This window comes from Loxodonta africana, chromosome 21 (genome assembly GCF_030014295.1).
Source record: "Loxodonta africana isolate mLoxAfr1 chromosome 21, mLoxAfr1.hap2, whole genome shotgun sequence".
Classification (NCBI taxonomy): domain Eukaryota; kingdom Metazoa; phylum Chordata; class Mammalia; order Proboscidea; family Elephantidae; genus Loxodonta; species Loxodonta africana.
In genome coordinates, this window is record NC_087362.1 from 60042503 (window position 1) to 60165972 (window position 123470).

At 42.9% G+C, this 123470-nt stretch overlaps 1 protein-coding gene across 2 annotated transcripts; it reads right to left on the bottom strand.

The window, feature by feature from the left end:
- Positions 1-480: 480 nt before the first annotated feature.
- NUP93 (nucleoporin 93) lies at positions 481-115203 on the bottom strand. Of its 2 annotated transcripts, none has more exons than XM_023555580.2 (22): positions 115062-115203; positions 93348-93544; positions 81272-81389; positions 38830-38892; positions 34053-34181; positions 22750-22824; positions 20237-20326; positions 18609-18802; positions 14213-14345; positions 12815-12972; positions 11523-11688; positions 11131-11224; positions 9928-10119; positions 9109-9235; positions 8921-8993; positions 8575-8619; positions 6899-7015; positions 6013-6131; positions 3965-4082; positions 3439-3522; positions 1916-2044; positions 481-747 (listed from the first exon to the last, which is right to left on the bottom strand). In XM_023555580.2, exons 2-22 carry the CDS (start codon positions 93524-93526, stop codon positions 637-639), a joined length of 2514 nt encoding a protein of 837 aa, XP_023411348.1. In that variant the 5' UTR covers positions 93527-93544; positions 115062-115203; the 3' UTR covers positions 481-636. The 2 variants fall into 2 exon arrangements, with proteins under 2 accessions (XP_023411348.1, XP_003416346.1); XM_003416298.4 differs by having other exon boundaries at positions 18609-18748; positions 115062-115202.
- Between the last annotated feature and the right edge of the window lie 8267 nt (positions 115204-123470).

The window sequence follows — 123470 nt, forward strand, 5'->3', positions numbered from 1 at the left end:
ATCAGTGGTGGGATTTCATCAGAACACCAAACTTCATTGCTCCTGGATTGCAGCAGATGGTTTGGAGATGGTCTTGGGCCCCCTGGACTCCAGGGTCCCCCCCTCCCCCGAGGGAAGACGGAGGACACTGAGTGCTTAATATTTCACGTACAAACCCTGGCTCACCTAATGCTGATGGTGGCTTTCACATTCAAATACCGTGAAAAATGAACGATGACCCTGTTACATGGACTAGTTTATGTAAATAAAAGTAACTCCCAACGGCTTCGTTTCCTTGCTCATTTTGGGCGAACATTTAATCATTAAGGTCAATTTTAACCAAATCATAGATGCCTCCATAACCTATCATTCTCTGGCCCAAGAACAAGTGAAGGCATTTCCCCCCAAGGCACAAATAAAAATTCAAACAAAAATTTTAAAGGGGAAAAAAACAACAAAAAGCAACCAAAACAATGAAAATAAAAGGATGTTGAAAAGAAATACAAACCAAAGAAATTTATTGGTGTTGACAAAAATACATAATACAAAAACAAAACAACACAACAGAAATGAAACCAGAACCCCTCTTGCCAAAGCCGGCCCCGCGCCTGATGCACCGACAGAGTGCAGTCCCCGCAGCCACCCAGAGTGTCGCACTTAGTTCATGAGAACCTCCATCTGCACCAGCCTCGCGTTGGTGTCCCCAGACGTCCGGTAGGGTATCATTCCAGCAAAGGTGATCAGAGCTCGGGCTTGACTTCGGAGTTGCTGAGAGAAAGTGGGAGGAAGATAAGAAAACAGGTTACCTTCCAAGTCAGGGCAGTGTACTGAAAATGGTCACCAAGTGTTCAATTGTTTACCCTTGGAGCCAGGGGCAGATTCCTGGTGGGTGAATGACAGCCTTATTCTCCAATGTCATATTCTCCCACCACGGTACAGAATTAGCAAATTTCGACAACTGGAGCCCCAATTCCAGAGGCGTCAAAGCCTTTCTACTGAGCAAAGGGTGAATAGGTTTGCCAAGCAAGCCGCTTTGGCCTGACACATTTAACTAGCTCTGACACAGCCCGGTGATGCAGAACTGCCTGCTCCACTTTCCCGAGGCTCTCTCTCCTGGCTGGTTTCTTCTGGCCACCTGCGTCCACGGGGATCTGAGTTTCCAGGCCCCCATGACACATTTGCAACACCAGAGGCCAACGGCTGTCACTGTGGGCAGGCCTAATCTACTCTTTTCCTCCTCTGCTGCTTCCCTTTTCTTTCATTCCTTCCTTCCTGATGTAAGTGCTTGGTCCTCTTTTCCCAGGCAACGATATTTATGGAACTCCTCAATGGTTCCAGGAAGGAAAAAGATGGCCCTAAGAATTTAAACCCAAGTGTTTACAATAACAGAACAAAAGAAGGCCTTCACTTTGTTTTCCAAGTGATAAATTACTGAATAAGGAATAAAAAAAAAAAAAATTAGGAAAACAGCTTCAGATGATTCCTTCAAAAGAAATACTGCCCCATATTCGAGTGTGTAGATGTTTACACCAGCAAGAAGCTGCATCTGCAAGAGAGGTCTACAAATACCTTTTCTGGACCAGAAACAGGGCTTTTAAGGAAAATTCAAGGGTCACTTACTAGGCTTGCTGAAAGTGCTCACTCATGAGGTAAAGCTCACAAAATAAACCTTAAATTTTACAATGAGCAAGAAATTCCCATGGAATCAACTACAAATTAGCACTCTGTCTGACTTTCTAAAAGGTGACAGTCACAGGCCCAGCCCATTTTTTTCTTTAGCTTGAGAAGAGCAGCAGTCCCATTCACGTTCAATTATCTGTCTGATAAAGAACTGCCAGCTGCCAGGCACCAAGAGCAGTTTCAGGTCAGGTGGTCTCATGAGAGTACAATGCACAGCAGACCAGAAAGGCGGTTCTCGAGAACACTGGGATCTTACAGAGTCGCGGTCCTCGATGACTCGCTGGGGCCTGGATGCTGAGGACGGACTTGTCCCCTTGAGCCTCTTAAACTGGGTGAACAGGATGTTCATGGTGGCGAGAAGCACTTCTGAGAGGTTGTGCCTGATCTACATAGAGAAAAACACACAGAGTTAGGAAAAAGAACCAAACCCCCCAGCGTAAACAATAGGTACAGGGAGAGAAAGCCACTCTCTGGTGGGTCTGGTCACACCACACCCCCACACCTGTCAGGGGGAGAGCTGCATAGGCTCCAAAAATGAGCTGATGGCATTGATGTGTCAAGAGTGAGAGTAAACCCCTGGCAGTGCTGCTCCGAAGGCTAGTTGGCCGTTCTTACTCTCTTCCTTTGGTCCTTCCTCCTAGGCAGAAGCAGTGAGCCAAAGGCATGCTGATGTCTGGCCAACAGAGTGAGTCACAAAAACATCTGGCCTTGAACGTCAGAAGGTAAGGATGCATGCACTAGTCCTCCACAGTGCCACCACTCCCACTGCCTGAAACCCACTAGACTCTCTCCATCAGACCTGCATGGCCTGAGTTTGCACCCTCTGGCAGGGTCCTTGGGAGCATCTACTAGGGCAGGCCCTGGTGCACCGTTGCAGCCCCAGATGCGGTGAACGACGTATCCAGAGGAAGGTGAGAAATAATAAAGGAACAGTGGTTGAGGGAAGAATCACAGGGAAGGTCGCTAAGGGGCAAGACCTTTTGACCTGTATGTGCCACAGTGGATACCTGCCCCACCACATGTGTAGAAGCTGGCCTTATTTCTTCCTCTAAAATAAAAGGTATTTGTCTTATGAGTAACTTTCCAGAGCCAGGGAGCTGGCCCTGAGTGTTTGTGGCTCTAGAGGAAGAGTCTTACTGGGGCTGCACCTGAGAATGACCGTGGGAGGCCTGGTGGCAGCCCAATCAGGGAAACCAGAATCCCCAGGGGTGGGGCCTGGGCATGAGGATATATTAAAGCTCTCCTGGTGAGTCCAGTCTGCAGCCCAGCCGAGCAGCACTGGGCCAGGCAGTGGTGATGTGCTAGTGACTGCAGAGACTGTGGTCCTGGGGCTCAGGGGAGTGGTCAGTTAGTCCCTGGCCATGACACTTGCTTCTTTAGACAAAATAGCTCAGGGAGGGGAAGGACGGCAGTGAATCATGATGTGGGTTTTGTACACCCAAAGGGACTCCGTAAAGATCCAAGTACTAAAATATCCTCAAGAACATATGGATCATAAAAGAAACCACACCTCACAGGGTCAACCAGGAAACTGTTTCTCCCAAGAACATGCATGATGGCTCAAGTGACTGCATTCTCTGAGTCAAGAATTAGGACAATAAGCTGATGTATGATGTGTGCACTCACAGAAAACCAGCCCAGGGTATTTGAAATTGGACAGTCCTGGAAAAGCCAGTCCATCATAATGAGAACTCTTAAAGTTATTAGCCACTTTAAAACAAAAAGCTCTTAACAGAAGTGGGGGGAAAGAATCCTGTAAGTCCTGAAGAAAGGGCTCACCTCATCACTGAAGTTTCTGAAGGCAGCCACTCTCTCTTCCACACTTTCCTGATTCAGGGGCACCAGCTTCAAGCGATCAATTATCTGTTTAAAACAAACAAACAAAACAAAATCCACCAACCCCATATGACACAAGCCAGCGGTCATTTCATAAACATGAGCCATCATCTAGTACATTCATAAAGGGTTTCTTACAATGAAACACACTCTTCTCCCCAGGACACACAAAGGCTTTGATTCTAACTGGCAAACTTCATTTTCTGAAGTCATTTTAAAATTCAGAGATTTCACATTACTTTGAGAAACTGCTCTATTTTTAGCTTAAGGGGGAAAGGGATAGAAAAAAGGAAAAAGAAAAGCTCAACACACAGAAATTCCCTTTAAATGCCCAGGATCGTATTTGTCCTTCGTCATTTAATGGGCATATTGGTGGTATTTCCTTTGTTTTAAATGAGTTCCGTGAAGTGGTTTGAGTTTTCAAGGGCACACATTAACTTGTACTTCAAACAACCCTCCTGCAACTTACATCAAAGGCTCTGTCAATATGACCACTGTGATACTCATCAAAAAAGGTGATCAGGTCCAACAGAAGATAGAACGTGGAGTCCACAAACTTATTTGCACTTATTCCCTGAGCCCTATACCTGAAAGACAAAAAAGGGGCGGGGCATGTTATGAATTTCTCCACAATCCTAAAAGTAGGGCAGAATTTGAAAAGCAACAAAACCACTTGGACTCTCTGGGCAAGGGGAATTAAGGTGTGGAAAATACTTCTTAATACCATCAGAGTCTGACGGTAGCCTGGGCATGAATTCACTTACACACATTTTGCACAAAGCGCTGTACTCCAGCCTCAGCCACCATCTCGGCATCCAAGTTTCCAGGAATAGTGGGAGTGCTGACAGGCACAAACAGCCCAGCAGCCATCCCTGGGGATTATTTACAAATAGAGGTATCCCATTTGCCAAAGAATGTTCTTTTGTGTTGTACTGGGAAAGCATTCCAAACCCAGTTTTCTCTGGGTCACTTTATTAGGATTATCTGTAGAGGACTACAGTCTAGCAGTTAACCTGGTTAGTCTGCTAGCTCAGGTAACTCACTGGGGAGGAGGGTGGCATCTGAAACACCGGCCATTGCACCTAAGAATTTCCCATCCATCCTTGATAGCTTTGTTCCAAACTGCCTTTGAGATGGCTGATAGAAGTACATCCACTGTAAGAGTACATCGATGAGCATAACACCTAGAGTTAAACCTAACATACACGATGAAAAGCGACTGAGATACCATTTCATAACCACCTCTTTGGCAAACGTTTTAAGAATATGACAATAGCAAGTGTTGGCTGTGACATGGGGAAAGGGAATGCTCATATACTGGTAGTGTGATGCTGAATTAGTAGAGCCACTTCAGAAATCTGTTTGCTGTTACCTACTAAAACTGAGATGCATTTGTGCCCTAGGCCCTGTACTTCCACTCTGAGAGAAAGTCCTGTACACACGTATAAAGAAACAGGGAGAAGGACGTTCGCTGAAGCACTGCCAGTTCAACCCAAATGTCCAGCAGCAATGGAGCAGATGACATCACGGTATATATGACTCATATCATGAAATAACGCCCAGTAGTTAAAACAGAAATAAAATCTCTATGTATCAGCACGGTTAGACCTCAAAAATAATTTTGAGTAAAAACAACAGATGGCAAAATGTTATATGCAGTAATGACACCATTTATGTAAATTCAAAAGCCCACACCAAAACCAATACTACACACAGATTATAGGCACACACGTATCTAGTAAAAGCATAAGAACATGGGCTGGATACATAACATAGTCACGCTTGTGGCTGCCAGGATGAGGGTGAGAGTGCGGGACCAGACAGGGAAAAGAATAAGACTATGAGGAAGACTGTTATTTATTAATATAGGTCAAATTCCATCACTGGAAAGTCTATTACAAGGAAGCTTCCTCTGGAATGAAAATATATTTCAGAGCTCAATTCCTTGGCCCAATAATCAAGACAAGAGAATTCCAGTATCATTAAATGATCTGAACAACCTAGGAAGTTTTGTTCTGTATTTACACCAAGAGTGCCCAAGTGCTGGGTAGGCCATTAAGAACCCATGAAAGGATGTTGTGATGCCCAGTGGAAGGCAGAGGAAATAAAGAAGAGATAAAAAGAATGGTAGTGAACACCTAGCCCAATACTTCGATTTTACAGATGAGGAAACAGAGGCCTAGAGGATAAGGATGTACACGTTGGGTCACACAGCCAGGTCATTTCTGAAAATCCAGCTAACAGGCCTGTGTCATCAAGGATTAATGTGTCATATAAGGATTAATGAGTTGGCATAAGCACTATTTACGTTTGCTCTTATTAAGGATACCACTGTGAGATAGTCCTAAAATTAAACTCTCATCCCATGGTGTTTTCGGAAATACTCTCCACCCCAGCCCAACTCAGCTACATCAGAGTCAAACCAAGGAGAGTCACCCCCGCAGGCCTGGGTGGGCACCCGTGACCTGGCAGTGGCACTGGGCCCTCACGGTCCCAGAGAGTCAGCTCCTGCCTCACCGTTCAGCAATGGAGAGCGCTATGTTCTTCAGCCTCTCTTTGTTGGACTGCGGTGCGCTGATCTGGGGGACGACAGGGCTGAGCAGTTTGTTCATCAGCTCCAGTACCTTGTCAGCATTCTGGTCAATTTTTAAAAATAAAGATAATTATCATAAAATAATCAATAAAGAGAAAAATAAACTGAATAACCTGAACAAGAGAGGGAGCTCTCTGGTGCGATGGACGGAAATGCTCCGTATCTTGATCTAGGTGGTAGTTACCCATATACCTGTGCAAAATTCATCCGGTTGCACACTTAAGATGTGTACATTTTTCTACATGTTAATTATACCTCAATCAAAACATTTTTTTGAAATTAAAAAAGAAAAACTCTCCACGAATCATAACCCTCTTTTTGACTATTTCCACTTGCTACCAGAAAGAACGTAATTTCTTTAGGTCATACAATCATCAGCAGTCATCAGATGCTCTCATGTAGAAATATTTATTCCCGTTCTCTCAAAATGTCTCGGTGCCATATTCTTCGCTAACACGCACTCGTCACCAGCACGTCTGCGGCCGCCCAGAAGGGAAACACAACGGCATTTCACCAGGAGCTTCGCCATCTTAACGTGATGCTTATTCTGCTGCCAACTGAGACTACAGTTCAATGCCTGGAGGATATTCTTTCAATATGTCGCTCTCATTTGGCCAGAAATACCTTATGGGCAGAAATAATCCTGTAAAATGGGAATTTCACCCTGATTGGACCATTAACTGCCTAAATGCTAGAGAAAATGCCTCAGCTGGGAGAGTGGTACAACCGCCCTGTCAAAATGTTTATGCATTTAATGCCAAAAGGCCGGCAGATCTATTAAGTGCAGAAGAAGGAAAGGGGCACATTTACCTTGGCAAGGTCATAAAGCTTTGCTGCTTCTTCAAACAGGCCTTTATTTTCTGCCACGGAAGCAACTTTGTTGATAATAGGCTTTGTGTCGCTAGTAAACTTATCTATGACTCCAGGCTGACAAGACAAATTACGGAGGGGGAGTTAGAGAGAGACTGGTGCACAGAGCTGTTATTTTAAACACAGAGAAGCAACTGGGATCCGAAAAATACTTTAACTGAAAATGCTGGCCCTGGGCAATGCATATATTTCATAAGCGAGGCGCTGGCTTTCTTGAAGATATAAGGTCCTATTAAAAATATGAAAGGGACCAAGACAACTACATACGAATGGGCAGACTCCCTGGAAGTGCAGAGGAATCAGCGATAAGACATCTGTGCTTTCTAATGTTCCTAAATGACCCAGAGGGTAGGCGAAATCACCAGTGACTTTACATTTCCTGAGTTTTTTTAAGGCACTAGGGGAGATCAGGGGGCTGAGAGAAAGTATCTGAAAGATTCTGGATATGCTTTCCAAGGCAGATGGCCAAAGAAACTCAGTGCTGAAAAACACCCGGCAAGTAGTATCAAGATATTAAAAAAAATCACCGTTGCCATTCAACAGCAACCAAATGGTCAGGAGTACAAGGTAGGCCTTAGGAGCTACGGAAGAGCTGAGGCAGGTCACATGACATCTGGCCCTTCTGATTCTCGGTCAGCGCTGGACTAACTCAGGTGACCTGATCCTGCCACCTTGGAGGCAGCAAAGCCCCATGGTGGGCTCTGGGGTTTAAAGGCCTTGGTTCAAATTCCAGGTCCCCTTCTCACCAATACATGATACAGGGAGAGGGGTTAACCTCTCTTGTCTCTACTTCCCCAACTGGAAATCAGGAATCACAACAGCTCCTACCTTGTTGGGTTACTGTTTAGATAAGAAAATACATGGGAAGTGCTTAATAAAGTGCCTGGCAACTGCCGTCACTCAATAAGCATGAACCGTTGTCATCAGCACATCACTGTCCTCTGTTCTGAGCTCATCTCAAGGTCACTGAGTCCAAGCCACTCATTTTTATAAGTGGGGAAACTAAGTCCCTGAGAGGGGCAAGGATTTTCCCAAGGCCACAGGGAAAGTGCCTCAGTTGAGGTCGGGACCCTGGTTTCTGGCACCAGGGCCTCTGCCCCTTCTGCTCCGCGCCGCCCGATGGGCACCACAGGTCTCGGTGGAATCACTGAGGCTCATGGGAAAAGCTGCATTTCCAGTGCTGGTGCAGAGTTCTGAGCCCTCAGAAACTACCTTTTGAGAAGGATCAAGTGCATTTCTAACTTTTCCAACTGGGGATGGGGGGACAGTAACCAAACTCTTTTTTTCCTACCTATTTTCTGAGCTGAGAATGGCAGAAATGTAGCCTTCTCAGTTCAAACAACGGCAGGCATGAACAGATGAGTGTTCTGAACATAATAAAAAAAATTTTTTAAAGCTATCTAAACCCAGATTTACATATTTTAAGATATAAACATGTGTAAAATCAAGGTCATCATTTTGGGCCTGTAATTTTCATTCTTTGTTTTTTTAACTAAGCAGCTTTGTTCAGGTTTGCATCTTTAGTGCCTTGAATCCTAAAATCCAACTGTCTTCTTTTGACTATTAGAACTCACCAACTGCAAACCAACAATTCTCTGGGAATACATTTAACCCACCTTTCTACTGCCATCATTCTCTAGTTTCCCAAGAATCATATCGAACTGCGGAGACAAAAAAAAGTTTACTGGGCAAGGACACATATACATGTATATACGTGTATACACAATCCCAATTCCTCTGAGCCAAAACGAGGGAAGAAAATAGGGAAGGCAGAAGATTTACAAATATTTAAAACAGTGAGACTGAAATCACTATTTCCATTGTTAAAAACTAAAGAAAACGCCGACAAGGGCCTAGGCCATATTCACCCTAACCGTATTGAGGTAAACACGCAGTATCACCTCAGCATGAGAACATGCACACTGAAAACCACGGGTGGAAGAGAAAAGGAAACTGCCATACCTCTCGACTTTCTATCACAAGCTCGCTCACGCAACGCAAAAACATATTTTCTCCTTGACTATCTTTCTCGTCTCTGTAAGAGGACAGAAGCAACTTGGTTTCTGGTATGGACGGGAGGCCTCTAACGGTCATTCACGGAACGGTGGAAATCAAAACTAGCTGAAGTAAATGGTCACAAGCAGTTTTACCTGAGGAAGTAAAAGTACTGGAGGGCTTCCCGCGGGTCCGTGGACTCAAACTTCCGCGTGTAGAGCATGAGCAGACGCACAAAGTTGAGCCGCCGCATGCAGGGAGGGTCTCCAGGCTCGTGGCTGACTGCGCCGTGGGAGACAGGACCAGTTACAACCCGACTGTGCCTCTGACCCTCGCAACCCAGGAACCATGGAAGCTGAATCCAAAGACCTGGTAGCTACATCTGCAGCCCAGCCAATGTTTACCAAGGTAAGTTATGGCCAATCCCTGTCACCACCCTGTACAGAGTGGAGAAAACACCTGGTAGGAAATTACTGGTATGCTGGTCTTTGAATGAAAACATGGTGACTACTGACCATCACAACATGTGCTCTGGGGTGATCTTGCTACACTAACAAGGAGCCTATATCATCCACACTGACCTTCCCTTCCTCTCCGACGCCCCCCGCCCCATGCAAGGATGCACAGATGGCTGGTTGAAGTTTCCAATTCCATTAAAGCCAGAGTCCTAAGGAGAATCAGACTCGAGACCCCAGAGACGGCTTCTCCTGCGTCATTTTCTAGGCAACCAGACCGGCCACAAGACTCGCACTTTGTACAGCACCTTATATATTTAATGCCCCAGGGAATGTTAGCGGGGGGCACAAGCAAGAACCCTAACACTAACCATCCAAGAAGCCCAACTGCCTACAATGCTTGAAAATGTTTGGTACCATTTGTCCAAATTGTTATTGATTGTTGTTTACGCATCTACCGCTGCCCAATGGGTGGTGTGTTGTGGTTACACCACCGCCAACCCAGTCACCAATACTCACGGAGCTGCGCGCTCTGTCCAGAGGATTTTAAAAGCAGCTTCAGCTCAAATAGCACCAGTGCCACATGGACGGCATGGCAGCGTAGCCGCTCCATGCGGAAGAGAAAGGCGATTGCAGCTTCGAACTGTGCAGTCAGGAAGAGGACTTGGAAGTAGAGGAAGGGCTGCTGGTTCACCGTGAAGTGGGACTCTCCTGGGGGAAGAGGGCATAAAGCCCGGTCAGAATGAAGTGGTCTGCTGGCAGCCCCGTCCTAGGCACAACCCTGTGCCTAAAGGACTGGCTGGCTGTGGAGAAGGTACCAGCAGGAGCCTGTCTCAGTGGAGGGGCCCCTGGACACCAGGAACTGCCACAAGAAGCATGACCTGGTACAGCAGCCTTCTCTTGACCTTGCAACACCACTGGCAAGTGAGTAGCATGTTGTAAAACCCAAAATGTCTGCATTGTGTGAGAGAAACAGAGTTAAGGACCTTCAAACAGACTTTTACAAAAGGGGCTGATTATATCCTTTACCCTGAGAAGAGTCACTCAACAGGAGAGAAGTGAAGATTTCAAAGGAGCATCAGTTCACTTGTATTTATAGAAATCTGAACTCAACTGCTGACCACTAACTGGAATCTTGGATTCTTTTCTTTCAAGAATTTTTAAACAATTGGGGGAGGGAGGAAAGAAAGGCAGGGAGGGAGGAAAGAAGAAGGGAAAGGAAGAGATATCTCTCCCTTGTTTGTGCTCAGATACAGTCACTGACAAGACCTACTAGAAAGCAATAGCCAAGTCCTCTCTGTCTCTCCTTGCACAAACGTCTATCAGAGCAGTTCAATGAATTGGGGAAGATAGTTTACTGTCTATGATCATATAACCAAAAAAAACCCCCAAACCTATTGCCATCGAGTCAATTCCGACTCATAGCGACCCCATAGGGCAGAGTAGAACTGCCCCACAGGGTTTCCAAGGAGCGCCTGGTGGATTTGAACTGCCGACCTTTTGGTTAGCAGCCGTAGCACTTAACCACTACATCATCAGGGTTTCCTATGATCATATAACTCATATATATTTCTTAAGGCCATGTGGCCTCTACTCAAATTTGAAACTTTTCTTTTTGTTTTGTTTTTAGGAGCCACAGGGGTTCTGCCAGAAAGACAGAGTTCAGAAATGAAGGAAATCTAAGTAGTCACCTTAGGTGGAAAACAGAAGGGGATTTCTTACCATAGTCTTCCAATAACTGTTTCTGGAACTGTGAGAGGCTGAGCCTGTCTTGTGGGGAGCTTGTACCATCGTCATCGAAACACACTTGGTTTAACTAAATCCCCAAGAGAAACACACGCATTGGTACGAACTACTTCCTGACACAGGGCATGCAGAGTTGTAGCTGCTCAGTAGCTGTGATCAGTGCTGCGGGCTGCAGACTGCGCTAATTGCTCTGGTACTGGCTGGGCATTACATGGTAAAAAATGGGACCAGGAGATGGGAAACCCACTGGCCCTGATCACCTAATTGGCATCACCTAATTGGCATTAAGCAGGTAAAACCTGTGTGCATGACATGAGCAGAGGGTTGGGGGCTAAAGCCCTGTGTGCGGAGAGGGAAGCAGCGCCTGCCTTCAGCCACAGGTAGTCCTCAGTTTTGTCGGCCACTTCACTCTGGTTGTCGGTGACATCACATCTGCCAATGATGCAGTACACGGCCCGCTTGTAGGGGTCCGTGTTGTTCCGGAGGGCCCGGCGGTAATGCAGCCGGAGCTTGTTTTCTGTAGCTGGGGACAATCTAAAGACACAAGGGAACAGACAGACACAGACACACTTGCCCTCACTAAGTTCCTCCAGGACATCTGAAAGCACCCCAGGTCCTAATCATAGTCATGAAGTCTCCCTTCACTGAGGGTAACAGACACTGTCTCTGCCCACATCCCCTCAGTACCACCACGTCAGCCTAACTGCAGGCTTTCTCTAGTCGCAGCTCTAGTTTGTAGGGGTAGGCCAGAATTGGTGGAGAATGAACATGCCACCCTAACCCCCAGCAGCCCTACCAATGACTGGCAGGAGGAAGTCCTTCCAGTAACCATCTCAACTCCCTCTCCTCTCTACTCCCTGATCCATGTGGGATCACCTCCCAAATAAACTACTTGCCCTCAAATCCCTGCCTCAGGGTCTCATTCTGGGGAAACGTTAAGACATTAACCCTACATACACCCTCGAATAAGAGCAAGACAGGGGCCTATGGTTTGAGCCAATTTCTTGACATGACATTATTAATGCTGCCAAGAAAAGCACCCCTACTTTCTCACAGGTATAACTGGAGTAACCATCATCATTTCTTCTACATTCATGTAATGTATACATATTGAAACTGGGTTTAAATATGAACTTAAGTCTAATCACATCAAGAAAATCCAGAGAAAAGGCTAGTTCTTTAAATGTAAGAGAGCATAAAAAAAATACAGTTAGTGCATTACTTCACTGTATTTCAAGGTTACTAACTTCTAATTCTAGCCTTTGAGCAATGGCATGCATGACAACCTGTTTTCCCAGGCCAGAGAAGCAGTGTTAATGAGTAAAGCGTAACAATGCAACAAAGTCCCATTTTATAAAGTGTCCCTGATGTCAAATAAGTCACATCATGCTGCCAGCCACAGCCCCTCCCTCACTGCAAAAAAAAAAAAAAAAAAAAACAGATGCATGCAATTCTAGACATCGGTGTTAGAATGGGGCTCTCTTTGAAAGGTTTTAATTGTTGTTCTCGATAGTTCTACTTGCTTTCTAAGCTTCGGTTTTTTTTTGGTCCCTAAGCAGAAACTGATTTGGAGCCACGCACAGGAAAAGAAAACACTGTCCGTGTAGGCCACCCCGCTGACTACATGTGGCTTCTGGGCGCGTCGTTTCACATGCTGTACCTTCTGTCCTTGCTGTTCATGTACTCCTGGAACCAGGTTTTAAACTCTCCCAGCTGGTGCTGTGCTCGATTCACCACCTGTGAGGCAGCAAGCAGGTCTCCACAGCGCATGCAGTAATAAATCAATGCCCACACAGGATGGCCTTCCACTTCTCCATCCTAAAAGAGGAAAGACACTCGAAATAGGCAAATGAGGCACAGGGAGGTTCAGTACTTTGTCCAAAGTAAGCTGGTAAGTGGCAGTCTGGCTTTAGAGCTTTTCCTCGAAGGCACTATGCTACCCCACCTGATTCAAAACCAGCCCAATGGTTTCTCCTCGGAATCCCAGTGGGCTACAGAAATGGGGTGACATGTTCTTTTTTTTTAAATAATTTTTATTGTGCTTTAAGTGAAAGCCCACAAATCAAGTCAGTCTCTCATACAAAAACCCATATACACCTTGCTACACACTCCCAATTACTCTTCTTCTAATGAAACAGCCTGCTCCCCCCTCCACTCTCTCTTTTCGTGTCCTTTTCTCCAGCCTCTAACCCCCTCCACCCTCCCATCTTCCCTCCAGGCAGGAGATGCCAACATAGTCTGAAGTGTCCATCAGATCCAAGAAGCCCACTCCTCACCAGCATCCCTCTCCAACCCATTGTCCAGTCCAATCCAGGGGTGACATGTTCTTTTGTGGTCACTTATAGGAACCCCCACAAAGCAACAGCTAAAGACATTCACTGACCAACAAGAGACTATCATTATCCTACCTGAGATTATAAAATGTTAACTGCTAGTGATTAGCTAAATGGACATTGGCATTTTCATTCATTTGTCCATCCTGCATTTAAACAATTATTGAGCATCTTTGTATCAGACACTGTTACAGACATTGGATCTGAGAAGGCAGCTCTGGTCCCACTTTCCCAAGTACCATGGCATATACTAAACTCGTCTATGTCACCGTCTGTGCAGCAGGCCTGTGGTTACCCCCTCTCTGCTTTTCCCCAACTCCTCCAGAATAGTGGTCCTCAGATCTCCTATCTTAAACCCTCCATCCTTCCCCATCCATAAGGGACTCTTTCTAAAATCCAGATCTGGTCACGTCATTTCCTCACTTAAACCACTGTGAGCCTTTTAAGTCCAAAGTGCTTAGCCTGGCACTCAAGGCCTTCACAAGCTGGCCCCAAGCTTGCCAAGCTCCACCACACACCTTTTCCCTGCTCCCTCCCCTCGCACTCCCCTAAACCTGGCCTGAGCCCACACCACCACTTGCCTGGGCTCCTGAGAGCAGCCCCAGCTTCTCCTCGCCCCACTCTGGTCTCTTCTCCATTCAGCAGTCTCCACGCACAACCTTGCTTTAACCGAAAATGCCTATCTGAGGGAGACACTTAATCCACACAGAGAAAGTTGCCAGTACCTGAAGTCCAGGCAAGGGTGCTGGGAGTTTTATGTTCAAGAAGCTTCGAACCAACTGGTAAGTCCCGGGCACCCCGCCCAGCTGGGCCTGGTGCAAGTTTCCAAAGACAGTCACAAGGGTGTAATTCTTATAGCTGGAAAAATGTAAAGGGGAAAAACAAGGTGTTTGAAAGCGCACATTACAGACATCCATATCCATATCCATCACCCTAGACTGTGAACTCCACAGGGCAGGGCCTGGACTTCAAACCTGACACAGAAGAGGGAACAGGACACACTTAACGAAGCGAGCTGCCTTATTTATTCAGCCGGTAGTGGAGCGCTGGTAAAGATTTCTCATCACGGCAGATGCTAAGAATCATCCCTGGAGGAAAACAACTGCGGATTTCAAATGCACTGAGGACTGATGTGCAGAATAATGATTGCTCCAGCTCACAGTCATCTAATGCTCTAGTGCGTTCTTTTTAAACTTTTTATTTTGAAAAATCTCAAACCTAATAAAAGTTAAGAGTTCAATGAAGGCCCACGTACTCTTGACTTAGATTTACCAATCATTATTATTTGGGTGCATGTTCTCTCTCCACACACACAGATACTCATGCTTTTTTTTTTTTTTCCTCTCAGAATCATTTTAAAATGTTATAGAAACCAGGGGCTACCTCACGTGTAAGTGCGTTACCATGTATCTCCTAAGAACTAGGAAGGACATTCTCCTGCATAACCCCAATACCATTAAGACACCAAGAAACTAAACATTAATACATTATCTAAAATATAATCCATATTTAAGTTTCCCTAATAATGTTGCTTTTTTTTTTTTTAATTAAATGCAGGATCCAATCAAGAACATGCATGGCCCTTGGTTGTCGTGCCACTTTAGTACCCTTAATCTAAGACCATTCTACACCTGTTTTGTCTTTCATGACATTGACACTTTTTGAAGAATCCAGGTCAGCTGTCTGGTAGAATGTCCCACAATCCAGGCACTTTCATCACGGTATGATTCAGGCTCAATTTTTTGCCAAGAATCCTACACAGCTGATGCTGGTACCTCCCACTGAATTACATCAAGGGGCAGAGAATGTCATTTTGTCCCCTTCTTGGCAACACTAGATTTGATCACTTGGTTAAAGGTACCATACCTCAGATTTCTCCAGGGTAACAATGCATTTCCCCTTTGTAACTAACAAGTAATCTACGGGGTAATACTTAGAGATCTCATGACTATTCACCAACAATCTTTAACTCAATCGTTTTAGTTTTCAGTGATGATCCTGGCTGAACCAATTATTACATTGATGGTTGTAAAATGATGATTTTCCATCATTCCTGCTTCATTTATTAGCTGTCATGCTTTCTAAGATCCTCTAGCATTTTTAAAGTGCTTCCATACTAAGATTAATGGTCCAAGTTACAGATATCCAAATATGAGGTTGATATAATAAAGAATTTCTCAACAAGGAGCCCTGGCGGCACAGTGGTTAAGCACTTGGCAGCTAACCCAAAAGTCAGCAGTTCGAATTCACCAGCTGTTCTGCAGAATAAAGAAGTGGCAGTCTGCTTCTCTAAAGATTCACAACTTTGGAATCCTTATGGGGCAGTTCTACTCTCTCCTACGGGGTTGCTAAGTCAGAATTGACTTGATGGCAATGCTTGTTTTCTTTTCTTTTCTTTTCTTTTTGGCATCTTTCAAAATTTCTAAAATAAGCATGTATCATTTTTATAATTTAACAAATGTAATGAGTTTCCCAGAGAAAACACTGAAGTTGTCAAGGATTTCATTTTACTTGGATCCACAATCAATGCCCATGGAAGCAGTAGTCAAGAAATCAAATGACATATTGCATTTGGCGAATCTACTGCAAAAGACCTCTTTCAAGTGTTAAAAAGCAAAGATGTCGCTTTGAGGACTAAGGTGTGCCTGACCCAAGCCATTTCATTTTCAATTGCCTCATGAGCATGCAAAAGGTAGACAATGAGTAAGGAGGACTGAAAAAGAATTGATGCATTTGAATTATGGTGTTGGCAAATAATATTAAATATACCATGGACCACCAGAAGAATGAACAAATCTGTCTTGGAAGAAGTACAGCCAGAATGCTCCTTAGACTTTGTCTTATGTACCTTGGACATGTTATCAGGAGGGACCAGTTCCTGGAGAAGGACATTATGCTTGGTAAAGTAGAGAGTCATCGAAAAAGAGGAAGACCCTCAAGGAGATGGACTGACACAGTGGCTGCAACAATGCACTCAAACATAGCAATGATTGTGAGGATGGCACAGGGCTGGACAATGTTTCATGCTGTTGTACCTAGGGTCACTATGAGTCAGACTCAACGGCACTAACGACAATGAGTTTCCCATTACTAGAAGTATTTAAAGCAGAGATTGAAGAAGGTACTAGAGGAAAGGGTCCTGCAGCAGCCAAAACAAACAGATGGTCACTGTGGCCTTTTCCAATTTGAATTAAGAACAACTCAGGTGCTGGCAAGGTCCTAAGTTTGAAGAAAAAGCAGCCTAAATTCCTTGAAGGCTAAGAAATACATATCCTACTTCAAATCTTGGAATATGGCAGGAAACAGATAGACCAACCCCACATTTTCCCAACATTTCTAGCCTTATACTTGAAAATTCATTTGGGACTGGGTCTACTTTGCCAACTGCTGTATTATATCATTTGCGATATTACGTGTATACTGTCAGCAGATCAACGACGACAACAACGGCAGCAAAACAAGTTGCCATTGAGTTGATTCTGACTGACAGTGGCCCTGTAGGACAGAGCAGAACTCCCTCATAGGGTTTCCAAGGAGCAGCTGGCAGATCGGAACTGCCAACCTTTGGGTTAGCAGCTGAGCTAACCAAACTGCACCACCAGGGCTCTGTCAGTAGATCAGCAACAGCAAAAATACCAATCATTCTAAAACATTCCCTTTGCCAAAAGGTGACAATGAAGATAAGGTGAAAATAATTGTGCATAAATAACTCCCAAACAGCTCCAAGCTACATTAAGTAGTAGGATGGCTTACCCGTGATAAGAAAACCAAGCAATACAGCTTGGTACCATTGGTGAAGTCAAGCACCAATGTTGAGCTGATATATACTTACACCCATTTAAAAAAAAAAAAAATTCCTGAAAGTTTTTATACACTAAAAATTTTGACTCCTGTTTTGTTGACCTGTAGCAAATAAATACTACTATATACCTTAGGTTCTTTATAGCTGAAGAACATTACATCCAAAACTTACATTACAAAAATTTAGCAGAACCTGATAAAATCTTTTATAAACCCTTTTGTGCCTATGCTAAAAGGAATAAAAAAAAAAAATTGGAGTTCTAGATTTTTCTTAAGAAGGGAATGGAGGCTAGCTAGTTTAATATGTCTGAAGTGTTCATCTCATGTCGCTACTGTATAATTAATACAGTATTTGGTATAAAAACCGGTTCTCTGCTGTACCAAGCCTGAATTACCTCAGTTACACACAGAGAAATCTTATGACTTCCTAATGAAGCATTATTTTGTTGACAAAGGGCGACCGTACTATAAGGCTGCTGGCAGCTGCAGAGGCTCGGTGGCAAAGGGCTGCAATTTAGCAAGCGTATTCAACTTGGCTTTCTTTTCTGCAGCCAGCAGGGAAAGGCCCAGCACCCTGTCTCTGAAATAAAGAGGGTCTGTTGCACACTCATGACAACCCCTGCTGGCCAATTCAGAATTAGATGGAGTGTCCACAGGGAGCGATAAACGGCACGGGCCCTACTAATGAAGGGGACAATAGTCAGGGCACAAGGGCACAGCCACAAACACCTTGGTGTCCAACTCCGATTAGTGAGGAGGTGGCAAAGAAACCCAGGCACAAATCACTGGCATTAACAGCTGTGAAGAACGCAGACTCCCAGGGATTACCTGAGTAGTGCCAGAAGGAAAAAGAAGGTTAAAGGGGCCTTCCCATGGTTTGAAGCGGGGTGAAACAGCCCGGTGAGCTGTAAAACTTAAATGCTGGGTGAAAACAAAATGGTTGAACCATGTTGGAAAACAGGATTTGGACCTAAGGCATTATGACTGAAGAATCATGATGTCTCTGTGTCGAGGGACCAAGAGCACAGAAAGAGCGAAAAAGAGAAGCCTAACGGTACTCCCATGTACCATGATTTTATACATACAGTTTTACACCACTGCAGAAATACTCCTGCTAGAGGGGTGTTTTGGAGAATAGGAATATGCCTCTCAGCCATGCTCAACCTGGTTTAAACTGAACCAGCTACAGAGCACCTAGCCTGAGGACTCCTTCCAAAAACACCAAAACCAAACTTCTGTCCAGAAGAACTCCTTAGACAAGACAAATGGCCGACTTCCGGGGTTTTTAAAGCCAGCCCCGTTGGGCGGTTGCTGCCTTACCTCTGCTCGAGGTAGCCCAGGGCCTGCCTGACAAACTCCATGCGCACCTCCACACTGCTGCGGCTCTTCAGGGCGTCAGTCGCCGGCGCCAACAACACGTCTGTCATTTGTTTGACCATGGTCCACATGTCAGAGATGTTCTGTGAGTGAGATTGCACAGAACAATGCTGCGGGGCTGGAGAAATGGTTCGGCTCTTCGTGGCAGCAGGATGAGGGGGGTGAGGTTAATGTCTTCCGTCTAAGACCCCCTCTGCCCTACCAGGGGCGAGAGTTCCATCCGCCTACAAGCCACCCCCTCACCCCACTTTCAGTTGGTTTTTCAGATCAATTGCCATTCCAGGTCTGACACAACCACCCACATAATTATGATCACATAATAGTAACAAGAACACTGAATCTCAGTGGGTTATCCCTTGAGAGAGTGAATACATTTATAACCCAGGAGCTGAAACTCGAGTAGCTGCATTTCAGTTCTTACCAGGTCATTTGAGTTTCTTAAGGCTTTAAATAAGAGTTCAGCCTAAATAACAGAGGTTTTGTCCTCCCCAGCCTCTCCAGGGGCCACTGCTCTAACCCCATTTTGTGAATGTCACCACCCCCTATTTCCCTTCCCACTCCCTTCCCTCAAAAGACACCTCCCAGGATAGCCTCCCAGGAAAGGAGCAGGCGTTCTTTCCTTTGTTGCCACCACACAGCTGGAACTCCCTCTTGCAAGAACCCTTCTAGCTATAAATGTCTCCTTAAAGTTGTGTTCCTTGAACCCTTCACAGTATTCTACAATTAAGAATACTTGGAAGACATCACCAATTGGAGAAAAGCAGGCTTACACTTTTTCCAAAGGAATAGAGAAGATTTACATTTTTATTGTCTCTCTCAAAAGTTAAATGGTAGAATACCCAGCAAAATGTGATTCTAGGTGGTGGAATGATTGGTGAATCCTGACTTTCTTCTTCAGGCCTGTTTGTATTACCTTATATTTTACTATAGGAAGAAATAGAAGGAAGGAAGGAGGGAGGCAGGAAAGGAGAAGCACTTCTGAAAAGAAAAAAATCCACGCCTGGGTGCTTGGCCATAATATCCTTTCCTCCTTCCTCCTAGCCACCCACCAACCCACTCACCCATTCATCCACTGTGTTTCTATTTTTTTTTTCCCTTCAGGGGGAGAAAACTGGACAGGGACTAGAGTTGAGGGAAGAGAAAAAATGAAGGGTTGGAAGGGAACAGAAGCAGTGGCATAGGAAGGCAGACCCCACCTGAGCTATGTTCAAGGGCTCTCCAACATGAAAACCACCTTTACAATTCAGCTCTCATTAAACAGCCCATTAGTCTGTGTCTAAGAAAGGGAACGCATGAGCCGTGAGCCATAGCCTGACAAAACTTCAAAGCAAACACAACTTGAGGAGCACTCTTGGGACTATTAATTGATCCTGGAGCTGGGCCTTTTGAAAATTCATTTTAAAAACATTTTTAAATTAAAAAAAAAATTTTAAATGAAGCTCTGAGGAAGAGTTAACATCTTATTCCATGGAAGGTAGGATCTGTTTAGCCATTTCAGCTAAGTCAGCAAACTGCTAATCCCATCTGAGCACAGACCCCCGTTTCTATTTCAGTTAGATCCAGGGCAGTACCTTGTCATCCAGCTCCACAGCGGCAGCACAGAGGTCCACAAGGTTAGGCTGCAAGTGCCCATTTACAATTTTCTCATTATAGATATAAATCTGAAATGGTGAAAACCAAAGTAAATGGTACAATTTCTATTTTCACTTTTCTTTTTCAAACCTCTTGAGGCAGTTCTGAAGCCAGCTTCTGCCCAATGGTCAGCAGAAGCTTCACCTACCTCTCCTTCCTTGGCGTGGCCAAGGTAGCCACACTGCCTGGAGGGCAATGGCTCCTAGCCAGCTTCCCAGCAGCATCAATGCACACCAAAGCTAACTGCTACGCCAGGCCTGCCCAACACCTGAAGAACAGGTGCTGGGTGGCCCCAGTGGAGGAATGCCACAGGTAGGTCTGCAGCCTCTCTGCTCAGCAGACCCTCAGTCCCAGGAGTGAGAGCCAAAGGGGAAGATGGCACAATGGAAGAATTCCCACTGTTGCTCCCCAACAACCCAGGCAAAGTCTGGTAATCTTTCTGGCAAAAGGATTGAATGGCCCCAGGGCCTGGGCTCACGGGTTGAGAAAGGAGCATCAGGTTGCAGCCCTTCACATGTGTTAGAATAGAAGTTACTGGAATATCCATTTCTCTTTAGGTAAAATCTTCTTAAGAAAAAGGAACTATGTGATGTTTAATGTATGGGAAAAGCACCGTTACTCTGGATTTTATTTTCAAGGAATGAAAATAATAATGCTAAGAATGACTACACTGTACTTTTATGGAAGATTTCACTTTGAATTTGAAGTCCTTGCTCCAACTGAACTAGGCAGTAATGTCACACAAGTCTCTACCCTGCCAAACCTCAGTTTCCTCGACTTTAAATGGGGGAGAGTAGCACTGAACTTCCAGGGCTGATAAACAAATGAAATGAAACAGCTTTTAAACAAGAAGGTATTTTTATCTATTCAGCCAGCAGGAGGAACACAGGATACAAAGATTCACTCTCAGAAAGAAAGGATAGCCATGTATGTGGAGGCATAATATCATAGTGTCCTAAGTGATATAAAACGTTAGTGCAGTGAAGGTTTAGTCTTTACAGATGTGTAAGATAACGTAGCTTCTCTCCTAAGAAGCCTGTAACTTCCTTAGGTGTGATCTCCAGGCGGTGCAGGGGCAGCGAAGGGAATAGGCCATGTAATCAAGGTGAAATTTAAAGGGTACAGATGTGGAGGGGGAGTAAGGAAGAGAGAGATCTAAAAACTGGACCAGAAGGAGAGAAATGAAGGCCCAGTGGTGGGGTGTAAGGGAGTCAGAAGGAAGAGGACGTGTCTGTAGGGAAGCTGACGAGGCCGGCTTCAGCTATCTAGGGTTTGAAGAGGCACGGACCGGTACACTAAGGAGAGAGCCTTAAAAATTTTTTAGAAAATTGAATTAATTTTCAGCTAACTAATTGGCAGCTAAAGATAGAGGCTTCTGTGAAAAGGCACAGAGTCTAACACTTTCTCACTGTCCCTGCTCACCTCCAGAGCTGCTGTCTGCTTTTACTTCCAACTACTCCACTCTGAGCGTGGAGCCCTGGTGGTGCAGCGGTTAAGAGTGCAGCTGCTAGCCGCCCCCCCAAAAAAGGTCAGCAGTTCGAATCTATCAGCCGCTCCTTGGAAACCCCATGGGGCAGTTCTACTCTGTGCTAAAGGAGTGCTATGAGTTGGAACTGACTTGATGGCAGCGAGTGTGGCTACAGGTACCCCACTCCAGGTCAGAGGAAAGGAAGGAAGTTGGTAGTGTTGAGGGCCACAGGTGGCACCCATGTGCTCCCCCCTCAAAGGATCACAGGAGAGTTGGTAATAGCTGAACCATGTTCCTTGGCCACTGCTGCAGACAATCTTAAGGAGACAGAAGCCATTACCTCAATTCAAGAAACAGAAACATTTCTCCCTTCTTAATACTTTGCAGCAGGGGCAAATTATAAGACACACAGCTGGCCAGCACTGCTTTATTCAAAAAGTCAGCTATTCCAGCTATATGTTGCCCTCTGGGCAATTTCAGTCCAGCAGAGTAGCCCCTGTGCTAATCACAAAGAATCTGAATCCATGACCCCCACAACCAAAACAATGATGTTAAGTAACGCTGAATACATGGTGCTTACCAAGGCAGAACGCATTTGAAAAACTTCTCTTTCTTATTAGAGAAGAATTTCTAATAATACCGTTAGCCTACCAGGTAATTCTGTTAATACACAACTCCATTTACAGAGCAGGGCAGTGACTCAAGGTTTTACTGTAAAAGGGTCATTGCCAAATGCAAAATGAGGTCCCTGGATCAGTTTAGAGGGCAGATTTCTATTTTCCCAAATCAAAATCGAGGCATTCTACTACCCTATTTGACAGAATTCTCAGTGACCAATAAGGTGAAATAATAACCAGTCTTCTGAACCAGAAGCCAAGCTGCTTTCAGGGCTTGACTTTCACATGCAGTCTCTATTCCCTTTTACTCTCCAGAGGGCTCACGAAGGTTTTTCCTGGATTAGACCTTCCTCGAGGGCATGCTCACCTGCCGGGCGTAGGCCATCTCGATGCTATCCAGAGAGCTTCGACCGGGGGGTCCCAGGTCACTGATGTAACTTGGCTGCAGATAGAGACACATTAAGAACGATATTCAGTTACGGAAAGAAAAAAAATCACATGCACATATTCTTGCCTTTAACAAAGCTGTCAGGAGTCTGTTTTCTAGTCAGCCTTCCTCAAAATGATGGTTTCAGGGGTTTCAATAAAAAACAGCTCTCTTACATGAACACCTGAGAAGGGAACGAGCATGGGACTAAATTAGCTCCAAAATGACAGGAGGCTGGATTAGCCCTATGGGTATCTCCATGACTGGTTCTGGAATGCACATCTTTCCAACATTTGGTTTCAATCCTAAGCCCCCCTGCCCAATAATGTCTTCACACCAGTGAGGCCGTCCTGTTTGTGTGGGTCTTCCACTACTGTCAATCATACTGGGCAGCTGAGGGAATGGTGTTTACAAGGCCACAACCCCAGGATTGAGACAGTTCCAATGTAGAACCCACACTAAGACAGTAGCCGCTGACTGATTTTTGGCATTTGAAGATGTGAAGCCAGTCCAAGTTGGACAGTCATTCATTAAGTCAGTAAATATTTGCTAAGTGCCTGCTACGGGCACAGCCGTGTGCACATCCATCCTCACAGGGATGAAAACTAGCAAGCCCACAGGGCCTGTGCCCAAAGAGCTTACCATCTGACAGGGAGTTAGACACAAAACATGAAAAACGTTTAATATTCATCTTTTTTTTAAGAAAGACTAATCTTTTGTTATTCGTTGCAGCGAACAAATATGTATCAAAATAATGCCTACTGGCTATATTCTTAAATTCCCAATACATTAGTTTGTACTGTACCATAGTAGAAATCAAATTCTTTAAGCTTGTCTCATTAAAAACCAATGCTCTAGTCTCTAAAATCTAACACAAAGCAATTTAAAGAAGGCTTCCCGGGAAATCGACGGAAGATAGCAGCCAAACCTCCCAGCACTACCAAAGCTGGCAAAGGGAAAATAGTGAGTGTGCACTGCGAAGGGGGAGAGGAGGGAGGGCAGGAGGCAGAAAGTGGGGTTTAAACTGACAGGTTCTGGAGAAAGGATGCTAGACTATCAGGACATCTGGGTTCCAGGAGGGTCACTTCACTTCTGGCTTTGGGGTCTGGGGCAAGCACGTTCTCTTGGAGGCTCGGGCTCTCATCGGTCAAATGAAGGGGTTCTCCTAGACAACCTTGAGAGGACCTCCTCAGCTCTGAGCTTCTGGAACCATCAGTATGAAAAGAGATTTAAAGAGTTTATGGACTTTGGTAGATGCTGCTGGCTGGCTGACCCAACTACCACTCCCAATCCCTAACTCTCACCTCCATCCCCTACCACCTTTCATTATGGAGGCTGGCCCTATAGAATTAAATACACCCAGTGGTGTGTCAGCAAATATTTAACAATGAGATCTTGGGAAAGGAGGCCTGACTCGAAGCATTTGCTATGATGTAAATACTCTTACCGTGGCAGACTTCAAGCTATCCAAGGTGATAGCAACCACACTGCAAATTTTGTGAAAATGTAACAACAGGGTTTCATCGGCTGGCCCCTGCACATCACAGAATGTACCTTTTCCCAGCCTCCACTGCAGCTAACCTAAACCTAGGGGTAGCCATATGCCCCAGTTCAAGCCAATGAGATGAAAGGATAAGCTTGCTAGGATATTTTGGAGACAGTTTCTGCTTTTTTGGTAAAGGACAAAAAAGAGCCTGGCATGGGCTTTTAGCCTTCTCCCCTTCTTTTTGCCTTTGATGCAAATGTGATGTCTGGAGCTGCAGCAGCCATCTTGTGAACCTCAAGTAAGTAGAGGTGCTCAGGATGGCTGAGTACAAAGAAAGAAAGAAAGGTCTCTGGTGGTACTGCAGACCAACTGAGTTAAGGCCAACACTTTCCACTGATTCAGCTACTCAAGCCACTGAATCTCAAGTTTTCTGTCACTCACAGCTGAAAGAATTCTTAACTGAAACACCCAAAGAGTTAACGAAAACCACCAGGTTACAATAACAATAGTGTAGCTATGAGTCAGAATCGACTTGAGGGCACACAACAACATACTTATTGAATATTTACTGTGTGCCAAGCACTGTCCTAATCTCCACAACTCAACAACCCTATGAGGCAGGTACCCATTGCTGTCGAGTCAGTTCTGACTCACAGTGATTCTAGAGGACAGAGCAGAACTGTCCGATAGGATCTCCAAGGCTGTAATCTTTATGGAAGTAAACTGCCACATCTTTCTCCTGTGGAGTGGCTGGTGTATTCGAACTGCTGACTTTTCAGGTAATAGTTAAGTGCTTTAACTACTGTGCTACTGGGGTTCATGAGGCAGGTACTTTTATTATGCCCATTTTACAGATGAAGAAACCAAGGTACTTTGAAAGGGAAGGAACTTGCCCAAGGCCACTCCAATAAGAAGTGGTCGAGCAGTGGTTTGAATCCACAGTCAGGCTCCACACCACACTCTCAGCATTTCTCAAGACTGCCTCCCAGCGTAGCCCAGGGCAACTTTCCAAGGATAGCCATCATGGAACAACAGAGTAGTGGTTAGAAATCCTGGCTTCACCACTTACTAGCTATGTGACATTCAGTGTATCACTTCTGAGCTTAGTTTGCTTAGCTATAAAATGGGAACAATAACGGTATCCACCTCATAGGTTTGTGATGAAGATTAAATGGAGGGAGAATAATAGTACTTATCATAGCATTACTATATGAAGTAAAAAGCTTAGCACAGTGCCCAACACATGGCCAACATTGAATAAATGCTAGCTGTTAATATTACTTTTTTGGGGGGGGTGTACCAAATTACTTTATTTGAAGGAATGGTACAAATGAAAGAACCTAACTGTATGTTTTAGTACAATTCATAGAAAAGGTAAACCCAACATGCATGCGCTGCCTTGGTGACCACAGAAGTCACCCCTGCAGCTACAGGGAAGCCAGCTAAAGCTTAGCTCTCTCCACCACTGTCTCTCCCAGGGTGCGCTTGTGAAAGAGATATTTTGCCAGGCCAGATTCGGGGGCCCCCTTCTTGCGCAAGTTGGTTACATAGTCACCCAACTCTTTGATGGATTTCACCTGCTCAATTAGGTGATAAGTCTCAATGAAATCACACAAATCGGGGTCCTTCTTGTCAGTGGGGAGTTTCTATAGTTCCAGTAGTGAGCAATTCATGCTTTTTTCAAAGTGTAACGCATATTCCATTGCATCAGCCCACTCTCTCGCTCATCACAGTCTGGTTTCTTGATATCCTGAAGGAAGATTCGGCCACCTTGTTGGTTCTGGAGCTTCATCAGTTTCTCAGCATGTTGCCTCTCCTCGTGAGACTAGTCATTGGCAAAATTCTTCAAAACCACGTAACTGCAATAGAAGTAGTTAAGACATGGACAGGTAGACGTAGGAGATGTAGACCTCCAGGTTGATGTGGGGGTTGATGGGGGCCTCCGAGTCCTGGGGTAGCTCTGGTGTGCCTGCGAGGGGGGTGCAGTCGACATGGCAGAGGTTGACGAGAGGTGGTGGAAGGGGTCTTGGGGCGTCTGACAGCCGAGGGCTGACTGAGAGTGGCTGGTTGAGGGGAGGCTGGCGAGGGTCAGGCTCTGTTCAAGCACTGTTGAAGCAGGATACCACGGCAACTCTGTGAAGAAGGTCTGTTGCTATTACTTTTATAATAAAAAACTGAACCACCGTAACAAGCATAGGAGCAAAGCCTATGCTGAACAACAATGGATAGAAATGGACACTGTAGAAACATGACCTGAGATTTTACTTTGTGCTGGCTGGAAATTCTCATCTCATTTTTCTACAATGAAATAGGCATTCCTTGTTTGAACAGAACCCCTTACCAGCACATTTTCTACTTCTAGACTAACTCTAAGTGTTCCCAGTAACACTGAGATGAGGGTTGTGTTACAAGACGGCCACCTTTCTGGAACAGAACTAACCATATGGAAGCTGAAGATCCCAGTCTTTTAAAGAACAGAGCCCTGAGCCTGTGAATTCCAGTAACCTCGCTGGGGAGAATAAACAAGAGGATGGAAGGGGAACAGCACTAAAGCATTTTTGCTAGGCATGGTTGTTTGAGCTAAATCCGTACACAAACAGCCTTGAGAAATACTTCCCAGTACTAAAAACCTAATTTTTTAAATTATCCATTCAAAAAGTAGTTGGTTTTCAGCCTTCGAATTTCCATTTAAATGAATTTTGCCGAATGTTCTTGTTTTTGAAAGTACTTCTCCTTCATTTGCCCTTAGCCAGGCCTCTGTATCACCACACACAAAGACGACTATTCATCAGCAGGATGTGTACACGCACATTCCAGAGCAGGGACCAGGCCAGTGCTCAACTGGAATTCCAAAGCCAGGGACTGCTTGAGGGCTTGGGAAGTGGGTGCCAGCACACTGTGTGCGAATAATGTTCCAAATTCCTCAGACCTCTGGGCTTTTCTGCCCTCCAGCTGACTGAGTCACAGCAGAGAGTGACAGGAGCAGGGAAACAGGGACCAGAAGGGCAGGGAGGGTGGAAGAGTAGGGTCAGAGAGGACAAGTAGGGGTTCACCAGGAGGCTGGAGATATGTGGAGAAACAGCAGCCTCTGGCAGCAGACCTAAGATATTCTTGGAGTAGATGGTATCCCCAAAACAGCCATCTTAAGAGAACATTCCAGAACAGGTAGGACGTGGTTGGAGAGTGGCGGGGAGTGAACTGCAATGCTTTTATTAAGCACCTACTATTGTGCAAAGCACCTCCAGGGGTGAATAAAAACTCTTCCCAAGGAGTTCACATTCTAGTGAGAGAAAAAGGAATATAACTAACATTCCTAAAAGAAAACATGACGGCAGCATAGAAGGAAGAAAGTTTAATGCCCAAGTGGAATGTTTTGGTTTTACGCATGCCAAATGGAACAAAGTGATTCATTTACAGTAGCTGGCTATAAAATCTGTACCTAGAAGGTCAGCACACTAGGATAAAATGCCAACTGGGGACCAGAAGACCCAGGTTCTAAATGCAACCCAACCAACGACTACGTGACCTTGTGTAACGACATCTACTTTCTCTGGACTCTCATTCCTCATGGATAAAATGAGAAGAATATTTGGGCCATTCTTACGATGGAGCATATTATAGTCACTAAAAACCAACAGAGACCGACTTGTACTAACCTAGAAAAAGCTCCAAAATACATTCAGCTTAAAAAAAAAAAATTAAATTCCAGATACAAAATTAAAAAAAAATACATATATATATATGTACATATATAGTTAAGCCATTGATGGAATAAATTCATAAGATGTACATATACAGATGGCTGAGCACATAAATACCTGAGAGGGAACTGGAGGGATGTGTGCACTGCTGACAGACGCTACCTCTGGATGGGGGGCAGAGGACAGTGGCTGAGTTTTCACACGCGGATATACACACCTCTATACCTCTACCACCTGAATACTATGTAAGAGAAGGTGTTCATGTACGATACGTCATGACAATGAAATCAAGGGCCTGAGGAGTTTGTTTTTTAACTTTTGTAAAACAGCAGCAGAGCACTTTCTATACCTGAAATCCTGCTCTAACTCTAATATGTGAAACAGGTCCATGCAGAGCAGTCACCTTCTCAACCCCCTGGAAAGGGCCAGGGGCCAAAACTACAGTTTGAAATATCCAGTCTGGGATTTTCAAACTATCTTGCCAGTCTATATTTTACTGTATTTCACTGACTCTAACATACTACCTACTGTAAGATATAATGTTATTTTATTTACCATGAGGAAAGAAAAAAGCTGTCAATTAAACTATGACACACCATTGAATTTAAGACATATCCTGATTTCAGAGATGTTAAAATGTGGGAAAAATGTATGACTGGGTGTGGTGAAATGAGTTCCTTTCTGTGGCCTTTTTCCTTGATTCTTTGGAAACACGGCTTGAGAGATTTTTCCCCTAAGCCCTGAGGAGTTATCTGTGCCCTAGTTTTCTGCCCCAGAAGGTTTGTTTCTTTTGTTCAAACTGACTGACATTTCCTGGGTAAACTATAAACAAGGATGGTTTGATACTTTTTGCCTGGCCCTGGGCTGTAGCCTGCCCTGTGGTTAGAATGTGCCTTGTAGAGATTGGTCAATAGACTATGCAAATGAAATGATTATGGACTATGCAAATAAAGTGTCTATAGCCTACTATGCAAATGAAGTGTCTATGGCCTACTGAGAGGGGATTGGTCAGCTCATGGTCCTGGTGAGATGGCCAGGCCTTGAAATTGGCAAGGAGTTATACATATAAGAAGCTAATACCACAAAGGTTTTTGAGACAGGAAAAAGCAGAAGGAAGAGAGAAGAAACAGAGAGAGAGGAGACAAGGAATCGCCTAAAAGAGCTGTAACAGAGGTCAAGGATTGTAACAGTAAAGACAGTGACAGGCCCGGAAGGGGCCCAACAGCAAAGTCAATGGCAACAGGCCCAGAAGGGGCCTTGTGTCAGTCAGTGGTAACAGATGGCAGGGCCAAGAGGAGCCTGTTCTGAGGGGGCCGAGAAGAGGACTGTCCTCAGGGGGCCGATCCTGAGTTGTACCCTGCTCCTTAATAAACCACTTAACTGTAAGTATGGTCTTTGAGTTCTGTATGGCCATTGCAACACATTGTCGAACCCAATAAAGAAGCAGATAGAGTGCCATGCGAGGGACGGCCGGTGTCAGAACTGATAAAAAAGGTTGGAAAGTGAAGGTATGTCTGACCTCCACCTCACGGGGATCAGCCTTAGGCTGATTTTGATTCATATTATCCCCCCATGAAATTAGACAGGTTTCCATGCTACTACTACTCCTACCATTTTACAGTGAGAATTGATGAAATATGGCATTAAGTCAGTAGTTACCAAAATTAGAGACTTTGTTCAACATACACTATTCCAGACCACAGCATGGAATGTTACTACCATTTTCTGTTCAGCTTCTCTAATGAGCCTGTTGCTTGGTAGGCCAAGTCATCTTCCAGATAATTCATCAAGGGACTACCCACTGACTATGTCTAATACTAACACAAGGAGCTCTGGTGGCACAATGGTTAAGCATTCGGCTGCTAACGGAAAGGCTGATAGTTTAAACCCACCCAGAGACTCCACAGGAGAAAGATCTGACAATCTGCTCCTGTAAAGATTACAGCTAAGAAAATCTACGGAGCAGTTCTAGCCTGTCCTATAAGGTCACTATGAGTAGGAATTGACTCAATGGCACCTAACAACAACAATAACAACACAGCCACTAGACTACATTGAGGGATAGATAAATTGACCTCTACATAGGGTTTTAAAAGATGGCTAAAATATATCAAATATTCCCAACGCTGCTTAAATTCCACTCACTGTCAAGCAAGAAGCATAGAACTGGGGGACCGGGGGTGCTCTTGTTCACACTGGTCAGATGCAAGAACTGGGGCACAAGAATTATTAGGCAGGAATCTTTTTCTTGCTTCAAAGCACATCATTTTTATTCAGACCACAATTTGAGAAGTTATTAACAATCTTTAAATTGCCCAACTTCCTTTTTAAACATTATACCTCTTTCTTCAATGATATCCTAAGGAAATTAATTTCCCAAATTGACTATATGCTGTTGAAGCATCACTTCCTTTATTAAAACTTGCCAGGAACAGATATTACCAATGTCCCTGTGTTCTTCTGTTATAGGAAGGCTTGAGGGAAAACTGTTTCAGGAGCCACCATATCCTAGTCCCACCATATCCTAGTCCATTTCTGCTTAAATTAAAAAAAAAAAAGAAAGCCTTGAGCTGCTCTTTATAATAAATTATCCAAATTTAAACATTTTCCTTCAAATGTAAGATCAGCTCAAAATGATCTGAAGCCTCCTTTCTAACTACGTAATGACTCTTTGGATTCCAACAGCTTTATTCCTGGTACTAAGGTGCTCAGGAAAGAATATTTTAGATATCACGTCATACTTCTTTAATTTTTCTCCTATTTATGCCCAAAGGTATTTTTTTCATTACTAGCAACAACTTATAAACAAAGGGCAACACTTAAAAAGGGACAGATCCATCTTAAAATGATTAATGTCAACTTAATAATTTGTAGCCTACCAAATACTAACAAGCACCACAAATAACTGTTAGGATGTACCAAGTATGCGCTCTATGCCAGGCACTGGGCTAGGCGCTTTACATACGTTATCTGTATTCTTTATGACAGCTCTGCAAGAGAGGCATTTTACAATGAAGAAACCCAGCCTAGAAACCCAGGCCTGCTGAATTCGAAAGCCTGTCTTCTGGCCTTCACACTGGGTGATCTCCTATAAAAAGGGTGGAGAAAGTACCTATCCAAGTAGAGATAATATATCATCTTTCTATCATTAGGAAAACAGCCTATAAAAACACATTTCCATAGACCCATCAGAATAGCTAAATTAAAAAAACGCAGAAAATGCCAAGTGCAGTGAAGAGATGGAATCTTCACATACTGCTGGTAGGAGAGTACACTGATACAACCATTCTGGAAAGCCATTTGGCAGTGTCTACTGAAGCTGAACATACACATGCATGTCCTATATAGGGACAGGTCACCCAACAAGCAAGGTACACACAGGTTTACTTGTGATTACTTACTAATCTGTAGTGTACAATTTCACCTCAGTTGTGTACTACAAATTAGTAAGTAATCACAAGTAAGCCGGTGTGTACCTTGCTTAGTGTAAGCTGGTTCATACCATGCTTACTGGTTAATTCACCCCTATGACCCAGCAATTCTCCTCTTTGATGCACCCAACGGAGATGAAAACATACATTCACCAAAAGACATGGACAAGAATGTTCACAACAGTACTATTTATAAAAGTCAAGAACTGGTAACTACCCAAATGTCCGTCAATACTAGAATGGATAAATAGACTGCAGTTATTCACATAATAGAATACTGTTTGGCCATGAGAATTAATGACCTACAACTACAAGTAATGATATGTAAGATGTTAAGCAAAAGACGCCAGAAACAAGAGTAGATATTATATGGCTCCATTTACATAAAGTTCAAAACCAGGTGAAGTTACTCTATGATATCAGAAGTCAGGATAGTGGTTGTCCTGTTGGTGAGGTGGGTAGTAAATGGAAAGGGACACAAGATGGATGGCTGGGGTGCTGGTAATGCTCTGTTTCTTCATCTGGGCGCTGGTTACACTGGTGCGTTCTGTTTGTGATAACTCATTGAGCTGTACACTTATGATCTGTACACTTCTGTATATATGGTACACTGTAGGAAAAAAGTAAAAAAAAAAACCAAAAACAACAGACAACAAAAACTATAAGGTTCCAAGAAATGGCGACTCCCTAGATAACCCAAAGAGAACCATCTGCACCACTTGTAGAGCAAGGTTGTCCACCCTGCTGGATGTCACAATAGAAAATAGCAAGAGCATCAGTAACTCCCTTCCAAAGGGACTCCTGAGGTCAGGGAAGAAGAGTCTACTAAATAGCCCATTTTTAAGAGAAGAGCAGTTGAGAAAGGATCTCTCATTAGCAACTTTTAATTAATCCCAAATCCCAGTACAGACCACAACCTATTAACACCATTTTAAAAATGAAGCTTATAAAACCATGAGCTAGTCTAGTTATTTGCCTAGCTTCACGAGGAACTGAGAAAGAAACATTAGGTTGGGTCAAAGGTTTTATACATTCGTTCTTCTTTCCCAAAGACTCTGACGTGGGTTGGGATACAATTTGACTAAGAAATGTGGGATAGAGTCCTTAGTGAGCAATTTCCTAAGACGAATAACTTTAGCATCCATTTATTTTGGGGCTAATTAAACAGAAACACTGGTTTTTAAATCAGGAGCAGGTATGCAGTTGTGGGACACATGAAGTTACCCTGCAGGCAGGAGAAGCTGGCCAGCTACCCACTCTCGACCCAGACTTTAAAGGAGCGACAGCCAGGAAGCCTACAGTCCTGGGTCTCACCAGCTTAGTCCATGTCTCCGTAAGCTTCAGTTTTTCCTTTCTCAACACAAGAAAAGAATGTGTGCTATCCATGAAACAAAACTGCTGGGAAAAAGGCTTATCAGGATACAATGTAATATTACTTGAAAACCCACCTTGAAACTGTCTAATATTAGATTATAATTTTTATAGCATTATAATTTTTAATCTTCACCTCCAAATTATCTGAAACTTTTTTTTTTCAAACAATAGTAAGGAATGGCCGTTATCGGTCAGGTGCTTTACATTATCACTAATCTTTCCATTAAAGCCATTTCACCGGTGAAGACAGTGAAGGTCTGCAGGGTTGACTAACTGGACAAGGTCTCAAAACCAGCCAGTGCTGCAGCTAGGATCTGAACCCCAGGGCTGACTGCACCTTGACTGCAGCCTCATGAGACTCAGAGCCAGAGCCACCCAGCTGAGCTGCTCCCAAATTCTTGACCCACAGAAACTGTGATATGATAAATGCTTGTTGTTATCAGCCACTACGGTCTGGAGTAATTTGTTACATAGCAATAGATAGCGGTAACAACCAACTAGAAGGCCAGTTCAATAATCTGAGCAAGGGACGATGGTGGTTTGGACCAGGGTGCTAACAGTGGAGGTAGTGATTAGTGGGCGGATTCTTGGGCATATTTTGAGGGTAGGGCTAATTGGATTTGCCAACATTTGGGGGAGACTGCGTGTGAGATGGGCAAGAAGGGGAGGACAAAAATGAAGCCAAGGCTCTGACCTGAGCAAGTGAAAAACTGGATTGTCATTTATAAAGATGCGGAACTCTGTGAGAAGAGAAGGCTGCGGAAGGAGGGAAGAGGGAGGGGTGATTGCTATCATGACTCAATTCTGGACATGTTTATCTGAGAGACTATTAGACATCCAAGTGAAGCCAAGAAGGTAACTGGATATTTGAGTGTGGGGTTCGGGGATACAGATGTTAGTCTGAGAGTCCTTAGCACACAGAATAGTATTTACAGCCACAAGCCCAGGTGAGATCAGTGGGGAAGTGATTAAGAGAGAAAAAAGAAGAGATCAGAGATGGAGCCTGGGACACTCAAACATCTAGACGTCAGAGAGTTTGAGGAAAATCCAGCAAAAGAGACTGAGCAGAAGCAGTCAGGCTAGTTGGAAGAGATTCAGGCAAATGTAGACGTCTTAGAAGCCAACTTAAGAAGGTGTTTCAAGAGGAGAGGTAGTGATCAACTGTGCCAAGACTGCCAGTAGTCAAGTAGACAAGTGTTCTCTGACCTCACATTTTTATTAGTAGTGGTGTATCTTTGGGATTCAACCTACCTCGCTTTCTTGAGTAAAGTCAAGGGCATCTTCCCCTGATGCCAGCAGCGTGTGGAGAATTCGCTGTTTCACTTGCTCCCACTCAACCAGCATTGACTCTCGATGGTACTCCTCAGCCATGCCGAAGGTCTGTCAGAGAGGAGCAGAACAATGCCTCAGGTGACAAAACAGAGAACAAGTTACCCTGTAAAGCCCAAGAGAAATGAAAAGCCCCCCAGAGCTTCCACTTCTCCATAAGCAAAAGCAATTGACTTTAAAAATTATCCTTAAAGGGTTTTTAGTGACCTCTGTTCACAATACATGGTTTCATCGATTCTAAAACAAACATCTTTTTAAAACCTTTGAAATTAGGCTGCATAGTATAACAGATAGCATGTCAGGGTTTAAATTACAGTATTTTTTTCTATGTAGTAAATAAAATAATATAAAATCAATGATATTTAAGATGTCATAAGTATCTAAGATAACAAAAGATAAAAGATTCTTCAGTGATTTCCCTTTTTTAAGAAATACTAATATTTTCATAAGAGGAAGCAAGTCAGTGAAAGAAAAACAGTTTTCTGGCATTAGGTTTTCTACCAGTCTACGCCCAGTCACTTTGAAAAGTCTGGCAAACCTCACCTCTGTCTACTGTCTACTGGTGACAACTAATGCAGGCAGTTGCCAGAATAAAGGCACTCAGAAGAAAAGGAAAGGGGGGGAGGAAGAAAAGGAAGGCGGAAAGGAACAACGAACGTACCTCTGAGGAGAAAACTAAAGCACCTTACAGAGACATACTGAATCATGACCATGCAGAGCCTATTATTCTTTAATTGGTAGACCAGGTTTCCCATCAGCTTAAACCCACTTTTCAAAAAGCCGTTTCAATTTACAATCAGATTGGCATCTAATTAGGCAGCACCAAGGGAACGAGTATTAGTAATGCCTACTTTGTTTTTGGCAATGCAGATAATTTATACTGATAATATCCATATACATGAGCTTTGGGGAACTATTAGAAAAATCACATATACTCTTCCTATAAACGGGATGTTTGAGTTTAGATCAATATTTATTAAAACGTAAAAAAGACACACAAAAAATGATCAGGTTGCAAGTGTGATTTTGGTCCATCTATTAATGGATCCCTTTTCTAATATTTAAGGAGCGCTGGTGGTGCGGCAGTTAAAACAATCGACTGCCAACCGAAAGGTCAGTGGTTCAAATCCACCAGCAATTCTGTGGGAGAAAGATGTGGCAGTCTGCCTCCATAGAGATTTACAGCCTTGGAAACCTTCTGGGGTCACTATGAGTAGGAATCGACTCAACGGCAGTGGGTTTGGTTTTTCTAATACGTATCCTGAGACAGGAAAACATGACAACTGCAAACTTTAAAAGCAGTCTTATACCTGGTTTTCTTCTCACTGAGAGTCAAAATGAACCATTCCAGTCAATTAGCCAGGGATGAAAAGCAGCCAGAGAAAAATCCTTGCCTCTTGTTCACAGCGGTGAAATTGAACACACAAGCTATGCATATGAATACACAGAAGTACGGTGGAACAGAAAGGTGGGATATTAGGGAAAGAGAGGTAATTTGCACAGTAGGTATCCAGAAAAGAGCGCACAAGTTAACCACAACTTCTTCTAAAACACTTTCTACTTAGCGCTCAAACCAACTGCCTCCTCAGTCTTGAACCTCTCCCACCAAAGGAAAATGGTGGGACCGAAAAACCAAAATCAAACCAAACCTGTTGCCATTGAGTCAATGCTAACTCCTAGAGACCCTACAGAACAAAGCAGAATTGCCCCATAGGGTTTCCAAGGCTGTAAATCTTTATGGAAGCAGCCTGCCACATCTTTATCATGCAGACTGGCTGATGGGTTTGAGCCGACAACCTTTCAGTTAGCAGTTGAGTGCTTAACCGCTGTGCCACCAGGGCTCCTTGGCACAAGGACCAGGGTGGTAGAAATAAGGAGGTGAGAAAGGACTGGCGTACCATACAGCTTTCAGAACTTGCAACAGGAAGTAAGGCATAGACTAAGCTGTGGCACTGGCCCAAGACACTACAAAGCTGGCCACCTGATTTGTGTCACAAGAGTTTTTCATAAGGACAAGTCCTCTGGTTAATAAAGAAATGGCAGAGTCCAAAGTCAACTGAAGAGCAGACACAATACACCACCTAGAGAACTGCTGATTAGGACGGTGGGGAGACTTCCTGCATCATTTAAGGGTCAGAACAGCAATAGTGGGAATTACGGTAACAACCCCCTGTTAATTAGGTTACCCACCTGCAAGCCAAGAACTCCTGCTTTGCTATCACAAGAAGTACTCTGAAAACTGGCAGCTTTCTGGGCTCAAAGCCTCAGTCAGATATATCTGCAAAGTATGCCAGGCTACTGATTTAGGAACAGCTCCACAAGCTGAATGAACAGCACTGCGGCTCCATTCATCATCAGTGTAATAAGGAGCTTCAAATAAAAATAAATGGCCCAACATTAAAATTCTCTTCCCTTGACCATGCCACCCCTCCAGCTTATCTTAATTACATTAGAGATAATGGAACATCCAATTTGTGGTGTAATCAAGGATGATCAGCCACCCATCTGCCCTCTTCCACTCCAGCCTATTCCTTTTATATTCGTGTCTGAAAGAATGGATTAGGTACATGGAAGAATGTCAAGCAAAGGTGCTAATGAGAGAGTCAACAGAGTTACTCAACTAAGAACTAAGAGAAGAGGAGGACAGTGAGGGCCTGAGGCCAGGTGGGAGCTAGCGAGCAGCAGGGACAAGAAGGAAAGAAATCCAAGGGAGGAGAGAAAGGGGATAAACCAGATGGGTGCCAGAGGTCTAAAAATTAAAAGGAAGGCAAGTGCCTGGGAGTAGAAAGACAAACTACAGGAAATGGCAAGGCAGTGGAGAAACAATTAGAAATTAAATCTGAATCTTTCAAGTTACTGTTACATGTGGAAAATATTTCTCTTTGAACACAGTTAAGAAAGGAAGGTGGGGAGAGGCTGGGTGACTGAACAAAGAACAGGTGGGAAGCACTTAAACCCCATTTTCATAAAGGGGAGAGAGCAATATGCTTTGCCTTCACACCCGCTTATTACTGAGCTGTTGCTGGCTTTTAGAAACTCTGCATATGTTCTGATAGTGTTGTTCTGTTTTCTGCTAGGATGCACCAAATGGGAAAAGATAGGCCACATTCGAGGGCTGGTAGCTTGTTTGCCTGTTTTCTTGGCATTTCAGCAGGACACTGGCAAGTTATTCAAATGTGAAATCATGATCAAAATGCCAAGAAGCCATCACCTTTTGTTTGTAAATGGCTCTTGCTCAACACCAGGCGCCCTGTCCAGCCAGGTCAAAGGTCTTCGCCCAGGCCGGCTCCCGACACCAGAATGTCCCTCTCACAGGCACATATGCGCACATTTTGCACTGGGGTATGTCACTTAAATGTTTTGGCTGGCTGCACAGCTTCAGTATGGCACAATGTTCAGAGACTGCCAATTGCAGAAACACATTCCGCAGGGTAAACGGATTAATAAGGCTTGGTGGCATTCGACAATCCTAATTTAATTTCGCTGGTCCTTTTCGGCAGGAGAGTCCATGGTGGGGAGTAAGTAACTCAAAGCAGCTACCCAAATAACTCTTTTTTCTTTTATATTTTCAAGTCTGAATTCAGTGAATTTCTATATTTCTAGGAAAAAGTACTGTTGCCAAAAATATAATTAATGGAAATTTTGGGGCGTTCGACTCTGATAATTAAACATATCAGTCATTTAAATAATTCCAATGGAACGTTTCCTTTTAAGTTAGAGCTGGCAAGCCCCGTGCCACCCTACCTCACGTCAGCACTATGGAGACATTTTCACCTTCTCAGGATAGTTTAATAAAGCACATTGAGAGGAAGTTTTTCTACTTTATTATTTTTTAAACCACACAAATAATACATAAGACATTTTCACTTGATATAAGGGTTCTGTAAACAGCAAAACCAAGGTCCGGCTTCAACGCTACTACTACGCTTTGGAGAGACAGCCACAGCTGGCACACTGGTCTGGACCCTTCCAGCCTCCCTCCTGGAGAAAGCTGCATTTCCGAACCAGCTCCACCTGATTGCTAACCCTTCTCCTCCCTCCCCCAAATCTTCAGAGGCTTGAAAATTTCTTTGTAAGGGGATGTTCTGAAAAGGTTTTGATCTTCTGATCCTTGTCAGAGACAGACGAAGGTAACTCACGTGTTAGTAAACTATCTTTGAAAGCATCCTGAGGGAACGCCTGCTGTATAATTCTGCTGTACATATAATGGCTGCTCTGGCTGATTTAGTCATTTACCAGCTTTTTGAGTACTGAGCTACAATTTTTTTTAGAGCTCGGAGAAATTACTAACATGAAAGACACCACAGAAAGTCAAATTGTATGATAAAAGGGAAAAAATGTCTGAGGAAAATTCTAAATGATCAAAGCAAATTTTCATTGCTTTTCAGAACTGCTGATTTAGTAGAAACCAAACTACCGCTTATACTGCAACAATGACACCAGAGACTTCTCTGGCTCTTCTAAGATTAACTTAAGAGTTAATTGTCTAGTCCAGTGTCTCAGACATGTTTCAGTCACTGCATGTAGAGTGACCAGAACCTCAAAGATGGTTTTTGTTGCACTCCCCTTGGTGAACTAACTCTCTGAGTGGGACAGGCCTGGCCTTGGGACAGATTCCAGCTCCCAGAGCCTGCATTCCAATGGCAGACATTGCTGCCCTCACAACCGTATACGTGTACATTTTGGTTCATTTTCTTACCCTCTTCCGGGACTCTTCAATGGCAGACAGCAGGGCATTGTCCTTCTCATTCTTCAGGAAACCCTAAAAAAGGGGAGAAAAATGACACAACTTGGGTTAAAATTAACTTTCAAATAATCAAAATTGCACTGTAAGAAAAAAAAAAAAACAAGGATATTTGCTCCTCTGCCCATCTCCCCAAAATTTCTCAACTTGAAAACATCTAAATACATGGCTTTTACAGATGTTTCCTAGTTTCTGTCATTCTGTGGGCACTTGATTGTTAGAAGGTAAAGTCTCCCCACAAAGCAGCAGCAGGGTAAAGTCCCTGCTCCTGCAAACAGGGCAAAAATGAACAGAGTCAAACTGCCCTTCAAAATTCCAAATGGCCCATATTGTCGGTTTGGGCTCTACAGCCAGTCACAGTTCCTCTAACTGGTCTCTAGGCTGTACTTTTCTGTTGCTTTCAATTAATTCTTCAATTTCTTTCTAACATTACGGAAGCTGCCACTACCCACTTGTCTGGGTGTTTTTCATTTGTCAATGCCTAGAAAACCCTAAAAATCATTTATTTACACATTTCTTCCAAGACTTTGCCAGTGTGCACTGCCTGTTTCAAGGCCTGATGACATCCACTGCTTGCTTAATATAGGTGGGGTGAAGAGGTGACGGTCCTTAAGTCTAGTTTAATATGCACACGCTAAATGCCTGCAAAATGCAACTCCACAACGGCCAAGAGCACAGGCTTTGGAGTATGACAAGCCTAGTTTCAAATCCTAGTGCCTCTAATTACTAATGGCATGACTTCAGCCAAGTCACCTAGACTCTCTAAACCTCAGTTTACTCATGTGTAAAATGAATATTTAATGACATAATGTAGTCAAATTCTTGGCCGAAGGCTCAGTAAATGTAGCTCTATTAATAGAACCAATTAGATTTACATCTATCAGTAACATTAAAGAAAGAGATGCCAGGGTGACTTTCTTGTTGCTGTCCATTGCCCTTATTTGCTTGAACTGTGGTCTTAAGGACAAGAAGACACTGTCCTGGTGATGTCCTGACACACAACCATGGCTGCAGGCAGACAGACAGACAGGGCAGGCTTATGTGCCTGCCTCAATGCCAACAACCTGCCCTTTGGACGTGGGTGAAGTTTCTTTTCCACAGCTTGAGGCTTGGGGGCCGAGCAGAGACAAGGAAGATGACCCATCATCTAGGTAGAGACCAAAGTCTTAGTTGTAACAGGGAAGAATTCAAGTCACGCTGTCCATGAGATCCACCCATATGCTAGAATATAAGGTACGTGTGTGTCAAACACCACTACTGGTGCATTTATACACGTCCAACCGATCTGTTTTTTCGGAGCCATGCCTCTGCCTTTTTTGGGGGGAGGGGGGCGGGGGGGAATATAATACAAAAGTAGAATTAAGCTAAAGCTTTTTACAATAACATGCTAAATTAAAACATTATTTGTCAGTTCACTTGTTATTTGAAACTGTCAAGTTTAATTAATTAGCTTTTGATCACTTATATTTTAACAGCTGTAATTTTTAATATATTTCATTCAAACAGTCCTAAATAAAAGTCTCCTGGTCCTTAAAAATTGGGGGGAGGGGGGTGACAGGATAAGACTGCTATATAAATTTAAATGAAATATAACTAATCTTCCCCAGATCCCTTACATACTGGTCCAGGATTCTCCCATATCTACTATCAAACCCTGGGCCGTGCACTGGGATGGACAGAGATGAGGGCCAGCAGCCCAGGACGTAGCTTCCTCACAAAGACTACTCCAAGGTAGTCCTTGCTGTGATTCTGAAGACACAATGAGAAGATACAGCTTCAGACATCAGAGAAAAGAAATCAGCAGTTGCTAGAGAGTGCCCACTCTGTTCAAAAATGCATGTCGTTGAATGATGTGGGATGCAAGATACCTACACTGATATTAGGCCACCTGCCTAGTAATGGAGTGGCCTCAATACATCAGAGCACATAAAGCTAGGACCCTGTGTGCTCCATTCAGAAGAGGGCAGCTAGTCACCATGTGCTTGTGTCTGGCCATCAAGCAGGGAACTCAGACACAAGATGATGGCAAGGATTTCTAATGGGCCTTGTTTATACTCTTCATAGCAAATGATACATCAGGTCAACAAACCTTTATTATGAATTGCCTCTCGTTGTTGTAACTGAGGGGTCTTCCATGGCTACATATAATGTCTATACCGTAGTATCACAGTTTATAAAACAAAGCTAAGAACTATTATCATCCCTTGTTGCGATTGTTGTTCTCAAACAAAGGAGAGGCACACAGTGTACTCTGCCACACCCTTCTGTGGCTGCTGCTGTGGGAAGCTGATCCTCTAAAGGACCCATGAGTGGTGGCGTGGGAGGGATGGGAGAGATGACAATTACTGTCTCACAGACCTCTTCTGTTTTTTGGGGGGATGGGGGAGAAGGTTGGGGGGTCAGAGAGGCAGACTTCAGTCACCACGGGAGAGTCAGAAAAGATGGGGTTAAGTGGGATGTTCAGTATCTCCTCCATCTCCTCTCTGAGCTTCCTCAACCCTTCCTGGTCAATGACGAGTCCGTCCCATTCACTTAACTGCACCCAGATTCACCTACACAACACACACACACACACACGCACGCACACCATTGATGCACAAATGTAAAGCAGTAATTAGACACATTTGTTTAAAAGCAACAGAACATTCCGCAAGAAACGCAATCCTCAGTTTTCTAAGAGATGAATTTTCAACTAGTGGTCAAGAAAGAAAAAGAAAAAAATATTGCTTAGGGGTAGATTAGTCTCTTCTTTAAAATATTCATTATAAAGCACGTTCCAAAAATCTTACAAAAACAAATCAAATGAAGCATTTGTACATGAGAATCAAATTTTGGCATCACTCACATATGAACAGAGGCCATTAACCATTACGTATCTCAAAAATTGGGCTTTCTCTGTAACACAAACTGAGCCCACAAAATAGAGGTTTCAAATTTTAGCTTTTCATCATTTATTCCTTTCTAAAATGAAATGCTAAAATAGGTTACACAGCATATTTTATTTTTAAAAACAGCACACCAGTGGCCTATCTTTTGAAAAGAATCATAAAGATATTAATAATTTGAACAGTTAGAAGAACAGTGCACAATCCTTATGCCATCTAGTGGCAGTTACTTTCTTGTAAAGAGCACACACCTCAAATGAGAATGGTTGTTACTTGCTGTCTGAGTCTATCCCGACTCGTGGCAACCCCACGTGTGCAGAGTAGAACTGTGATCCACAGGGTTTTCAAGGCTGTGACCTTTCAGAAGCAGATCACCAGGCCTGTCTTCCAAGCACCACTGGGTGGGTTCAAACCCCCAACTTTTTGGCTAAGAGTCTATTGCTTAACTGTTTGTATCACTCAGGGACTTCAAAAGGAAAACAGCCTGCTAGAATTAAAGAACTAAAAAGTTAGCCAGACGCATACCTGCCACAGACCAGGTTTCTCATACATCTTCCTTGACTTCCCTTTTCCACGTCTGTGTTTCCTTGCAATCCCTCTCCTGTGAGACGCCTCTTAGGCTCCTCACACTGGAAATATACTTCTATAGCTTATCAGAACATGCGGCCTCTGGAGAGGTGAGCTGGGGCTGAAGGGTGAATTGGGAGGAGTCGTCCCTCATTGAGTAGGGTTCCCTGCTACTCTGAAGACCCTTGGGCATAGAGAAGGGCTCAATGTCTCACCTCTGCTTGATGCCAGACGTCTCACTAATATCCCTCAAGTCACCCACAAGCACTTTTTAATTGCTCATAGTCCTCTACTCTGACCCTTCTACTACTACAGCTGGCCCACTCAATAAAGAACATTCCATTAACATCTACCCCATCTGCACACTGCCTCCTCACAGCCAGGGTCCTGGAAGCAGACCCTCACCTGACTCCTTGAATATATTTTTGGTTTCAAGCTTTCTATAACATATAATAGATACCATTCAGTGAGCAATTAAGTGCCAGGCACTGTTCTAGGCACTTAAAAGACATTATTGCTAATCCTTTAACACCTGACCAAGGGTTCCCAACCAGGAAGAGGCAGAGCCAGGATTCAAACCCAGTTCTGATTCTCAAGAAACCTACTATTCTGAGATATCCAAGGGACAGTAAATTTCTCTAAATCTATAAAATAAAGAGCAGCTATTTTTCTGTCTAAAAGGACAGAGCCCAAGAAGGGAGCAAAATATCCTTAAATTTGCTTTCTTCTTTGGGTATTATTAGTTTCCCATCACAGATGATGAAATCAAGGTTCAGAGAACAAAACTAATTCTTATACCAGCACTAAGACTAGCTAACACTTAACATGGGTCTTACTGTGGACCAGGCCCAAGTGTGCTATGCATATCCGGTTGTAGTCTTTGTTTTTTACCCAATGCTAAACTGTCTCTCAATACTGCTTTACTGGATCATACTTTAAAGTATGTTTTTAATATAGGTTTAAAAGTTGAGAGAACTGAGTAAAAACGCATCTATCAACTCTAAAATCTGGCTTCAGGTTAAGATCATCTGGTTAGTAAGTGGTAGCAAAGTTCAGACTTACAACTCAGGTCTTCTGACCCCATGTCTAGCCTTTTCCACTCTACCATGTTGGTGTAGTGGTTAAGTGCTACGGCTGCTAACCAAAAGGTCGCCAGTTCGAATCTGCAAGGCGCTCCTTGGAAACTCTATGGGGCAGTTTTACTCTGTCCTATAGGGTCGCTATGAGTCGGAATCGACTCAATGGCACTGGGTTTGGTTTTTTTAGTTATGTTGTCTCTCACTGAAGCAAACCAAGGTGAAATAAACAGATTATTTATGCTTGCATATTTACTGAGGACTAAAATGACAAATGTCAAATCCTTTAGAACAGTATTTTTCAAAATGTGGGTCAGTATCCAAAATTGTATCATGGACTAAAATGGAACAGAGATATGTGGTGTAGGTAAGTACTGCTTTGTGAAACTTCTGTTTCAATTACATGTGTTTATTTGTATGTATGAACTGGGGCATGATGTGAAGTGTATTTCTTACTATGGGTCACATTCAAAAAAGTTTGTAATCACTGCTTTAGACCACCAACTCTACAGTGTTCCCAAGTATTAGTACAATTATTGGTGAGGAACAATAAATACCTGTGCAGATGCCCAAACAGTGTCTCCTGCCATGTTTTTTCATTTTCGCAGAGGAAGCGAGCTGCCTTTCAATGTGCACTGGCTAAGAACAACGAAGAATGTAACCACAACAAGGTAAGCTGATTCTCCTATCAAACCTGCGGTCACATCTCAAAGACCCAGTGGCCAAACTGGCTCTGAAATGGCTCAGGTCGAGAAAGGCGAGGCATGAAACGGCATTATTTTTAATCATGTTGCAGTCTTAGAATACAACTGGCCGCTAACTTCCACTGTAGAAAAAGGCAGTGGGCACAGACTCTCCTCTGGGGTCAAAAGGTGGTTTGTTTTTGCCAGAAGGCCAAATTCTCTTAGCTCGTTTGCTTTCTGAAAGTGAAAACTGCAAGAAATAACGGTCTCTGTGAGAAAATTTCAGTATCCACCTTAGCCAGGTTAGTAGAATGACCAAAAAAAAAAAAAAAAAAACCAACTAAACATTGATGCTTTCACAGTCCTTTGCTTCTCACCTACACCAAATAAAAGATCTGTTGGACAGTTTCATAAACGGTTTGAATGGAAGAACATGTAATTTTTCTATTAAAAAAACAAAACAAACAAACAAATAATTAGAGACTAAGTTGGTCCCACAAAGCAATAGCCGTTATTTTACATGGTCTTCAGTCTCTCCCCTTCAGCAGACCAACTGGCAATCTACCCTTATCAAGGTTTAAACTCGGGTCCACACAGCAGGCCAGACATTCTTCCAGAAGGTTATCCAACACGACATAAAAATATATGCTATAAAAATCTTCTATCTTTTTTTATTTAATATATACAATAAATACAAATTAAGAGGAAATCTGCAAACCAATATTTCAAATCAAAACAATATTAACACAGTGAGCAGTGACTTTTGGTTGAAAAAACATCACCAAGACACAAGCAACTGCTAGGAAGATCATGAAAGAGGAAGGAAAAATGAATAGATGAAAAGATAAACTTAAAAAAAAAAACAGAATAATCAATATACGGGCCGCTCCAAGATCAAGTAAGAGTTCCAATAAGGCATGGTAAGTACTCATTAGCACCCAGTTAATGACATGAAGAAGTGATTTCCATAAAGACAGGAGTATAAGCTGTACCCATTTTGCTTTAGCTCATTCTATAATCCTAGCCTTTGTCCCTGAACCTCTTGCAAGCCCTCTTCCCAATTCTGTATTAGAAAGCTGGGTCTAATGATCTCTTCTGAAACTCTCTCTTAGGTGAAATTTTCACAAAGGCCGAACTACTATTTGAGGAAGGACGAAGTAAGATACTGTTTTCAGGTGAGCACAACAGAAATCCTGCCAGTCCACGGAGAGAGCCGCTGGGCTCATCGATGGTGGACATGCTTTTCGTTAGCTCCCTTTTGTTGTGGCTATACTGAGAATGCCTCTAGGAATTTTTCAAGTGCAAAGAGATTTTCATTACTGATAAATCCCAAAAGATAAACAGGGAAATTTTAAAATTGGGAAATTTTCATGATTTGTGGGAACCTTCATATGGTTTCAGAGCTTGTTTGACTATTTTATTGGGCCAACATTTAATGCAATAAAGTAAAAATACACAAAATGTCAGCTTAAAAGGCCATGAGAGTCTGAATCTCTTTCTGCAGGAAATAGCTAGCAAATCCAGGTTTTATTCTCCAACTCAAAGGTAAGTCCCACTGCTTGTTTTCTACAAAAACTTTAATACTCAGAATCCTCTGCTCACAGAGCATATTAAAAATACTAATAAATGCATGTATGTATATATACATACACACATACATCCATACATCTTTAAAAACACCCCTGGAGAAAGCAGAGCTAAGCCAGCAGAGCTGATATCCGCCAACTGTAATATATTTTTAATGCTGTTGTATGATTTCTCACTGGGCATTTATGCAACAGCCTAGCCCCTCTAGTTCAGCAGGTGGCAGCAGACACTGCCCAAGAGTGGCTGTGGGGTTCCGCCATTTGCCGGCTCAGCAGACCCATCCAGGCCGCTCCAGGCAGCTCTGCAGCCACAGGTGGCAGACCTTGGCGCTACGACATGGCACTGCACGGGCACCAGGCCATCTGTTACTGGCAGTTTCCAGGTCCCATTTTGTACATGGTTTCTGCTATGGGGCAAGACAAAGAGTGGCGCGATTATGTGATGGATTTGGGCCCATTAAGGCCAACAAATTTATTTGTTCCTCCTCCCCCAAGATTCAAATTGGTTGTCAGGACAGTCTACAAATTCTCACAGGTTGAAGAGACAATTTGATGTGAGTGAGGAAATTCTAAACACAGGAATAATCAGCTCTGGGCAGTGCCTCCTACCACGCTCTCAAAGGGTCTTATGGGCAGCGCTGTGCTCAGTCTTGTGCCCAATCTCTTCGAGAATATGTCAATACAGTCATGATACAATTCTATTTGCACCTATGTCCTCTGGGAAAGCCACAAGGTTTTCAGGGGAGTCACTAATATAAACCCCCCAAAAAACAAACCCACTGCAAGTCGATTCCTACTCATAGCAACCCTATAGGACAGAGTAATATTGCCCCATAGAGTTTCCAAGGCTGTGATCTTATGGAAGCAGACTGCCACCATCTTTCTCCTGGTGGGTCTGAACTGCTGACTTTTGGTCAGAAGCCAAATGCTTAACCACTGCACCAACAGGGCTCCTTGTGTTACTAATATACCCACTGACTCATAGGGACCCTACAGGACAGACTAAAACTGCCCCATAGAGTTTCCAAGGAGTGCCTGGAGGATTTGAACTGCCAACCTCTTGGTTAGCAGCCGTAGCACTTAACCACTATGCCACCAGGGTTACTGTCACTAAAGTAAGTCCACCTAATTGCCTTTTGTGGACCCTTCCCCCACTAACTCCCCATCCCCCAAAAAAGGAGGAGGAAGAGGAGAAAATGAAGAGAAGAAGAAAAAAAGAACCACCATACAACAAAAACCCAACTTCCAAGATTTTTAGCACTGGGTAAAGGAAATAAGAGATAGGACTTACCATACCCCGGAAGGAAAAGCTGTGAGGAAGTCATTAGCGAGAGTGGGGACGTGCTGTTGCTGTGGTGCGGCAGTGAGGCATGCGTGGCACACGTCTCTCATCAACACAATGTAGGCACAGAACTACCAGATGCCTCTTCTGTGTTCTATACCAAACCCTCAAGCTAGGGCTGCTTAGCACATCGGGTTCCTACACTTGGAGAACAAGGCCAATGTTAAGGGCTACATCCCTGTGAGGACCATTTACATCCTCCGCGCTACTGCTGCAAAGCCAGCTCTGCCCTTTTTAGGGGGCCCAGGGTATTCTTATCTGCTGCCCCTCTCTCTGGCCATCCGGGAAAAGAAAACAATCTGTCCTGCTCAGTTCTTGAAAGGCTCTGGCGACTCTCGGTGCAATGGAGAGGGGAGCAGTATTAAGGGAATATAAACGAATAAAATAACAAATGATGGCCATTCAGGCACTATTGGGAAAAAACGTTTTTCAGCAGAAGCCCCCAAATTCAGCAAAGGCCTGCAACAATCTTTCAGGGTTGTGTAAGCAACTTTCCTCTGCTAGTCAGGAGAGGGCTCGTAGAGAGGAGGTGACGGGCTCAGTGCTGATACCTCACACTTCCTGAACAACCAGCCAGCGCCTGCATCCTAGTGAGAAGGGCCACGATGTAGCAGTGTGCCTCGCTGCAGTGGCAGGGCCCTGTCAGCCATCCTCTCTGCCACTCCCTGGGGCCGGGGCGGGGCGGGGGGGTGGGAGGGCCAAGAGAGAGAGGACAGCCAGCCAACTGCTCTCAGACCACTGAGGTGGCCCTGTGGGAGAAAACAAGGATGGCAACTCTAAGCATTTTATCTTCTCCCACCAAAAAAAAAAAAAAAAAAGGCACCCTTGCTAGGGCTGATCTTTAGAGACAGAAGAAAGGGTAGGATTGTAAGAGAAAACTTTTTCAATCTAGCTTTGCAAATGGAATATAACACTATGCGGAAGTATGTCTGGCTTCAGAAAGCAGCGACGGACGCTCTCCTCACCCAAAGGTATGAATGAATTCATCTAAAAAATATTAATCCTATAGTCACTCTAAGGCGATGGGAAGATAAGGTAAGAATGATACATTAAGTGACAATAAAAAAGGTTTTAATATGTCTTTGGGGAACTGATTTCCATCTTGGAGATAGATTAGTCCGCATGCAAGGAACTTTGGGTACTAAAACCGCACTGCAGTATAAAATGGAAATACATCAATAAAGGCCTTTATCGTGGCCAGCATCCCCTACCACTGCCCCCACACTCACCCCAGTAAAGTAACCCTGTCTTATAATAAAACAAAGACCCCCGCCTTCGTCAGGTCTAGTGTCTTTTTCCCTTTGGAATCAGGAAACAAAGACAAGATTTAGGGTTGTGAGAAGGAACAGCAAGCAGAGGGTGTGTCTCCGAGACAGACAGGTGGGAGCTGAGCTGCCTCTGCCAGGCTGGTTTCTACAGCGCTCAGGATCAGGCCCGGGGCTCTACTTAGCAAGCACAAGGAGCCCTGTGAGTCAAGCTGATGTGTGGGGACCATGGCTCATATTAGTTCCCTGCTGGTCCACGGTGTCAGTCATTTACACTGCAGTCGAAAGTCCCAGCTCCTCCCGCTCTGCAGCAACGCGTATGCTGATAGAACTGGAGCACCAATCATCACCGCTGTCATGGAAAAAGGGAGCCTGGGTTTTGCTGCAGTTCTCTTCTTATTCAGAATTCTTTTTAAAAAATTTATTTGGGGGACCAGAGAAAACAAACAAGAGACCTTCCCATTTAGAATTTCATGGTGTCTAAATTTTTTAAGTGAAATTTGTCAAGGCATTCCTTTGCTACCAGTACTTGTGATTTCACACTCTCTCCAAAACCTTAATTAAGTTTGGAAACATTCTGACTTTGTTCTGTCAGAGCTGAGGGAATACCGCAGAAGGCACCACTCACCACTGTCACCACAGGTACAGAAAACATGAAGCAGCGCTTAGCAGGAGTGGCAAATACAAGCAATGGTGGAGGCGAGAGGACAAGACCAGTTTTCACACACAAATTACTCGAAATGGATTGGGATCTATAAAACCTTTCACCTAGCCAGCCCATACTTGGAGAAGGGTTGACCCTGCATTGTGGGACCCCTCACACCTACAGCTAATGGAGTGAGGCCTGCTGGGAGGACATGTGAAAACGCCAGGCTCTACCCCAGCTCATACCAGATAGGTGACGCCCTTTCCACTCCAGGAGACAAGCACTGCGTCCTCCATGCTGAGCCAACACGTTCGATCTAAAAGCTTGACTTCTAGGATAGATCTTATTTTCAAATGTTTCTTTATAAATGACACATTTATGTATGTCATCTACAACACAGGCCCAGGAAGACTCCAAGCACAGCTCAATAAGTCATTTCTGGCCCAGCTAAAAAGGAACCTCCTTGTGAGTTAGGCTGCTAAGGCAAAGGCATACTTGGCTAAAAGCTCAATCTATTAGATTCATCAGTCACCAGAAAGTCCACAAAGAGAAGGAAACAGAGTCAGATGCAGACAGAGGCGTGGCACAGCAGATTAGGAGTCAGGTGGCCTGAGTTTAGGGCAAAACCAGCTACCTTCCAGATGTATGACCTTGAGAAAGTTATTTAACTGCAGTATATCTTCTACAAGAAGCTCCAGAAATTCCAACTCCACAAGGAGTGGGAACAGGTGAGAAATTAGCATTGCCATCACCACTACTGCCAAAATAATCCATAACTTGAAGCACAAAAGAAATACAATAAGCTTTGTTTCTGAAGACAGCCTAGATCTATAGTCTGTATATAAAAAAGCCAAAGCCCACCGAGCTAGAAGGACAACCAGAATCAAAGAGAAATAACCTATTTTCAGAGGAATGCTAATTTCACCCTGCCATCAAGGAGGATACTCTCCTCCGTTTTCTGAAAATCCATTTTATATTGGAAGGAGGAAGTTGCCATATTTAAAAAAGAAGATGACACAAAGGAAGGAATTCCAGAGGTGTTGATACAAATTACCTATCTAAAATTTTACCTACCCTACCCATTACCCATATTAACCATCAGTTTCTTAAAAGCAACATTCAGAAGCTACCCAGATATGTGTTAATTTTACTTCAGGAAAATCTCAAATTTTCTATCTTCTCACAGGATCAAACTAACTCTAAATTGGCAAGGCAATGTTACTGAAGGTGTCTTCAACCTTGATTGAGGGAAACTCACTTGTGCGGTCCACCTTTTACCACAGTGTTCTTGGTGACGCCATTTTACCCCTTCTTCACTGCCATCTTAGTGGCAGGGAATGTTTCCTAGCAGGCTGGTTGACATGCTTGCTTAACTACAGGATGGCACTGCCAGAGCAATCGAAGGTTTGACACGAATACATTTTTTTGTAGCAAAAGGAACCAGCCCTGGAACCTCTTTACTACCACTCAGGTTAAAATTTCATGGGAAAATTTAGGAGCTTCCAGACTGAAGAGATTCGGGAATCCCCTACAAGCACCAGGAAGGACAGCCTCTTCCCAGCAGCCAAACTTGAGTAAACCATGGTGGAGGCAAAAGAAATAGGAAGCAACTGGGTCTCTGCCACCCACAAGAGTATCGAAAAGGTACCTCTATGCAGCCTACTATAAAGCCAGAAAAAGAAAATAAGACCAGAATCTCCAATCAAGTTTAAGTTTAAGAATTTCAAAGGAAGGCTTGTCACACCCTTCATGTCATCCAACCAAACATTTTATGCAAGCAAAGCTGCAGTTCAAATGGAGTTCTAATATACTGCTCTAAAACTCTTATTTCAAGGTGCAAGCCTTATAAAAATCGAAGTGAAGGAATCCCTTTGCATTCTACCATATATCTAGACAATTAATATATTAAATGTTTCCGCCCAAGGATTAAAAAAGTATATTTCGATCTAGGCTCTTATGCTACAAGCTAATATTAGTGCCACAGAAGTTCATGGAATCTTTGTGAGATTCGACCCAGGGCTAAGGACAGCTAAACCTTTCTATTTCAATGAAAAGGCTTATATGAAAATCCTTCTCTTCCCTAGTTGTAAATATCTATTAGAGGTAAAAAGCATTCAGTGACTAAACTGAACAGCAGCTACTGCAACAAAACCTGGAAAACCAGTTGGCCTTATACATTTTATATCGAGTTTTGTGGAAGGTTCAACTCCTTAAACAGTTACTAAAGCATCTTGAGCAAATTCTTCATGGTATCATTTACTGTAAAATACATTTACTATAAATTCTTCAAGGTTAAAGTTAAAAATTCACTTGTTTCCTCTTAGTAACAGCATCAAGGGACAAAGGAAGAAGCCGAGTCAAAGCCAATTAATTTTAAGAATCAAGATTTATAAGCTTATCATCACAAACAAGAGTTTTTTTCACAAGTAGTTTTGAAGTCACAACTATTAATTAAGCAGAAGGTGCTAAAAATTATCTCCATGAGTGAGACTGAAAGCCTCAATCTATTGCTGTTTTAGGGCAAAATCTTGGGTTTTTAAAAAACATTTTTTCTTAAGTATTTTAATCAGCTATTATACATCACGAGCATAGAAAATTTTTCTTAAAAAAAAAAAAAAAATCCAGCAATTCTCTTCAGGAATAGAAAGCATGCTGTTTGTGAAAGATAGTGGAAAGAAACTGAACTCTTAAATATATCACATTTAGATTTCTTTTTCTCTCAAGCGTCATTTCCACTCTTGACTAGTGATAAATTTATACTTCTCATTAACTTAAATTACTAATGAATAATTAATTAAAGGCATGTGTCAAGATTATTTGTTAAAATCTGTATTTCAATTACATATATCATTCTTGGCTTCTGACATATACATAAAAAAATACACCCAAGAACCTCTGTTAAAGCCTTCAATATTTGCAGCATTCATTTTAAAGTCTCTTTTGCTTATTCAACCAAAGATAAATTTTCAATCTCTCACCGCTATATGAGTATGAGAAATACTTACTGTAGACAAAAGGATTCCATTTTCTTTCTGGGAATGTTCTCCACCCTCTCGGAGAACTCTTCTGTGCAGTATGCAATCTCATTTTCTTAGTTTTACAGTAACAAAGCTCTTGTGCCAGAGCTTAATGTAAATGAAATGGCCCTGCAGCCGCCTTCGGAACCTAGCTCACCTCCACCATGATACAGCTAATTGTTAAAAATGGTGGCTGAGACATTTTCCATACATTAAATTAAGGAGCTCTGATGAAGGCGCTGGCATCCACCCACTTCAAACAAAGGAAAATAATTTGCAACTGTACCAAGGCACGGATAATTGAGTCATCTCCCATACAGGGTCAGTGTTAAAGGTTTCCTCCATCTTTACAAAATGCAAACCACAGCTCATTGTCTCACCTCCGAAATCAATTCTTTGCAATGCTGCACTGGGTCAGAGTTTTAAAGGAATCTTAGTCATGGGTAAATCCAGACCTCCAATGGCTGAGGCGAGCCAAATTCTCCCAGTTCTCTGCCTTCCCTGAGCAGCGCTCCCCATTCCCCGCTGGGCAGCTCCTCAACCTTCCTATTGTTCGGACTGAAGAAAGTCCCACACCTCTGAAGCGAGCTCAATAAATCCCTCAGCTAGGTGAGCAGTTTCCAAGTCCATGCTTCAGAAAGAAGTCCGGACCCTACAGGTCCCACAGTATAAATACATTCCTTGGGATAAAAAGCTATATACATCATTGTCTTTTTTGTTGTTTTTAAGGGATGACAACAAGCAAGCTCCTGTTTAGCAATGAATTAAAATCATTTCATCTCTGATATCAATGTATTAAAAGTGTTACAGGCAACATTTATCATTTTATTACCTTCCAGATAATGATTACATGACCTAGAAGTTTTCATTCCACTTACACAAACCACATTCTCTAAACCAAAAATCTGAAATACACTTAAAGGACTCATGTCATATTCTTTTCAGGCTTAATTTGAGAAATAAAAAGTAACTATCTTAATTTAAATTGCCAACATTTGATAATGCTTCAGAATCCATGTCTTTAGTGCTACTATTCAATTCTTCTCATTTGAAGCCTTATACTAAAACATTTCCTGTGAGATAATTACAAATACCTGTAATAAAAGTACTTTTTTTCTCATTACCAAATATAAATGACTGAATCCCTTGGTAAGGCATCCTTTATACACACACACACACACACACACTCACACTCACCTACAATCCCAAAGAAGGATCTGTTTTCAGCAAAGAAAAGAAATTCAATTTTAATATTTCACCTCACCCAAGAATTCTGCCCTTCACACGCATCTGTTATAAAAAATCGTAAAGAAAGTCCACACTACTTATTACTTAAAGAAAGTCTGTAAAAATCCTAAATAACTGTTTAAATCTTTAGGCAAATACCTCTTTGCCCCACCCAATAAATTTTTTTAAAGAAAAATATTAGCATGGCAAGGCATAAATCTGAACAATTCTCAGGAGAATCAAGTACTTTTTCCATCAAATGAGTTAACTGCTTCCCAATTTATCTCCAAATTTTAAGCAAACAATGACCTTGTCTCTCGAAGCTATTGCAACAACATACTGTCACTCTATTTACCAGGGCGCATTTACCTTAATTTCTTGACCAAACGTGGGCACTCCTACCTGCAGCTCTCAAATTTAAGAAGTTACACCAGGCGATGCTGCCGGTCACACAAGCTCTTCCATACCTTCTATGGGGGATGAGCTGGGTCAGAACCAGTGCTCAAGTTTTTTCCCACCCCAAACTGTCTGGACTGAGAGACAGACAGACAGATACAGAAGAAGGAAAAGAAAAAACAAAAACAAAACAAAAAAACCTTGCAAGAGCTGATATGACTGAAGCACTAAAGAGTCCAATTAGACAATGAGATTGCAGGGTCCCCTTAAAAAGGGTACACTGCAGCCCCCAGGGCAGAGCATCCTCATTCCAGCAGCCGCACACAGATTCAGAGAAGTCAGCCATCAGTTTGAAAGCACAAACTGACGGGAGTAACAGTTTATAGGTTACAGAAGGGTATTTTATTGTTAACGGACTGTACCAAGTTAAGATTTAAGAGGGGGGAGAAACAACATGTAGGCAAGGAATGCTATGATACTTTTTTTCTTTTTCCCAACCCAAGCCACTGCAATTACTCTGATGTGAATTTTTGATGACTTCCGACATCTTGCATGGTTAATAACCACTTCAGCTGTCATGTTGGCTTAATGTGGAAAATGCATTTGTTGCATTGTGATGCAGTGCTGTGGCCACAGATTGTGACACCAGTTGTGAAGCTGGTCCCTTAACTGAGCAGCAGGAATTTGCACATGCCATGATGCTAAAATAAATGGGAGTTAAAAGATTTCATAAAGCAGCAGCAGCAGACAGATCCTGCCATTTTAGTCTTACAGAATGTGTAGCTCCCACAAGCACTCAGCTCACGGTGCCCTTGTCAATTTCACTGTCCTTCAACCCAGAACAGTAAAATCACTGTCTTAAATGTTTGGCCTCTTAGCAGTGAAAAGATTTTGATACTGTTTAAATAACTATTCAGATTAATTACAGCTTTGAACAGAACAGAGGTTATCTGTATTTCAGGACTATAAAGCCAATGAAACTGTCAGTGACATAGGAAAATGCAGACCCTTTATTAACATATGCTTAGCTCAACTGTCACTTCTTTGTACAACATTTAGGGAAAAATATATGATGTGTAAGTAATGAATATTCTCATTCTGCCACAATGATTTTTAGAAGTGCTCCTCGGAAAGGGATTTTTCTCTCAATGTTTTAATGTATAACCTGAAAATGAAAGACGACATTAAAATACTAACATGGGTTTTTCATTGTCACTGAAGGAAATCCAATGCAGCCAACAATTGTGCCATTACAGGAAAGCTTATAAAAAAGCAAAGATGAAACTGCACTAAGAGCCAGACGCCAGATGATTAAAGTCAGGCCAGTCAGGTGGTGGGGCCAGCATTACGGTACAGATTGAAGAAGAAATATCAAGAAAAAGACCAGCCCGTCTTCAAAAACAGAAACCACAAACCCCGAGACTACAATCTCTTGGTCGCAAAACCAATACCTATACTGAAGAACACGAATGATATATGATATTTGCCAATTTCACAATGCATTTCTATAAAAATATTAACTTCACTATTCAGCATCTAGAAACAGGCTACTTAAAGATTCTTATTTCTCTATCATCATCATTTTTGTATTTCAAGAAGCAGAACCAAGTTACAGCCTTCATTGCTTTAAAAGAAAAACAACTTATAGGATTAACTTATTTTTAGATCAGAACATTTTTTTAATGCCCAGAACTGAGATATAGTTTAGAAGCTTCTGCATTATATTTAAAAAAAAAAAAAGGAAACAAACAAAAATAATAAACACAGGAACACAATGATATCCGAACAGTGACTAACAATGAACGAACTTAGGCTACTAATATAAAAATCAATTCATGGTTTCCTTTGTTTTATTCATTGTGATAGCACCAAATGCATAATTTGGAGGTGCATGTGTTGACAAGCTCTGTAAAGCTGAAGAGCTTTCTAGTCTTGTTTCTTACCCGAACTTAAAATTAACCAACAGTGCTACTCGGTGCCGCCGTAGCAGATGTTACAGTACCTGCAGCTAACATTCAACATTCAAGCATTTTTTTGTCCAGACCCAATCCTAGGTACCATGGACAGCTCAGAAACTGCACAAGGAGGGAGAGAGGGAAGGTGTGGGTGTTAGAGTGGCTTTGAAATTAGCCAGGCTCGGCTTATGCTCCAATTACTGAACAAAAGACAATCCTGGGGGACCTTTCTCTGAACCAGTGCAAGGAGCAAACTCTTCTGTTTCTGATCAAATAAATACCGTATTGGAGCACAGTGGATATGCAGCAATAGGAGTCTCTGCCTGGGGATGGAAGGGGCAAGAAAAAAGGAACCCAAAGACCCAAGTGTGGTTAAAGTTAAACCATTTCATTGATGGTTAAAGCACATTCCTGAGGGAGACATCTGACGTTCACTGCAGGCAAGTGAGAAACCTCCCTTTTAATTACTAAAAAAAAAAACAAAAAAACCTCATTTGAGTCACTATTAAGACATTTTCTCTCTCCGATACTGCCAGCAAATAAAATCAGAGAGTATCCTCTTTATGCTAGGAACAAATCCTAAACCAGCTTGGCTTCCACTGTTCGCCAACCTATGAGTATCACAAGGAAATCAGATAAGAGGATGGCTTGGAGTTGCAGAATATTCTGGAGGCAAAGGACCACAGAGCAGGCTGTCATGAGAAGTGACCTGCCCACGGATCCCAGCACTTTACAAAGGAGGTGTTTCTCTTGTTTTATCACTAACTGAACATAAAGTGATCTGTTCCTAAACGTCTATTTGGTAGTCCATTGTTTAATTTTGTGTCTAGGTTTATAAAGCCCTCAAAAAGTGGGCCCTGGTGGCGCAACGGTTAAGTGCTCGGCTGCAAACCAAAAGGTCAGCGGTTTGAACCCACCCAGCGACTATGCACAGCAATACACTCCCATAAAGATTATAGCCTAGAAAACCCATATGAGGTCACTATGAGTCAAAAATCAACTTGACAGCACCTAACAAGCACCAAAAACTAAAAGCAAAGAGAAAAGAGTAGAAAATGCATGGGTTCAGCATTTATTAATATGAGGGGGAAAAGCAGGCTCATTTACACAAATGCAGAGATGACATCTGATTCTTTCTACCAAAGGGGATCAACCCCACCTTTTCAAAGAGGTCTGTACACTGTACTGTTCTGAACTATTAAAAAAAAAAAAGCGCATTGCCAATGAGCCAATACACCAGATACATATTCCATATTAAAAACCTGGACACCCAAAAATGCAAAAACAGGATGAATCTTACTACCACAATAACCACCATAATTAAAACCCACTGTTGTCAAGTCAATTCCGACTCATAGCAATCCCACATAACACAGTAGAACTGCCCCATAGGGTTTCCAAGGAGCAGCTGGTGGATTCAAACTCCTGACCTTTTGGTTACAAGCTGAGCTCTTTAACCACTTTGCCACCAGGGCTCCACAATAATTAAGGTCTGTGTATCTGAAAGATCTCCAAATGTCAGGAGGGCTTGAAATTTCAGTGTTTCATGCAAAATTCCAACAATGTCTTTAGATGGTACCTTAGAATTCACTGTAACGAGAATCTTTAATAGAAAAGTTTCAACTTCATGTTACTTCTAGTTCCATCTCTCCATAGATTCTTCCAACTAGTCTGTTAAAGAACTTCTCACAGAAGTGAGCAAGAAAGAGGTATTTTTCCTTAAAAAGGAGGAACACTTCCTCCGAGTTAAGACACCCAGATTCAAAGAATCTCTAATCTTTTTCCTCGTGTAGTTAAGGTTTGAAAGACTTCTAAGTAGGGAAAAAAAGACGGAGGGTGGGAGGGGTTGAGGGAGTTCCAATTTACCTGTCTGGGGCTATTTTCTGAGCAGAGTTTCTTAGGCTGTCTCTAAATGCTTCAGAGGCATTTCCAGGTGATATCTTGCCAGAACATCAAAAACTGAAATGAAATTTCAACTCCCAGTCTAGTTAATCTTCTCTAGTTCTCAACCTGGACCAACAGTACCAATCCTTCTCTTTGCTCTAAACCCCATGTTATTTCTGAATATCTTCCTTAAGTCATTCAGACACCAAGTGCAGCAGGTGTTTTATTTCAAATGTCTTTTCCTCTTGGGGTCTTAGCCAACAACAGGAGCCTAGACTTCATCACCTTGTGGCTGGATTATTACAACTGCCTCTAAACAATACCACACAAGTGTGTTTCCACTGGTCAAACCAGCCTCCATAAGCACTGCCACACCTTCCTTCTTTTCTTCTCAGACATTTATCTGCCCCAGAACTTTCAGCAGCACCCTCCGTCTGAACCTGGCAATCAGTCCTTCCACAGTTGGCCCTCCCCTCCTGACAGATGTTACGTCTCTTAGCACGTAACTTCTTGTTCTTACTTTCCTGACTTTGGTCAGCATATTACTCTCACTCTCACATCCCTCTTTTGCTTACTGCGAGCTAAACTCATTTCATCTTTCAGATCCGTTCAGGTCCCATCGATTCCGGGGGTGGGGGGGGGGTCTGCCTCAACTATCCTAGAACTGACTAATTATGCCCTTCCTCTCCTCTGAACTCTCCTGGGATTCAGAAGCACACATCATTCCCATCCCTTCACACTCTCTTGGGCCGTTTGATCCTGTTGCAGGAATGTTAGTCTTTGTTCTCCAGGTAGAAGACTGCCGAGCTTCCAGAGGGTAGTATCCAGAATCTGTATTGATTCTAATTATCTTCAGTGTTTACCACAGTGCTGTCCTTAATGGCTACTCAACGAAAGTACTCCGTTGATCTTTCTTAGTACTCTCTAAGCCCCGCCTAGGTAGATGTCAGCAACTACTCAGAGGAAAGCTAAATACTAAATATTCCTTTTGCTTGTTGTTTGTTCTTTCAAATCTCCTCAGCTCCCTGGGACAATTCCAGCCTTGGGTCGTAAGACAGATGCCGAGGTGGTTCTTGGCCAACGTGCAGAGGCACCAAACTCTTCTTTGTGACTAAGCATCATTCCCAAATAGCCTTCAATTCCCAAAGTCGGCTTCCTTCTCAATTACATCCAGAGCCAAGGAGGTTCAGGGAAAATGAGAAGGTCCTGGCTCAAAGTCAGTGATGTGGTACTGACAGCTGATCTGTCCTTACAAATCAGCTGAGAATGAAAAAGCAATCCGCTAATTTATCATAGACATCTCCTCTTAGCTTTAAGTGAGGAAAGCTAGGTTTAAGCAGTCAGAGAAAAGGAGACAATTTTCTGCAAGTCTTTATTTAGTAGTAAAACAAATTAAGCTTCATTTTCTGTTGTTCATATGCAAACTTGTTTGTCCAGGGGGTCAAGAAACAACAGAAAAACAGAAAGCTCTCCCCACATTCACAAGATGGCATCATGCAGAAGTGGTGGAATTAATTCCTGCTTACCCAGATCGAGGTTCTGCCTTTGATTTGACTATAAACCAAAATGGATGGGGCAGGGTTTAGAGAAGGGCTTCAAACTGGTTCATTCCAGTCCCAACCCCTGCTAAGAATTTGCATTTCCACCCCAGATATATTGAATCAGAATCTACCTTTTAACAAGATCCCTAGGTGATTCTTATGTATGATAAATTTTGAAAACCACTGCTTTACCAGTGGTTCTCAGAATTGGTCCCTAACCAGCAGCATTAGTATCGCCAGGAACTTGTTAGTTCCAACTGGAACAAACCATTGGAAGCCCTGGTTTAGAGGCTGGTTGGAGACTTAACACATGGGGGTCAAAGGAATTTTAGAAGTTTCCCACTTTAAACATGCTTTCAATAAATGTTAGCTCCCTTCAGTCAATTTTCACTCATGGCAACTCCATGTTTTCAAGGCTGTGACCTACAGAAGCAGATCACCAGACCTTACTTCTGAGATGCCTCTGGGTGGGTTCAAACTGCCAAACTTTTGGCTAGCAGTCAAGCACTTAACCATTGGTGCCACCCAGGGACTCCTTTTCAATAAATAATTCCCAGTAAAAGCAGTTACTAATGGGAGTAGGCTAAAAGGGGTGGGGGTTGGGGGTAGCATCTCTCCTCAAATATTCCTCCCAGGCAATTAACTGCAGTTTTAAGAAGCTCAGTCAGAATGCGGGGCACCCCTCATTTTCAGTCTGTCTCTCTCTTTCACACACACATATTACCATCATCATCATCATCATCATCTCTGTCTCAGCTGCTAGCAGGCCTCAGTATTTGGATAGAGGGAACGAATGAAGCTTTTGGCAAGAACTTGCAGAATAAAGTATATGAAGAAGCTCTACCTCAATAAAAAAAAAAAAATGAAATAATAAAGTATATGAAGACTCAGATTCATAGCCGTAAAATTGCAGGGACATAGATTAAGAAAATAAGGCATAGACAACTCCGAATCTGATCAAGGGCACCAGCAGCAGAGTCCTTCAGCCCAACCGGGTTTCTTGCTTCCTCACGGAGCTCTTTGCACAGCACTCATGGGACACTGTGCCAATACAAATTGCTCAGAAGTGTGCTTAAATCTTCTGTTGAACCCCAGACTCCATGGAATTTTAAGTTACTGCATGGGGTATGACAGTAGCTGCAAAAGAATAGCTTCGAGCTTGCTAATTCTTGTTACCAATGTACTTTACACAACAGATGTATTTCTTGCCAGGTTGATTGTAAATAGACTTCGTTTAAACAAATTCTATTTTAAATTCAGTAGAGAAGCTGTTGCTTGAAGGAATACTAAACATTACCCCAAGATTTATTTTATAAATCTAGAGTTTCAGAGTCTGGATTTGCTTATTAAAGCAGGGCCTACCATTTTATTATTACTTTGAAGAAAAGATACTAAAACCTTAACTTTCATGTAATTTTTTGCTGCACATACTTACTACACAGTTGTCTGCTATTAGCTGGAAAACACTGGTGAGGTCAAATACTGATTTTAAAAAGTAAAATACTCTCAATAGAAAGAACGGAATTACTAAAATTATCCAAACCTCAACCATTTAAACAAGGGGAAAACAACTCTTTATTTCATTATCTGCTCATAATTTCATATCTATTGACATATACAGAATAAAGGTTCCTGAATTTTTTCTATGAAGGAAAATTACAGGCAGGATTCTCTTTTCTCATTACTCTCTATTATAAAATTGAACATGGCATTCCTCAAGGCAATACATAAAATTTGGCACCAATATGTTATAAAATTAAATTCATGTATGCAAACCATGGGGGGTGGTGGAAAGAAAAGAATCAGAGTAATCAATATGTTGTTATTAGAAATAACAACAAAGTTAATTTGAAACAGAGACTCTGGTGACACCCCATGAGATGCTGGTCTTACACATGGTGGGGGGGGGGGTGGGCAGAGGTGTGAGGAGCTACTGCCTCTCCCAGCTCCACCCACCACTTCAGGTCAGCACAGACAACTGAAGCAAGCAGAAGAGGCAGCCTTGTCCAGACTCCGGGAACTTGGGCTCCGCTACAGAGTGCTACATCAGGTTCTCATCCCTGCATTGTGCCCCTTTCTCCTCTCTAAAATGGGGACACAATCATCTACGATTCTGAAATATTTAAAAAAAATTAGGCTAACTTAAAAATCTGCTTTTCCCTCTTTTCCTGCACCATTCTTCCCCCCACCAGCCTTCCAGCAGTGACATGGGTGGAAATTCTTTTAAAAATAATGGTCCAGTGACAATAACATGCTTCTTACCACCAAGTCCTCCAGCAAACTACTGAGGAGACCAAAACATGTCCAGTTCTACTACTTTGCTATTTCACCTCCTCAAATTGATACCTAGGGCATTTCAAGTAGTCCAAATCCTCCAGACAGGTCTAAAATACCAAAAATAAAATAAGGAAGGGGACTGTATTGTATTCACTTAGGGTGCTTAACAAAGCGGCATGCCCAAGGGAAGTGTTTAACATATTTATTTGTTCACCTGTAAGCTGTTGAGGGTTGTTATTCAGAAGCTCTAGAAGTGTCTATACAACTGCAGACTGTCAGTGGCCTTTTCAAACTGTGGCACTTCTTGGCAAGTTTACATTTAATTTGGTAAAGTATTCCTGTGAAGCTACCAATGTCTTACTGGAACTTAATCTGGTGACGTGCCCTTTAAGGCTACTTACATATTATTTCTATTTCTAAAATCAAGAAGTAATTAAGTCTAGTGGAAAGGTACCGAGGTTGTAGTCAAAAGAAAAGGGTTCAAGGTAACTCTACACAAGCCATTCATTTGTCATGCCTCAGTTTCCTATTCTGTAAAATGGGGACATATCACTAACCCTATATAGGAGGCAAGAACACCATCTTTGACTGCCTATATAATAGGATTAGTCTTCAAAGCAGAGAGAAGCCATTTCAAGTTATTTCTAAAACACAGGCTGCACATTTTAATACATTTTTCAAATATGCAGGCTGATTCAGACATTTCCAAGGAAATGCTTATTCTGCCACTCTGCTTTCTCTCATGGCATCTGTTGTTGCCAGCAGCTATGAAAAAGTAAAATCTAATGTCATGAACAGTGGACCCAAGATCCCCACCACCATTTAAAGGAAGATGGCGGGGTGGGGGGGGTGCAGGTCAGGCAGAAGCAAATGAAAAGGTAAACAAAATAAGGACAATGAGAGGAGATGGGGAGAAAGGCTGAGAAAATCAGGTTAATGAGTAAAAACAACAAGTCCATCTTTCATCTCTCCTGGCTCCGACGGATGGCAGACGGTGTATTTAATCTGCTGAGAGACCAGATTTAAGGCCTCCTTTTTTTTTTTGGCGTGGTCCATCCATGAATTATTAACGTTTGTAGAAGCAACAGCACATCCGCTGGCAGCAATCAGAGAGGATAATGATGATTAACCCAGATGGGATTATTAATCCCCCACTTCCCTTTCCTATGTCTCTCTCTCTCTCTCTCTTCTTCATTCCCCTCTGGGCTCTGACTGCCTTTTAGGCAATGTATTTAGAGCTACAGCCTCAATACCAGATTTAATACCTCCATGGTGAAAAATAATAATTGACCAATTATTTTAAGTCATAAGCTTTTTACCGTATTTAAGCCTTTAACAAATATTTTATTCACCATTGTGTCCTTAATGAAGCAAAGAAAAACAAGGGTGGTTACAAATTCTTTATGGGTTCAAACACTTAAAAAGAAATCTTCATTAGTGCTTCACAGGCTGGTGCTGCAGTCTGCTTAGTGCAAGTCCACTAGGAATCAGCGTTGGACTGACTTTAAAAGTCCGCAGGGCAGACTTTGCCTATATTAGCCTTCTGTAATCACTTAACCCGATATATCTAACTTGAGTGTACATCAGAATCACCTAGAGGGCTTGTTAAAACAGATTCTGGGCCCCACCCCAAGAGATTCAGTAAGTCTCAGGTGACAGGAGATTCTGCATTTCTAACAAGTTCCCAGGAGATACTTCGGGCCTGGGCATCGCACTTTAGAACCACTGACCAAAAGCTTCTTTCGGTTGCCCAGGGCGTTCAGGGCATGAAAGGAATAGAGAAGGAAACTAAAAACAACTTAGAGAGCTAACACAAAAGACAGATGAGATTGGTGGCCCCTTTCTCCTTCCTAGCCCCCAGTGAAAAACCCAGATGACCTGAAAGGCTATACAATATTTGACGCTCTAAAATAAACCCCATTCTATAAGAGCCTCCCCCTCAAAACAAAAAAGAGACAGTAAGATGAGTAGTTAACAAACAGTAAAGAGTACAGAAGAGGTCAGGAGCTAGTTAGGTTAATTAACAACTCCATTCGTAAAACATGAGAAACTTTGTTCCTTGGTCATTTTCTTAACCCCGTCCTACCTCTACTTAGGATTTGGCTTCTGCATATAATCACTTCTCAGAAAACGAGTAAGACGGAACAGACCCACCCTAAACTCCAGGGTGCTGTGTACTATAACAGAAAACTCTTACAGACCCTCAATACCAAGCTGAGTCAGGTATCAAAAATCTCAAGCAGAAAATTTAGAGCAGAGGCCCTTTAGGCATGGATCAAAACTAAGGAAATGCATTTCAGGGTAGGCATTAGAAGAGCAAAACATGAGCAGGTTAGCTAGATGGATAAACTGAATTCCACTGCTTTGGGGTTTGCAAATGCATGAAACACAAGCAAGGAGAGCACACAGGGCAGCAGGGAAACAAGGAGGAGAGCTGCCGGCAGGCCAGGCTCCCACAGAACCAGTCTCTCCAGTAAGCCCAGAGAGCCCAGCTTAACCTTCACAGCCAGACCGTGCTCATTCTCCAGAGTGAGGCAGCCTCAGTGGGTGTGTGCTGCCAGGCTGCAGGAACAGGGGCAGGGAATGGGAATGGTGGGGAAAGAGGGGGAGGGATGCAAAGGACAGAAGGAAAGCAAACAAGAAAGAAAACATAGGAAGGGAAGAAAGGAGAAAAAGATAAACAGAAAGAACAGATAAAAGGGAGGGAGAGAGGAATAGGACACAAAAGAAATAACAAAAAATCTCTCCCCCAGTCTATTCTAAACCCTGACAGTCTAGTCCACCTAAAGCTCCAAATATGGCATTTGTTCCGGTTTGCCACTAGGCATTTGCTTGGCAGCAACGACCTACTCAGAGAGCATAAACCCGGCTGACAGGCCCCAGTGTACAAATCTCAGGAAACCCTGAGCCCCTACACTAAAGGCACCTGTAAACTATGTCAACAGCAGCAACGAACACCAGTATCACTTCTGTTCCAAAGTATATCTCAGATGGAAAAGATGAGGTTTGTCACCACGCAGTTTATAATAGAAGTCAATAATACCAAATCACTCTTTCAAGGAGCATTTTCATCCCAACAATTGATGTAATTAACCAGCAAATCTTTTGCATAGAAAGGAACAAAGGGAAATGTCGGTTTCAAGGAAACAAGGTCTGAGAGGAAAGGTAGGGCCACAGACATAAAGAAACTTGACCAGGTGGCAAAAGAACTGGCCTTAGTGTCTTTGCAGAAAAAAGATAATGTGGAATTTACCCAACCAGTCCACTTCTTGATGCCTTCTTCGGCAAAGAATGATAATAAGAATATACGGCAAGATATAAAGAACTGTCTGGGTTCAAGTTCCACCTTTGATAGCAGCCAATCTGTATATCTTGATCAAAATGTCTTTCCCTCCGAAATGGAGATGATGCCAACACTTATTGAACTCACCTCAAATACTTCAGCAAGGTACTTGGGGGTGGGGGGGGGTGGTGGACAAAGCCCACTGAAAAGTATTATACAAATGGAAGGGTTATTAGGATGTGCCCTCAAACTTCACATTAAAATTCCTGGCCTGGTACTTTCCTCTAAATCTTCTAAATTAGGGCAAAGTCACAGAACTTCTTGATAACCAGCCTTCCAAATGGTCTGAGAGGGATAATGAAATGATGTAACGGTTGCTCATGAAAACTGCATGTCTCAGGTCAACTTTTCACGCATTAAGAAACTTTTCCATTATAGAATAAAGCAAAAGACTGTACGTGATTTTATAGGAATCAACCAATTCTGAGCTATGAGGGCCATTTTTTTTTTTCTTATCGTGCTTTAGATGACAGTCTACAGAGCAAATTCATCTCATTAAACACTTAATACACATATTGTTTTGTGACATTGGTTGCTAACCCCACGATATGTCAACACTCTCCCCTTCTAGACCTTGGGTTCCCCATCATCAGCTCTCCTGTCCCCTCCTGGTTTCTCATCCTTGCCTGTGCTGGTATGCCCACTTAGTTTCGTTTTGCTTTATGGGCCTAACTGTTGTCTGAAGGGTAAACCTCAGGAGTGACTTCAATACTGAGTTAAAAGGGTGTCTGGGGACCATACTCTCAGGATTTCTCCAGTCTCTGTCAGACCAGTAAGTCTGGTCTTTTTTTTGTGAGTTAGAATTTTGTTCTGCATTTATCTCCAGCTCTGTCCGGGACCCTCTATTGTGACCCCTGTCAGAGCAGTCAGTGGTGATGGCCAGGCACCATCTAGTTGTACAGGATTCAGTCTGGTGGAGGCCGTGGTAGATGTGGTCCATTAGTCCTTTGGACTAATCTTTTCCTTGTGTCTTTGGCTTTCTTCATTCTCCCTTGCTCCAGACAGGGTGGGACCAATGGAGTATCTTAGATGGCTGCTCACAAGCTTTTAAGACCCCAGATGCTACTCACTGAAGTAGGATGTAGAACATTTTCTTTATAAACTATGTTATGCCATTTGAGCTAGATACTCTCTGAGACCACGGTCCTCAGCTATGAGGGTGATTTTTATAGTCCATCTCTATTATATGCTTCATGTACTAATTCCTCACCTCTCTGTTAAATCAATGTTCCTCATCATTTCAAACAGAAGATGGTCTACAGTCTCAAGTACCTGGTCCAAATAGTTCAATGCTCCTAAGGTGGAAATGCTCTGACAAATTCGAGGGATAGTATCTCAATGAAGAAAGTGCACTGTGGAGCCAGCAGCCAGGGCTCAAATCCCAGCTCTATCACTTGTTACCCTGGGCAGGCAATTCGGGCAATGCGAAGCCACAAAGAGTGGTGGGGGCTAGAGAGGAGAAGTGCAAATCGCTAAGACAGCACATAACAGAGGGACATGACCTCGTGGAGGAGCAAGTGGGGCCCCTCTGTGGAAAAGACATTTGAGGTGGCAGCGAGGAGCATGACAGAGAGTTAACCAGGTGAACAGGGTTACAAGTATTTCACAGAACGCTACTTAGCCACAGGAACATGTTGCAGATGAAAGTTTGTTGGCAAGGAAAAATGTTTATTAATTCCAAATTTAAAAAAATAATAGAAAGCAAAACACAGGCCACACAAGCTAAATACAAAACATTACTTCAGTAAAACATCCCTGTGTGGGCCTTTGCAATGACTATTCCCTCTGCCTGGACTCTTAAGCTTCCAGATCTTTGCAAGGCTGGCTCCTCGTCAACATTCACGTCTCAGCTCAAACATCACCTCTTCAAAGAAGCTTGCTTTCTTTAACCACCTGTTTTGGTTCTCTGATGCTGCATGATGAGGCACAGGACAGGAATTTTCACAGGGCACAGTGAGGACAGATCATCGCTGCTCCATGTTACGTCTGCCGGGGCCAGATCTTCAAGGCTGGCTGGCACCTAAGCTAAGAGGGCTAGTGCAGTTGGCTGGGGACTGGATGGACAGCTCAAATGGGGTCTTAGGTCATCGGGGTTCTTGCAGTCCCAGGGCCCTGTCCTCTCCTGGAATGTTGCTTCTCCAGCAGGGTAGCCAGGCACTTTATAGGGGGCAGAAGTGGAAGCTGCTAGGCCCTCTAAATGGCTTTGGCCCAGAACTGGCACAGTGGCACTTCACCATATTGTTGTACTGGTTAGAGATTCAAGAGGAGGGGACTATACAAGGGCATGAATAACAGGAAGTGGGGTTTACTAGGGGCCCAGATGAAAAGACAACCACGCATATAAACCAAGGGAGACCATGCCACCCCTCCTGCCCCACCCCATCACTCTCTGGGCAGCTGTGATGTTATTTCCTCACTGCATTCATGACTATCTGAAATTACTGTGCTGGATTCACGTGCTTGTTTATGGTCTGTCTCCCCCTGCTCCCCATGTAATCTCCTCAAGAGAAAGGATTTTTGTCTTATGCCTAGTACCTAACTGACACTCAATAATTATGTGTCGAATGAATATTTGTGTTTGTTCTGTGGCATGGATAAGAGTAGAGTAACAAGTATCAAAATGTTCACAGTGATTATATCTGGGCAATAGAATTAGGCTTGCTTTCTTTGTGATTTTCTGTTTTCCAAGTTTTCTGAATTAAGTATGTCTTACTTTTGTAATTGGAGTCCCTGGGCAGTGAAAGGAGCCCTGGTGGCTCAGTGGTTGAGAGCTACAACCGATAACCAATAGACCAGCAGTTCGAATCCACCAGGCGCTCCTCGGTAACCCTATGGGGCAGTTCTGCTCTGTCCTACAGGGTTGCTGTGAGTTGGAATCGACTTAACAACGGGTTTGGCTTTGGTTTGGATGCTGCAAATGGTTAATGCACTCAGATGTTAACCAAAAGGCTGGAGGTTCAATTCCACCCAGAGATGCCTTGGGAAAAAACTCCTGGTGTCTAGGTACTTCCGAACAAATCAACCACTGAAAACCCTATGGAATACAGTTCTACTCTGACACACATGGGTTTGTCATGAGTCAGAATCCACTTGACAGCAATTGGGTTTTTTTTTTTTTTTTTTTAAACTTTTGTAATTCGTCGGGGGAGAAGTGAGTTTTCTCTCCTAAAGTCATCCAGCCACTCACTCTCAGAATCCCAGATTTAACGGGAAACCCTGGTGGCCGTAGTGGTTAAGTGCTACAGCTGCTAACCAAAAGGTTGGCAGTTTGAATCCACCAGGTGCTCCCGGGAAACTCTCTGGGGCAGTTCTACTCTGTTCTATAGGGTCACTATGAGTCAGGATCAGTTCAACAGCAATGGGTTTGGTTTTTTTCTGGTTTTGTCATCTCACTCAGTGGTGAGGATACACCCCTCTATTCCAGTCAAGAGGTCCTGGGATGTGAAAGAAAATCTCTTGTAGCCCATGGTTACTTCTCCTCCAGCCACTTCTGAGCCCCTGCACGGCTCACTCCGTTGGCCGGACATGGCACCTGCCCCTCAGCTAGATTCTAATTTCAACTCTGTGCTGAGAGAGTAGCACCAGACAAGGGTAGAGGGCCACTTACATGGGAGTGCTTAACACTTACTGCCACGCCTTTCAGATTCCTGCTTATCTCCTTTTCCTGATTCTGTTACATGGGTTTGCATTTATTCATAACAGCCAGTTAGTCCAAAGGGTACCAATTTGCATGATTCAGGTGTTAATGTGCTGCTGAATGTCAACTCCTCACTTTCATGCTGTCACCTTGAAGTAATTTTGCTGTAGAAAAATTCTTTCCTGTATTCTGGAGTACACACACAAAGTTGAGGGCTTTGTCTGTGTCTTTAAAAACCAAACACACATAATGCCCTTAGACAGCCAAATCATATTATACGATGCAAGATTTCAACATTCCGGCACACTGCCAGGCCTTAATGGCCAGTGAGACGCTAAGTAAGGAAATGGGTCTGCATTAAACCTACAAATAAGTCAACAATCAATAGTTCAGTATTACAGTAAAAATTTGATGTGCCCTTTAAATTGCTTCTGGCATCATCCTTCTAACTAGCGCTCAGCTTCAGAAGCAAAACAAAACAAAGATGATCAAGCAAGAAGCTAACACAACCTATTTTCACAAGCACAAAGCCTTGGCATTTCCAAACTAAAAGCTGCTCCAAGATTTCACAGAAACCTTTTACTGTGTACCTGTAGGGCAGCAAACCTGAGAAATAACAGGCTGAGCTTTAGACAGTAAATTAAACTGACAGCTCAGCAAGCAGAAAACTATGACAAAAAAGCAAGCACCTGGAGATAAACGGATGAAGCAGGTTTGGTCTTCCTTCAAATGCTCATCTCCACTTAAAACCAGCAGGAGTTTGTATCAAGGTTTACGAAAACTGCTCCAGTTTCTCTTTCAATCAACATTATTTTACTACTAAGCTTATGTGAATAACACTAATGCCTACCACGTCCATTCAAAAGCTGGTGCCCCTTTTGCTGTCACTGTGGGCTTTCTATGCCTTATTTTGCTCTGAATGAGCCATTAATTATACTTTTATTTCATACTTCCACATCCTCCCTCCTTCAAATACATCCTGAAAATTTACTCTTCTCCTGAAACAGTCTAGTCTACAAATGAAATTTAAAACCTAGCGTGTTAAGGGCAGTGTATTGAACTCAAACCAACAGAAGGGAGTTCACATCTGGCATACCTAGCCTCTGCAGGCCTCTGGTTCCTCGTCTGTGAAATGGGGTTACCAACAGTACCTGCCTCAGAGGGCTGCCGGGAAGATTAAATAAGGAAACTCAGAAAGTGCTTAGCACAGTGTCTGGATACAATAAATGTTTGATAAGCCTTCCCAATTCTAGCTGGAGTAAAACAGTTTGAACTTGTCCCTGGTACCATGTTTCACTGCATCGGCAGGGAACTTTCAAACAAACAAAAAAAAACACAACTACGTACATTAGTGCCGCTCAAAGTAAGTCCTAAGAGTACTAGTCTGCAAACGGTTTGTTCCCTGTCCGCAACAGATACACCAAGGAGAATAAGCATTTGCAAACTTTTGTGGCAATCTGACAGACTAATTTTATGTCTGCTAAATCTAATTAAAAAAAAAAAATTAGAGCTTATATTTTACACATCTTTTATTTCATTTTTTCCTAGTAATTCACTTTTATTGTATTTTATAAAAGTAACAGTTTGTGATGAATTGGAAATGAAAAAAAAATCGGTTTGAGGAGCACTGATTTGGTGAGCACTTCTTCAATGAACAATACCTACCACCATATTCCTTCAACTCTAAGGCACAGGCGGCAGTTTGGGACCTCATCACAGAGCCAAGTGCTACTGTGAATGCGTGTAAACCTCCAAGGATGCACCAGACCCTGCTCATTTAGAGACTGGTCCTGCTGAGACAGACTGATACGCACTGTGGATAAAAGAAAATCTAAAAAACACTCTTCTGAAAGAGAGGAGGGCGCTCTCGGAAAATACCACACCAATGCATTTCGGCACCTTGAGCCAATCAGGTATATCACAACCTGCCGTGCTGTGTCTGCCCATCCCTGAGACAGCAAGGGCATTCTGAAATAGACACTGCTTTGAAGAAAAGGGAGGAGTGGAGGAAATGCTCCCTCATATCCTTTCAAAGAAATAAACCAAATCAGGTAGTAATAATAAAAATCAGCTGGTAAATCCACAGTCCTGTTTACTTTTTGTTTTAGAAATTAAGCAAATGGCCTGGCCCTAGCTGTAAATATGTTTTATACTACAAGGGTTTTTCCTGTGCCATTTCTTGGGAGCTGTGTCACGCCCAGATTCTGCTGCAGTGCTTCGAGTGCTGCGGTTTCTGAAAAGCACAGGCAGGATTTTGCTGATGGCATCTCGGTCCCACAGCCACTCCACGGTGAAAAGCAAGGACTTGCCCTTCTGTCCTCCAGGATAATTAAAGTGGCGCGTGCCCTGCTACTCATCATTAGCATGACAGACCAGCGGTTGTCAAGGGCCTTAGCCCCACCTCACCTGCTAGCAAACCTGAGCTTAGAAACTTGACCTCTCCATATCTGAAGTGCAAGATGGAACCGAGGTTTGTAAAACAGAAAAAAGCTTAAACAGAAAGCAATACACGCTCATTCCCAGAGCCCTGCGGTGAAAGGAAGTCTAAGTATAGGTCTTGTCAGTAGAAAACGCTGCCCTCTTTACCTCCCACCTTCTTTTCTGGTCCCCACTAAACAAACAAGAAGCAAAACCAAGAATCTCTCCTCTCTGAGCCCCTCTCTCAATTCCTTCACAAAATGTGGATTTTTAGTAGCATCACCGGCAACCAGGGCCCTAAAGTTTTGTAACTACAAGGGCCACACTCTGCAACTACCTGCCACCAACTGAAGGAGCCGTATCAGGCTGCAGGCCTGGAAAGCTTTGCATCGAATACTCCAAAATGGAAACAAGACATCACAGGGCGCTGCAGCAAGCAGATCAAAGCGGTGCAATGGGTCAAGGGCTGCCACCCGAGGATGATGGACTGTTCTAGAGTGATGCATTCAATACTTGACAAGGTTTTAACCCCCATTTAAATCACATCCACTCCAGTACCAAATTGTTCAGCAGATAAAAAGAATGCCCATTTCTGGTTCCTGAAACCAAGCAATTTAAAATTGCCAGGCTGAAGATGACAATACATGCTTCCCACCTCCAGAGTGCTGACCTGTCAATAGGTATTGGCAGGTTAAGAGATGGCTCGTGAAGGAGGAGAGGGGATGACTCAACTCCAGTTCAAAGGCACCAGGGCTGGGCCAACACGTGAAGTGCTCTACTAAAATGTTAGATAAATATTTCAGCCACGGGCTTGTTCCAAAATGCTCTTACAGAACCATTCTACCTTCTTTCTTCTTTAAGTTGGTAATTGATATTCCCCTGTTCACTACAGGATATAAGAAACCTCTAAGAAGACAAAATAAAGCCTCTCGTTTCCTGCTTGCTCAGAATGCATTCAGCATCCATTTGCTTGCTTGTTCTGAAAGCCCTGCATTCAGGAGTAAGTATGAATGGATAAATAGAAAGGCTGAAATCGTCTATCCCTGGCTCACACAAAAGCAGTTTTTCATATTTTCCACAGATGATGCCTTTAACACCCATTTTTATTCCAAAGTTACCATTTTTAATTCCATTCACAGGACACTTTAATATAACTGCATACTTTGTCACCAGACCACAATGCCTACCTTTTTCCCTTATCACGAACGAGCAGAAAAATTAAATCATTTCAGTACTTAGTACAGCAACCAGCAGTAGGCTACCTAATTATAAACACAAAATAGGTAGCCTGGCCTCTGTGAAAACTCCACTCACAGGTTTACTGGATTTTACCGGCTCTGAGATTTACATTGGGTGGCGGTTTAATGACGAGGAAAAGCAAATTTATTTATTAAGCAGGGGTGATGTGGACACTGCCATGTTCACACAAAGGACAAAGTCTGGCACAACTACTGTCCCTGAACCAGAATACAGGACATCGTGAGATGTGGGTCTTTTCCACAAGCAGGGCAGCCATGACACCCAAATCTAAAATGTACCTGGTGTTCCAGGAAAGGCTTCTCTCAAGCCAACAGGCTTTGGATCCAATGATAATCAGATTCATTTGCTAGTGAACCCAAGTTGTTTTAAGTTCAGAATAGGCAGCTGCTATGAACTGAGAAAGGGCAAGATTCAAGTACCTATTCCAAAAACCAAACCCATTGCCTGTTGAGTCGACCCTATAAAACCAAACCAAACTCACTGTCGTTGAGTCGATTCCAACTCAGAGCGACCCTAAAGGACAGAGTAGAACTGCCCCATAGGGTTTCCAAGGAGCACCTGGTAGATTCAAACTGCTGACCTTTTGGTGAGCAGCCGTAGCTCTTAACCACTACGCCACCACGATTTCCACAGGACAGGACAGAACTGCCCTATAGAGTTTTCTAGGCTGTAATCTTCATGGGAGCATATCACCAGGTCTTTCTCATGCAGAGCTGATGGTGGGTTCAAACCACCAACCTTTAGGTTAGCAGCTAAGCGCTTAACTACTGTGCCACCAGGGCTCCTCCAAGCACCTATTAACCAAAAAAAAAAAAAAAAACCACTGCCATCGAGTCGATTCTGACCCATAAGAGACCCTACAGGACAGGGTAGAACTGCCCTATACAGTTTTCAAGGCTACAAATCTTTATGAAGCAGAGTGCCACATGTCTCTCCTGTGGAGCAGCTGGTGGGTCCGAACCACCAATCTTTCAGTTCGTAGCTGAGTATTCTAACCACCTCAACATCAGGCTCCTAATCACCCGTTAAAGCCCTCCAAAAGCTCAAAAGAAAGGTTACTATGAACTTCCCATTGACTCTCTAAGAAGGGTAAAAGAAATATAACAAAGGAGATCAATAAACATAAATGCTTAACTAAAAACCTTCACTGCATTAAATCCATGGAATAGTCTCCTATATTTTTCTATTATGTGAAAACATTTAAAGAATAAAGTCTTATTCCTTCAGAGTCCATCAGTTGAAAATTTCTGATGATCCAATCCGGGCTAATCTGGGCGAACGCTCCCCGTTATGTGCAGAAGAGACTGCTAAAGCAAATGACGAGCAAAACAAGACGGAAGATAGGTATGTTTTGCCTACTGAAACCATTCCCTCAGAACTGCTACACAAACTATCAGCATGCAAATAGATGCACTCTTATGAATGAAGCTCATCTCTTCCTTAGATTTACTACAGCAGCTCAGATAAGACCTCTCTTTGGCACTCATGCTTAGCAGTTTCAATTTCTAGAAACAAATGAAAATGACAGCTGCATTTCTTTAAAAGCAGTCCTAGAATTAAGGCACTGTTTACTCATTCATGCTGCGCTTCCCCTCAACTGATTTAAAAATTAAACTAGGGAAATTTTACTGCATTTTTGCCGCAGTGAGGAGCCCTGGTGGCACAGTGGTTAAGCACTTGACTGCTAACTGAAAGGCTGGCAGTTCAAACTCACCAGCCACTCCATGAGAGACAGATATGACAGTCTGTTTCCGTAAAGATTTACAGCTTCGGAAGCCCAGTGGGGCAGTTCTACTCTGTTCTATAGGGTTGCTGAGTTGGACTCGACTCGATGGCAAGGGGTATTTTTTTTTTTCCCCCCTCAGTAATAATATGTTGCCAGTAATATTCCCAAAGAACTGCTAGTTAGCACACTAATCATTCTAGGCAAATTTGACCCTCTTTCCAACAAACTGCCACGGTATATCTGGAACCTATCCCCCACCAACAACTTGCCAGGACTACAAACAAACAATTAGCCAGCAACACAACCATTTTTCCTCTTTGCTGGTATGTTATATATAGCTGCATTTAAGCAGTAGTATCTTAATTCTGAAGATATAAATTAAAAGATAAACTATGAAAATAACAATTTAGGTGCTAAGGGGTTATAGCAGCAGTGATTCATTTTTATACTCACCAAAGCTATTTAGTTTCTTCTATTTAAAAGATAAACTAAAAGTAGTTTGAGCACACTTGACATTTTCAAGGCCAAGGACAGAAAAAGGAAATAATGAATATTTTATTATAGTTACAGTGTGGTAAGCAAAACAAATTTTTTAAAAGGCAATTACCACCGTAACATTAGTCATATGTGGCAGCTCAGTTTCCCTGACTCCAATTGTCTTACAGTTATTTTATCCCCTGGGTGAGACTTCCTTCTTTTTTCTTTTTATTCATATAGGGCAGATTTTCACCTGAACATTCAGGGAGATTATAACGACCTTCAGAATGCGATCTGTTTTTTTAAAGGGGGGGAATACAGGGAGCCGAATTTTCCCTTATCTAAGGTTAGAATGGGCTGCTAAGTAAATTCCAACAACATAATCCAAATAATTATTTCTTTTTTTATTTTTTTTAAGGTTAGAATGGGCTGCTAAGTAAATTCCAACAACATAATCCAGATTTGTGTTTACTTTGTGGGGAGAAGTTTTGTCTTTTCTTAAGCAGTAAAGACAACATATTACATTTGGAGGCAGGGAAGAAGAAAGACCTGAGAAGACTATGGATGAAGTGACATCTAAGGAAAGCCTTAGTCATAAAACTCAAATTAGGGCTTGTATGTTCCATAGGTGCTACTCCAGGCTAAGGGAAGACAGTGAACAAAGGCCTAAGTATAAGAGAAAAAAGGGAGGGACGTGGGGGGAGGGAAGAAGCTAGGCAATCCGGTTGTTTGAAGCACAGAGAAAAGAAAATACACACACACACACACACACACACACACGCGCATATGTATACTGTTGTTGTTGTTGTTAGGTGTCGTCAAGTCAGCTCCGACTCATAGCGACCCTACATACAACAGAATGAAACACTGCCCGGTCCTGCGCCATGCTCACAATTGTTATGCTTGAGCCTACTGTTGCAGGCACTGTGTCAATCCATCTCATTGAGGGTCTTCCTCTTTTTCGCCGACCCTCAACTTTACCAAACATGATGTCCTTCTCCAGGGACTGATCTCTCCTGATAACATGTCCGAAGTATATGAGACGTGGTCTCGCCATCCTTGCTTCTAAGAAGCATTCTGGTTGTACTTCTTCCAAGACAGATTTGTTTGTTCTTTTGGCAGTCCATGGTATATTCAATATTCTTCACCAATACCACAATTCAAAGGCATCAATTCTCTTCTGATGTTCCTTACTCATTGTCCAGCTTTTGCATGCATATGATGCGACTGAAAACACCATGGCTTGGGCCAGGTGCACCTTAGTCTTCAAGGCGACATCTTTGCTTTTCAATAATTTAAAGAGGTCTTTTGCAACAGATTTGCCCAACGCAACGCATCTTTTGATTTCCTGACCGCTGCTTCTATGGGTGCTGATTGTGGATCCAAGTAAAATGAAATCCTTGACAACTCCACACCCGGTAGCTATTCCTAACTTGGAAGGCATCATAACTTTGTGCTACCTAAAAAAACAAACACCTAACCTGTTCCCGTCGAGTTGATTCCGACTCATAGCGACCCTATAGGGCAGAGTAAACTGCCCCATAGGGTTTCTAAGGCTGTATGTAATCTTTATGAGAACAGATAGCCTTTATGAGAACAGATAGCCACATCTTTCTCCCACAATTCTACCTAAACTAGGTATTTACTATTTTAAAAAGCAGACTGTTTCTTTCTGTTTGAAAACTGTCTCTACAGAAATCTCGCCAACACATTATATAGCATTAACCTGTTCAGAGAGGGTAACTACTATTGAACTGAGGGACCAGACATGGGTAGTCAGCCTTATGTCCCAAAGGCCTGAAAGAGGATGTTGAGGATGAGGTCAGATTTGCAATGAGGTCAAGGTTTGCAATCACTGGGACAAGCAGCAAGAGATGTCTCAGCCTAATACTCTATACGGCTGTGAAATGAAGTTAAATTTAAAGACGTCTCATGTAATGAAGGATCTCAAGATGAGATCATCCTACATTTCAGATGGGCCCTAAATCTAATGACTACTGTTTATGAGGTAAAGGAGAGGGTGATTTCAGACATACACAGAATAAGGACATGTGAAGACAGAGGCAGAAGTTGGGGCTGTGCTGCCACAAGCCAAGGGATGCCAGGAGCCACCAAAAGCGAGAAGAAAGCAGGAAAGGCTCCTTCCCTAGAGCCTTCAGAGGGAGCATGGCCCTGCCGACACCTTGATTTTGGACTGCTGGCCTCCAGAACTGTTGAGGGAATACAGTTCTGTTCTTTTGAGCCACCATATTTGTAATAATTTGTTGGTGCCAGCCCTAGGAAACTGATACAGGAAGTTCAGCAATAATAGTATTGCTTTAGCCTAACACCATTTGGAAATACTATAGCCTAATGCTGGGAAACTAGAGCTCCCGTTTTTATGATTAAACCCACTGCCATCGAGTCAATTCTGACTCATAGCGACCCTGCAGGACAGAGTAGAACTGCCCCACAGGGTTTCCAAGGAGCGCCTGGCGGATTCGAACTGCTGACCTTTTGGTTAGCAGCTGTAGCACTTAACCACTACGCCACCAGGGTGTTTTTATGATTAACTCAGGCTGTTTCTGCACAGCCTTCTTGACATATACATGCAACCTAGTGAAAAGGCCCAGGTTATAAGTGAACTGTGCTAATCTGCACTTTATTATTATATAATACCCATCATCCATGGTACATTAAGTGTATACAATCTGCCCTCAATATTTTTTTCCCCAAAGACAGAAGTAGGCAAGCAGATCTCTGTAAGAGGTCTTGTACTCCTCCTAAGCGCCACGAAATCACTAGAGTAGATCAGTACAGTCATTTTAGTATCATGTCCTGTTAATAGTTACTGCTCTTCACCTCTCTGACACAAATTTTCAGGCATTCTTTATGACCATTTCCAAAAAATAAAATAGAGAAATAGTTAAAAAAAAAAAAAAAAAGTCTACTAGCATTATAGACATATTTTTTGTTTCTTTTACAGTGGATTTTTAAAGTATGTTCCCTTGGCTAGTCATAGCGGTTTTTTTTTTAAATGCATTCTCAATGCATGCCAACATCATTGATTATGACAAACGATGAAACAGTAACAACAAAGAAACCCATATTAATTTCAAACTCCATTAGAAACCAAAGGAAATATAATCGATGTTTACCAAATAGAAAAGCACAATCTGTGCACGGGAAAATGCCTTTTTAAGCTTGTAAGTAACGCAAACAGTGGATGTCCTGGGCTGCACCTGTTAAAGGATGCATCAGCATTTCCTTTTACGAGCAGTACTTTAAAAAAAAAAAAATTTTTTTTTTTTTAAGGGTCTTATAAATTGACTTAATAAATTCACTCTGACTGATACTCAGCACATGGAGTTAGGGTGCATTCTCATTTCAAAAGCTGCACTGGTTGAAAAACAAAAGTTCATATACAAAAGTCCATCAAATGATAAAAAAACTTTTGTGCATCAAAGGATTTTAATCAACCAAGTGAAGAGACAACCTACAGAATGGAATACCTGATAACCATTATCTGATAAGGGTTCAAAATCCAGAATATATAAAGAACTCCTCCAACTCAACAACAAAAAGACAAATGACCCAATTAAAAAGTGGGCAGAGGAATACCATTTCCCCAAAGAAGATATACAAACGGCCAATAAGCACATGAAAAGCTGCTCAACATCATCAGTCATTCCAAAAACCAAATCTGCTGCCACTGAGTCAATTCTGACTCACAGCGACCCTACAGGACAGAGGAGAACTGCCCCATAGGGTTTCCACAGCTGTAACCTTTACAGAAGCACACTGCTGCATCTTTCTCCTGAGGAGCCACTGGTGGATGTGAACAACTGACCTTTCGGTTAGCAGCTGAGTGCTTATATTGCGCTACCGGGACTCCCGTTAGTCATTAACCAAAAAAAACCAAGCCCCGTGCTGTCGAGTCGATTCCGACTCATAGCGACCCTATAGGACAGAGTAGAACTACCCCACAGAGTTTCCAAGGAGTGCCTGGTGGATTCAAACTGCCGACCCTTATGGTTAGCAGCCGTAGCACTTAACCACTACGCTACCAGGGTTTCCCCCATTAGTCATTAGGGAAACACAAATCAAAATCACAATGAGAAACCATTTCACATTCACAAGAATGGGTATTGTCAGAAACACGGAAAGTAACAAGTGTTGACGAGGATGTGGAGAAACTGGAACTCTTGTTCATTGCTGGTAGGAATGTAAAATGGTGCATTCACTATGGAAGAGTTTGGTGGTTCTTTGAAAAGTTAAACACTGAATTACCATATAACTCAGCAATTCCTCTCCTAAGTATATACCCAAAAGAAGTGAAAGGAGGGACTCAAAGACATGACCGTACATCAATGTCTATTGCAGCATTCTTCACAACAGCCAAAAGGTGGAAACAACCCAAATGTCCACCAACAAATGAATGGATAAACAAGATGTGAAATACACATATACTGGAATATTAGTCAGCCATAAAGAGCAATCAAGTTCTAGTACATGCTATAACACAGAGAGACCTTGAAAACATTATGCTAAATGAAATGAAACAGACACAAAAGGCCAAATGCTATATGAACCTACTTATATAAAATATCTAGAATAAGCAAATGCATAAAGATAAAAGTTTATTAGTGGTTACCAGGGGCTGGGGAGAGGGGAGAATGGGAAGTTACTGTTGAAGGGGTACTGAGTTTCCATTTGGGTGATAAAAATTTTTTGGAAATGGATAATGGTGATGGTTGCACAATATGTGAATGTAATTAATGTCACTTGAATTGTACACTTAAAAATAGTTAAAATCACAAACGTTTTGTCATTTATATTTCACCACAATAAAAAAAATTTTTAAGTCCATCAACTGTATGGTATGTGAACTATGCCTTTATAAAGCTGATACAATAACTTTTTTTAAAGACCATCAGATAGCATGTATCTGGCTTTTCTACAAATAACCAAAAATGTCCAAGTTTATTTTTCTCGGTTACCAACCACTGATGGTGCACTAATACTTCTCCTAGCTTTACGAGAAGATTAAAAAGGAGGGCCATCCCATGCTAAAGACACTTGCAAGCTTGACTCTTACACTTGGCAACAAAACAAGAAGACAGACAAGAACATGATACCACCGTGTACACAGGAAATTTAAACACAGGTCAACTGAACCATTGAATACAACTTAAAAACTCCAGTTCCTCCAATCTGAGCAGTCTCAGATCAGGCCAAAGCCTTGGCCCCTTAGACCATACCTAAGCTTTCTCCTTTAATCCTTTGCTGGCAAGAAGACAAACTCCACAGAAGACTTATTTCAAAACTAAACCAAAAACCCACTGCCGTCGTGTCGATTCCAGCTCATAGTGACCCTATAGCAAACTTACAGGACAGAGTAGAACTGCCCCATAGGGTTTCCAAGGAGCGCTTGGTGGATTCAAACTGCTGACTTTTTGGTTAGCAGTCATAGCTCTTTAAACACTACGCCATCAGGGTAGTAACTCCTAAACCTTCACTTCAGGTCTAGGTAATCAATTCCCAATTAATCAAAAGCCATCTTGGATTTTGCATTTTTGAAGCTATTTTGAAAAAACCCAACCGAGAGGTAAAATTTTGAAATGGAAGCATCCATAGTCTCAAAGTTAAAAGATTTCCCAGAGGTACAGGACCAAAACTCTTAGCCATGTTCATTCCAAATTAAGAAATTCTCTTTGATATGACTGAGCATGCATTGCTAGGAAACCATCTAATGAGGGTATTGAAGTAGAGTGTTCATGCATTAAGTAGAAGGTTAGAATAGACAATCATTATGACTCAATAAATTTATAAACCTGTCATTAACATAGCAAAGTAAAATTGGAGCACCACGTCAGTGGAAATGCATGAAATGCATCACTAACTGTTGCTGAGTTGTCCAAATATGCATCCCAACTATGTCAAAGAAAACTACAAAAAGCAGTTAAGTCTTTAAAATAAATAGCCTCTTTGGTATCTTCAACATGAAAGACATTCAAACAAACAACCTTTCAACAAATACCATTTCTTCCCAATCTATCAGGGATGCTGCCCAAAAAAATGCTGATTGTTCAAATTATTTGAGTCGTGTCCCATTTACCCCATCTCATCCTTTTATAAGTATTTCTCTATAAAGTATTAAGCAGTAGAAATAGGAGGGGTAGACCAAAAACAGAGCATGCATGCCATTGTAAGATTACATGGAAATAAGAAGTCATATATAACCTGATAGACAAATATGATTTTTTTACCAGGGGAAAAAAACCCTGAGTTTCCATACTTTGGGAATACATCAATGACAGGGAAAATAATGAGTATCTATAATTATTCAAACATCGGGCTCTATGTTTCTGTACTGGAATAAATGCAGAATCGCGGCAGTTAAACGGACTACAATAGCTCTTTCAAAAGAGTGGAGAGTATTAATTCAAATGGAGCCCAATAACACAATTATTTCCCATGTCTACTAGGAATTGCCTTTGTAGGACCTTGCATCCCCTCATTTCAAAGGTAAACTAATAATAAAAATGGCGCCTCACTGTACCCTTCATTTTAATGCAAATGCAGTGTCCCAATTCCTTAAAACTAAATGAACCACAAATTTTTCTTTAACAAAATTTGCCTTCTTTTAATATCAATTTCTGCTTAGAATAAAATAGCTATATATTGTACTGGTGGTACTTTGGCTTAAATGAGACTGAGTATTCTATTAGACCATTTCCTGGTGCCACCAGTGTATGTAGCCAAGTACTTCCTGGAAATCGATGAGCAGGTTTCGGTAAATAGTATTCCAACTTCTGCAGCTCTTTGCCAGCCAATACAAGCGAGATGTAGAAAAGAGACATGGAAGATGAATAGTAAAATTATTTGAGATCCAGTAAAGAAAGCAAGAGAAGCTTACAACTAAAGTCTCTGTGTCTTGGATTAAACCCAAGGAAAGAAGAGAAATCTGTTCTTATAATTACAATAACCTAAAATACACAGGTCGGAATTGATTTCTTAAATTTAGCCTTGCACAGCAAATAACCCCATGCCCTACACTATGCCTCCAAAGCTGAGTCTCCCAGTCTCTCAACATCTGAGGAAGAAGACAATTACCAAAGAAAACTGGAATTCCCAAATCAGCTGATCAAAAAAGTGCCAGGGGCTTCAATCAGCTTATATGCCATTCCTGGCACCTGGAACCCCTTACCTGAATGTCTGTGTCCTTCACAGGCTCAAGAGGCTCAAAGGTGGTGGCTGCACTCAGACTCTCCAATCGCTGTGAGATGTGGGATATGTCAAGTCCCCGGGATCCAAGGAGAACTGACCTATACGGGGATAGAAGATAGGGTGACAAAAGTGAGGAAGGGATTAGGATGAGGACCTCAGACATGCTTCATAAAAAGCGAGAGTATTTCTTTTATTCAAAACTTCCTAATTACCGTCAGGATACTTTCATATGGCTGTTTTCTACCTTTTCCTAAAATTCTAACAGACATGATTTCATTGTACTTGGATCCACAATCAACACCCATGGAAGCAGTAGTCCAGAAATCAAATGATGTATTGCATTGGGCAAATCTGCTGCAAAAGACCTCTTTCAAGTGTTAGAAAGCAAAGATGTCACTTTGAGGACTAAGGTGCACCTGACCCAAGTAATGGCATTTTCAATCACCTCATGCATATGAAAGCTGGTCAATGAATAAGGAAGACTGAAGAAGAATTCTTGCCTTTTTTTTTTCAATTGTGCTTTAAGTCAAAGTCTACAAATCAAGTCAGTTTCTCGTACAAAACTTACACACACCTTTCTACATACTCCTAGCTGCTCTCCCCCTAATGAGACAGCACACTCCTCCTCCCCACCCTGTATTCTTTGTGACCATTCAACCAGCTCCTGCCCCCCTCTGCCTTCTTATCCCGCCTCCAGACACGAGCTACCCACATAGTCCCATGTGTCTACTTGAGCCAAGAAGCTCACTCCTCCTCACCAGTATCATTTTCTGTCTTATAGTCCAGTCCAATCCCTGTTTGAAGATCTGGCTTCAGAAATGGTTCCGGTCCTGGGCTTACAGAGGGTCCGGGGACCATGACTTCCGGGGTCCCTCTAGTGAATTTGTGCCTTTGAATTACGGTGTACTGGCGAAGAATACTGAACATACCATGCACTACCAGAAGAATGAACAAATCTGTCTTGGAAGAAGTACAGCCAGAGTGCTTCTTAGAAGCGAGGATGGCAAGACTGTCTCACACACTCTGGATATGTTATCAGGAGGGACCAGTCCCTGGAGAGGGGCATCATGCTTGGTAAAGCAGAGAGTCAGTGAAAGAGAAAGACCCTCAAGGAGATGGATTGACACAGTGGCTGCAACGATGGGCTCAAGCATAACAACAACTGTGAGGACGGTGCAGGACTGGGCAGTGTTTCATTCTGTCGTACATAGGGTAGCTATGAGTCGGAACCGAATCAACGGCACCTAACAACAACAACAACCATAGGCCAGACCGCTCCAAACACTTCACAGCCAAAAAAGAAAACATGAGGTAGATACTATCATTAATCCCCATTTTATAAATGGGTAAACTAAGGTGTAAAGATGTTAACCAAATTGTCCAAGGTCACAGAGCCAAGAAGTGGCAGGGCCAGGATGTGAACCTACGTCTTCTGGCTCCAGAGCACAACTTCTTCACCACCAACCTCTGTAAAGACAGGTATAGTGAACCACAGAATTTTAGAAACTTCAGGAGTCACACAGTCCCAACCTTATTTATTAGTTGGGGAAATTAAAAGTCCAGGGTGGTCAATTATTTGCCCAAGGGCTGTCAAACCAGAGCCTACATGTCCTGATTTCCAGGCCAGTCCTCTTTCTACTGCCCCCCAGGACTTCTCTTCAAAAGCCAAAACACCATGTCCAGTACATCTTTAAGTTCCCTCTCTGCGCTCAGCCCAATAATACAGGGCTGTTGCCCGACTGACAAATGTTTTTGAACAGAACTGGGAATATACAGAAACCCTGGTGGCGTAGTGGTTAAGTGCTACAGCTGCTAACCAAAGGATCAGCAGTTCAAATCCGCTAGGTGCTCCTTGGGAACTCTAAGAGGCAGTTCTACTCTGTCCTGTAGGGTCACTAGGGGTCAGAATCGACTCAACGGCACTGGGTTTGGGTTTGGGGAATAACACAGGTAGCTTTATCTCTACTCATCTGGGGTAATGTGACAATGGATGAGGAATAAAAAAACATGGATTCTTGCTCATACCTAGAACACTCACTGACAGAAAGAAATTCAGGGAAAATAAGTAAATTTTTTAGACTGTTATTTTGGGGTTACGATTTAGCACCAAAAAATCCTGTTGATAAAGTTTTGTGTCCATTCTAATAATTTAGAAACAGCTAGAGCACTTGGCAACACAAGTAACCCTAACACCCATGGATGGATATAACGTTTAAAATTTCCAATTCTGAACTGACAGATTTACTGAAGAACAGAAAGGACTTCCCACGTTTAGTTCTATTCTAATAAGTACTAAAAATAATAAGTACTACAGAACTAAATTACGTGTGCCCAGAGGGCTCCTCCCTATACATTTTTATCTCCTACATGTAAACAGGTAAGTTACGATGCCATCCCTGGGGCTTCTCCTCCAATCTACTGTGTCTTGCCTCTCTCTTCAGAAGTAGCTAACTTTCTAATGACAGTAATCAGTTGCCATCAAGTCAATTCCAACTCATGGAGATTCCAACTCATGGCAACCCCATATGTGTCACAGTAGAAAACTCTGTAGGATTTTCAGTGGCCAATTAGCCCTGGCTGCACATTACAATCACCTAGGCAACCTTCCTCCCCAAAGATTCTGATTAGATAAGTCTGGAATGAAGCCCGGGGCATGAGTTTTAGTATAATGCCCCTCCTCTTTTCGTAACAGCTTTACTGGGATATAATTCACATTTCATAAAATTCATGCACTAAAGTAGACAATTCAATGATTTTTAACATTCACAGAGTTGTACAACCATCATCACTACAATCGATTTTAGAGCATTTTCATGTAACAATGCTTTATGCCTTTGTATTGCTATATAACATTCCATTGTATGGATACACCACATTTTATTTACTCATTCATCACTTGGTGGACATTTGAGTTGTTTCCACTTTGGAGCTATTATGAAAAGTGCTATGAACACTCATGCACAAGTTTTTGTATAGACATAGCCTTTAATTTCTTGTGAATATACACCTGGAGTGAAACTGCTGGGTCATATGGTAACTCTGAAAGGAGCCCTGGTGGCGCAGTGGTGAAGCACTCAGCTGCTAACCAAAAGGCAGTTTGAACCTACCAGCCACTCTGCAGCAGAAAGATGTGGCAGTCTGTTTCTGTAAAGATTATAGCCTTAGAAACCCTATAGCGCAGCTGGAATGAACTCAATGACCAACAGGCTTGGTTTTCTTTGGTTTTAATGGTTACCGTTAAGTTTAAACTTTGAGGAACAGCCTGTTTTCCAACACAGCTACACCATTTTACATTCCCATCAGTAATGTATAAGGGTCCAATTTTTTCCATATCCTTGCCAACACTTGGTATATTTTGATTATAGCCATCCTATTGAGCCTCCTTATTCAAAATACGTTATCAAAAAATTTTTTTAAATGCAAAATTGAAAGTAGCAAACCTCCTTGTACCCATCCATCACCAAGCTTCAACAATTACAACACAGCCAACCCTGTTTCATCTATATCCCTATTTACTTTCCTCTCCCTACCACCCAGATTATTAGATCCTAGATATTTCCCAACTGTTCCATAATTTTTTAATTTATGTTTGTTTGGATGGGATCCAAATAAGGTCTCTGCTTGTGAATGATTGACATGTCTCCTAAACCTCCTTTAATCATATTAACATTGGCAGTTGCCCCTCAGTCTCATTGTTGGATGATTTGTCCTATTAGAGCAGTGCTAGTAAATTTGAATGTACATGCGAATCACCTAGGAAGCTTGTTAAAACGCAGATTCTGATGCAGTGGGTCTGAGATGGGGCCTGGGCTTCTCCCTTTTTAACAACTCATGGTTGCTGTTGATGCTGTTGATGGAAGACTACACTCTAAGTAGCAAGGATGTAGAGCTTCCCACAGAGCAGGCTTTGCTGAGTGCACCCCCATGATGTGATTTAACATACTCCACTATCCTCTGTATTTCCTGTAAATTGAGAGTGAGCTCAAAAGTTTTGATTAGATTCAGGTTATGTTATTTTATTTATTTATATTTTTGGCAAGATTACTTCATACTTCCATTGCGAGGTATGTAATGTCTGGTTCTCGCTCTTTTTGGAATATTAACAGACACTGGTGATCACTGCTTACAAATCAAAAACTCACTGCTGTTGAGTCAGTTCTGACTCATAGTGACTACTGCTTTAGTTCTATCAATTCCTTAACCTATTGCCGTCGAGTTGATTTCAATTCATAGCAGCCCTATAGGACAGAGTAGGACTGACCCATAGGGTTTCCAAGGCTGTAAATCTTTACGGAAGCAGACTGCCACATCTTTCTTGCATGGGGCAGCTAGCGGGTTCAAACTGCTGACCTTTCAGTTAGCAGCAGAGTGCTTAATCACTGCACCACCAGGGCTCCATTAATTCATCAGGGGTTGCAAAATGGTGGTATTCTAAATTCTATCTTTATTAACTGTTGTTGTGTTGTTAGGTGCTGTCAAGTCGGTCTGGACTCATAGTGACTACATGTACAACAGAACAAAAACACTGCCTACTCGGTCTTGTGCCATCCTCACAATCATTGCTATGCTTGAGCCCACTGTTGCAGCCACTGTGTCAATCCATCTTGTTGAGGGTCTTGCTCTTTTTTGCTGACCCTTCACTTTACCAAGCATGATGTCCTTCTCCAGGGACTGGTCTCTCCTGATAACGTGTCCGAAGTGTGTGAGATGGCATCTACCACTCATCAGTTTGTCATACTGTGGTGGCTTGCATGTTGCTGCGATGCTGGAAGCTATGCCACAAGTATTTCAAGTATCAGCAGGGTCATCCATGGTGAACAAGCTTCAGTAGAGCTTCCAGACTAAGACAGATTAGGAGGAAGGACTTGGCTATCTACTTCTAAAAAACTGGCCAGTGAAAACCCTATGGATAGTGGCAGAACATTGTCTGATACGGTGCTGGAAGTAAGCCCCTCAGGTTGGAAGGCACTCAAAAACTGACTGGGGAAGTACTGCCTCTTCAAAGTATAGTTGACCTTAATGATGTGGATGGGGTAAAGCTTTCGGGTCCTTCGTTTGCCAACGTGGCACAACTCAAAATGAGAACAGCTGCAAATATCTATTAATAATCAGAATGTAGAATGTAAGAAGTATAAATTCAGGAAAATTGGAAGTAATCAAAAATGAAATGGGATACACAAAGATCGATATGCTAGGCATTAGTGAGCTGTGATGGACTGGTGTTGGCCATTGTGAATCGGACAATCACAGAGCCTCCTATGCTGGGAATGACAAACTGAAGAGGAACAGCATCACATTCGTTGTCAAAAAGATGTTTCAAGGTCTATCCTGAAGTACAATGCTGTCAGTGATAGGATAACATCCGTATGCCCACAAGGAAGGCCAGTTAATACGATTATTATTCAAATTTACGTACCAACCACTAGGGCCAAAGATGAAGAAATTGAAGATTTTTACCAATTTCTGAAGTAAAACTTCTGAAATTGATCAAACATGCAAGCAAGACACATTGATGATTACTAGTGACTGGAAACAAAGAAGAAGATCAGTAGTGGAAATATGGCCTTGGTGATAAAAACGCCAGAGATTGCATGATAGAATTTTGTGAGACCAATGACTTCTTCATTGCAAATACCTTTTTCAACAGCATAAACAGCAACTCTACATGTAGACTTCGCTGGATAAAACACACAGGAATCAAACTGACTACATGCGTGGAAGCTCAACATCATCAGTCAAAACAAGGCCAAGGGATGACTGCAGAACAGACCATCAACTGGGCATATGCAAGTTCAAGTTGAAGCTGAAGAAAATTAAAAGAAGTCCATGAGAGCCAAAATACGACCTTGAGTATATCCAACCTGAATTTGGAGACCATCTCAAGAACAGATTTGACACAATGAACACTAGTGACCGAGGGCCAGACAAGCTGTGGGATGACATCAAGGACATCATACATGAAGACAAAAAAAAAAAAAAATCATTAAAAAAACAAAGACCAAAATGGATGTCAAAAGAGACTCTGAAACTTGCTCTTGAACATAAGAGTAGCTAAAGCAAATCTTTATTAACTAGAATACTTCTATGTAGCAAAACTTCCTTCATCAACTATTTGGTCCTCCTGAATAATAATGAGTTGGCTCTCTAGCAACCTCCAAAGGTGAACAATGAATTTTGTTTTAGTATCATTATGAACTCATGTTTAAACATATAGGATATATTTAAATTCACTGCAGATATTATCCCTATTGATGCTCAAATCTCATACTTTTGCCAGTAGAAGCCTTTTCAATTTGGTTTCTGAGTTCTTTTGACATGACTCAATTAGGCCTTGATAACTTCCTTGCTATCTGGTATGACAAGATATTTCATGCTGATCTTGTATACTTCCTGCCCCAGACCTGGAATTGGACAACTGCCTCAAGAGTGCCAGTTGGTTTTACTGGGAAATCCTTTTTAGAGGCCACTATCAGGGCACTGGTCCCCTCCATGGTGCAGTGTGTGCTTGGCTGCTAACTGAAAAGTTGGAGGTTCAAAGCTACCCAGTGGTATTGTGGAAGAAAGGTCTGGTAATCTACTTTGATAAGATTACAGTCATTGAAAACCCTATGGAGTACAGTTTTACACTGACTTACATAGGGTTGCCATGAATCAGGCTTTTCATATTTTTGCCAGTGTATCTTTGTGACAGATGCCTGGATGTGAGATTGCTGGGTCAAGGATAAATTTCATTAGATATTACCAAATACTGCATCACAGGCACTGTATCTCCACCAGTGATGTGCAAGAGTGTGCCCTAGAGCCAGGGGATTTTAATGTATAACAAAGGGGAGACCCTTGGCATGAAAACATAAGCTATAAGAATTATTTGAAGAGAAAGGTTCATTTAAGTGGGTGGCACCTGCAGGAATTATACAGCTATGGCTTGCATAGCACATATACAAGGAGTCCTGGTGGATCAAGAGTTAAGCACCTGGCTCTTAACCAAAAGGCTGACAGTTTGAATCTACCTAGCAGCTCCATGGAGAAGGAGCTGGCAATCTGCTTCTGTAAAGATTACATCCTAGAAAACCCTACGGGACAGTTCTACTCTGTCACGTGGGGTCCCGGTGAGTAGAAACAGACTATATGGCAACCAAGAGCAATAGTTCATACGCAGACGCCCTGATGGGGGAAGGTGGAGGGAAGACTAATGAAGGAGGCAGGAAATCTAACTCTCAACTTCTAAGGGTGGAAAAATTCAAAGGGTTCCTGCCCTCTACCAGCCCCAATCCCCATAAACCACACAGCCCCCCTTAGCAGAAACCCACAGAGGCTGGAGTCAAATACTCTGGTCCTGGGAGAGTGGGAAGACAAAAGTTGTTCCTAATACGTACCAAACCAAAAACCAAACCCATTGCTGTCAAGTCAATTCTGCCTCATAGCAACTCTATAGGACAGAGTAGAATTGCCCCATAGGGTTTCCAAGGAGCGGCTGGTGGATCTGAACCGCTGACCTTTTGTTGAATAGCCGCACCCCTTAACCACTGTGCCACCAAGGCCCCAATACATAGAGGGAAAAGAAAGAAAAAGCCAGAAGGCCTGGATTCAAGTTCTAGTTGCCACTTATTGACTAAAAATCTTGGACATATTACTTATCCAAGCTTCCATTTTCTTCTCTGCTAAATGTGGAGAAAAATCCCTGCTTCCCCCATCTCTCAACGGAGTTTCCCCCATCTCTTGGGCTTTGTGAAGACCAGTTAGAAGAACGCCTATGACCATCTTTGGGAACTGAAAAGTCCCATATGAATGTGAAAGATTCTTACTGACCAAGTTGGACTTAAACTCTGGTTTGGTCACTTGCTACGTGAGCTTCCTCAGTTAAAACAAGGAGGTAACATTTATTTCACAGGGTTATTGTAAGAAGTTCTATAATGCATGTGAAGTGCTTCCACATGCCCGACACACAGTAGGTGCTTAATAAAGGTAGTTTAGTAGGAGAATGTCCTTGATGTCATCCCACAACTCGTCTGGTCTTCGGCCATTAGTGTTCAATGTGTTGCAACTCTTCCTTGAGACAGTCTCTAAATTCAGGTGGAATATACTCAAGGTTGTACTTTGGCTCTCATGGACTTGTTTTAATTTCTTCAGCTTCAACCTGAACTTGCATATGAGCAATTGATGGTCTGTTCCACAAGTGACCCCTGGCCTTACACTGAACCTCTGACGGATGCCCATGGAAGCAGCAGTCAAGAAATCAAATGACATATTGTATCAAGCAAAACCTGCTGCAAAACACCTCTTTCAAGTGTTAAAAAAGCAAAGCTATCACTTTGAGTACTAAGGTGTGCCTGACCCAAACTGTGGTATTTTCAATCACTTTATATGCATGCAAAAGCTGGATAATGAGTATGGAAAATCAAAGAAAAACTGATGCCTTTGAATTACAGTGTTGGTGAAGAATACTGAGTATACCATGGACTGCCAGAAAAACAAACAAATCTGTCTTGGAAGAAGTACAGCCAGAATGCTCCTTAAAGGCGAGGATGGCAAGACTTCATCTCAAGTCCTTTAGACATGTTATCAGGAGGGACCAGTCCCCGGAGGACATGATGCTTGGTAAATTAGAGGGTCAGTGAAAGAGAAAGACCCTCAATGAGATGAAATGACACAGTGGCTGCAACACTGTGGTCAAACATAGCAACGATCGTGAGGATGGTGCAGGACCGGGCAGCATTTCGTTCTGTTGTATGCTACGAGTCGGAATCGACTTGACGGCACCTGAAAACAACAGTAGTAGAATAAGAAACCCTGGTGGTGCAATGGTTAAGTGCTCAGCTGCTAACCAAAAGGTGGGTGGTTCAAAACCACTCTGTGATTCAGCAGGAGAAAAACCTGGCGATCTGCTCGGGTAAAGATTACAGCCTAGAAAAGGCTACGGAGCAGTCCGACTCTGCCACATGGGATCACTTTAAGCAGAAGACCAACTCGACAGCACCTAACCATAGTAATAGTATGACAAAGAAAGTTATAATTTGCTGTATGACTTTGAGCAAATAATGTCCGTATATGCTTTGCATGAACAAGGAGAAAAATTTGAAAGAATGAGCAAATTAATAACACTGGTTACCTTGGAGGATAAAGTTAAGGAGCGTGATTGCTAGCTTTTTCTTAGTACATCTGTAGGCTGTTTGGCTTCTCAATGGATTAGAAACATCCAGTGAGGCATCTCTGATGGGAAGAGGGGGGATGTAATCGATGATGGGCACCCAGGGAGGGCTTCACAACTCCTGATAATATTCCACATCTTAACTGTGCAATGTGTACATGGGGACTCATTCATTGTGCAAACTTTTTCTACAACAGGCCAGATAGTACAGACAGTAACAGAGTAGTCTCTGTTACAGCTACTCAACTCCACTACTGTAGCACGAAAGGCGCCACAGACAATATGCACGTAAGTGTGGCTGTGTTCCAATAAAACAGGCAGTGGGCTGCATTTGGCCCATCAGCCGTAATCTGCCAACCCCTGATTTGCACTTTCATATATGTTATGTGTTCTGTTCTTTACATGTGGAAAAATGTAACAATTTTAAAAAGATCAAACACAAACAAAAAAACTATAATATCTGTTCCTTAAAAAGAAAAATCTAACAAAGTGTATTTAAACGAATGTATTCAGCACAATTCAATCTTAGATCTACGATATAACGTTAACTAAAATCTTTAAGCTCCTTCCAACTTATTTCATGTAAGAAATGTTTTTCCTACTCAGTTCTCTCTTCTGCCCTCATGCTGTACTGAAATATTCACATCTCAGTTTATGTCTCTGCCTATCAACCATTTGGGTTCTTTTTAAGCACCTGCCCCACCTATACCCATTCATTTGAAGTTCCAACTTCCTCCTCCCTAAAAGAATGACTTTAAGGTAGAAAGAGATGAGGAAGAATGGAAATTTACAAGAAAGAGAGCATGACTGATAATTATTACCAAGAAAACATTTTCCCTTTTAGCTCTTAATAGGCTGTAAAGCTGATGCAATTAAATTATAACTACAGCAATTCAGCTGGCATCTCCGTCCTTGGGCTCCAGCAACATCCTTACAGAGGAGCACAGAGCCAGCATGCTCTAGACCAGGGGCAGCTGCAGGCAAGCTGGGGGCGGCAGCTGAGGAGCCTGTAGGCAAGGCAAATGAGCAGCAATGTCTTAAAGTGGGGTGAGGTTTTGGGGACAGCATGGCGGAGCAGTTGGCTGCACTTAGCTGCATGGCTCAATAGTTAAAAATCCTACCAGGAGAACAGAAACCCAAATTCTCATAGACTCCAGATTTTCTGGAGCCATGGAGGCCAGACGAACCCCTAAAACTATTGCCCTGAGAGAATCTTCAAACCTTAAACCAAAAATATCTCCCGAAGTCTTCTTAAAACCAAACAATAATAGTTTAGCTTAACTAGTAAATAATGTCTGCCTTGACCACTAAGCTCTTTTCAGAACTGTCTATACAGGATCAAACTGACAACAGCAACTCAAAAGACAGGAAACTTAAGGGGCAGTGAGTTTATGCTCATTGGGGGAGGAACAACTCAGAAAAGGAGGGTAAGAATGGTTACAGAACTCAAAGAATATAATCAATGTCACTGAATCGTACGTGTAGAAACTGTTGAATTGGTATATGTTCTACAGTGTATATTCAACAAAAACAATTAAAAAAAAAAATTTCCCTGCTATGGTTCCTCTGACTTGCCTTTACCAATGCCAATAAAACCAATGAACTGGTATTTTAAAAAATGACATTTTGGGGAGGCCTACAGAAGAATTTCCACAACCTTCCTACCGACTCCAGAGAACAGCCAAAACGGAGCTCTCAAGATTAGTTGGAAAAGGAACGTAGCCCTTATGCTCACTCCTGTGGTGTTTGTTAAATGCTTAAAACAGACTTTCCACACTAATGCCAGCACTTCGGTCTTTCACAAGTTCAAGGAATGAAGCCTGAGGAGATGAGTGACAGCTTCCTGCATCTCCTGAACAGTAGCTCAGTGACTTTCCAGAAACACTGAGGGCACAACAAACAGCTTCCTCCAAGGCCTTTCCATCAGGGACAGAAGCATGCCCTCTGGAGACAGCCTCGGTAGGTTTAAATCCTGGCTCGCTACTCACTATAGCTACGTGATCTGAGTGAGTCACTTCCCTCTCTGGGCCTTTGTTTCTCAACTATGATAGGGGGATTGCACTCTCAATGTCACAGTGTGGTTGTGAGGATTAAGCAAAGGCTAGCCAAGTTTCTGACACAGAGTAAGTAATCAGTAAATCAAATTTCCTATGGAAAGCAGCATTTTTCTTTCTGTCCCCCAAATTATAAGTTCCTTGAGGGTGAGGACCATGTCTAATTCACGGTCGTAGCCCCATGAACAGTCTAGGCCCGGCAAGTAGAGACTCTAAACGCATGTTTGTGAAAACCACAGCCCAGCCGATGCTGTGTGGGGTTAGTCAGCACTTTTCTCTCACAGGGCTCACCCACTTTCCTGATCTACAATCAACTAGGAAACACTGTATTTCCAAGGCCTTTTAGAGGCAGCCTCTGGGGTCACTGACGATACTCAGGCAGAATCACTCCTCACTTGGATGGCTTCTCATCACTGACTGCTCATCAATTTCTCCCAAGTGCTCTTAAAACTTGGCTCATCGCTGAGTGCTGTCTTTGAAGGTAACACTTATCTGTGAGGCCCACATTTACTGACATACTTAGGGGAGTCACTTAAGACCTAACAGTTGGCAAGCCCAAGCAGGAACCACTGTTCCCATGTTCTGAGTGATGAAGCTCCCCTGTCCTCTCCCACCCCAATCACCTCTGCCTGTGACCAGGGCTCACGGCTTGGTTAGGCAGACACGGCTAGCAAACCCAAGAGGCAAGGAGACAAAGCAAGGCTGCTGAGCTGTATACAAAACCTCCCTGCGCTGCTGAGAATGTGGCATGTGTCTGTCACTTACAGGCTGCATCCAAATTCAAGGCAGGAAAGAAGGACCAGATCCTGCCCCAAGCCACGCAGTACCAATGCTGCCTCCCCACCAGTACTCACGCCTTGACATCTGCTGTCTCCTGGGATGTGCGTGTGAGGGTACGGGAACGCAGGCGCTCGCCCGCCTGCTGGATTTCCTGTAAGTTCCGTTCCACATGGGGAAGCTCTGAGATGCCCTCGGTCTCGGCGGCAAGCTGTTCAGCTTGCTGAAGGAGCTCACCAAACCCCTCAGTATCCATCGGAAATACAGGTCCTAGCTGGTGGGGTGAAAAAAAAGAAGAGATCTAAATAGAGGGAAAGACACATTCAAGCACTGCCTGAATCTGCTCAAAGCTTAACAAAACACTAGGACTTTTTGAAAACAGATCAAGGAGACAGCTCATCAATAAGCAGGATTTGTTCCTGAACATACCCTGAGACAGGGCTGATAGAGAAAATGAGTCAGAGTATGAAGAAGCAACATCATTTCTGTGCATACTGACAGCCGTAAGATTGATTTCTGCAACCAGAACAAATGCAGAGATATTAAGCCACAGATCATAATTCCTGCCCCCTTCCGCAGACCCAAAGCAGACAAGGAAACGAAAGGTATGGCAGCAACATCTGTGAGGCTTAAAGAACTACCACCCATACCTCCTACTCGTCCATTGTCTTAGGAAAACACCACTACCCAGGGTGCTGGGCAACTGAAGGCCTTTATCTCATATGATTCTCATAGCAACTCTGTGAGGTTTCTGAGTAGACAGAGAAAATAACTCCAGTCCACAGAAGCTCGATATGTGCCCAGAATACTCTGCGGCAATGAGGCTGAATGAGACCAGAAGAACACAGGTCCTCTGACTAAGCCATGTTATTCTCACACAGCTGCTCCTTCGCTAACACAGAAGACACTCCTTTTTTTTCACATTCTGGTCTCCATTCACGCTTTCTTTAGCTTACCAGGTACTGAGGGCAGAGATCCACGTTGGCTTGTTACAGATGACATTCAAGATATTAGAGTTAACTGTTACTACACCTACTACTAATGCCATTAGCCGTAATATCATAACTACTACTAATTATACTAATATAAATAGCAGCTGGTTTTCAGACCATGAATATTCCTAGACGACTACCCGTTTCTCCAACAACTGATCACAAAAAAAAGAGCTATGAACAGTGTTGATATTTAAAAACATATTATACACTTATGAATCTATATATAGGTTCTTGACCAAGAGAACAGTTTAACTCCTACCACTACTTAAATTACACAGAAAATTAAAAAGTATCACCATTGTAAGAAAATTTTACACTGCTAACAGGTTGAGAGCAAAAATATTTATTGAAAAAAGAACAAAATTCTTTAAGTGGCCATCCTTGTTCATTACACTTTTCTTCCTTTGTTTTAAACACATGGTGCAGCACAGTAAATTACTTAATATGGCCCTTCTAGCCACACGTGGTCTTGTGGCTCCTATAAAATACTGGGTGGGACTATGCAAATAATGTGCTTGTGGCCCACGAAGGGGGCTGGACAGCACTGTTGATAACGCAAATAAGGTGCATGGAACACTTCAGGGGTGGAACCATGCAAATAAGGTGTACGGAACCCTAACAAGGGAATTGGTAAGTTTTGCCATTCTGCTAGGCTTAAAGGGAGTCAATCCCAGAAGCAAGAAGGGGACCTCACTACCATCAAGAAAGAAGGGCCAGGAGTGGAGTGTGCCCTCTGGACCCAGGGTCCCAGTACTGAGAACCTCCTAGACCCAGGAGACACAGAGGGATGTAACACCAGAGACAGCAGGAGATGGCAAGAAGCAGTGGTAGAGAAATGGTGGCAGCAGAACCAGGAGACCAGTGTGAGACGGCATGGTGGGCTTCCTGGCCCACAGAGCAAGGTGGCTACAGTTGGATGTGCCGACCCATGGAGCGAGAGAGCTGAGTATTATCGGGCTGAAGCTTAATAGTCAAGTGGGGTGCCTCTGGGCACTTATTAGCAGAGCTAAAGAGCTTTGTAACACTTGCCAGAGAAGGGCTGAGGCCAGACCGGAGATAAGCCAACGGCCAAGGGCTGAGAGAGGGGCCTGCCCTCAGGGAGCCAAGAGGAGCTGAGAGAGCTGTCCTACACTGAAGAAGGGAGACCTTGCCTACACGCTTCCTGCTCCTGATCCCAAGTTGTAGCCTGTTGATCCTGATCCTCAGTTGTAACCTGTTACTTCCCTAATAAACCCTGTAACTGTGAGTGTGGTCTGTGAGTTCTGTGTGGCCACTGCAACAAATTATCAAACCCAGCAGAGAAGTAGAAAGTGCCATGGTAGGGATGGTTGATGTCAGAATTGGTAAAAAGTTTGGAAAAGGAGGTACATCTGACCTCCACTTCACAGGAATCAGCCCTGGGCTGATGTTGATGATGATTTTCCCCCTTCGTAAAGTTACAGGAGGCCTGATGATGCCACGCCATTTTCACAGATGACTTCTATTGCGTTTGTGAATTGTCTAGAATTGTAGTCATCATGTTAAGGTAATATATAGTTGTATTTCAGCTATGAAGCACAGGTTAATGTTAAAAGGGCACCGTTACCACCATAAATGCACGGCAAGAGAATAAGGACTTTAAAAAATGAGCATTAAAGGATGTTATCTTGAAAGGCAAAGGCACAAGGTTAAAAGAAAAATAGCCCAAATGGAGTAAACACCAAGAACACTTTGGAAATTCTTTATGATGTTCCAAGCTGCCTTTACTCTCTGGACAAAAATTCATATACACAATAACTCTTCTCCTAAAGTTTACAGATAATCATTGTAATTTTTTGTACCAACACAATCAGGCTGTAGCTGGTGATCTCTACGTACTTGTGAGAAAACAAGGATGACAGAACTGGGAAGGTATTCTCAGGGACAGAAGAAAGAAACACAAGAGTATGTCTATGCCTGGTAGAGAAACGTTTTTCCTCAGAAACTTACAGGATCAATGACACCCTACTAACTACCGGAAACATGGTCACTCACCAGGAGGAAGAAAAGAAAACCAATACATAGGCTCTTACCTCCATTTTTTTTTTTTAACTCTAAGATAAAAACAATTTGTCTAATAATCAAGGAAAAGAATACTTTTTTTTTCCCCCACAAGGAAAACTTTGGAACTCTCTGAATAAAAAGAACTGAATGAAACAAAACTTTCCTAAGTTGAAAAAACAAGAAAGGAAGAAAAATAGGAAAAAAGAAAGACACCAAATATTTCACTCCTGTATCATACAAATTCATATAAAGGAAATGTTCAAATCCTCAAATGACCAGCCCATACAAAGATTTAGGGTGATGGAACTGAGTATAGGTAATAAATGCAAAATAAAGCCACGATTTATTTTACTACGGTCCAGTTAATAAGATTTTTTAAGGTTAACTATGCAGAACAATTTTAGCCATGGTAAATGAAGACCGCATCGCTACACATCTTAAACTTAGTATGTCCAGAACTGAGCTCGGACCGTTCCTCTACAGAAGCTACTCCTTCGTTTTAGTGTATAGTTGTTGTTAGTTGCCATCAGTCAACGCAGTGGATCCCAACTTGTATGTATAGGCTCCATTATGTGGTTGCTTAGGCCTCTATAACTCATACCCCATATCCAATAAACCGATAAAGTTTTTCAAATCTACCTTCAAAATGCTTCCACAATCTACCTCTTCCCACTATCTCCACCAGTCCACCTATGCCCATCCAAGCCACTGTCACCTCTCCCTTGGACTCCAACAAGCAGCCTCCTCCCTGGCCTCCTGCTTTGACCGTTGGCTCCCCAAGTCTATTCTCATTCTAGCAACCAGTGATTCTTTCACAGTCAGATCACTCCCTCCTCTGCTAAAACCTCTTAGACAAAGTAAAGCCCTACAGAATCGACCCCACCCTCTTACCTCTCAGATTCATCTCCAGTCCCATACCTCCTCCTTCCCCGGGCACCAGCCACCCTGGAACCTCTTTGCTAGTCCCAATGGGTCAGGCACATTCCTGCCCTAGAGCCTTTGTGGCTGCTGTTTCCCCCACCTCGAACCCTTATTCCCAGATATGCTCATGGCTGATTCCCTATCTCTCTTATGTTTCTGCTCAACTGTTCCATAGCCTTTGAGGTCAACCTAGAACACGCTATATAAAGTGTAACAGCACCCACCTACAGCACTTCTCCTACCCCCTTTATTGTCTGCCTCCCCTGCCAGAGAGTAAGCTACACAAGGACAGGGATTTTGTTCGCTGATATACCCTAAACTCCTAGAAGAGTAAGCACACAGCAGGTACTCACTTGTTGAATGAAGGGGAGACCCTCCGTTTGTTGAGTGTCTTTCCTCACAAAGGCTTCCTGCACTCCCCTGCCAAACTGGCACACATTGGCAAGCAGACCAGAGCAAAAACATTCCCTTCTGACTACCAACTGATAACATTTCTGAGGCCACACAGCATAAGGCAGTGACAGTATAAATGGCATGCACTCAGGTCACTCTGGATCGGGGCTAGCGCTTTCCCTCTAAACACCCAGACAAAAACCAGCGGTATTTTAGAAGCAATAGCCAAGTTTTCGGGCAGAACGGAACTGCCAACCAAAAGAATAAATGGCTACATATAGAAAGAATTTTTGCTATATAACTCCAGAGTAGGAACATAAATAAGCTTTTTCCATGTCTGCCTTAGAGAACAAGAGAGGTGACATACTTGTAATGCCATATTTGGGAAAAAACTAGATCTGTCTTGCATAATATATAAAATAACTCCAGGAATGGAAATCAATTTTACAAAAAGGTTTTATTAAAGTTTCTAAACCTATATTTTGTCTGTAGTCATCATTCCATCTCATCGCAATTTTCAATTTATGGCTGATTTCATAAATGTTAAGGATAATTTTTATCTCCTTCACCAAATACCAATTTAGCCATAAAATACAGGGTTTAAACCACTGACTCAAGTTTTGACTCAAAATACTGAAAACTAAATATGAAAATAACCTGATTAGTTTTGTCCGATAGAGAGAACTCAAATGACCGGGCGGGGGCGGGGGCGGGGGGGCGGCGGGAAGTGAAGTCAAGGCTTTGTGGTGAGAAAATCTGGCCAGGACACCTGCAAAGACTGGGGTGCTATGGAGCAGGGAGTTAGGAAGAACCCACAGAAGTGGGATACAGACCAGTCTAAGCAACAAAACAGGCTGGACAGGAAGACAGACCACTCACAGCGCTAGGGCTCCCTGCTCTCAGGCACGACTCTGGGCATCGTTTAAGAGGCCTTTGGAAACGCTGACAGGTGCTTCAGAGCTCATCACAGGATCCCAGGGCTCTGAGCGACAAACTGCTCTCCTGTGCTACTTGGCAGAAGTCCTACTGAGCCGCCACAGACCTCTTCAACCCCAGGCAACTGAACACTTTAGAATGAAGGACAAGCTTATTGCTGTTGGAGGCAGGGGGATGTTGGTTATTCTTGCAGGGGGAGGGTAGTGACAGATGGGGCATGAGGAAGGCTTCTGGGGCTGGTAATTTTCCATTTCTTGATCTAATTGCCAGTTAGCAGGGTGTTCACTTCAAGTAAAGTCACTCAGCTGGACTTAGGATGTGTACACTTTTCTGACTGTGTACCATACTTTGATTAAAAAAGTCCCCCCAAAAAAGAAAGGACAATGACCCACTGCTCTTCAGAGGCTGCAGTAGGACACCCCACTATGCTAAAAATGAAGAATGCTCTTAGTGGGAAGTTCCCATGGTCTGAATCTTTTCACTACACTGAGAGAACGCTGAGCGGATTAACTGGAGGGAAAAATTAAAGCCCAGAGTATTACAGTTAAAACCAAGGACTGACCAGACTTTGGAAATCCTGGTGGCATAGTAAAGAGCTACAGCAGCTAACCAAAAGGTCGGCAGTTCAAATCCACCAGCTGTTCCTTGGAAAACCTACAGGGCAGTTTTACTCTGTCCTACAGGGTTGCTATGAGTTGGAATGTACTTGACAGCAACAGGTTTGGTTTTTTCGGTTTGCCTAGACTTCTGTTACTGCACACTGGTCTGCATTCACCTGTCATTCGGTGTTAAAAAAAAAAAAAAAAAAAATTCCCTGTTCGGAGCCCACCAACATTCTTAAATGAGAAAAAAAAAAAAAAAAAAACCCTAAATTGCATATAAGGTAAGATGAACTAAACACAAAGTCAGAGCAAAAATGCATCAGATAATTTCAGTTCACTTGCTATTAACATGTGAGTCTTAATTATGAAAAATATGGTCATTTCCACATTCTCATTATAACCACGTTCAATATTTAATCAAGCCAGGAAAGAGTGGATACTTAAATATTCAAACTGCTGTGCACTTCTAAAAACACTCTAAATCAGTATTCTCAAAGAATGGCCCCTCCAGGATTCTGCAGGTGGTCTGAATCTTGGTTTCTTAGTCATGCTCATTATATTAAAATGTCTACACATCTGTTTTCTGGCCTTAATTATTAGTTCAATAGGATTTTTTTTTTTTTTTTACTTTTAAAACATCAGCCACAAGCAGAATAAGTCTTTTCACCTTCCCAGGGCTTTAAGGACTCGAAAGCTGGGGCATCACTGAGTACTTTAAAACTATTTCGGATGGGTCATCGCAGTAATGGCTGTTACTTACTAGTTCCCTTAACTTAAGCTTATATTAATGCTTCCAGGACATACTCCAGAAAGCTAGAGTCTTCAGAGCCTCAAAACTGAGAGAAAACACAAAAGAGCCTCATAGCCATCAACGCTAGACCTGTCTACAAAACTCTTAGTTTATAGTCTTCAGGCTGGTAGCCCAGGGCAGGGGCCTTCAAACTTTTTCTATAAAAGACCAGATAATAAATATTTTAGATGGTGCCTGGCTACCATTACTGAATATTTTGATCAAAGATTCTATAGAAGAATCATGATCAAAAGGGAGAAAATGCAAAACAGAATTTCAAAATTTTATGGACTCCAGACTTCCTGGGGCCATGAAGCTTGGATGAACCCCTGAAACTACTGCCCCAAGATAATCTTGAAACCTTAAACCAAAAATATGCCCTGAAGTCGTCTTAAAACCAAACATCAGTTTAGCTTAATTAGTAAAAAAAAAAATGTCTGCCTTGAGCATTAGGCTCTTTTAAGAACTACCTATATGGGATCACATTGACAACAGCAACTTGAAAGACTAGATAGGAACTTTAGAGGGCAGTGAATTTATACTAAGGGGAAAGCAACAACTCAGAAAAGGTGAGGACAGTTACACAACTCAAAGAATGTAATCAATGTCACTAAATAATAGCACACGTAGAAAATGTAGAACTGTTGTGTTTTGCTGTATATATTCTCAACAAAAACAAAATAAATAAAATTATATTAAAAAAATATATTTTAGGCTTTGCAGGCCAGTCTCTGTCACAACTCAATTACTGTGCAATACACACAGATTGTCCTGAATTTTTTTTTATTGTGCTTTAAGTGAAAGTTTACAAATAAACTCAGTCTCTCACACAGAAACTTACAAACACCTTGCTACATACTCTCAATTGCTCTTCCCCTAATGAGACAGCCCCGTCCCTCCCTCCACTCTCTCTTTCCGTGTCCATTTCACCAGCTTCTAACCCACCTACCCTCTCATCTCCCCTCCAGGCAGGAGATGCCAATGTAGTCACAAGTGTCCACCTGATCCAAGAACGTCATTCCTCACCAGCATCCCTCTCCAACCCATTGTCCAGTCCAATCCCTGCCTGAAGAGTTGGCTTTGGAAATGGTTCCTGTCCTGGGCCAACAGAAGGTCCGGGGCCATGACCACCAGGGTCCTTCTAGTCTCAGTCAGACCATTACGTCTGGTCTTTTTATGAGAATCTGGGGTCTGCATCCCACTGTTCTCCTGCTCCATCAGGGGTTCTCTGCTGTGTTCCCTGTCAGGGCAGTCATCGGTTGTAGCCAGGCACCATCTAGCTCTTCTGGTCTCAGGATGATGTAGTCTCTGGTTTACGTGGCCCTGTCTCTTGGACTCATAATTACCTTGTGTCCTTGGTGTTCTTCATTCACCTTTGCTCCAGGTAGGTTGAGACCAATTAATGCATCTTAGATGGCCATTTGCTAGCATTTAAGACCCCAGACGCCACTCTCCAAAGTGGGATGCAGAATGTTTTCTTAATAGATTTTACTATGCCAATTGACCTAGATGTCCCCTGAAACCATGGTCCCCAAACCCCCACCCCTGCTACGCTGGCCTTCAAAGTATTCAGTGTATTCAGGAAACTGCTTTGCTTTCGGTTTAGTCCAGTTGTGCTGGCCTCGCCTGTATTGTGTGTTCTTTCCTGTCACCTAAAGTAGTTCTTGTCTACTATCTAATTAGTGAATACCCCTCTCCCACCTCCCCCCCGCCCGTAACCATCAAAGAATATTTTCTTCTCTGTTTAAACTATTTCTCGAGTTCTTATAATAGTGGTCTTACACAATATTTGTCCTTTTGCAACTGACTAATTTCATTCAGCATAATGCCTTCCAGGTTCCTCCATGTTATGAAATGTTTCACAGATTCCTCACTGTTCTTTATCGATGTGTAGTATTCCACTGTTGTGAATATACCATTATTTATTTATCCATTCATCTGTTGATGGGCACCTTGGTTGCTTCCATCTTTTTGCTATTGTAAACAGAGCTGCAATGAACATGGGTGTGCATATACCTGTTCTCTAGGATATATTCCAAGGAGTGGGACTGCAGGATCGTATGGTAGTTCTATCTCTAGCTTTTTAAGGAAGTGCCAAATCGATTTCTGAAGTGGTTGTACCATTTTACATTCCCAACAGCAGTGTATAAGTGTTCCAATCTCTCCACAACCTCTCCAACATTTATTATTTTGTGTTTTTTTGGATTAATGCCAGCCTTGTTGGAGTGAGAGGAGATCTCATTGTAGTTTTGATCTGCATTTCTCTAATGGCTAATGATCGTGAACATTTCCTCATGTATCTGTTAGCTACCTGAATGTCTTCTTTAGTGAAGTGTCTATTCATATCTTTTGCCCATTTTTTAATTGGGCTACTTGTCTTTTTACAGTTGAGTTTTTGCAGTATCATGTAGATTTTAGAGATCAGACGCTGATCAGAAATGTCATAGCTAAAAACTTTTTCCCAGTCTGTAGGTGGTCTTTTTACTCCTTTGGTGAAGTCTTTGGATGAGCATAGGGGTTTGATTTTTAGGAGCTCCCAGTTATCTAGTTTTTCTTCTGCATTCTTAATTATGTTTTGCATACTGTTTATGCCATGTATTAGAGCTCCTAACATTGTCCCTATTTTTTCTTCCATGATCTTTATCATTTTAGATTTTATATTTCGCTCTTTGATCCATTTTGAGATCGTTTTTGTGCATGGAGTGAGGTATGGGTCTTGTTTCATTTTTTTGCAGATGGATATCCAGCTATGCCAGCACCATTTGTTAAAAAGACTGTCTTTTCCCCATTTAACTGCCTTGGGGCCTTTGTCAAATATCAACTACTCATATGTGGATGGATTTATGTCTGGATTCTCAATTCCGTTCCATTGGTCTATGTATCTGTTGTTGTATCAGTACCAGGCTGTTTTGACTACTGTGGTGGTATAATAGGTTCTAAAATCAGGTACAGTGAGGTCTCCCACTTTGTTCTTCTTTTTTAGTAATGCTATTACTTATCCGGGGCCTCTCGCCCTTCCATATGAAGTTGGTGATTTGTTTCTCCATCTCATTAAAAAATGTCGTTGTTGGAATTTGGATCAGAATTGCATTAAATCTACAGATCGCTTTTGGTGGAATAGACATTTTTATAGTGTTAAGTCTTCCTATCCATGAGCATGGTATGTTTTTCCACTTATGTAGGTCTCTTTTGGTTTCTTGCAGAAGTGTTTTGTAGTTTTCTTTGTATAGGTCTTTTACATTTCTGGTAAGATTTATTCCTAAATATTTTATCTTCTTGGGAGCTACTGTAAATGGTATTGATTTGGTGATTTCCTCTTTGATGTTCTTTTCATTGGTGTAGAGGAATCCAACTGATTTTTGTATGTTTATCTTCTATCCCGATACTCTGCTGAACTCTTCTATTAGTTTCAGTAGTTTTCTTGAGGATTCCTTCAGGTTTTCTGTGTATAAGATCATGTTATCTGCAAACAGAGATACTTTTACTTCTTCCTTGCCAATCTGGATGCCCTTTATTTCTTTATCTAGCTTAATTGCTCTGGCTAAGACCTCCAGCACAATGTTGAATAAGAGTGGTGATAAAGGGCATCCCCAAATTTCTGATTAGAAAGAAAGCCATTAGAAATAGGGCACCAATCACCATCTATATTGATTGGTCTGTAGATAGATGCTCCAAAGCACTGGCACATGGAAAATTGCTTTTATTACTTACAATAAGAGGCAGCACATCAGAACAAATGTGGATCCATTTGAGTACCCCCCCAACTCAAGAAGGATGTCTACACAGAGGTGGCGACTCTTCCACGCACACCCCACTTTGTGCTGTGGGTAACAGACTTAAGAGGCTTCTTTCAGCTGATCTAGCCCTAGCTCAAAACCAAAAAACCAAACCCATTGCCGTCAAGTTGATTCAAACTCACAGTGACATCACAGGGTTTCCAGGGCTGTAAATGTCTACGGAAGCAGACTGACACATCTTTCTCCCAGACAGCCGCTGGTGGTTTCAAACTGCCGACCTTTCAGTTAGCAGTTGATTGCTTTAACCACTGGGCCTCCAGGGCTCCTTACCCCTGCCCAGGCAGGTCTAATTAGGTAGGCTGAAAATTTATGCTAAATGTGCTCCACCCTAGCACCATAGCTGAGGAGGCCAGGAGTTCCTTCTGCCAGCCAGCCGTTTTTATACCCCAAAGCCCAGTAGCATGCCATATGGACAAGCAATCGGGCCTCATCGTGTCTCCTGAGGCTTAGTCAGCAACGGCCCCCCGGTGATCCCTCTTAGGGCAACCCTCACTCATTGGCCTCAGGTGTGGTTCCACGTGCAGAACCAGGACCAAAGGGCCAAACCACCCACCGCAAAAGAGTTTCATACCTCACAACTACTCGACTCTGACACTCTAACTTGAAAGCAGTCCTAAGTAATACATAAACAAATGAGCAAGGCTGTGCTGAAATAAAACCTTAATTACAGACACTAAAACGTGAATTTCATATAATTTTCATATGTCATGAATTTTTTTGTTTTCCAACCATTTAAAAATGTTAAAACCGTTCTTAGCTTATGTGGCCCACCGGTTGTAGTCTGCCAACCCCTGGCCTAGGGTATCTCAGCTAGACCTGGTAAGTAAATCCCGGTTCAGCACTTACTAGCTACGTGCCTCTGGCAAAGCTATCCTTTCTAGGTTTCAGCAGTGAAAACATTGTTATAAAGATTAAATGGGTGACACAGAGGCCTGCCACCATTCATTCCCCTTCCCTCCTTAAGCCGTTTGTTTGGAAAGTCTATTTGGAGGAAGAAATCTGTTTTGTAAATGATGAAATCTGTCCTATAAATGTTCTTTTGACCTAACACGCTGCATTGGATGCTAAAGGAGATTCACTGCCCTTTTTAAGTACAACACAACATATTAAACCCATGTGCTTTTCCCTTCTCCTTATCACCCACAATCCAAACAGCCCAGTTACCCAAGAAACACAAAGGGCTGAGAGAGAGAAGAAAGGATAAGGACAAGGCCATCTGTCTTTTCCTCAGTGTTAAAGGAATCTCTCTCAATTCACTCTGTTTCCAAGGGAGATAACACCAATCACTTTCCCTGTAGAATTCTAATATAATCAGACAATACTTATTACCACTAACTGTGGGATTCTAATTTTGTGACATTCCCAAATATCTCTTTCAACTACAAAGATCCTGTAACCTAGCAAATGCACAGTTGGCACTGCTGTATTTTTTTGGATGTTGTCAGAGGGGAAAACCTTATAAACGGTAGAGGAAATGGCTGGTACTGCGCTTTATATGTTTTTCTTCAAAATGTGTAACTAACACTGTTCTTCCTTTATTTTTTTAAAGTTGTACTATGATAGCAAATTAAGTCCTTTCCAAAAATGTTTTAAACAGAATGGCAAAATAGGACAAAACTGGACTTTGAGCCCAAACACCAGGTTTGAATCTAGATTGTTCACTGATGAGCGGAAGGTAGATCAATTTATTCCCAGGATAAATTTGAATCTGTCCATCTCGATATCCCCACCTATAAAAAGGAGATGACAATCCCTACCTACTTCAAAAGGTTGATGATACAGAGGAACTGTTTTACAAACTCCGCTGATTTATATCATTGTAAAACGCTATTTTTGCTTTTTTCCAAGGTTGCCGATTTGGCAACAATTTATCATTTAAATTATAAACATCTCTGTTTCAAAAAACCTTCCGGTAAATATTTGATCCTAAATTCTAACTTGTTTAATCATAACTTCATATCATTTGGTAAGAACTTCTGGAAGACAGTTAAATTTTTAAAATGTATGTTATAATCCCCACTATCAAGTAAGGTTTTGGTTATAAATCCAAATTTCTATAATGAAGGTATCATTAAAAATTAAGCATTTAATTTCAAGTGGAAACTCTGTCCTCAAATCTTCTTATTAATTAGGCTGTAATAGGATTAAAGCTAAAGAACAGTGTTCAGCATTCAATAACCAAAAAACCAAACCCACCACCGCCGAGTTGATTCCGACTCATAGCGACCGCATACGACAGAGTGGAACTGCCCCATAGAGTTTCCAAGGAGCAGATGGTGGATTTGAACTGCTGACCTCTTGGTTAGCAGCCATAGCACTTAACCACTACGCCACCAGGGTTTCCCAGCATTCAATACCCAAGATTACTGAGAAACATCTCACTCAAGGTATCAAAAGGTTAAAACTGGCGCTGCTCTCCTCTCTTCTGAACACATAAGCTATGGTTAGATGACAAAAGCACTCCTTTTCACTGTATCTGTCAGCTGTCAATTACAATAACCGAAAAGAAAAGTATTTCTTGACAGACATCTATTGTTTCAAATGCCTCCCGAAGAGGGAGGAAAAGAAGGTATAAAATTTGTTGTTGGATAATTTTTTATAGCTCTGTGAGACTAAGAAAAGAAAGTTACACCTAATCATTATTCAGAAAGTAGACTTCGAGAAAAGACAAAGAACTAAATTAACTAAGACAGAGGAGGGATTAAAGACCTGGATGATGTAGTATTATTGCCCTCAATGACTCAGGGTTTGTACTAAGGAATACGTAGTATCAGCTTTCCTGATATATAAAATATCACTCTCTGAGCACTTGTATTATTTCACCTTCAACGAGCAACGAGCAGAGATCAGGCATCATATGTTCTTGTTAGGTGTCATCGAGAAGGTTTCGACTCATAGCGACCCTACATACAACAGAACGAAACACTGCCTGGTCCTGTGCCAACATCACAATCGTTGCTGTTTGAGGCCACTGTTGTAGCCACCGTGTCCATCTATCTCATTGAGTCTGCCTCTTTTTTGCTGACCCTCCACTTTACCAAGCATGATGTCCTTCTCCAGGACATGCCCAAAGTATGTGAGACAAAGTCATGTCATCCCTGTTTCTAAGGAGCATTCTGGCTGTACTTCTTCCAAGACAGATTTGTTCATTCTTTTGGCGGTTCATGGTATATTCAATATTCTTCGCCAACATCACAACTCAAAAGCATTGATTCTTCTTCAGTCTTATTTATTGTCCAGCTTTCGCGTCCATATGAGGCAACTGAAGACACCATGGCTTGGGTCAGGCGCACCTTAGTTCTCAAGGCGACACCTTTGCTTTTTAACACTTTAAAGAGGTCTTTTGCAGCAGATCTGCCCAATGTAATGCGTCTTTTTATTTCTTGACTGCTGCTTTCATGGGTGTTGATTGTGGATCGATGTAAAATGAAATCCTTGACGACTTCAATCTTTTTTCTGTTTATCATGATGTTGCTTACTGATCCAGTTGTGATGATTTTTGTTTTCTTTATGTTGAGGTGTAATCCATACTGAAGGCTGTAGTCTTTATCTGCAGCAGTACATGCTTCAAGACCTCTTCACTTTCAGCAAGGCAGGTTTCGTCATCTGTACAGACTGCTAAGGAGCCCTCCTCTGATCCTGATGCCCCTTCTTCTTCATATAGTCCAGCTCCTTTACTTCATCATTTTTTCCTTTCACTTTAGCTACTCTAGGTTCAAGAGCAAGTTTCAGAGTCTTCCTGACATCCATTTTGGTCTTTTCTTTCTTCCCTATCTTTTTAATGACCTTTTGCTTTCTTCATGCCTGAAGTCCTGGATGTCATCCCAAAACTCATCTGGTCTTCCGTCACTAGTGTTCAGCACATCAAATCTACTCTTGAGATGATTTCTAAATTCAGGTGGGATATACCCAAGGTCATACTTTGGCCCTCATGGGCTCGTTCTAATTTTCTTCAGCTTCAATATGAACTTGCATATGAGCAACTGATGGTCTATTCTGCAGTCAGCCTCTGGCCTTGTTCCGACTGATGGTACTGAATTTCTCCATCACCCCTTTCCACAGATGTTAATTTAATTCCTGTGTAGTCCATCTGGCGAAGGTCTACGTGTATAGTTGCCCATTTATATTGTTGAAAAAAGTATTTGCAATGAATAGGTCATTAGTCTCGCAAAATTCTATCATGACATTTCCACTGTCATTTCTATCACCAAAGCCATATTTTCCAACTACCGATCCTTCTTTATTTCCATCTTTGCATTCCAATCATCAGTAATTATCAATGCATCTCGACTGCATGTTTGATCATTTTCAGACTGCAAAAGTTGGTAAAAATCTTCAATTTCTTCATCTTTAGTATTAGCAGTTGGTGTGCAATTTTGAATAACAGGTTGTATTAACTGGTCTTCCTTGCAGGCGTATGGATATTATCCTATCACTGAAAGTGTTGTACTTCAGGACACATCTTGAAATATTCTTTTTTTTTTTTTTAATAACTTTTAGTAAACTTCAAGTGAACGTTTACAAATCCAATCAGTCTGTCACATATAAGTTTACATACATCTCACTCCCTACTCCCACTTACTCTCCCCCTCTTGAGTCAGCCCTTTCAGTCTCTCCTTTCTTGACAATTTTGCCTGCTTCCCTCTCTCTCTATCCTCCCATCCCCCCTCCAGACAAGAGTTGCCAACACAATCTCAAGTGTCCACCTGATATAATTAGCTCACTCTTCATCAGCGTCTCTCTTCCACCCGCTGACCAGTCCCTTTCATGTCTGATGAGTTGTCTTCGGGGATGGTTCCTGTCCTGTGTCAACAGAAGGTCTGGGGAGCATGGCCGCCGGGATTCCTCCAGTCTCAGTCAGACCATTAAGTTTGGTCTTTTTATGAGAATTTGGGGTCTGCATCCCACTGATCTCCTGCTCCCTCAGGGGTCCTCTGCTGTGCTCCCTGTCAGGGCAGTCATCAATTGTGGCCGGGCACCAACTAGTTCTTCTGGTCTCAGGATGATGTAGGTCTCTGGTTCATGTGGCCCTTTCTGTCTCTTGGGCTCTTAGTTGTCGTGTGGCCTTGGTGTTCTTCATTTTCCTTTGCTCCAGGTGGGTTGAGACCAATTGCTGCATCTTAGATGGCCGCTTGTTAGCATTTAAGACCCCAGACACCACGTTTCAAAGTGGGGTGCAGAATGATTTCATAATAGAATTATTTTGCCAATTGACTTAGAAGTCCCCGCAAACCATGTTCCCCAGACCCCCGCGCTTGCTCCGCTGACCTGTGAAGCATTCATTTTATCCCGGAAACTTCTTTGCTTTTGGTCCAGTCCAATTGAGCTGACCTTCCATGTATTGAGTGTTGTCTTTCCCTTCACCTAAAGCAGTTCTTATCTACTGATTAATCAATAAAAAACCCTCTCCCACCCTCCCTCCCTCCCTACCTCGTAACCACAAAAGTATGTGTTCTTCTCAGGTTTACTATTTCTCAAGATCTTATAATAGTGGTCTTATACAAAATTTGTCCTTTTGCCTCTAACTAATTTCGCTCAGCATAATGCCTTCCAGGTTCCTCCATGTTATGAAATGTTTCAGAGATTCGTCACTGTTCTTTATCGATGCGTAGTATTCCATTGTTTGAATATACCACAATTTATTTACCCATTCATCCGTTGATGGACACCTTGGTTGCTTCCAACTTTTTGCTATTGTAAACAGAGCTGCAATAAACATGGGTGTGCATATATCTGTTTGTATGAAGGCTCTTGTATCTCTAAGGTATATTCCTAGGAGTAGGATTTCTGGGTTGTATGGTAGTTCTATTTCTAACTGTTTAAGATAACGCCAGATAGATTTCCAAAGTGGTTGTACCATTTTACATTCCCACCAGCAGTGTATGAGAGTTCCAATCTCTCCGCAGCCTCTCCAACATTTATTATTTTGTGTTTTTTGGATTAATGCCAGCCTTGTTGGTGTGAGATGGAATCTCATCGTAGTTTTAATTTGCATTTCTCTAATGGCTAATGATCGTGAGCATTTTCTCATGTATCTGTTGGCTGCCTGAATATCTTCTTTAGTGAAATGTGTGTTCATATCCTTTGCCCACTTCTTGATTGGGTTGTTTGTCTTTTTGTGGTTGAGTTTTGACAGAATCATGTAGATTTTAGAGATCAGGTGCTGGTCGGAGATGTCATAGCTGAAAATTCTTTCCCAATCTGTAGGTGATCTTTTTACTCTTTTGGTGAAGTCTTTAGATGAGCATAGGTGTTTGATTTTTAGGAGCTCCCAGTTATCGGGTTTCTCTTCATCATTTTTGGTAATGTTTTGTATTCTGTTTATACCTTGTATTAGGGCTCCTAGGGTTGTCCCAATTTTTTCTTCCATGATCTTTATCGTTTTAGTCTTTACGTTTAGGTCTTTGATCCACTTGGAGTTAGTTTTTGTGCATGGTGTGAGGTATGGGTCCTGTTTCATTTTTTTGCAAATGGATATCCAGTTATGCCAGCACCATTTGTTAAAAAGGCTATCTTTTCCCCAGTTAATTGACACTGGTCCTTTGTCAAATATCAGCTGCTCATACGTGGATGGATCTATGTCTGGGTTCTCAATTCTGTTCCATTGGTCTATGTGTCTGTTGTTGTACCAATACCAGGCTGTTTTGACTACTGTGGCTGTATAACAGGTTCTGAAGTCAGGTAAGGTGAGGCCTCCCACTTTCTTCTTCTTTTTCAGTAGTGCTTTGCTTATCCGGGGTTTCTTTCCCTTCCATATGAAATTGGTGATTTGTTTCTCTATCCCCTTAAAATATGGAAATATTCTTTTTGACAACAAATGTGATGCCATTCCTCTTCAAGTTGTCATTCCTGGCATAGTAGATTATATGATTCTCTGGTTCAAAACGGTCAGTACCAGTCCATTTCAGCTCACTAATGCCTAAGTCCAACAAACTTACAAGTAGTGGAGGTACATAGAAACATAATTATCTATCATGGAACGTTCTATATTAACTCTCAGCTGTCTAGTCAAGTGGAAGCCCGGCCTGGGATGGAAGAGCCATGGACTCCAGTTTGGCTCTGCCCTGGGGACTGGCCCTTCCCCTCTCCCCAGGTCCCGGGCTCACCACCAGTGAGATGAGAGTGAGGGAGGTGAGGCTCGGGTGATTTCTAACAGCCTGTCCAACATGAAGAATCTACACATGCGGTATATTTTAATTCTGTCCTCTAACGCTTCCTTCAGAAGGAGCAGCCCCATTTTAGTGGTGATGGCCATTATCTGTATACAAAATCTTAGGAATGATTCTGCCTCCATCTTACAACTAACATAAATGAGGGTAAGAGATCACCAAGTTCACCTCTCCAAAAAGGTCTTTAGCTGTGGCTTTGACTGTTTCTCTAAGCCAGGGGCTCTCAACTAGGGGCAATTCCCCCACCAGGGGACATTTGGCAATGTCTGGAGACATTTTTGGTTGTCACAACTGGGGAAAATGTACTACTAGCATATACAGAGTAGAGGCCAAGAGTGCTACTAAACATCCTACAATGCACAGGACGGCCCCCACAACAAAGAATTATCTGGCCCAAAATATCAATAGGCCAAGATCGAGAAACCCTGCTGTAAATGGGTTCCTCTCCCTTCAGACTCCTCAGCTGGAGCTTCTTCATCTACTCACCCCTTAAATGCCAGGCTTCTGTCTTTGGACCCCCTATTTTCACTCTATATATTTCTCTGGACAAAACTCATCTCAGCCACGGCTTCAACTGAAACCCCTACTAAAAAATCCAAACCCAAACCCACTGCTGTCGAGTCGATTCCAACTCATAGTGACCCCACAGGACAGAAGAGAATTGCCACATAGGGTTTCCAAGGCTGTAACTCTTTACAGAAGCAGACTGTCACATCTTTGTCCCACAGAGCACCCGGAGGGTTCAAACTTCCAACCTTTTGGTTAGCAGCCTAGCACTTTAACCACTGTGCCACGAGGGCTCCTTCAACCCCCACTAGTGGCTATTAATCTTCTGGATGGCCACAGACCTCTCTGTGAATCTCGTGTTCACATACACACGTACACACAACACAACCACACGCACATTCTTCAGGATACAATGTTAGGAGGCTCACGAAAAGGACCCAAGAGAACTTTCTAGGCCCAGGCGAGGACCCAATCTATCAAAACAAAGGTGACTCCCTTATCACTACGGTCAGTCCAGCTCTCTCCCCTAAGGTGATATTTCTGATTGTCCACTTGACATCTACACATGGCTGACCCACAGGTACCTCAAACTACACATGACCCAAACCAAACTTGTCAATTCTCTCCCCTCTGGGCTGCCACCACTGCTGCTTCCTTCTCCTGGGTTCCCTGTGTCTACTCATGAACAATCAACACTCAGTCAATTCAGTCAGAAACCAGCTAAGAGTCACTCCAGGGTGCCCTTTTTCCTCCTGAACATTCAGCCAATCCCCTGGTCTACCACCCAAACCTTTTGCAAAGCCAACCCTTATCTCTTTCGCCCCTACACTGATCCTCTCGCTCTTCTCCTGGATCACCTCAACAGTCTAGGTCTTCTCGTTCCTCCAATTCATCCTCCCCATGGCCAGAGAGAGTTTTCTGAAATACTCCCCAGGAAATACCTTCCATCCACTACAGGAGGAAGTACTCACCCTCTGCCATAGCTATTCAGGGTGCCCTCCATAGAACAGACACTGCCACCCTTATCATATTCACCTATTATTGCCCTCCCCCAACTCTACACTCCAGGAACTCTCTATTTCTTGGAGTTCCTCATGCTGTTTCCTCTGTCCCCATGCCAGGTGCACACTCACAGTGCCATCCCCACCCTGTCCACATAAGGAGGCTATGTGTCCTGTAAAGCCAGCTGGGGCAGCCCCGCTCATCCCAGCCCCCTCCCACACTATTCTGCATTTTCTATCGCTGCTCCTCCCTAGTGAAGTAGTTGTGATTACTTCTGTCTCCCTCACTGGGTGGCGAATTCCTGTAGGGTAAGGTCCATGGACTGCTCAACTCTAAATCCTCAGCAGTTGATAAGCTTGGCAACTAACAGGCACCAAATAAATGTCTGCAGAATTAAAAGTGACCTGTTTCCTGAACACACCCTGCCCCCCCCACCCCCAGCACATCTCTCTTTCCCTCTACCTTATTTTCTGCCTCAGCCTATCAGGACGCAGATTCAGATATTCAAGTTCTTCACATCCCCAACTTGTTCCCACCTCAGGGTCTTTGATTTTGCTGTTCCCCCTGCCAGGAATGCTCTTGCCCTAGATATTCCTATGACTTGCACTCTCATTTCAGGCAGGTCCCTATTCAAATAATCTGTCCTCATTTATAAAATGCCCTGACACCACATTCTATATTTGTGTTTTTTTTGTCAGTGGCCTCTCTAGGACCATCCGCTCAATGACAGCAGGTCTGTCTCATTCACCACTGTATCCCCAAGCCTATAACAGTGCCAAGCACAGTCATTTCTTCCATATTTACTAAGCATCTACTGTGTGCCAGGCCTAGGTGCTTGGGATATGTAAGGGAAAAAAACATAAAAATCCCTTCCCTCCAGGAGCTCACATTCTAGAGGGGGAAGACAAACAATACACACAATAAATATGTAAAATATAACTCCTAAGAAGAAAAACTAAAGCAGTTAAGGAAGACAGGAAGTAGGAAAAGCCTCATTAGGCGACCCTTCAGTAAAGTTCTAAAAGAAGTGAGTGAGCAAGTCACATGAATATTGAACTGCAAGTGCAAAGGCCCTGAGGCTAAAGCATGTCTGACTCGTGTAAGGGAAGGGTTGGGGAGGGTAGAAGAAAACGAGATCAGAAAACTGTCAGTGGGTCAGGCTGTGTAAAGCTTTAGGGCTCAGAGTAAGGAGTCTGTGTTTTATTATTAATGAAATGGGGACCTATTCAAGGGTTTTTGAGTAGAGAAGTGATATGATCTGGCCTGCTTTACAAGGATCCCTCTTGCCGCTGTGCTGAAAATGGAGGCCAGGGTAGAAGCAGGGAGACCAGTTGGGAGGCTATTCCAATAATCCAGGTGACAGGTGGCAGTGACTTAGCCCAGGATGGCAGGCATTGGACATAGAGTGAGACAGAAGAGCAATCAAAGATGACTCTAAGGGTACTGGCCAGAGCAGCTAAAGGATGCACTTGCCTTTTATTTCACTGAGATAAAAAGAGCAAGAGGAGCAATCTGGAGAGGGAGATGGAGGGGAGCTTTCGAGCGCCATTTTGGCAGATTCAGTTTGAGCTCCCCATCATCCATTTCAGTAGACATCAAGCAGGCAGCTAGATAAAGGCCTGGGAGAGGCCCAGGCTGGAGGTATAAATCTGAGCTGTTAGCTTAATACATAGGTATTTAAAGGTATAAGTCTGGATGAGTTCACCATGAGTGAAAGATGAAAGCATCACAAACACAAAAGCACAAAGAAGAATGGTGGAAAGAAACAAAGAAGAAAAGCTACAAGCCTGAAAAACCCCTCCCCCCAAATCTGGTCTGCGGTCAGTATTAGAAGACAGAATACAAAAGGTGACCCTTGCTTGTGCGGAAAGACCTTGGCCAAAACAAACAAAAAACAAAACCTCCTTCCTACACCTGGCTGAAGGGCAAATCCGAACCAATCGGCTCTGTCAAGGTATCCTTCAAACTTTGACTAAAGACCCCTGGCGTCGGCCCCATAATTTTTTAAAAGGAATCCAGTAAAACTCAGGCATCGCCTCTGCAGAAGATGGGATGCTGTAAGCCCAGAAAAAGGATGGATCACCCCCTAATTCCAATCATAAGCAATTCCCCGAATGGGGAGAAACATCCCCCTGAACGTCTGTTCAGAAGGAAGGGCAAGGGATGGGAGAGGCTTACAGGGTGGTCTCCCCCCTACCCAAAGGCTCCTTCCTTCAGAAGGCAATGCTTCCCAAGAGGGTGTATACCCGGGGAGCCAGCGAGCCGGCAGGGCTCGGTCAGTGGAGGAATCAGGAAGGATGTTGCAGTGGGGAGCGGGCGCCGATCCAGCCAAGGGTGGGCCCGTAAGGCAAGGGGTGGGGGCGTGGTGCGCCGCGGCGACTGCTATAACGGGGGAGAGGGAGATCAGGAGGCTAAGGCTCTGTATTCAAGAAGAGGGCAAATAAAAGGCATTCCAGGGGCGCAACCCTACGCTATAATGGGGGGCGGTTCGACAGGGCGTTATGTCACCAGCGTCAGGCGTGCCTGGCTGCCACGAGGAGAACGGGAAGTGTGAACGGCACAGCTCCGAGCGTGGGGACGGAGCTCCGCCCAGGCGCAAAATCCGGGGTTCAAGGACAAGCCCCAGGTCGGAAGGACGTGCACAGAAGCGACCTTACCTGGCGCCGTAGCCGCCTCCCCGCTCAGGTCCAGGTTTGAGAGCGCGGCCGCCGCTTCTCGCGCCGCTCACCTGCGCTTCCTGATTGGCCGAGGCTGGACGCTCCCAGAAACCCCTGCGAGGCGCGCCACCGAAGGAACTTTATGGAGACCCGCGGAGAAGGACAGGAACTTGGGCGGGGCCGGGGCGGGGCAGGGGGCGGGGCCTTGGGCGGGGTCTGAGGCTGCGCTGTCACTCCCGACACACCCGCGGCCACCGCCCTTACCCTCCCACGTGGTTAGTATCCGCTCTGCTGGGAGAACGCGATTCCACAACTGGCCTGCGCGGATTTCTCGCCCCTTATTAAGCGCCATCCAAGTACCAGGGACTATTCTAGGCGCTGGAGACACAGCGACGACCACGACAGACAAAACCCCTGCCCTCGTGGAGCTCTCAGGCTGGTGGGGGAAACATAATATAAGTAAATAAATAATAAATGACTGCACATTGTCAGAAGGACTATGAAGAAAGAAGAGCGACCGGAGAGAGTGCCTGGATGGCCAAGGAAGGCCTCTCTGAGGAGGTGACATTTGAGGCAAAGCATGAATGATGACAAAGGGTCAGCCTTGCACAGTCTTGGCTGCAGCATTTCAAGCAGAGGGACAAGAGTGAAGGCTCGGAGGGGGAACAAGCTTGGCGTTTGAGGAATAGAAAGGGGTGTATGGCTGGAAAACGGTGACTGAAGGCAGATGGGGTAAGACTCACAGTAGGCTGGGCCAGACTTGCAGGTCCTTTCCACCATGGCAAAAAAAGTTCAATTTCTTCTTCATGCAATGGGAAGTCTAAGTCTTTTCGTTGCTCCAACCCATCCGTCCCGTGGCTGGAGAGGCCTTTCTGAAATTCTCCTCTGCTTTGAGCCTTTTTTTTTGAGCCCATCAGGCAGAGGGTCAGCTCAGATGTCACCTTCCAGCCACAACAGGAGGAAGTATTCACCCTTTGACATAGCTATACAGGTGCTCTCTATAGAATGGGCACAGCCACACTTATTCTCATCTGTTATTGCCCTTTAACCAACTCTATTACATTTTTTCATGAAGTGTAATTTACAATAAAATGCACCTGTTTTAAGAGCACACTTAGATTCATTTGAACAAATGTGTCTTTGTAGCCATTGCGCCAACAAGATATAAAACATTTTCATCATCCTAAAAAATTTCCTCAGATCCCTTTGCAGTCAATCTCATTTCCAACCCCCCCCCCAAAAAAAACCTGGGAAACCACTGATTTGCTTTCTATCATTAGTTTTGCCTGTTCTAGAATTTCATGTAAATAGAATCATACCATATCTTTTGTGTCTGGCTTCTTTAGCTCAGCTGATACCTGTATCACTAATTCCTTTTTATTACCAAGTAGTATTCATTGTATAGATACACCGTGTATTATTTATCCATTCATCTATGAGTCGGAATCTACTCGAGGGCAATGGGTTTGGTTATTTTGTTTTTATTGATAGATGTCTGAGTTATTTCCAGTTTATGGCTATTATGAATAAGCTTCTATGAACATTTTTGTACAAGTTTTTGTACGAATGTATATTTCCATGTCTCTTAGATAAGTATCTAGCAGTGGAATTTCTGGGTCATATGGTGCCCTGATTAAGTGTTCAGCTGCTAACCAAAAGTTTGGCAGTTCAAATCCACCAGCTGCTCCTTGGAAACCCTATGTGGCAGCTCTGCTCTGTTCTATAGGGTCACTATGAGTTGGAATTGACTTGACGGCAACAGGTTTGGTTATTTTGATGTTTGTGGTAAATATGTGTTTAACTTTATTAAAAACTGTCAAATTATTTTCTAAAGTGGTTGCACCAGTTTGCATTCCCACCAGCAAGGTGAGCTCCAGTTGCTCTACATCTTCGCTAACACTTGATATTGTTAGTTTGTTTTGGAGTTTTTATCTTTGAGCCATCCTAATAGGTGTGTAGGGTATCTCAGTGCAGTTTAAATTTTTTATTTCCCTGAAAACTAATGATGGTGAGAAAATGGCTACATTTTAAAATTGACAACACCAGTCACGGAGGCGGCACGTGGAGCAACAGAAACCATCAGGTACTGCTGAGGGCTTGTCAGTGGGTACACCCACCTTGGAAAATGGCTCCATCTATTAAAGCTAAATATATACGCTCTGTTGTTTTGGGGTGCCACTGAGTCAATTTTCTACTCGTAGTGACCCATAGGGTTTTCTAGGCTGTAATCTTTACAGAAGCAGATCTCCGAGTCTTTCTCCCATGGAGCCTCACAATGGGTTGAAACCGCTGGAGCTTACAGTTTGCACCCAAGCACTTAACCATTGTACCACCAGGGCTCCTTTACATGTACATACTCTACAAAACAACAATTCTATGTACATATCTGTCTATCTCCAGCATAAATGTGTGCATATTCTCACCGGAAGTCATGTATAACAACATTCATGGCACCATAATTTGTACTAGGCTGAAAGTACAACCTAAATGTCCCTTAACAGAAGAGCGGACATGCAAATTATGCTGTGGTCATGTAACAAATGCAGTAAGAAAAAGAATGAACTACATCCACAAAAAGCAACTTAAAGGAACCTCACGGACATACTGGTAAGCAAAAGTAAAAAAAAAAAAAAAAAAAAACCAGTGCCGTGGAGTCGATTCCAACTCATAGCAAAAGTAGCCAGACACAAAAGTATAACTCCATTTATATAAAGTTCAAGTCAGGCCAAACTAATCTATGGTGACAGATGTCAGAATAGTGGTTATTTTGAAGGGGGAAGGAAGGAGCTATAGACTGGAAAGAAGAATGAAGGAATCCGAGGTCTGTTAATGTGTTATTTCTTATCTGGAAGCCAAGTGCCAATTTTTTTTTAAATTCACTAAGCTGCACGTTTAAGACTTTGTGAACTTTACTACGTATATATTATTCATTATATTACAATAAAAAGTTAAAAATAATGTAAAACGTCCCCTTTACTGTGGAATATTACATTTTTTACTACTCAAAATTCACATCACTGTCCCTCCCCCTACTGTCTGTAGTTTTGAACCTCATTGAACTACTGTGGTAGTCCCCCACAATACCCAGCACGTGTCACAGGGAAGGAAAGCAAGAAATATTTCTTTTAAGTAACAGAATCAAGCTCCACTGATTGCCCCCCTATCTTGACTGCGCTGCCAGAGGTGAAGTTCTTAGTGGGTGGCAACAAATTACCTAAAGCTTTGTGGTCAGTGGCTGAGTGATGAGCAATGTCCTTTAAAAATCATGAGAAGCTTCAAAGGGAAGCTTCTAACTATGCTTTCAGATGGGTTTAATTTCAGCTGCACAAAAGGCGACTTGACATTATCAGGAATGGCAAATAAGCTTTCTCTTGAACACTAAACCAGTCGCCGTCGAGTTGACTCCAATTCGTGGTGACCCCATGTGTTGCAGATAGGACTGATCCATAGGGTTTTCTGGGCTGTAATCTTGACAGAAGCAGATATCCAGGACTTTCTTTTGCAGCACCACTGAGTGAGTTCAAATCACCAACCTTTCGGTTAGTAGTCGAGCGCAAAGCGTCTGGCTATTCAGGGACCTAGTTCAAGAGCAGGCATAGCTGATCTGTGGTGATAGAGGTGAGGATAATTGTTCCTCAGGAGTAGGTATGACTGGGAAAGAGCTCAAGGGAACTGTCTGGGTTGCCAGAAATAGTCTGTATCTTGATCTGGATGGCAACACAGGTGTGTGCATATATATATATATATATATTTTATATGTGAAGTTTTATTTAGCTGTACACTTAAGGTTTGTGCATTTTACTGGGTGAAATTATTTCTCGATAAAAATATTAACAAACTTAAACTTAAAAAGTGATTCATGCCTGTTATTCTGTTTGAGCCTGGCAACAATCTTGGGGTAGGCAGGGCAGGGCTTATTATCATCATTTATCCCATGGGAAACCTAAGATCTAGGGGGGTTCCGTGACTTACCCAAGGTCACACAGGCAAGAAGTAGTGGCAGACCTGAGCCTACACATTCAAGTCTTCTGACATCTGGGACAGTCTCTCTAGCCCAAGAGAGCCTCAGAGGTGAACTTAGAACCAACCCTACATGAATTATAATGAGGAGCTACCCAACGAAGTCCTTAAGGGAATTTTAGTGCCAACTTTCTGAACTGGGACCGGAACGAATCCCACGCCCTCATTAATCAGCAGCAGCCGACTATCAGATGACATTGTGAAGGTGGTGGGTTTTTTAAACATCTGGTTATTTCATTTGTTATTAAACATACTGTTGAGTAAAAAAAAATCCTACACATCTTTCCATTGCTGCTGTTTAAAAACAGCTTTGCCAACATCTATCAACTTCATTTACGTCAAATTGTGCAATTTGTCACTGAGGCTGAATTTGCCAAACGAGAAAGGAATTTGATTGACAAGGCTCCAGGGCTTCTCTCTCCTCCTTTTCAATATTCCAGATGTTGAAGAAAGTTGGATCCACCCCCAGGAAAGCTCAGATGTGAGTGAAAAATGTACCAATGGAGCTTCAGGGATATGGTTTCAGTTTCTGTAGAAACTTTGCCTCCAAGAGACCCCATCTTCTTGATTGGTTCAAATTACCCTCCATTTTCAATTGCTGCCTTTCAATGGAACCATCTGTTACCAGGCCCATCTGTCAGGGGCTCTGTTGCAGTCGATTACTAAATGTATTTGCAGCTGGAGGGTCGGAGGAATAAAAAACCGAAATGACAAAAGAAAAGTGAAAGTAAAAAACAGAAGCAGACTTCTAGATATTATCATTCTTAGAAATCAAAGGACTTAATCCTTCTCTGCAATCCAGGAGAAAGTCAGTATCAGCAAGCAAGTATGGGGACCAGTAGTAGATGTTGGTGGTTTTAATGACTCCAAACATCCATCCTCCCTTCTTTGGTAGCTATACCCAGGATATAATCCCCAGTTATAGGGATGAAATTAGCTAGTACATACCAAGGGTTCAGAGCAGTTTGCATACAGTAGGTGCTCAGTAAATGTAACTGTTTTTATTATCTGGTAGAGCCTGTAGCTACAATAGTCTAGAATCAAGTAGAGGCTTCCCTGACCCACCAGGACTAGGCGCCAAGCCCCACACATGCACCCTGTTGTGTGCCGTTGAGTCCATTCTGACTCATAGTGACTCTATACTGACACTATAGGACAAAGTAGAACTACCCCCACAGGGTTTCCTAGGCTGAAATCTTTACAAGAGCAGATCACCAGGTCTTTTCTCCCACGGAGTGGTTGGTGGGTTCCAAAGGCTGACCTTTCTTTTAGAAGCTGAGTGCTTAACCATTGTGCCATCAGGGTTCCTTACATGCATCCCCTCAAAACCAAACCAAACCCATTGCTGCCGAGTCGATTCCGAATCTTAGTGACCCTGTAGGACACAGTAGAACTGCCCCATAGGGTTTCTAAGGAGCAGCTGGTGGATTCAAACTGCCAATCTTTTAATTAGTAACCAAACTCTTAACCACCAGGGCTCCACACGCATCACCCGTTAAACATGTTGCCATCGAGTCATTCCGACTCATAGCGACCCTAGAGGACAAAGTAGAACTGCCCCACAGGGTTTTCAAGAGTGCCTGTTGGATTTGAACCGCGGAACTTTAGGACGTTGCTTTTTTTTGCCCTAGACTAAAAGCTCTTTAAGGCACCGGGCGTGGCATTTTCAACATGGTATCCACCAGGGGGCGCTCAGTGAATGCACAGTGATAACGGTGTCCAGGGCTAGGAATAACAGTAACAGTTAACATTTATTAACACTTCGTAAGTGCTAATTTTTTTTTTGTAAGTGCTAAAAGTTTTACATATGTTTATTCATTTTGTTATCCCATTTTATAAGTGATAAAACTGAAGCACCAGGGGGATTAAGTAACTTACCAAGATCACATAGGTGGTATTGGAGCCAGGGTTTGAACACAGGCAGTCCTATTCCAAAGGAGCCCTGTGGTGCAGTGGTTAAAGCGCTCAGCTGCTAACCGAAAGCTCAGTGGTTCGAACCCACTAGCCGCTCCACAGAAGGAAGATGTGGCAGGGTAGTTCTACTCTGTCCCATGGGGTCACTATAAGTTGGAATCGACTGGAGAGCAACGGGTCGTCCTATTCCAGGACTCACATCCTTACCCTCTATGCTGGTCTCCCACCCAAAGATGGTTTTTTAAAAAGCTCATTGAGGTTGAACTTCTGACAGGCTTAATAGATGGGAAGCCACAACCCCCTGAAGTGCCTGCCAGGTCTTGTAAATGAAAGAAGCAGGCAAGTGTGAGACACTACGGAGAGGCAAGGACTGTGGTATGACCAGTTTCAAGGCAGTGGCCATGAGAGAACAAACCCTGGCCTGGTGCACTGGGGGATCCAGATTTTTAAAGATCTTGATTCTTAAAATCCACCTTCCAGTCAAAGGAAGTATGTCTTTGGGCTGCAGGCCTGCACTGCCTGCTCTCCTCCCTCTGGTGTGTTTTGCAGCAGGATGGACAGCAGGCCTGTGACCTTCAGAAAGTCAGGCCCCAGCCTCCTAAGGATGAACACACTGAAGCCTGTTAAGAGCCCACCCTCCCCCGCTTATTGAACCTGAACTTCCTGAGGCTGCTCCCAGCAGCCAGGACAGTCCCAGGCTGCCCTCCTGCTGGCCTGCACCCATCCTTCCTGACAAACAGCAACTCCATCCCAGCATTTAATAATCCCCTCCTCTGTGGCTTCTTTGCTCCTGCATGGGGAGCCTCCCTGCCAGCTTTGTCCGAAGGCTCATTAATCTGCCAAAACCAAAACCCATTGCTCTCGAGGTGATTCCGACTAATAGCGACCCCATGTGACCTAGTAGAACTGCCCCATAGCGTTCTCTAGGCTGTAATCTTTATGGGAGCAGATTGCCAGGTCTTTCTCCCTCAGAGCAGCTGGGTGGGTTTGAACCTCCAACCTTTCAGTTAGCAGCCGAGCAGTTAACTGTTGGGCCAGCAGAGCTCCTTTCTTAACCTCGTAGACGCTCCTTGTGAAACCTTGTTCGTGAACAGGTGTCACCAGAGCGTCTCAGGATGCAGAACACGCGCATGCGGCTGTCCCACTCCTGTAGAGGTTACTGGTGCCCTACCCAGATCCCCTCACCGGGTGTGCACCGTCCCCCCAGCTGCTGAGAGTGCTGTGACTACCCCCGACCTGTGACCTTCTGCCCTCGGAAAGGTACCTGGGAGATTGGCCCACAGTTACATGCCCTGTAAGTGACAGACAGGACTTGACCCTAAGTTCTCAGATGCCACGTCTGAAACTGGCTCCCGAACCACTGATGATTAAATTCTTCAGACTTCTCTCAGAGCCACAGCAGTAACCCGAGCTCATTTCCTGGCGCTTGTTCTCTAACGTGGGTATTCTGGAGTCCAGGACGATTACTTTACAGCTGCCCCCGGCTGCTCTCTGCTCTTCCTAGTCTGAATAAACCCCTACGGGAACAAGCAGGGGAGATAGAGGTCAGATCTCGTCCAAGCCTATAAAGCAAGATGTGAGGCTATTATACTGCTTCAGATGCTAACTCTAAAAGGTTGGACATTTTTTTACCATATTTACAAAACATCCATTACAATAACAATATAATGTCTCGTAAGTGCTTTCCTTCAAATAATGTCCCTGTTTCTAAAGAAAGAAATCCTGCCTTGTCCGACTTACTTCATATGCATTTAAGAAAAAAAAAAAAAAGTTGCAGTGGAGTCGCTCTGACTCTGGGCGACTCCATGTGTGTCAGAGTAGACCTGTGCGCCACGAGGCTTCAAAGCACGGATTTTTCAGAAGCAGATCACCAGGCACTTCTTCTGAGGCACCTCTGGGTAGATTCAAACCTCCAACCTTTTAGTTAACAGCTGAGCGTGTTAACCATTTGCACCACCCAGGGTCTCACCCTACCCTATAATGTCTGCAGGAATCAAGAATTATTCCATTTAAAAAAGCCCCTGCCCCCGTGGAGCCTGTATTCTGTTGGGACAAGTAGACAAAACATTCAAATAAAAATGTGGGAAGTTAGATAACGACAGATGCTCAGGACAAAACAAAGCCAGAGAGGGGCATGGGATGGGTTTCTGGGGGGGAGGGACTGAGTGAAGACCTGAGGGTAAGTGTGGGAGGGAGCCAGCCTCACGGAGCATTCCAGGCAAAGGAGGCGCAAAGGTCCTGAGGCAGGACATTCTTGAGGATCTTCAGGAACAGGGAAGTGGCCTGTGTGGCTAGTGGGAGGGACTCATGTAGAGCCTTGTGGTTCAGCTAAGGACTTTGGCTTCTACTCTAAGAGAAACGGTGACTCACTGGGGGATTTGGAAGAGGAGTGACCTGTTCTACCGGGATAAGTTGGCCTGCTGGGTTGAGAACAGACCAAAAGATGACTGTGCTAGCCTGCATTCTCCCCCAAGC

What these genes read in the sequence shown, in the direction of transcription:
- NUP93 (XM_023555580.2), bottom strand. Translation starts at nt 93,526, where the DNA reads ATGGATACTGAGGGGTTTGGTGAGCTCCTTCAGCAAGCTGAACAGCTT. An exon ending in AGGACTACCTGTGGCTGAAG is followed by an intron (nt 11,225 to 11,522) that starts GCAGGCGCTGCT and finishes TTGGGGATTTAG; the next exon opens with TTAAACCAAGTGTGTTTCGA. An exon ending in ATATTGACAGAGCCTTTGAT is followed by an intron (nt 3,523 to 3,964) that starts GTAAGTTGCAGG and finishes TGTTTTAAACAG; the next exon opens with ATAATTGATCGCTTGAAGCT.